Source organism: Gopherus evgoodei, chromosome 1, assembly GCF_007399415.2.
Source record: "Gopherus evgoodei ecotype Sinaloan lineage chromosome 1, rGopEvg1_v1.p, whole genome shotgun sequence".
In the NCBI taxonomy this organism is placed as follows: Eukaryota; Metazoa; Chordata; order Testudines; family Testudinidae; genus Gopherus; species Gopherus evgoodei.
In genome coordinates, this window is record NC_044322.1 from 228,828,292 (window position 1) to 228,972,470 (window position 144,179).

The 144,179-nt window shown below is 43.7% G+C and overlaps 1 protein-coding gene and 1 pseudogene across 3 annotated transcripts; both read left to right on the top strand.

The window, feature by feature from the left end:
* The first annotated feature begins 25,787 nt into the window (after positions 1-25,787).
* On the top strand, positions 25,788-53,990 carry LOC115637470 (annotated as a pseudogene).
* Positions 53,991-58,151: 4,161 nt separating this feature from the next.
* KCNA5 (potassium voltage-gated channel subfamily A member 5) lies at positions 58,152-89,797 on the top strand. Of its 3 annotated transcripts, XM_030538750.1 has the most exons (5): positions 58,152-60,240; positions 60,387-61,671; positions 85,634-85,765; positions 88,055-88,092; positions 88,278-89,797. In XM_030538750.1, the coding sequence occupies exon 1, from the start codon at positions 58,343-58,345 to the stop codon at positions 60,212-60,214; it is 1,872 nt and encodes a 623-aa protein (XP_030394610.1). In that variant the 5' UTR covers positions 58,152-58,342; the 3' UTR covers positions 60,215-60,240; positions 60,387-61,671; positions 85,634-85,765; positions 88,055-88,092; positions 88,278-89,797. The 3 variants fall into 3 exon arrangements, with proteins under 3 accessions (XP_030394610.1, XP_030394599.1, XP_030394619.1); XM_030538739.1 differs by having other exon boundaries at positions 58,152-61,671; XM_030538759.1 differs by lacking the exons at positions 85,634-85,765; positions 88,055-88,092; positions 88,278-89,797 and adding an exon at positions 79,549-79,623 and having other exon boundaries at positions 58,152-61,671.
* The last annotated feature ends 54,382 nt before the right edge of the window (positions 89,798-144,179 follow it).

A 144,179-nucleotide genomic window follows, 5' to 3' on the forward strand; every position in this document is an offset into this window, starting at 1 on the left:
GATTTGTTGGTTATGGGCCAAATTCTTCACTGCCTTGTATCTTCTGCGGTGGTTTACACCTGTGCAAAGTGGAGGAGAAATGACACACCACCCTTTAGAATTGATAGTAGTTTACAGTCATTGTGCATAGATGTAAATGATTACACAAGGTTCAAGGGAATGGAGAACTGGGCTACACATTTCTACCTTGAAGAAATCATGTCATATTAACTGATAGGATATTGCAAACTACTAGATTACAGGACAGTCAGTCTCTTGTTGGAAGTGGTGGAATCCCTAGCGCTTTGTACGCTTAAAATTCGACTTTGCAAATCTATGGAGACTTTACCATACTCAGAATCCCGCCTAGGCAGGTGGTTGGACTAGATGACCTAACAGGCCTGTTTCACCTTCAGATAAATGTATGTAAATCATGTTAATAATAATTGCTAGTACTAGTTCAGAATCTTTCAGGCCAGGATCCCAACGTGCTTTATAAATGTAGGGCGATATTATTAACTTCCTTCAATGAGAAATTAAGGGACTGCTCAATACCATACACCAAGTAAGTGGCCAAGCTGGTGATAGAACCCAGACCTCTTGGCACCCAGTAGAGCTGGGTGAATTTTTTTTTTCAATTTTTTGCTAAAAATGCAGATTTGGCAACACACAAACATTCAGCAGATTTGTGTTGATTTTTGCCAAATTGTTTGAGTAAAAAAAAACAACACCTTTGATATTCTGAAAAATTGAAACATTTTGTAAATAAAACATTTTTGATTTTTCAGTTTGAAATGATTTCTTTCAAAATTTCATTTAGTTTTAATTTAAAAAAATTAGAAATGCTGAATCAAAACAAAACATTTCATTATGGAGTGGACTAAATGTTTTATTCGGCAGAAAACAAACTTGTTTTCAACTTGTTAATTCTGAAATGATTTTTCTCATTTTTTTCAATTGCCAGCAAACTGAATAATCCATTATTCTTTTAACTCTAGCATCCAATCCCTTGCTTTAACCATTAGACAGCACTGGCCTTTTCATCTGTGGCTCTTGTTTTGTAGTACGAAGTAGTAAGAGGAGCATTTCATGACTGAGCAGTTGCATGTAGATGGTTTTGTTTTAATCATCAGGATGATTCTGCTGATGCTGATTGGTATATATTTATATTATCATAGCACCTAGGAGCCCTACTCATGGATCAGGAGTGCAATATGCTAAGTGTTGTACAAACAAAGAACAAGAAGACAACCTCTGCCTCAAATTACACTTTTTATAAATCACAAGGAAAGAGCTGGCCTGCTTATTTAAACCATGTTAATTTTGATTCATTGGATTACACAATGTGTGCACCAGAAGAAACAATGGGTCAGAAGTGGGTGGCTGAGGGTTCATGGCCTTCAGCGCTCAAGAGGTCAGACTAGATCAGGTGTTCTCAACCTGGGGTTCAGGACCCCTCATGAGGTTATTACATGGGGGGTTGCGAGCTGTCAACCTCCACCCTGAACACTGCTTTGCCTCCAACATTTATAATGGCGTTCAATATATTTAAAAGTTTTTTTTGTAATTGATAAGGGAGGTTTCACTCAGAGGCTTGCTATGTGAAAGGGGTCACCAGTAAAAAAGTTTGAGAACCACTGGACTAGATGATCATGATGGTCCCTTCTGGCCTTAAAGTCTGAGTTTGTGAGATTCTTGGCTGGCGTCAACTGACTTCAAGGGAGCTACAACTGTTTACCTCAGCTGAGGATCTGGCCTCCTGTGTGCAGACCTAAGCTGTTTACATAAAGGTGTCCTCTACCAGGCCAAATAATTTGTTATTTTTGGCCTACAGGATGGACGTTTCTGTATTTGTCACATATTTATTGCTATGTTAACAGTAGGCTACTGACGAAGTCTTAAAAAATCCTCCCCAGTGGTTCCAGTGGTGTCTGCAGTCTTTAACCAGACCAGAGTGAGTACAGAGAATGCTGATATTGCATTGCGAGAGTCTCATTCTCCTCCTGGAATTAGAAGCTGATTAGCTTGCCAGGGTCATTTTGTCCTCTGACCAGGGGCAACTCTATGTTTTTTGCCACCCCAAGCACAGCAGTCAGGGAGCCTTCAGCGGCGGTTCTGCAGGTGATCTGCCGATCCCAATCCCGCTCCTTCGGCATATCCGCTGCTGAAGCCGCGAGACTGTCGGACTTCCCACAAAAACGCCACTGAAGGCTCCCTGACTGCCGCCCTCATGACAACCGGCACAGCGCCCTGCCCCTCCCCGGCTTGCCACCCCAGGCATGTGCTTGCTGTGCTGGGTGCCTGGAGTTGCCCCTGCCTCTGACTCTTCTATACAGGCAGAATATATAGGTACAAATTGGTGCCAAGGACGTTTAGACTTAGATGCTCTCTAGTGAAGATGTACTTTTGTATCCCTCAGTTATCACACCAGGTCCTCAGCAGTGTAAGACCTCATATTTCCACTTACTTCAATGGAGCTATGTGTTTTACACCAGCTGAGGATCTGGTCCCATGGGTTTGTTTATCAGGTATAAATGATTCAAAATAAAAATGTAACATACTAAAATACAACTAGAATGGTGCTTCATTTCAAAAGAGGCATCTACTGTGGGTGGGGAGCTAGGGCTTTATTAAACACTGAAGCACCGCACACGACTGTTATAAAGCACATGCATGCTGGTGGCAATCAGAAATAACTCAGCTGAAGGTCAATGAAGCTGCACCAGTTCACAACCAGTGCGAATGAGATCAAAATCTTTAGAATTGCCTTGGTGATTAAATTAGACATCTCAAATGAACACTTTGGGCCAGACTCAGCTGGAGCTATGCCAATTTATACCTGCTGAGGACCAGACGCTTAACACATTCAGTCAGGTTAACTGCTGTATGTTATTGTGAGACAAATGTTTAAGGGTTTTTTTTTGTTCTGTGTTTGTACAGCACCTAGCACACAGGAGTCCTAGTCCCTAACTGGAGCTCCTAAGTGCTACCACAATACAGATAATTAATTATAAGTGAGCTTTCATATCCTAGTGACAAAATTCTTCTTTCAGGTCTCTACTGTGGTTTTTTGCTCCCTCCCTGTATACAAAGATGTATGAAACTTCTACACATGTAGGAAGAGCAGAATAGGGAAGCTGATCTCTGTTGCATAGATCAAAGAGCAGCAGTTTTTTCCACTACATGCCATATCACATGTGACCATTACCAGTGGTTAGAGCACTGGACTGGGTTTGTGAACTCATGTGGTCTCACTTTCCACTGCCTTGCATAGTCATTTGCACCTGAAACTAACTGGATAGAAACTAATGTTTCAATCGTACAAACACATCTGAGTAACTTTAAGTGATCAGATCCATTGATTTAAATGGAACTATTCAGGTGACTAAAGTTACTCATCTGCAAAAGGTTTCAGTGGATAAAAATTCTACCTTATGCGGGGGCTTAACAAGTTCATTTGATTATTTTAGACTTGGTATTTCTGTCTTTCTAAGTTTAAATTAAATGCTCATAGAATCATATGACTGGAAGCAACCACGAGAGGTCATCTAGTCCAGTCCCCTGCACTCATGGCAGAACTAAATATTATCTAGACCATCCCTGACAGGTGTTTGTCTAACCTGCTCTTAAAAATCTTCAGTGACGGAGATTCCACAACCTTCCTGAGCAATTTATTCCAGTGCTTAACCACACTGACAGGAAGTTTTTCCTCATGTCCAACCTAAACTGCCTTTGCTGCATTTTAAGTCCATTGCTTCTTGTTCTATTCTCAGAGGTTAAGGAGAATAATTCTTCTTTCTCCTTGTAACAACCTTTTATGTACTTGAAAACTTATCACGTCCCCTCTCAGGCTTCTCTTCTCCAAACTAAACAGACCCAGTTTTTTTTCAATCTTCCCTCATTGGTCATGTTTTCTAGACCTTTAATCATTTTAGTTACTCTTCTCTGGACTTTCTCCAATTTGTCCACATTTTCTGATGTGTCCAGTTCTGGACACAATACTCCAGTTGAGGCCTAATGAGCATGGAGTAGAGTGCAAGAATTACTACTTGTATCTTGCTTACAACACTCCTGCTAATGCATGCCAGAATGATGTGTTGTTTTGTTTTTTTCTCAGCAGTGGTAATCTGACTCATATTTAGCTTGTAATCCAGACTTCTTTGGAAATACCACTTGCAATAGCACCTCAGTACAAATGTGTGCTGACAGGATGTGTTGGGTTTTGCTGAATACACAGAACAGCACAGCCCTCTAGTGGTAGAAAATAAAAATGTATAAACAGGTGATAGCGTAACTATTCCTGGTGGTTATTATACATCACTCTGTTGGTGGTTGGGACTGATAATTTAATTACTTGGGTAAATAGAAAATGAAACTCAATAGAAAACTAGATGTTTGGCAATGTTTTCAGATAAACTGGAAAGTTTATTCTTCATTTAAAAATGTGATTTTAAATAATATTGTGGATTAATTTGATTCTCCTGAATTTCAGTGATTATTATCACTATCCATAGAAACAAGGGAAAATCAGTGAGAACTGTATAAGAAATACAGTCTACATATCACCAGATAAGATTCTGCAGGCCTAACACCCTGCTTTACATGCAGTATCCTCTTGATTCCAGTTTTGGACCATTCTCTAAAATATCTACCAATATCTAAATTCTGGTCCACAGATCCATAGTCATTCTGTGGCCCCACAAGGCCTTGCCACTACATCTTAGTGCTAAAATTGCAACAATATTTGCTTTGCAGGGGAAGAAATGACTGAACAAGGTACAAGATAGGGAAGAATCAGCCCCTTGATTTTGTGAGGTGAACAAATATCCCCTAAATGTTAAGAATGAACTAAACAGCTCTTCACTTCTAACCTAAATCAGATGTGAATTTAGGGCTCCCTGGATAGACTTCTGTATTATCTCTGCTGCCTAATCACTCTTCTAATCTGTGTATAATAGAAGAGTAGAAATGGAGGGAGTGAAAATAGCACCAAGACAGTTCAATAAGATTCAGATTGTATTAAATGTGAATATGCTAATCAAATCCCCCTCTAAAAAGAAAACAGGGAAGGACCATGTATATTTTGGAAGACAGGACAAAAATATTTGCAATCTTGACCAATTAAATAGCAGCAGCAACATGACCACTTAATGCACATCTAGTGCCTTTAATTCAAGGATCTCAGAGTGCTGTACAAACATTAGTTAATTAAAGCCTCACAACACCCCTGGATGGTAAATATTCCACCCTCCATTTTACAGATGAATTAAAAAAAAAAGTCCCATAAAGGCAAATGCAAAGTGGCTCACATACTCAGGAATTATCATATGCAAGGTGTAATAAGAGGGTATAACTGGGAATATAAGGGGTTTTTATAAAGATGGAAGGGATCAATTATTCTCATTAGTCAGTGATACCAGAACAAAGAGATGGTGTAACAGGGTACTGGCCAGGAGGTCCTGAGCCAGCCCTCTGTTAGCCCAGCTCCAATTAAGAAGCATTAATTGGGGTTGGCTGAGTATGCCAGGCCTAATTGCTAGAAGGGAAGCTCCTGTGGGCCTCATTAGCCAGGGCACCATGTAAGGCTGGCAGGACAGACAGAAGTAAGGGGGAAAGCAGAGAAAGGGAAGGGGGCCTGGGGCTTACCAGCTTGGAGTCCCCCAACTCCCCTTTTCCCAGCACTGCTCTGCTTTGGGTACCTTGCTCTCAAGCAGCTAGCCCTTCCCACTCAAGGGCTAGAGTAAGACTCCTTCAGCTCCTGGCCCCTCAGGGCCAGCTAGGCTCTGATTGAGCTGGCAGCACCTGTGGTCAGCTACTCCCTCAGCTGTTCTCCCTCCTTTTATCCCAGCCAGGGCCCTCTCCCTGGCTGCTTTTAACCCCTGTTCTGCTGGAGTGGAGTAGCTGCCCAACTACAGATGGGTATAAACTGCAGCATGAGAAATTTGGCTGAATATGGTAAGAAGCTGCGTCTGCTACATTCACCATCAGCATAAGTAGGTGCTACTGCCTTGACTTTGGCTGTATGACCTCCTTTGGCTTCACTTCTGCCACTTATATTGACCACATATCAATGATGAATTTGACTTTAGAACTTAAGGAACCATCCAGGCAATGGAACAAGCTACTAAGGGAGATGGTAAAGCCCCATGGGAAGAGAGATTTGAGACCGATTGTCAAATTCAGAAGGGATATTTAGGTTGGTCTAAGTTAGCCTCTCTGATATATAAATTCCCTTTAACATACTTACATCCAGTGAGTAAGGGAGTCTCTCTAAGCTGGGGTCATTTACATGTCAAGTAGATATAAAGGGGTAACCTACTTAGACATTATGACACCCTCCTATTGTTTTTTTTTTCTCATTATTCTCCTCTCTTCTGGCCATTTTTAGACTTTCTCTACACTTTGCCTCACCTCTGAGTTCAGAAATCACCCGTAGTGGGATGGATGAGGGTTAATTAAATGAATCTTACTGCAGTACAAATGGATGGACTACCTGGCTTACTGGAGGTCCCTTTCAGCAAGTAAGAGTGTGGGAAATCTGCTTTACCATTAAAAACATCCTGATGTGTTAAGATGTTTCCTCAGCATAGTGCCATCCCTTGTGCTGCAGCCACCATGCTATCTTTGTTATGCCAACTCGCAACAACTTTTTAAACGCATGGCTGTATATCTGTAGAATCTTCATTCATTCAAATATCTGAGTGTGGGGGAGAAGGCAAAGCTGTAGGAAACATGCTTAAATATTCATGTCTGCCATGTAAACAAATACTCTATGAATAAAGTTGCCATTGTGCCCTCTATTTTGTCCTGCTTTTGTGACTGACTTCTGACTGGCACACAGGGAATGCATTTAGCATAAGAGCCGTGTGGCAAACCTTAGCTCCAATATTCTGCTTGCCCAGCATGTAGGGAACTCCTTGGAAGTAGTTCTTTGGTACTGAAGTGGGAGGATGGGAGACAGTAATTCTATTAAGAAAAGATCAAAGGGAAATTCACAGTATCCTCCTTGTGAAAAGACTTCCAGAATTCTTTACTGGTGCTGATTGAATTTCATTGCTGAATTGCCAGCTTCGGAGACTGCAGACACTAGAATGTGATAATATGCTCTTAGTTCGCCGCCTTTTTTTAATACAATGGCATCAGTTTGGCTGAGCTGCAGGCTCCTAAGAGCTGCTAGGGAAAGAAACAAAGAGCATGAAATACTAACGTTGCCATGAATTTGAGTTGGGGGGACAGATTAAATGGCTATTAGGAGCCCGGCAGGGAAAAGCTACCCAAAGAACTCATTGTGTCAATGTACCCAAACAATAAGCCAGACTGATAAAAGCCTTCTTTTATTTATATGGCTTCTGCCTTTGCAGGGAGCAGAGGGAAGAAAACATTTACGCCTGTGCTTTCCCCTCACCCACTATGGTAATTTAGGGCTTGTTGTTAGAGATAGTGAGGGTTTTTTTTGACTAAATCTTTTTTTCATTGGAAAATGCCAATTGATCAAAATCAGGACTGTGTCAGTTTTGAGAAAATTTTCATCAGGAAGATTTCTTAGGTCAAGAATGGAATTTCTGGTCAAACTGGAAGGGATAGAGAGTGTATGTGTGTATTTATGCAGGAAGGGGGAATCTCTCTGAATTTCTCTTGTTGGAGCCCCTGTTGGAGCTGTTCTACTTTGAGTAAATAAAGAGAGAAGCTGGGTGAGGTAACAGGTGTTATTGGACAAACTTTTGTTGGTGAAAGAGACATGCTCCATTGAAGGATTTAAAAAGACTCTTCATCTCTGTGAAGCTCAAAAGCATCCTGGGACCAACACAGCCACAACAGCACTACAAATATTCATTGGGCCAGACAGCAAGAGACTGGTTCTATTGATCAGTGGCAGGACATTTAGGCCTGGGCTACACTAGCGGGGGGCATATTGAGCTAAGATAGGCAACTTCAGCTATGCTGTTAGCGTAGCTGAAGTTGAAGTATCTTAGTTAGACTTACCTGGCCATCCCCATGGCGGTGAGTTGACCACTGTGGCTCCCCTGTCTACCTTGCTTACTCCTCCTGCCAAGGTGGAGTACAGGCGTCGATTCAGAGATTGATTTATCACATCTAGACGAGATGCGATAAATCGATCCCTGACACATCAAACACTACCCGCCAATTTACCTGGGATGTGGTAAATCAGGCAGAGGAGAGATTTTAACTTGGGTTTCTGACATCTCAGTTGTGAGTCCTAGCCACCGGCTTACTGGGTGGGGTGTGTCTTTGCCCCACCTATTCCCCAGCAGAGTGAAAACAAATTCTAAAACTTCAAAGTTTTTTCTGAAACTGAAGCCCAGTTTTCTGGCCAGCCCAGCTTGTTTTGGCCACCAGGTCCTAAGAAGGAGCTTCAGCATATTATATTAATCGGAGTGCAAATATAACAGGAACTTATTGAAGGTACATGGTCTCTTGGATAGGGCACTGGACTGGAAATCAAGAAACCTACCTTTCTAATTCTGGCTCTGGCTGACCTTGGGCAAGTCACTTTGCCTTTCTGTGCCTCTTTCCCTTATGTCTTGTCAATTTAAATAAGATCTCCAAGGATTATTTGTTGCTATATGTTTGTGCAGTGCTTAGCACAAAAGGGCCCTAAAGTTAGAGCATCTAGGCTCTTCTGTAATAAAAATAAATAATATTTCAAAATAGAGAACTTGAACATTACTGAGATGACTGTGCCGGGGCCTATTTACAAATCTTAGTGTCTCCTGCAGGAAAAAATGAGGCCCACCGCCCAGCATGGACACTTAAAAAACACACTGAAAACCATTTCTTTGCTCAGTTCCAGCAGGAGTTGTCATTGCCAGGAACAGTGTGGTAATGAATCTCATGAGCTAAGGGGGAGCCAAATTAACAGGGAGAAAAAAATTAAGGCAGCCAGCAATACTGATTAATGAACAGTTTAGCACTGGCTATGATGCCAGGGACCCCAGAGGAGTTGTGAATATGATGGGGATTGAACCATGGGAATAAAGAGACAGCTGAGAACTGGCTACTGAGAGAACTGGAGGCCCAGAGGTGAAGTGTATCCCAGTAGCTAGTTTTCAGCTGTCTCGTTACTGCCAACATTCAGTCACCATCATGTTCACAACTCCCAGAGTCTGGTCCCCATAATGATCTCAGTTCCAGGTCTGTCTTGTGTCCTTACTGCTTTTTGGCTCCCTAGATTTAGTCCCCCCTATAATGCTCTTAGCTCTGTGGACTTGTAGAAATCTGACATTTCCTGGCAGCTCAGTTTTTAATTTCTCCTTCTTGCCGATGTAATGGGCTTGAGACTTGTTTGCCAGCTCTCCAATTTGTAACACATGTCAGACAATGCAAGTAACCTATAGCTCTACTAAGGTATCCTTGCTAGTTTAGTATTTCTCAGCTGCACTGTAAAGAATAAAACAGTGTAAAACATGGGTACTTTCTACAGAAAAAAAAAATTATCTTCCATTGTAGATCCCTCTGCTTTTTTTCTTTCCACTAGTCGCTGCAGTCATTTTCATACACTTGACTTGTACAATCTTCTCCTGACCGAAGTCATTTGAAAGGCCTCCTTGCTCCCTGTTAGACACGAAGGGGGCAGTAGTAGGCAACCATTTCTCCAACAGACAAATGAGACAGAGGTATGCCATCAGCATATTAAGCAATTAGCCATTCTTCCCAGTGCCAGTTACTGCTTTGTGTTGCACTGTGTCCTGTTACATGGGACAGATGAGTGCTTTCCTCTCTAAAATGTGCCAGGTTGCTTTCAGGTTAGATATATAGTAGCAGTGTTAGCAATGCCTTTGATTTACTTGTACATAATGACTTTTATCCCAATGAGTCATCGAATCGTGGGTCCAGTCTGACAATGTTAAGAGCATATGCAGAGCCAATGGGCCTCCTACTTCAAGGTACTGGGCACCTACTTCAGTAGATGTCAGGGGTAGAAGGCACTTAGCACCTTGCATGGTCGTGGTGTGTTGAGTAAGAATTACTGGTGCATAATGTCACTCAGGATTTGGCCCACAGAGATGAAGAAGGTTATAGTGCATCTAGTCCGTATCTGTGTCACAGCAGAATTGTTTTCTACAGTATGCTATTTTATTGCAGAGGAGAGGACACTTCAGCAGTCAGCCTATTCCTGTGTGAAACTCTATGTAATTTGTAGCCACCTTTGCATGGATCACTTTAGCCTACAGCAGCAGTAAAAACTATTCTTTCCACTTGTGTATTGCCTTTTATCTGAGGATCTCAAAGTATCTGTAAATGTTAATTACGTAAGGCACCAACCCACCCTCAGATACGCTTCTGGAATGTGCCATGGCAGCTGTTTAACAGCACACAGCCTCGGTAGACCGTACTGGCTGAATTTGCCATTAGTATAAGGGGGTGCAAATACACCAAAGTCAATGGAGTTGCAGCCAATGACACCAGTTGCGAACTAAGCCCTGTCTAGGTGAAAGAATAAGAGAGCACAGTGGTATTGCTCTTTGGTGTTGGTTTCAATGCTGCTGAAGTGTCAAAAAGAAAATCCAATTGAAATTCTCCCCATGAACATGATCAAAGTTGAAGAGAGGCACAATATCCCGCTAGTGAACTCCAGAGAACCCTGCCTTCTGGTCCTCCCCAGATGTCTCATCTCTGCTTTTTTCAGCCAGTTACACAGCACAGGGCACAGTCTGACCCAGGCAAAAATCCTGGTACACCTGTTTGCTTCTTAAAAGCAAAGCTGGCTCTTTGATGAGAGCTTTATTAACACGGTGCAAAGCTTTCACACTTCCCTATCACACAGTGCACAAATACATACCAAAGTGGGACATCACAAAGCTGAATCACTTTTCCAATTGAAACAACCAAGGAAATTTGAGAGGGCTTGTCATTCCCCAAAGTGGAATTTCACCAGCTGGCTAGAGAATGGAGCACAGGAGCCTGACTTCTAAGCACAAGACCACACTGCTCATCCCTAGTTTGGGAGGATAGGGAAGATGAGTTGAATAATTCATTTTCTTCCTCCTATAAATATCAGCCATATTCAGCTACCAGCTAACTGGAGTGTACGCACCAGAATTCCACTAGAATTTCCTAGTCTTATCAGTTGTTATGATAAGTGCTTAGGAATCCAAGTCTCTAAGGTCAGTTTGTAGTAGACACTATACAAACTAGTAACAAGCAAGAGAGTCCTTGCCCCAGGTGGTTCACAATCAGTATGTCAAACAGAATGCAACAGCTGGATGGAACAGACAAACAGGCTTGTGGTGGGGTGGGAGGATGTGATACTAAGTGACCAGAGTTTAAGAATAAGTCAAGGCTTACCACTTGCCCAACCAATGCCAGATGGCAGTGATTGGTAAGCATCATGGATAAGGTAGATTTTAAGGAGGCATTTAAAAGGGGATAAGGTTCTTGCTTTTATGAATTTTAATAGGGAGATTTTCACATGGGGAAGATCAGGGCCGGCCTTAGGATTTATGGTGCCCTAGGCGAGATTATTAAACTGGTGGCCCTGTGCCTGATCTGCTCTTAGCAACACAAATGTAAGCTTACAGTATTGGAAAACTTGCCACATTCACGTTATTAAAACCAGTTTAACTTAATTAAGCACAATGTAATGCTGATGGACTAGCACTAAAGAAGCAGCACTATAGAAAAAATTCTGATATGACAGAATGATGCAAATAATATATTTTTTTTAATTTATCAAAATTTTATTGGAAATTTATATGAAGAGGTATTGAAACAAAGATTTGTTTTTAATTAAAAGCAATCTTTCTGGCTTTTTTGGCTGCAAAATCAGTAATAATGTCATCGTATGACAAAGACAAAGTCGTGTCTTGTTCGATTGCAAGAATAGCAAGACCAGTTAAGCATTCCTGACTCATTGTAGAGCAGAGATAGTTTTTAATGAGCTTTAGTTTTGAGAAACTCCGTTCTCCTGATGCTACTGTTACAGGAATTGTCAGTAGAATACGAGTGGCAACGTACACATTAGGATATATGTCAACAAGTTTGCGGGTATGAATAAACTGTACAATGTCCATCACCGATTTTGCATGTGGCAACATTGATGACAGTGTACTCAATTCTTCGTACAGTTCAAGTCCATTTAAATCAAAACTATCACCGTGCTTCAGGAGGCTCTCTAGGTTCTTGCACTTTGTCATTAGTTGCTCTTGTTTTCCTATTTTGTTGAATTTAGTTATGTCATACAAAAATCCAAACTGTTCATGGTGTACTTGCAAGGTATTAAACCTTTCATCAACAGCAGATACTGCTTTATCCATCACAACATTAAAAAATTCAACCTCAAATTTCTTTTCTGGATTGTCTATGGGCTCATCTGCTCCTTCATATTCCATTTGTAGTTTTTTCCTTGAAACTCGTGTCACATCCGCACATGGAAATTTTGGTTTTACACCGAGTGCCTGTGCAAGCTCTCTTGCTGTAACCTGTGCTTCTTTGAATCCATGTTCTCTGTATTTCACTAAAAAGTCTTGTGTGTTGTTTAGTAAGGTAAGTGTTGAATCAAGCTGCATCATTGGACTCTGCATTATTTTGCTTACACTTGAGATTTTAACAAGAATGTCATACCAGATTACGACAGATGTTAGAAACTTGAAGCTGGATATTTCAGAGGCCAATGACTGTGCTTCACTTTTAGCTTTTGGATCTCTGGCTTCTTCCGAAATAGCAACCAATGCTTCATAAACTTCCTCAGATTGATATCTCAACGTTTTTACACTTTCTACTCTGCTTTCCCAGCGTGTCTCAGATAGAGGCTTAACGGTAATACCATTGACATGTGCTTTGAATATTTGCCATCGTTGAGTGGAAGCTGAAAAGAGTATGTAAATGCGTTGCAGCAAACCAAAAAAAGATATAGCTTCTACAGAAGACTTGGCCATATCACACAATATCAAATTAAGGCTGTGGCATGCACATGGAACAAAAAAGGCTCATGGATTTTCTCTCAGCAATCTAGCTTGCATGCCAGAAATGCATCCTTTCATATTGGCGCCATTATCATAGCCTTGTCCTCGAATGTTCATTATGGACAATCCCATTTGTTTTAGTTCGTCAAGGAGAGTTTGAAGAAGTCCAAAACCTGTAGTGTCTTGTACTTCTAAAAATGTGATAAACAATTCCTTAACTGTAATCTGTGCTGAATCACTAATGTGGACAAATCTCACTATTAATGACATCTGTTCTTGATGACTTATGTCCGGAGTGCAATCTAGAATTACGGCAAAATATTTTGCCAAAATAACCAATGAAACAATTTTGTCTCTCACTTTATTACTCATTAGCATGATCAGTTCATTTTGAATTCTTGGTCCCAAATAGTGGTCATGTATTTCATTTTCAGTTACTCTTCAGAGATGTTCACTCATCACTGTCTCAAATTTTCCCAGCAGTTGTACAAGGCCCAAAAAATTTCCATTTTGGGGCTGGAATAATTTCTCAATGCTTCCTCTAAAAGCAAGATTGTTTGTTGATAGATATTCAACAATAGATAATAGATGTTCAAGAACACGACGCCAATGCTGCTTTTCTGACTCCAGCAGTCTTTGATTTTGGGCATCAAGAGTTGTCTGGTTTTTTAACCTTACACTCAGCTCACACCATTTGTGCATACTTTCAATGTGGTATTGTGCCTTTTCATGTTGTGGTAATATGTGACTAAGATTTTTCCAATCATTAATACCCATGGTTGCTATCTTAAAATTGCAACTATTGAAAATCTTGCATGGGAAACAAAATACAGCATCCTTGCATTTAGAGTACACAAGCCACCGTCTGTTGACAATTTCACCATTAGAAAGTCTTTTGTAGTAATTGTTTTTTGTGAATTTCCTACCTTTAATGTCTTTAGGATATTCAAGACCTTTTATTCTCACAGGGCCTTTCTCAAGTATAATGGCACGGTATTTGTTGTTTGATTATTGCGGCCATGTGCCAATGTCATCTATATCCCATGCTAGTACAGTTTCAACTGTTTTAATTTCTTGTTTTGTGTCTGCATCTGTTTCAAATGATTGTTCTGTGTGTTCTTGCATTTCTTGAGCTTCATCTGCATAAAAATTTTCTTGGGAAGTTACATGATGATCTTGATCAACTTCGTTGTTTTCATGATGTACAAACTTAAGTATAGAACCCTTCTGTGCTTCTACAGCTAATCCTATTTCATTTTTCTGTTTTCTTTTTTGTAACCCAGAAGGTTGTTTTCGATAGGACATAACTTATAAGAGTGTTTTTTAAAGAAATAACTGTTTAAATTATTGTTATTATCAGAAATATTATTTAAAATAGCTAATATAGGATAGCCATGAGCCTGTGAACTTGAGCTAGTGCGAAGACTGAGACACAGTAGAGTTGGAAACCCATGTCATTTTTACAAAGCCACTTTTTAGTTTTAAATGTATAATGGGCATTAGTCTTAATGTTAGTTACAACTCTATTTCAACTTTATACTGTAAATAGATCAATGGCATTATCCAGTTTAATAAGCTGGGTTTCCAAACAGTGGGAAAATATAACCCTAGTTTTACTCGTAGGTAAAGCACAAAGTGACCAAAATGAAGTCAGCACAGAATCATCTCATCTAGATTAACGTAGCACAGAAATGTTACAGAAGTCCTGTTGTGCCTTATTTTTGTTTGGAAAGACATTAGCAATAGCAGCACATTCACATGATAAAATACATGATAAATCACTGCCTCTAAAGTTCCATTAAAAACTGACATTTTCACAGCTCTAGCATGATCTGCTGTACAGATTCTTCACAAAGAAGTGTCCCTGGCCTTTTTAACTCATATTAACTATGTATTTACTTTATGAAAGTTGGAGAAAACATTGTGAAAACATAAAACATTGGCTGCCCAACTTCTGGGCTGGCAAAAGTTATACTGACTCACAGGGGAAAAAAAAAGCAGGAGAATCTTAGTACAACATATGGTCACTCTATACCAGGGGTCGGCAACCTTTCAGAAGTGGTGTGCCAAGTTCACTGTAATTTAAGGTTTCTCGTGCCAGTAATACATTTTAATATTTGTAGAAGGTTTCTCTCTATGTCTATATTATATAAATAAACTATTGTTATTATCTGAGGTCTTGGCCACCGGTCCTGCTCAGGCCACTGCCAGCTGAGTAAATGAAATCCCAAACCGGCAGCGGGCTAAGCGGGGCTAGTGGCTGGAACCCTAGACAAGGATCCCAGGCCCTGCTCAGCCTGCTGCTGGTCTGGGGTTTTGACCACCAACTCCTGCCAGCCAGGATCTCGGCCACCAACCCCCCCTCAGCCTGCTACCAGCCTGGGATTCTGCTCACCCAGGCTGGCAGGAGGCAAAGTGGGGCGGCGGCTGAGCTCCTGACTGGCAAGGGGCCGGCAGCCGGAACCCCGGAGTAGCAGTAGGCTGAGTGCTGCTGGCACCCCAGACTGGCAGCAGACTGAGCCAATCAATCCCCCACCGGCCCTGCTCAGCCTGCCACCAGCCCACTCAGCCCGCTGACGGCTGACTGAATGCAACTCCAGGCTGACAGCATGTTGATTGGTTCAGCTGGCCTACTCAGCCCACTGCCAGCCTGGGATTCCTTGGGGGTCCCCAGGCCAGCAGCAGGTGCTGAGTGGGGCCGATGGCTGATATCCCAGCTGGCAATAGGGCAGCAGCCGGAACCCCAGAGCAGTGATGGGCTGAGCTGCTCAGCCTGCTGCTGCATACCATCAAAAATCAGCTCACCTGCCACCTTTGACACGTGTGCCGTAGGGTGCCGACCCCTGCTTTATACACTAGTAAGGAGATGAGCATATTACAGTTGTTGGAGGGCTCTTATCAGGAGTAACAGGCTATAGGAAAGTCAGTCAACATTTTTTGTTTCTCTGATGAAGACTGGCCCACTCCCTGCCTCAAACCAAACCTGTCACTAATAAGTGTCAACAACTTAATTTTCTGTTTTTGGCTAAGATGTTGATTTTTTAAAAAAAAATATTGAAATTGGATTCAGGATTGTTAGCAAGAATTTTTGGCAAACAAAGTTGTTAAATGACAATCTAAATGGCAACACAGTACTGCTTTCATGCTTGGCTCACCCCCCAGCCTGCTGGTCCAACAGCTGCAGTAGAGGAGGAGATAGGTGGAAAACTGCAGGACCCCAAAATCCAACTCTTGGGGTGCAGAGTGGCAACAGCAGCAGCAAACCCTCAGGTCCAATCACACACCAATGGGCACCACCACCAGCCTTACGACCATGGTGAAGTTAGCACAGCATCTGATCTCAGGGACGGGGCACCCACGGAGCCACAGCAGCTCATCCTGCCCTGTGCAGCTCCCCCCGGATGAGATGGATCGCTGGCAGCTGCCAGCCCGGGGGAGAGGCGCTCCCCAGCTAGGATGGCCAGATCCAGATGTCCTGATTTTATAGGGCCAGTCCCGATATTTGGGGCTTTGTCTTATATAAGCACCAATTACCCCCACCTAGAGTGACCAGACAGAAAGTGTGAAAAATAAGGACAGGGATGGGGGGTGGTGGTAAAAGGAGCCTATATAAGAAAAAGACCCCAAAATTGGGACTGTCCCTATAAAATAGGGATATCTGATCACTGTACCCCAATCCCCTATCCTGATTTTTCACACATCTGGCTAACCCCAGCCAAGCCCTGTGTGACATTCCAATCCTGGCTGCCTGCCCAGGAAGTGAGTTACTTTCACTTTCATTCCTCAGCAGGCAGCCAGCCAGCCCTCCTCCCACCTATCCCCCAGCACCTCACCCAACCCAGCCCTGATGGAGGGGAGGGAGGAGAGAGAGAGGGGTGCTCCTGGGGAGGAGGGAGAAAGGAGGGGGTGCTCCGTGGGGAGGGGGGGAGAAGAATGGATGTTATGGGGGCAACAAAGGATACTGGTTCCAGAGCCACAGAGCCTGCCTCACCTCACCTCAGCCGGGGGGAAAGAGTCACACTGACAGGTGAGCTCCTTCCCCAACCCCTACTCCCTCCCCTTCCCAGAGACCCCAGCAGCCAATCCCATTCCTCAGACTGTGCTGCATTCGGCTCTCTCTAGGACCCAGCAGCCCTGCTTCTACACTGTCTGGGCTGCCTGCTGAGTGGTGCCCCCAGGCAGAGTGAGGCCCTATGCAGCTGCCTGTTCTGCCTATGCTTAAGGACGGCCCTGGGGAAGATGGAGGAAGCATTGCAGAAAGCCCAATGGTGTTATAGGGAGATGCATGCAGGTCAGCAGTTGAGTCTTGCATCACCGGAAGAGTGAAGATAGGAGTCAACATCTGCCTTTTGATCAGCTGGAGGAGTTTGTCTTTAAGTTGTCAGGAGTATTCTACTGCAATAGCTGCGATGATGTTGGATTTATAAGCAATAATACTTTATACTTCCACCTGCTTTCAAAGGGACTCAGAGCACTCTTCATATATGAATTGATTGACTAACCCTTACAACATCCGTATGAAGCAGGTCTATCTCCATCTATAAGATAGAGATACTAAACTATAAAAAGATTTAGTGAATTTTCCAAGATAACACAGTATATTAGCAGGAGAACCAGGAATAGAGTCCAGGTGACCCGCCTCTACTCTTGTGCCTTAAGCACAACATTTTCCTCCCCACTGGTGGGAACTCATCCCTATGCACAGAGCTTGGACAAGGTCTTTGTGCCACGTAAGTCTCATTTAAACCTTCAAAGTAGGGTCTAAGTGGGACTCAAGTGTTGTATAGGTTTGGTGCATGCCATCTGGCCGGGGATGAATTTCATTCTTACTGACAGACAAGGCAATAGCAATTGTGAATGCATGGGATAAAAAACAATCTCTCTTTTCCTGGCTTTGAAGGACCATTTACTGTGTGCAATAGGAATAGTCAGTCAAAACTGATTTCTCAAATTATTTTAATGCTAATAGTGGTTAAGCTCAATCAGTTGTCCAGGTGGGAAATAAAAGGTGAAGATTCTCAAAATCATCAACAAGGTCAGATCTTCAGAGCTGTCCTTAGAGGCCCTGTGACAAATAAGTCTATGGTTCATTGTACTCCTTCTCTGATGCTGGGCAGCAGAACTACAGAGAGAAAAGTCATAGTTTCTATACTGTTACCTATCAGCTCTGTGTTCTTGAGGAACCAGTGCACAGTATCCAGCTTGACTCATGAAAGACCTTCCCCTCCTCCAAGCCTCTGCTTGAACCAAAACCGATCAGAAGAAAGACTTACAGAAAGCAATGAAAAGGCAGTGGAAGACCCACCTAAAGCCCCCTGGACAAGGGTGACAGGATAAAGGATACTCCCCTAGCGTCATTTGCATCAAGGATGGAACAGGGAGACATCCCCATTAGCATACAGAATGGAGAACAGAGATTCCAAGGCAAGAACCGCGTTGAACTCTGGGACCAGAAAAGCAGGGAACCACTGCATGATGGGGCATCTCTGCTCCAGATGTTAATGAACTCACCTCTGCACACACCCAGCTCAGTAGTTATCAGACCAATTCTAGTAATAAATCCTTCGTTAGTATCCAAAATACTGAAGCTGCCTAATTGCATTGTGAGCTCCGTGGAAGGAACACTGCCCATAGCCAGGAATGAGCAGTTCCTATTGTCTAGCCTGAACAAAACAACTTTGGTATATTCCCTTCAGCCATCCATTTATCCATAAACAAATCTAGTGTTCTCCCTTGAAACATTGTTCTTTCCCTACAAAATCTCCTACCCACGCTCAAGTAAGTGCTCTGATGTCTGGATCCAAAATCTGCATCCGTTTCACTGGGACTTCATCTTCCCCTGACTGATCATGCTGGGGGCTCTGCCTGTCTCCAGCACTCCAGACCCTCAGCTACCACCATCACCTTGGACCCCTGACTGGTTCAAGCTTCATAGAATGGTGAAATCCCAGGGTGCTCTCCCTCTCTCTCTCTAGCCTTCTGACCCTGACTTGTGTGATCAGTTACAGTAAGTCCTCACTTAATATTGTAGTTCTGTCCCTGAAAAATACTATAAGAGAAAAAATTTTCACCAGATAAAAGACTATATTTATATATATTTATACACACATACACAGTATACATTTTAAACAAACCATTTAATACTGTTCACAGCTATGATGATTGTGAAGCTTGGTTGAGTTGGTGAAGTTAGAGGGTGGAAGAGGGAGGGATATTTCCCAGGGAATGCCTTACTGCTAAATGATGATCTAGCACTTGACTGAGCCCTCAAGGGTTAACACATTGTTAATGTTGCCTCACACACTACAAGGCAGCAGGAATGGAGGGAGGGTAGCCAGCATGGCAGACAGAGACACACACTGTGTGTGAGAGAGAGATGTGCATTGCCCCTTTAAATACGCCGACCCGACTCTAAGTACACTGCCTTTTTAAGTAGATCAGCAAGTTGAGACAGCAGTTGCTGCTAGCTAGCAGGCTCCCTCTGCCCTGATCCCTGTCATATCCCTCGCCCTGCTTCTTGGAAATCAATTAAAGTAGTGGGAGGAGCAGGGGGAAGGGGACAACCTGACATTAGCAACTCTCTTTCCCACCTCTCCCCCCAACCCTGTATAGCAAGCAGGAGGCTCCCGGGAGCAGTTCCAAGGCAGAGAGCAGGAGCAGCACATGGCAGCTGGGGGAAGGACAGCTGGCCTGCTGGGCAACTGCCATACAGGGAACTTAAGAGAGCGGGGAGCTGATGGGGAAGCTGCTGGTCCATCCTGGTTCCAAGCCCCCACCAGCTAGCTCGAACGGGCTACTCTTCTTGCAAGCAGTGACAAAAGCAGATGGCTGCCAAATGGCATTATAAAGGTGCATTGTGCAACTTTAAATGAGCATGTTCCCTAATTAATCAGCAACCTAACAGTGAAACAACATTAACAGAGACAACTTTAAGTGAGGAGTTACTGAATAGTTTTTAAACCTGACTTTTATAATAAAATTTAAGTTAGTTTAACATTATGACTGTTTTTGCTTGGCTCCCCTTGTATGGTTATTACCTGGCAATAAATAACTTTCATTGTTAAGCTGGTTGCTTCTCTCTCTCTATGCTCCAGTGGGTGTTTTTTGACTTCCCCATTTGCACTGCAGCAATGCTCCTCATACATAAGCTAAAGATCCCTTCAGAGCCCAAAAATCCTCTACGGTTTGCTCATCAAGTGGGTTACTACCAGAACAATTGTAACGTGAAAGTGGGGATAAGGATGTGCTGAACCTGGGACATACAAGGGTGGCAGATTGAAAGTGATGTTCGACCCCGATTGTTCAGGTGTACTCTATTCCAGTGGAGTGCCCATGGCATATAAGGGTGACAGCTTGGATGTGCTGTTCGACCCAGCCTGCTGAGTCCAGAGCCATGTAAGGAGTGAGCTTGGGAGTGCTGATTAACCCCGTCCTCTCAGACATTTTGTGTGTGTGTGTGAGAGAGACTCTGGGGCTGGAAGAATGCAGCCCTGGGAAATCTAGGTCCTGCAGGATAGCTCCATTGGGAGGAAACTTGCAGAAGTAGAGCTCTGTATGAGAACACAAGTGACACAAGCAGTACATTGATAGAATTGCAGAACTCCCACCCCTCCCAGAAGAATAACCCTAATAAATGAGCGTACCCCAAAGTAACGAGCAAATCTGGAGACAATACTATGTCCTTATCTGGGTACTACAAAAACTGCAATGACTAGACATACATCCTGCTGTTGGCAGCTAATCGTGAGGTGTACCTGAGATGTTCCAGTATCCAAAATGCTCCTTATACCAGAGGCTTCCATCAACTATACTTTACTATGGTTAATATTCTCTGCTCAACAGAGCACTATGACAGGGACAAGCGTCTGGATACTTCCTCTCCTTCTTCTTCCCACATCTCTGTCAAAGCCACTGTAAAGCATAAAACAGCCTGTGCTCCAGCTGTCTTTACGGAGCCAAGCTTTGAATAAATGAGGAATTTAAAATGTCACAGGACGATTGCCCCATTGATCAAGTTAAATTTGCAATTCTTGGGGCACGGGTGTTGAATGGTCCAGGGGGTTAGAACTATGTAGCAGAGCCTTTCTCTTCTAAAGTTACCACTTAAAATCCAGCCCTGGAGCATAGTGATCAAAAAATCATGCCAAGCTGTCAGCTGTTCAGTAGCCTTTGTCAAATGAGTTGGTGATTTTGAGCTAGGTCCTACTGCAGTGGCATTCATCATCTTCATTATTATTATTTCTATGACAGGCTGTAAAGGTCCTGACTAAAACTGAGGTTCTCCCATTGTGTAAACAAATAATGAGAGACAGTTCCTGTGCCAAAGTGCTGATAAGTTGAGCAGGCAAGACAGACGGGAGGAGAGGGAACTGAGACACAGAGTGTGATTAGCCCAACTTCACACAAATCAGTGGCAGAGCTAGGAATAGAACTCATGTCTCCCATTCAAAATTGACTGAATATGACTGACCATACAGCTCCTTTAAAAACATTACTCAGTAACCATCACAATACCCTGGTAAGGTAGGTAGTATTCTCTCCATTTTACTGATGGGAACTGATGAGCACAGATCCTCAAAGGTATTTAGGTACCTATCTCCCATTGATTTCAAGCACCTGAATACTTTTGAGGATCTGGAACAGAGAGTTTAGTTCTGTGTTTCTCAAATGCGGCCACCGTGGCCACATGCCATGGCCACATGCGGCCACAGCCTCCTGGGCAGTGATGGGGAAAAGAGAAAAGCAGTGGCCCCTCCCTCAAGGCCACCAGGGAGGGTTGGGCTCTGTCCCCCTCTGGAGACACACATGCTGAAGGAGCAGGCTGCTAGTGAATTCCTCACCTTCCTGGGGTGGTGAGCAATAGGCTTTGGCCCTGGGCTCTACTGCCTCCTCTGGCCCCTCATCTAGGGCTTAATTTGTCCCTGGGTTTGCCAGAGCTGAATAAGTCTGCTGCTGTGAAAAGTGATATTTGTATGTTTGTTAATATCACTTTTCACAGCAGCACTTACTAGCTAGCAACTCTTAAGTAAAGCACCAAAAAAGCAAAATAAACAACAACAAAAAAGACAAGAACGTGCAAAGCACCTTTTTTGTATTTCTATTCTCTTTAGGTCCAGTAAAGAATAGAGAAAAGTGTACATTATTTTTTATTATTCAGTCTGCAAAAAATCCCAACATAAAAAAATTGCAATGATTGGGACGTGTATATGGGCATATTTTTTGCCTTCTCTAAACTTAGTTAGAATCTTCCCAAGTTTACATGGACCAGTGTCCACTGAGAACCTGAATGAGATCATTACATTCTTTGCACCCTAAACAGAATCTAAACCAAGTTCTCCAGTGGGGTTAAAGCACTGAATTAGTACATTGTGCTACTGCTAACCCAGGCCAACAAATAGTTGTGGTAGAACAGAGTCTGATCTAATTTCCACTTAACTCAATAGGAGTCTTTCCAATGACTTCAGTGAGAGTTGGATTAGACCCTTAGTGCTATTGGTAGAGAGAGAATGGATATGCTTGTGCAAATAAGTGAATATTATTTGGAAAGTTTTTAACTGTTGTAATGAGTGTTTTCATAAACCGTTGCTAAGCACAATTGTCAGGAAGGTAATATTCTGGAAAGTATGCAGTAGAGTTATGTGATCTCACTTTAGCACTCCCTTTCATAATCACATCAAGATTCAACTGTTAATGACAGAAATAAATAACAGCTGCTTTGATGAGTCTTCATTCAATAACTGGTAACTAAATAATAGATGTTTTTACAGCAATGCCATTTCCTACAGAACCAGTACTGAAACATTTATTTTGTTATGTTAATATGCAGTTATCAGTTCCTGAAGGTTTTCAACGGTGTACAAATGGAGTAAGATTTTTCAGGTGGATTTTTGGAGACAAACAACTATCAATAATATTTGAGTAACTACGAAAAGCACTGCAATTTCAGCCTGCCCTGTTTTAGGAATCCCTGCTCCATGGGAACAAAAAGAAAGAGTCAAAGGTGAAAACAATTTTGCCCTGTTCTTGTCAGTTCCAGTGAAGCCTACCAGCTGAAGGGGGAATTGGGAATCTGGACACCTGTATTCTATTTCTTGTTTTTATTACTGACTCATCATGTGCCTGTAAAAAGCGATAGAGTCCTGTGGCACCTTATAGACTTACAGATGTATTGGAGCAAGAGCTTTCACGGGTGAATACCTACTTCATCAGACACAATCTGATCAGAAGCAATTACTGCTGCAGGTAAAGACTACCATGCTCTGACAAAGCGTTTGGCCAGACACTCTGCTGGTGTAAATTGGGATCGTTAGGTTGACTTCGGTGGAAGTATGCCATTTTATGCCAGCTGGGGATCTGTCCCAGTTTACAGAGATTCACTCTCTCCAACTGCTGCTATAATTACTTCATTTTCACAACTACTCTGTGCCCCTTGGTAATTTCAAATTTAAAAAGAAAGCAAATTGGCTTGATCACTAAACTTCTCTTCAGCTGCTGCTCTTGAAAATGAGCTAGAAATAAGCAGATGTTGTTGCTTAAATTGACATTAAATTAGCCAAGGAATGTGAGGAGAGCTTTTGCAGATACCCCAACAAGAGCTCGAGCACCCAAGCTTCAGAAATGGAATTGGTGAATTAATTGGCTAATTAAGAACTGTGAGCAGGTGTTTGTCCCCAGATGCACTGCAAACACAGTAGGCAGAGTCCAATGTCAATCCCTTCCTGGAGTAGGGAATGACAAACAAAACAACATTAAGATAACAAAGGTCCACTCAAACCTTTCCCCAGGCTTGGCTGCTCTCACCCCATACCTTCTAGATCTTCCTCCCCAGAGAATCACTCCAATTTCCCTTATGCCCTCAATGAGTCAGCAGGACCAACTTAATCCTTTTCCAACAGTGTCAGTATTTGCTAGCAGGGCAGGGCATTTCAGTCAAACACTACAAGATTCTTACAGGAGCTCATACTATATCTTAATTTTTATTTCTTTTAAAATTGAAGTAGGAGATTAGACTACATGTTTTTGCTCTTCAGAGTGGTTCGTGGTATATCTAGTAATGAGCATGTGGAAGTGATATGAGAGGTGCTGGAATGCTAACCTCTGAATTTGGTTGATAAAGGTAATAGTGTTGATGTAATATACATAGACTTCTATAAGACATTTGACTTGCTATCACATGCCATTTTGATTTAAAAAACCTAGAAAGATATCAAATTAACATAGTACACATTCAATGGATTAAAAACTGGCTAACTGATAGGTCTCAAAATGGAATTGTAAATGAGGAATCATCATTGAATAGGTATGCTTTTCTGGGATCCCACAGGGATCAGTTCGTGGCTCTATGCTATTTAACATTTTTATTAATGACCTGGAAGAAAATATAAAATCATCTCTGATAAAGTTGACAGATGACAAAACAATTGGGAGAGTGTTAAATAATGAAGAGGACAGGTCAGTGATTCATCAAGCAAACAATATGCATTTAAATATGACTAAATGTAAATATGTACTTCTAGGAACAAAGAATGTAAGCCATGCTTATATGATGGGAGACTCTGTCCTGGAAAGCAGTGACTGAAAAAGATTTGGAGCTCAACATGAACTTCCAGTTCAACGCTGTGGCCAAAAGGGCTAATGCGATCCTGTGATGCATAAACAAGGAAATCTTGAGTAGGAGGACAGAGGTTATTTTATATCTGTATTTGGCAGTCTTGTGACCACTGCTGGGATACTGGGTCTTGGCGAAGGTTCAGAGAAGAGCCACGAGAATGATTAAAGGATTAGAAAACATGCTTTATAGTGATAGACTCAAAGAGCTCAATCTATTTAGCTTAACGAAGAGATGTTAAAGGGTGACTTGATTAGAATCTAAAGTACCAATATGGGGAACAAATATTTTAAAATAGGCTCTCCAGTCTAGCAGAGAAAGGTATAACATGATCCAGTGGCTGGAAACTGGAGCTAAATAAATTCAGACTGGAAATAAGGTGTAAATTTTTTAATTGTGAGTCATTGGAATAACTGATCAAAGATTGTGGTGGATTCTCCATGACTGCCAGTTTTTCAATCAAGATGGGATGTTTTTCTAAAAGATCTGATCAAGGAATTATTCACAATGGCCCCTTCTGCCCTTGGAAGCTATAAATCTAATGATAGTGCACATTCACTGGGAAAATCATAGTTTCCAAAGAGTTGATCCTGCTCTCAAGAATAGAAGCTGGAGATCACAGAGGAGGAATTTCCAGCCAGTGTTCATTGGTGGTGGCATTGAGCGCACCTTAAAACACCGGAAGAATGAAACTTGGTGATCATGCAGGGAATTCTCCCTATCTCATTTAAAAATGGTCCAGGATGCTTCCCCCAGGGATGGAGGCTGGAAATAATGAAGGAGATTGCTCTCAGTGTCCCCATCTCACATCTCAGCAAAGGTTTATTTGCTGGGTGACCTCAGCACTTTCTCCGCTGTCATCATCTGATTTGGACTTATCACTTTTGGAGATAGAAAATCTCATTTAACAAATCCTCAAGGGGTAGGGTGTGGGAAGCTCTGTAACAGTGCTGCCAATAGTACTTTTTCCAGTTTTGCCCAACTGAGTCGCCCCACCCTTCCCCGTCTTCAGGGTTTGAAAAGCTGCCAAAGCATGTCCCTGAGTCAGAATACAGGCTTTCATGGTTCTAAACATGAAGACTTGGCATCATTCCTAGGCACGAGGCCAAAGGTCAGAGGTTAATTCCTATGGAAGCTTAGCCCAATTCAAGCTTTGTTTTCTCAGTCCTTCGAGTCCCTTAATCTGACAAAGCAGGTGAGGAGCAGTAAAACAGAGTGGGGGAGGGGAATGTGATGTAACTCCAGATCAGGCAAAGCCAGAGACAGACTTCAGCAATGGTGATGCTTGCAGCTCACAGTCACTGGTGGTGAACACCACACCCTGAATCTTGTCAAGGAGCCAGAATTCAGAGCTTTTGTGTAGGAACCCAGCAGATGAGACACCTTCTTCAAGTGAGAAGAGGGAAATGTGGCACGGTGCCTGCTCAACGGCACAGACTCCGGTAGCTCTTTGTTCTGCTGTCTCTGGGGTGTATCAGGAGGGACTAGAAAGGTTTCTGCATCCTGACAGTATTCCTGGAAAAAGAGTAAAGTTACAGCATCTCCCCTGGAATGGTAAGTCTGCTTTGTGTAATGGGGTTCTCTTTTGCTTGGGGGTTTAGCTCACTGTTTGGGAGAAAAGAAGCTGGAGCGGAGCAAGTTGAGCTGAGTGTGTGGTTTGTGTGTGTGTGTGTGTGTGTGTATAAATAACCACAAGGAAATCATCCTTAGTTTGACTCAGAGTCCGCTGTTAATCCCTTGACAGATCTCTGCTGGAGAATTGTGTCCAGGTGATGTGAGTGTGTACCTTTTGTGTCACAGTGTGTATATAAGTGATCATATCAGAGAGTATCAATGGTGGGGGCAGGGGAGGGAGGGAACGTGTGAGAACGAAAAAATGAAAGCGGAGGTGTGTGTGATTGCTACATTTGTGGGACAGAGAAAAAGCCTCGTGTGTGTCTTTGAGTATGATTGCTATGTATGTTTTAGAGTGTGATTGGGTACCTGTCAGATTGCATTTAGGTTCTCAGGTGTTAGGAGTGCTATAAATGCCTAAGTAGGGAGAGTCAAATTTTGGCTCTGTTTCACCAGTGTAAATCTGTAATGAGATCTTAAATTGTAATGGTTTTCCTCCAGATTTGCAATGATGGAAACGAGAACAGTATTTGGCCCCTAGTGTCAGGCCTGGTCTAGTCTTAGTTTTTGTACTAATACAGCTATGTCAGTCAGAGATGTCTTTCTTCACCCCACCCCCACCCCAAAACAGTTGCATCTGCACAACCCCTAGTGTAGATACAATTATACCAGTATAAAGCACCTGTATGCGGACAGAACTGCAGCTGTTGTCGCTGTTGAACCCTGGGAAGGCTGGCTCTGACCCTGAAGCCCAGGTCAGCTGGGGATAAGCAGAAAGGAGAAGCTATCTCTCCACCCGCACCACACCACTGGTTGGCTACAGAGCTGTGCCTACTTGCTTCTACTAGTCCTCCTATGACTGGAGGGTGGAATTGCCATTTAAGAAGGGGTTGCTCAGGCTACTGGAGAAGGCACCAGCTGCTACTGCTGCTGGAGTGATGCTATAGCAAGCTGAGATTCTGGGGACCAGCCCAGGGAGCAGTCTGAGAGTGTTCCCACATTGATCTGCTTGCAGCATACATGAAATGCAGCCAGAACCCAAAGGGAAGAAGAACCCTAATCAGTGACTGAGTGGCTGATGCTGGGGATGGGTGCTGGGACTGTGTGTTAGCTGATGAAGGGGACCGATAAAGCTGATTTGTTACTGATGACTGAGCTGGGAGTGATTTCTGGGTCAATTCCTGCCTTCTCAAAGGCTGTAGGAGATGTCTCCCTCACAAAGCAAGTGGTGGCAATCTGGAATTACTGGCAAGGGGAATCCTTAACACATACCACTTTATGTACACTACTGTAGTTAAAACAGTACATCTGTGCAGAGTAGGTGTCAAAAAGTCAAATTCACCCCTGCTCTGACTGGAGTTGAAGCAGGTGATAAATCTGTCTGAGTGAGTCTGTGATGGGTGTGTAAGACGATGACTGTGTGTTTGTACCAGTGACTATTTTGCCACGTGAGCTAATGAAAAGGGATACATTGCTTCAGTGATCCCTACCCACATCCCCCTCCACACGGTACGGTATAGCACACTCTGTTCATCTCTTGGACCTTTCACACACTTTGCCCTCCATCACCTTGGGACCAAAGCTCTAGTATCCTGAGTGCAGCTAGACAAAATATTTAAAATGTTGAAATTGCAACAAAATGTAGTGACTCCCCCCCACCCCAAAAAAAATTAGACTAAATTTTTATGACATTTTTCCTCCATTTTTTTAACCTGATTACAGACATGGTCAAAATTGCCAACCCAATCTCCTTCTTTGACAGCGTTCCTGGCCTAGTGGGTGGGGGAAGCTGTAGATGTGATATAGCTTGATTTTTAGTAAGGCAGTTGGCACAGTCCAATATGATATTCTCATAAGCAAACTAGGGAAATGTGGTCCAGATTAAACATACTCAAAGCGGATTGTCAGTGATTCTCTAGTAAACCTGGGGGATGTATCTAGTGGGGTGCCACAGGGGTCAGTCTTGGGTCAAGTATTAGTCAATATTTTAATTAATGACTTGGAGTGGAGGGTGTGCTTATAAAATTTGCAGAGATAACACCAAGAGAGGAGGGACTGCAAACACTTTGGAGGACAGGATTAGAATTCAAAATAACCTTGACAAATTGGAGAATTTGTCTGAATTCAACAAAATGAAATTAAATAAAGACAAATGGGAAGGAAAAAAATCAAATGCCCAAATACAACATGGGGTATAACAAGCTAGGTGGTAGTATAGCTGAAAAGGCTCTGAGGATTATTGTTGACTCGTATTCAATTTGAAATCCACTGTATGATGCAGTTACTAAAAAGGCTAATATTATTCTGGGGTATATTAACAGGAGTATGGTATGTAAAACACAGGAAGTAATTGTATCACTCTACTCAGCACTGGTAAGAACTCACCTACAGTACTTTATCCAATTCTGGGTAACACATTTAAAGAAAGATGTGGATAAATTGGAGAGATTCCAGAGGAGAGCAACAAAAATGATAAAAGGTTTAGAAAACCTGATCTATGAGGAAATGTTAAAACACTGGGCATGTTTATTCTTGAGAAAAGAAGACTGACCCAGTAACAGCCCATATTTGAAGACTATTATAAAGGGAATCTTGATCAGTTGTTTTCCAGGTCCACTGAAGATAGGACAAGAATAATTATCTTAAACTGCAGCAAGAGAGATTGTTAGATATTGGGGAAAACTTTCTAACTATAAGAATAGCTAAGCATTGGAACAGGCTTCCAAGGGAAGTTGTGGTGCAGGCACCCAGTTACATCAATGCAATAACAACACCCCCAATAATGGAAAGCCAAAGTCTACCTTCTTCCATGCAATGCAGTGCTTGCATAGACACTGAATTACCTGTGTCAACTCTAACAGTCCTCCAGCAGCTGTTCCAAAATGCCCTGTCCCCACAACAGTAGCCACTCCACTCTCTATTCTGAACTCCACTGCCCAGGAGTCACACATACCATAATCTGCTCCTTCCCCTTTTTAAAAAACAGCATATTTTTGAAATATTTTTTCCCCAATTGAACACCTTGGCAAGCACACCCACTAGCCTACATTTCAAGCATCCAGCTATGCCTGCTCAGTACAGACAAAGAACTACACCTAGACACACTCCTACCTGTAGCAGAGCAGAAGTCCTGGATCTCCTTGTCCTATCAGCCATCACAGGAAGTTTTTAAGACTATTTAGACTATTAGGAATGGTCTAGGTATATCTGGTCCTGCCTCAGAGCAGGAGGCTGCACTAGATGACTTCTCTAGGTCCTTTCCAGCCTAACACTTCCATAATTCTATGCAAATTTGTTGAAATTTCAATGCTATTTTACATTTTATTTTTAATTGGTAATTCTCTCCCCCAACACACACATTTTTTTTGACCAGCTTGAGTCCTAAAACCGTGTCTATGAGTGACCAGAAGTCTCTGCACACTGCAGGACTTGGAGCCTGGAGTGTCATAAATGGCGTTAGGTGATCACAGACACAGTTAAATCTCATTTTGCTTTCCATTCAGGGATCCAGGATGGCTTCAACTTGGCAGAAATTTCAAGAGTTCTATACCTGGGCCCTTGAAAATGGAGGTAGGTGGAGAAGCTGCCTTGCATGGGAATTTCCCAAGGATACCATTAGATGGCACTGTGGAAACTACAAACCATTAATAAGACTCATCCCCTTCCTGAGTTCAGTTTCTTTCCTTGGATACATGGATACACTTTTCCCTACCAAGATCTTGAGCTTCTTTAGAGCCCTGAGCTATAGCCCACGGAAACACCAGTTTGTGGGGTGAGGGAAGGGATTTAAGCATCTTTGTTCTTGCAAAGGAAAACTCTTTAAACCTCATCCACATTTGTAGGCTAATGTTGTGCCCTACAAGCATATGTGTTGTGAAAACTCATGAAGTAGTAGCCCTCCAATTATACTGTTTTAGACATTGTCACCTAGGCACATGTACAGAATTCAGTGAACATTTTAATTTAACATAAAAAATACTTTTCCTGCATCAAAAAGTGTGTGAGATACAAGTGTACTCCAAACATGTTGCACTGTTATACTGTATCTTTAGTAGTTCTATGTATACATGTTTGCTTCCAGTGACAATATCTATCTTGTATTGTAATACTGGTAACTGTCTCCCACATAAAACAAGCTAAGGTTTTTTTGCATAAATGTAACTTGCATGTTAGAATTGATAATACGTGTGTGGGGTAATGTTATACCCCATGAGGATGTATGTTGTGACACCTCATGAACTAGTGGCTGTCCAGCTATGTTGTTTTAGGCGTTGTATATGCTATCCGATAATGCATCACAGCAACAGTGGTTGCTGCATACAGTCACCCTAAGTAGAAGGTATTCTAGGGATGTGTGAATGTTGCATATTGGTTCACACTGAATGAAACTCCTTTCTTTCAATTTGCTGTTTAGATAAAGTCTTTTAACCTAAAACATTAAAGAATTGTTTTTGGTTTCTGAATGCATTTGGGGTACAAACTACAGTTAATATAACTTTTTTCTTGACACTGGATTAAGGTTAAAGAAGGTAGCCTTTTATAAGTTCAGTGTGGGGCTCTGAAAGTCTGTCCAGCAAGAAGTGCACCTTGCTGCTTGTAAACTTGGAAATATTGTGTAAAGTGATGTTTTAACATGTGCACTGGTATGTCATAGCTATGCTTGATAGACCAGGTGATTAGAGCTCAGGTTTTGACTTCTGAAGACCCAGGTACAATCCTACCTCGGGTAACAAGTGAAATGTTGAGACAAACCACTGCACAATGTTTGCAGAGTTGTCAGGATGTACTTAGGAGAGACCCAGGACTGGAATAACAGGAGGTGCTGCAGAGTAGCGTGACATGTCAGGAATGGAATATGCTGCAGATCAGAATTAAGGTATATTGGCAGCTCTGTGAGCTGGCCCAGGATTGGGATAACAAGAGAAGGTTCAAATCTGTCTTCAGGAGCTTTGAGAGGCAGAGCTGAAGAGGGGGGGCTCAGGACTAAAAGAGAGGGAATTCTACAGGCAAGTTGAGAGGCATGCTGCCAGAGCTGTGTGGGTCCCAGGACTGGAATAGCTGACGGGATTCTGAGTGGAGATTTAGGAGCACTGGCAGACTATAGAACCCAGAAGTAGAATATTAGAAGAATTCCGGCATCAGAGTCCGCGACAGGAGTAACAGGGGACCCTGCAAGTGGATATCTGTGTAGACAGGAGATCTGAATATCAGGGTGTTGAGAAGGTCAGTACTGTAGAGTATTGCCAGCGCTGTGTATGGAATGAGTGAATGGAAAAGAAAGGAGGTGATGAAACAAACTGCCTGTGTTATGTGGATCTTCAGCACTGGCATAATGGATGAGGGCTGACTTTCACTGGCAGAGCTATATGTGTGCGGAGCCCAGGACTGGAATAACAGGAGGGCTTCAGGGAAATATTGAGAGGCATAGGCAGAGCTGTGTGGGGATCCCAGTACTGGAACAGCAGTGGGGCTGCAGGGCAGGATTGAGGGCCATTGGTAGAGCTGCGTTTGGAGCTCAAGGATGGAAAAGAAAGGAGATGATGAAAAAACTGGCTGTGTTGTGTGGATCTTCAGCCCTGGCAAAATGGGCGAGGGCTGACGTTTATTGGCAGGGATGGAGGGGATAAATTAAAATCCAGGACAGGAGCCGTTTATTTAGATATAAAGTCTATTTCCCTCTCGAGGCCAAGAAACCACACTGTTCTTTGCTTTTGTGCAATGTGTTTTGCTTTGCAGACCCAAGAACAGACCCCTGGCTCCTGGTTTACTCTCCACTTCCAGTCACACTGCTCTTCACCCTCTACCTCTTATTTGTGGCACTGGGACCACGCCTCATGCGGAAGTGGGAGCCACTGAGGCTAAAGGGTCTGCTGACTGCCTATAATTTGACCCTGGTGGCTCTGTCAATCTATATGTTCTGTGAGGTAAGGATAATGGATCAGCTCCATTTGGATAAACATTTTAGCAGGAGGGATTTGAAGCAGGAGCCCTTTAAACTCCTTCTCTGATGAACAGGTGACTGGGACATGTTTTCATTCTGCCACTAGAGGCACATTCTACTCAGTTAAATATGTATTGTGGTGAAGCCTCTATGGCAGAGGGTCACAAAATGAGGGGGCACAGAATGTATTCAGGGCGGGGGCGTGAGAAGCTTTAGGGAGGAAAAACTTACTGCACACATTCAGAGCTGGGTGGCTGGAGAGCAGTGGCTGCTGGCTGGATGCCCAGCTCTGATAGCAGAACTGCTGCCAGCAGCAGCACAGAAGTCAGGGTAGTAGGGTATTGCCACCCTTACTTCTGTGCTGCTGCTGGTGGTGGCACTGCCTTCAGAGCTGGGTGCCTGGCCAGCAGCTGCTGCTCTCCACTCTGCCTTCAGAACTGGGTGGCCGAAGAGTGGCAGCTGCTGGCTGGGTGCCCAGAAGAGGGTGGCGGGGCATAAACTACTACAGATACAAAGAAGGGGCGTGATCAAATATGTTTGAGAACCACTGCTTTATGGGTATTTCTAAACTGCAATTAAACACCCACGTCAGGGAAGGTTGCAACATGGAATATGTCTATACCTCAGCTGAAAACCCATTGCTGGCCTATGCCCACTGACTCGGGTTAAGGGGCTCAGACTAAGGGGCTGCTTAATTGCAGTGTAGATATTCCAGCTCGGGCTGCAGCCTGAGTTCTGGGACCCTCCCACCTCTCAGGGTCCCAGAGCCCAGGCTGCAGCCTGATCCTGAATATCTACACCACAGTTAAACAGCCCCTTAGCCTGAACCCCACATGCCTGGGCCAGCCATGGATTTTTCGTTGTCGTATAGACATACCCTATAAGGCAAACACAATTTATCCCATGTTTCAACCTTCCTTAATACACTGTCCCTTAGAGTTTTAGAGAATTAATGCTGGTGAAAGGTCTCTGAAGGCAAACCTGGAATATGAAATCCTCTATGTAGCAGCTACAGAACACATGATGTACATTTATCCCCTACATTGTGCCTCAGCCTGACCAGATCCATCTCTGATGGTGTGAAACGAATTTTATTTTCCAAACTCTTGCAATCATGTTTTCTCAGACCTCCAACAAGGGCGAAAATTAATGCCACTGGCAGTGGAAGGAATGTTTATTTTTATTGTTGTTGGGGTGTGTGGGTATGGATGGGCAACTTTCCATTAGAAATTGAACTGATATCTACCAACTCTTTACATATGGACCACTGAATACTCATCAAATGACTAGAGCTGACTACATTTGAAATGAATGATCTAACTAATGAACATGGCTTTTTATTTACTGTTTTCAGAAGGTTCACGAAATTCTCACACTTATTGGGAAATAATTGCAAATTTATTTAGCAAACAGTTCTAGTCATAAAGATTGCTCACAACCAGGTAAAAGTGAATATTCACTTCTCATCCTTGGTTGGGTCATGTGGTATGGTTTCAAACTCCCTAATTAGATGACTAATGCAACTTAACAACACAAAATGAATGATGAAGTTTACAATCAAATATACAATTCAAAATTTGCTTTCAGAGAATTCTCAAGCTTATAATTCACTCTTCATTCTAGAAAAGCTCAAGCACACACATATCTGCAGCAAAGGGTAACAAACATGATCATATAGATGTTCATTTTCAGATTCTGACAGATAGAAACAAAAATCTGCAAATATTTGTAGCTGTAGTGATGAATTTGAATCACTACCAGCCTGTCCTGGATTGGGATTGGTTACCCAGCATTAGAGTGTAAATCTCCTTGGGACCAAGGAAATATTAAAGATGTGCAGGGCTGGCTCCAGTGTTTTTGCCGCTCCAGGCACTTCTACCGCCACTGCTTCATTCTTCAGCGGCAATTTGAAAGCAGGTCCTTCTCTCCGAGAGGGACCGAGTGACCCGCCACTGAATTGTTGCCAAAGAGTCAGATGTGCCGCCCCTTTGCGTTGGCCGCCCCAGGCACCTATTTGCTGTGCTGGTGCCTGGAGCCAGCCCTGAAGATGGGATAGATGCAGGACAGAGAATGAGTTTCTCTTATTAATTGTTTTTTCTTTCAGTTCCTGGTAACTTCAGTCTTGGCCAACTATAGTTACCTGTGTCAGCCAGTGGATTACACCAGAAGCAAGTTGGGAATGAGGGTACAGTTTCATACAGAACTAGTCTTGGGTCGCTCTCATTCTTCAGAGATAGATGGCTTGCTTTGCTGGAAGACTGGTCCAAACTGCACTCTGGCTACCTTTGCATGTCCTAAGAAGGCCTTTGCTCTTATTCTCTTACTTTCAAATCCATTTCGCTAAATGATTTAATTCAGCACTCAAGAAATCTCTCTAACTCACGGAACATGGATAAGTTTGTATTTTCTACCTGTTTCATAAGGGCTTATGGATTCAGTAATTTTCATTAAAAATCCATTTTTTTTATAATTATGTGGTTTTATCATATTCCTATTTGTCTGCAAATACAGCCAAGCTTCAAATGAGTACAGGTGTGGATCTGGATTTGTGGCTTGAGCCTGCCTCCCATGCTAATGAGTCCACTGCTTTGCCAGAAGGCTGAAAATACTTGGCAATCAGTGAAATGATACCCCAGCAAAAGTAAACACACAAATCAACTAACCAACCAACCAAAATAAATAATGTAGGCTGAATTTTTACCCTGTGAAAAGGGAGATCCACAAAGTCCACTAGGAACTTCATTATGCCTATAGATTTTATGTTGAAGGCAGTCAGATACTATGAAGAAGGACAGCAGTATAAGACCGTCAGGGGACGATGTATTTAAAACATACATCGCCATAGCTATCCACCCCCCTGAGAGACATAGCTATGCAGGCCTAACCCCAGGTGTAGACAGTCCTTGGAAGAATTATTCCAAACACCTCATTCCATCTCTCGGGGAGGCGGATTAACTACAGCAATGGGAGAACCCCTGCTGTCACTGTAATGAGTGTTTACATTGAAGCACTACAACGGTGCAGCTGTGCTGCTGTAGCATTTTAAGTGTAGACATTCCCTACAATAGATAGCTATGTGTTGAAGAAAGACTTTTGTCTCAGTATCAGATGAAATTTCCTTGTCTTTTTCCAGCAGATGGCGAGAGTGTGTTGGTGGTTCTTCTTCTCCAAAGTCATTGAGCTGCTTGATACGGTAAGGTGGGCCTGGCCAAAATAACGGGGCTGAGGCTCTGTAATGAATCATGCTGGCTCTGAGCCCTCTTGTGGGACACAGACATAGTGCCAAGGCCAATGTTCTGTATTTATTCTGTATGTGGCTGATGCTTTTCAGTACATGCTCACTTTCACACTCTCTCTCTCTCTCTCTCTCTCTCACACACACACACACACACGGGCACAGCTTCAGAGTAATGTCATATGGAAACCACTTGCCTTCAAGCCTCTAGCCTTGCCACTGGCATCAACCCAGTAAGCTTCCTTACAAACATTGGCTGCGCTTTCTCTGTCCCAATGACTGCATACCTGACATCATATTCTCTCAGTGGATATTCCCTTTAAATCTAGGCTCACCCCCTTTACACAAACAGACTTTCTGATGTTTAGATAACTCAGAGTGTCAGGGGTTCATGCAGGGCCAGGAGGAGAAAACTGAACCTGAGGGACTAGTGAGGTTACACACCCACACACTGGGAGAGTCCAGTCCCCAAATGTGGGTGCAGGGTTAATTTCACCAGTTGGTCAAGTCTATTGTAGCGTCTGCCCATTTTGCAGTAGACTCAGCCTAGTCATTGTCGCGCTGACTAAAGTATGATGTTAAGCTGAAGAGTAAACAGCCTAAGACTATGTAGGTGTATGCCCCACTCCCCATGTCTCCACTGCTGCGTGTGCAGGAGATTGTTCCAGGCCACTGATCCTGGGATAAGGGTTTGTGTCTCAGGTGTGTTTTGACTTGCCTTGAATTTCCATCATGGAGGCCAACTGCTCCATAGTAATATACCACACCTTCCCTTGCCTTTCAAACGGCAGACTGGACTCTACAGGGGGAACAGATCAACAAGGGCAGGGTGTTTGCTGGATTGCCTAGAACCCCTAGAACTGATCCTGGCTGGGGAATACTTTGACACCCTCTGTCATAACCTAGTCCCAGATTTGGACCTTAGCGTCCAAAATATGGGGGTTAGCATGAAAAACCTCCAAGCTTAGTTACCAGCTTGGACCTGGTACTGCTGCCACCACCCAAAAAATTAGAGTGTTTTGGGGCACTCTGGTCCCCCCGAAACCCTTCCCTGGGGACCCCAAGACCCAAACCCTTGAGTCTCACAACAAAGGGAAATAAATCTTTTCCCTTCCCCCCTCCAGGTGCTCCTGGAGAGATACACAGAAGCAACCTCCGTGAATCTAAGCAGAGGGAGTCCACCCTCTGTAATTCCAGTCCTGGAAACAAAAGCACTTTCCTCTTCACCCAGAGGGAATGCAGAATCAGGCTAGTAAATCTAACACACACAGACCCCCCCCGACTTCTTCCTCCCACCAATTCCCTGGTGAGCTGCAGACCCAATTCCCTGAAGTTCCCCACTAAAGAAAAACTCCAACAGGTCTTAAAAGAAAGCTTTATAGAAAAAGAAAGAAAAATACATACAAATGATCTCTCTGTATTAAGGTGACAAATACAGGGTCAATGTCTTAAAAGAAATATGAATAAACAGCCTTATTCAAAAAGAATACAATTCAAAGCACTTCAGCAATTATAGACATGTAAATATAAAAGAACATATAAATCCCTATCTGATCTTTGGTACTCACAACTGGGAAACAGAAGATTAGAAAGCAGGAAATAGAAAAACTTCTCATCCGAGAGAGCATACAGGCAGAAGACAAAGAACTCAGACACAAAATTCCCTCCACCCAGAGTTGAAAAAAATCCTGTTTCCTGATTGGTCCTCTGGTCAGGTGGTTCAGATTACTTCTTTCCAGGTGAAAGAGACGTTAACCCTTAGCTATCTGTTTATGACACCCTCTAAGCCCAGATTGTATTAGTGTAGGGACTGCTTACGAACTGGATCAATTTGGAGGAGTGAAAGTTGCATGGCTAATGGTCTGGACTACCCCTCTGCATTCTGAGTAGCAGATATGGGCTGTTCCCCCAGTCACCACTGCCCAGAAAACAGTTCTTCCTGGTAGTGAAAAAGCAGCATATGACTGGTTGATATCACCCTCTTTCCTAATGGGAACACCATCAGAGCTTGGCTGCTCAATGTGATGCCTCCCCTGCAGGACAGGTGCAATCATTTAGGTGGACTAAGTGGTTGCCTAGGGCGCTGAGATTTGGGGGCACCAAAAAGCGCCCCCCAATTTTTTTTGTAAATGGTTGAGCAGCCGCTGCTGCTGGGACAGAGAGGGAGTCTGAGCTGCCGGCGGCAGCTGGCAGCCCAGGGTGTCCCCTGGGTCAGCACACCGCCATGGCAGCCGGCAGTCCAGGGGGTCCCCTAGGTCAGGGCACTGGCACGGCAGCCGGCAGCCCAGGGGCGGGGGTCCCCTGGCCCAGGGAAACCCCGGGGTGCTGGCTGCCGCGGAGGTGCCCTGACCCTGGGTCAGGGCGCCGTTGCGACAGCTGGCAGTCCAGGCTGTCCCCTGGGTCAGGGCACCACCGTGGCAGCCAGCAGCCCAGGGGGTCCCCTGGGTCAGGGTGCCGCTGTGACTGCCCAGAGGTTCGGGCTGCCAGCGGCGCGCTGACCCAGGGGAATCTCTGGGCTGCAGGCAGAGGCTCAGAATCCCTCTCCCTCCCAGAGCAGGGGCTCCAGCCTATGCAATTTTTCTCATTGCCGGCGGGGACGCAGGCGGCTGGGCAGAGCTGCGCAGCTCTGCTTAGGGTACATGGTAAGAACCCTGTGACTGCGTGACACAAGGGCTTCTGGAGGAAAGCGGTGGCTGCCCCCTGGCTCAGCCTCCACATCAGCCACAGCGAGGGATATAGAGAAGAAAAGAGCCTCAGCAGCGGTCTGGTGGAGAGGAGGAAGAAAGAGGACCCTGACGCTCATGTGCTGGGCAAGGTAAGCAAGTTCTTCCCCACAGCTCGGCCTCAGGCGCCTGTGCTCCTGCCCCCTTGGTCCTTGGCTGGTCCCTGCTCCTGCTCTCCTTGTGTGTGGGCGGCTGGAGAGAACAGCAGCCTGCAGAGCTGAGCTGCCCCAGTGCCCGCAGGCACCTCCCTCGACCCCATCCCCCCCACAGCCCTGACCCCCAGCTCCGAGCCCAGCCCCTTTGAGCTGGACACTACCCTGACCCCATCTCCCCACATCCCTGAGCCCAGCCCCTGTGAGCTGGGCACCCCTGAACCCAGAGCCCAGCTCCCCATCCAGCCCTGGGCAACAGCAGCACCACCCCTAGGCAGCGAGAGCGCATTGGTACCAACCATCACAATCACCCATCATCTGACTATTACAGCTTTTAATGTTTTAAAATAATGTATTTAGTGTATTTTCAAATTATTACAAGTTAATTTTTGAATGCATTTCACTAGTTATTTTTTATATTTCCTAATACATGTTACTATAGTATTGCAAATGTTTTATGGAAGGGCCCCCCAATTTTGCTTTGCCCAAGGCCCCCTGAATCCTCTGGGCAGCCCTGTCTGAGTTTTAAGCCCTGCTGCTGTGTTTTGCCTGCAACAGGCAGCCCTAAGCCTATGAGTGATCCCCATAGCAGCTGCCTGAAGAAGTGGTTGGGGGAATCATGTAGAAGGAGCATGATATTTATTTGAGTTCTCTCCTCATGGAGGCTGTGCTCCACTTGGTGCAGGACAGCAGTCTCAGCAGGACTCTAGGCCCAGCACCTTGCCTCAGTTTGTAGACTTGTACTGCACCCATCACCGGGCTCAGTCTGGCACCATTACCCCTCACCGATGCCCAAGAAGCAGTCAAAAAAGTTGGATGGACTGATTAGGTTAGTTGTGCTGTTGCTTGGCCAGTGTAGAGACCACTGAATGCATAATATTCCTGTATGATGTTCTGTCCTGAGCACAATTGGCACGTTATGAGGTAGTGCCTGTGAGGGACAGGTGTCTGTTTATGTCATCCAGCCATCATGTCTTAGGTCTTCTGGGCGGGGGGGGGAGGGGGGAGCTTTTCCATCCTGCTTTCATTGGATCAAAGTCAAAGATTATTTTCACAGGGAAGTTAGTAGGCATTTAGAGCAGATGAACATACCACCACAGAGAGCACTTGGCAACCATTTGAGTGTGTGTGACCTATTTAGTTAGAAAATGGAATTTTTCATTCAAATTGAGTTTGTACCATTTGATGTTTTTAATCATTTGGAGGTGCATGGCTAGTTAGGCAGAATGGGTTCCGCAGCACTCCCAGTCAGATTTTGATATGAAGGAAGGACGTATACATGACTAAAAAAGGTGTATTTCTGATTACAATCAACATTGCTTAATTTTAAGGGAAAGTCATCTTGATCTCTTAATCAATATTTATGTCAAACAGTTGATGAAATTCAAATAGTTAATTATAGTAAGTGGCATGCATTCTCTATACTTTACTTTTAATAGTGAACAAGAAAAAGGACTGATAGGAATACAATTTCATTTTTTTTTCGTTTACAGTTGATGCAGCCTCATGGCAGATAAAAACAAAGGTCTAGGGCACAATTTTGTAAGCGGAAGGCTGATAAGAAAAAAGAAAAAAGAAAGCAAGAAGGTTCATTTCTGAAATATCTCCATCCACTGGCCAAAGATGAAGATAGTTCAATGTCAAAGGATCAAACAGAGGTGGAGGTGGAGGTGGGAGTTTCACAAGCTGAAGAAGAATTTGAAGAACATAATCTGAATATTGAAGACGAATCAAATGAGACACATGAGGATCAAACCTTGGAAGACTGTGAAAGTGAAAATGTCACTCGTTTGAATTTGAGCTTTAATGATCCTGCTACTTGGGCCAAATGTGATGATCAAGTCCAACAAATTCTGGTGGAACACAGTCCAGAACAAGTTCAGCAGTTCGATTTCCCCAAAGATAGTAAGCGAAGAAAATTCTCAACAATTCATTACAAACGTAGACTTGTTAATGGAGAAGAAATGTACCATCAATGGCTGCAGTATTCCACATCAAGTGATTCTGTCTTTTGCTTCTGCTGCAAGTTGTTTGGCAGTAGTACTATTGGCATATCATCTCTTTCTGAAAAAGGCTCAAGGGATTGGAAAAACATGTCTGCAATTCTTTCATGGCACGAGAAAAGCAGTGAACATTTGACGAATGTTCAGACATGGAAGGAACTTCAACTGCGATTGAAATACAAGAGAACAATTGATGAAGAACATTTGCGCTTGATTAAGCAAGAAGAAAAGTATTGGCTGAAAATACTAAAACTTCTGACTGCTTTAGTCAGAGTTCTTGGTGTGCAAAACCTGGCCTTTCGGGGAACACATGAAAAACTGCACACTTCTGGTAATGGGAATTTCCTCAAATTTGTCGAATATCTATCTTTGTTAGACCCACTTATGGATGAGCATCTTCGCAGGATTAAGGACCAGCAGATACATGTACCTTACCTAGGGAAAGACATGCAGAATGAGCTTATTCAGCTTCTATCCAATGCCTTCAAACAAAAAATCCTAGCATCTGCTCATGCTGCAAAATACTTTTCAATCATTCTAGATTGTACACCAGATGCAGGCCACGTTGAACAAATGACCATGATCATTCGGTTTGTGGATAGGCCTACTTCAGAGACTGAGAATGAGACTGAATCAGTATGCATAAAGGAACACTTCTTGGGATTTGTGTCGCTTACGGAGACAAATGGAGCTGGTATGACAGAAACTATTCTTCACCAGTTAGAAGAGATGTCACTGCCTATAGAAAACTTGCGTGGTCAAGGCTACGACAATGGGAGCAATATGAAAGGGAAAGAAAATGGTGTCCAGCGAAGAATTTTGGATATTAATTCATGAGCCTTTTTCGTTCCTTGCAGTGCACATTCGTTGAATTTGGTTGTTAATGATGCTGCAAAGTGTTGCTTGGAGGCAACTGCCTTCTTTGAATTAGTTCAAAGTGTGTATGTGTATTTCTCAGCTTCTACAAATCACTGGGAAGTTCTAACATGCCACGTATCTAATCTCACAGTTAAACCATTAAGTGAAACAAGATGGGAAAGTCGAATCGATGCCTTGAAACCTCTTCGCTATCAGCTTGGTGACATCTATGATGCTCTGGTAGACATCTATGAAGACACTACTCTGACAGGATGATCTGGCAATACATCACGAGTTGATGCAAAGGCTCTTACAAATGCCATTTCTAGTTTCAAGTTTCTTGTTTCTCTTGTTTTGTGGTATGACATATTGTTTGAGATCAACATAACTAGCAAACAACTTCAGGCAAAAGAATTTGATATATGTGATGCCATTAATCAACTTGGAGAAACCAAGAAGTTTCTTGTGGTCTGCAGAAGTGACGCAGCCTTTGAGAAAATATTGGTAGATGCAGGTGAACTTGCGGAGGAGTTGGATGTACCAGCACTTTTTGAACCAGATCCAATCCGTATTAGAAAGAAGAGGAAGCAATTCACATATGAAGCAGATGACGAACCTATTTATGATCCAAAAGAAAAATTCAAAATGAACTTTTACTTTGCAGTCGTTAACACAGCAATACATTCGATTGAAGAAAGATTCACATTGATGCAGCAAATTAGTTCAGTATTTGGCTTCATATATGATGTTTACAGTTTGCAAAATAAAACACCAAAGCAAATTATGGAACATTGCTTGAATCTGGAGAAAGCTTTGCAACATGGTGAATCCAAAGATATTGATGCCTTTGACCTGTGCAATGAATTGCAAGCTATTGCAAGACAAGTCCAAAGGAGTTCATCACTGCAAGATGTATTGAATTTCATATGGGAAAATAAGCTGACAGATAGTGTCCCTAACATAGTTATTGCTCTTCGCATCCTCTTGACCGTCCCAGTTTCTGTGACCAGTGGTGAGCGAAGCTTCTCAAAGCTCAAGTTGATAAAAACATACATGTGAACATCAATGTTGCAACAAAGACTTGTTGGGCTATCTACCTTGTCAATAGAACATGACATTGCTCTCAGCATTGACTTGGAGGAACTTGTTTCTAAATTTGCTAAACTTAAAGTGCGGAAACATAAATTCTAAATTATAACATGTTACTCTGTGACCATGTATTGTGTATAATGTATGTGATTTTGGGGGTGGGGGTGGGGGGGCAAGATGGAGTTTCGCCTAGGGCACAAAATATCCTTGCACCGGCCCTGCTCCCCTGGAGATGTGTCCCCAGTGCTAGTAGGCATGTAACCTCTGCTTCTGCATTGTGTGCCAGTGCTCAGCTTGGCTTCTGTAGGGAAGGATGATATGTCACCAAGATGCAAGCAGAATGGAGTTGTGGTGCTTCAGGTCAAGTGTTAGCTACCTGTAGCCCCTTGCACACCTAGGACCTGTCTAAACATTTGGAAGAATTCAAAATTTGCTCTCTTCTGACTTCTTTCAGGTCTTCTTCATTCTGCGCAAGAAGCCTGAGCAGGTGACTTTCCTACATGTGTATCATCATGGCACCATGCTTTTCAACTGGTGGGCTGGTGTCAAATACGTGCCTGGAGGACAGGGTAAGCTTCATTTCACTGGGCATACTCTGTCTCCGTCTCTCTTGTTCTGGAGATAATGTGAACCCTGCATCTTGACTGGCTAGTGGACAGAAACCTCACTGCCCATTATCCGCTTTGGTAGTGAGAGACGAGGGTATCACGAGTGACACCTGTTGGGTGCTTTTTTGGACTGTCCTGTCCACCTCTAGATTGTTCTAATCACTGTCTCATCCAGGACAAGACTGCCCCATTCACTGCCCGGACAGAAATGAGAACACCAGGTTCAAGGCCTAAGTTTGTACCTACCTGTTTTCCTTCCCAGAGCAGGACTGCCCTCATTCTCTGTTCAGATAGGATCTGTCCTATTCACTGTTGTGCCTGGATTCAGACTGTTACATTCACTTTCCAGCTCATATCTAGACTATTCCCCACTCCCTGTCTAGCCTGGCTGCCCCTCTCACTAACCCATCCTAATGCACAATGCTAGAACTATAAAGCCAAGTTTGGCATAGGAATTCATGGTGCTTTTGCATTGGAAGCAGTTTTGTAAAAGGCCTTGATATCTGAGTGATTTGCAATATCTAATCCAGCATTCCCTCTTCTGTCTTTGGACCTCCCGTCTGTCCCTTCTAGAAACCAGTCATGGCTGCAGCCCACACACAGGGAGCAGGGTGGCACAGAGTGCTCCTTGGATTGTGTGAGATGGTATAGGATGAAGGGTCATGTTTCTAGGGCATTCAGGAACTGAAGGGTGTCACACATGTATGGGTCACAAGGGGACAATATTTTGGACATGTCATCTAGGGGACTGTATCTGTCAGTACAGGAGGATGAGTCTCATAGACTCTGTGTGCCTTGTTCTTCCTGCCTTCCTGTATTCTCTATCCTACAGCCTTCTTCATTGGGATGTTGAACTCCTTTGTGCACATCTTCATGTACCTGTATTACGGGCTGGCCAGCCTGGGACCACAAATGCAGCACTAAATGTGGTGGAAACGCCATCTCACCATCCTGCAGCTGGTAATTTATTTCATTTACCCCTTCCCGCTCCAGACCTGGATAGGGTTGCACCAGTTTTCTGTCTATCCCCTCCCTGGCTCTCTCATCCCTGGTCTAACCTACTGGAATGGCCATCTCCCTAGATGTCCTACTGCAACTGATCAGGGAGAAGTCTGGGTTGAGTGGTACTCAGGAGTAAGCAAGGAGACATTTCAATACCTACAGTGACTTTTTCCGGACAAGCCTTATCCCCGTGAGGGGAAGAAAACAGACAGAAGACTTTTACACTTCCGTTACCCTCCCCACCCCAACTTATAAAAGAGTTTTCTGCATCGCAGCATAGTACATTTCAGCCAGAGACTCTGGGGAAAGATCATGCCAATCACTGATTCCTCATCAGGAATACTTGACTTCTTGTGTATGATAGCTGGCTCCATACCCCACCTTCTCCCCACTCCCTAAAGTCCTTAACAAGTAGCTTGATTTTGTGTGTGTGGAAGTGTTGAGTGATCACTGAAGTTTGTGGGTGCTGTGGTTGTCCAGTAACTGTGGAAATCAGACCTCCTTTTATTTTGATTCCTTAGTATGGATTTAGATTGTATGCACCCAGATTTAAAAAACAAAACAAAAAACAAATATCAGGCCTTAGCTCCTTCTAGATTGTTTTTTCTTGGTTTTCTCCTTTTCTCATCTCTGAGGATGTGGCAAATCCTGACATTTCAACCGTGTGTTTCTCTGGTTGCTTAAGGCTACAACATAAAAAGAAATAGTCCAGAGAAGGGCAATGATTAGAGCCATGTGCCTGGGGGAGCAGGGAGTTAATTCCATACAAAGAGAGATTATGAAGACTAGGATTATTTAGTTACTGAAGAAGAGTAAGAGGAGATGCTGTAAAGTTAAAAAAGCCTGGTTCAGAGCTCTTATTTACCCTGTGCTGTAATACAGGGACAAGAAGGCACTGCATGAATGAAAGATTAAAAAATACAGAACAGAGCAAAGGAAATTCATGTTCACACAACATACATTCAATGTATAGGACTCCACGCTGCGAGATATTAAGGCGAATGGCTTAGTAAGATAAAAAACAGATGGATGCTTATATGAATAAGACTAACAGCTGCAGTTACACTTGCCGAGCTAAAATATAAAGGACTCTCAATCCAGATGCTTAAAGGTATAATCTGAACACCATCTGGTGAAAGGAAGGATTCTCCATACTCTCAAACACCTAACCCAAAGCATCAGTTACTGGACAGTAGCAGAGAAGGGACACAACAGAAGACTGACTAGTTGTCTGCTCTTGTATGGCATAGGGCGCGATACTATACTTTATGAACTAATTTCCTGCTTCCCTGTGGCAGTGGGCAGGATCCAGTACTTCATAGACCCATGATATCCTTCAGTATGGTAGAAGCTGAATATTGCACTTGGTGAATAAATGGTTTCCTCCATTATGGTGGGAGATAGGATATCTGACCTACTCCAGCCTAAAAGAAGGCTTGTTCTGGACTGAGTGGACCAGTCTGTTGTGATGTGGCTAGTGGAGGGATGCTGGACTGGATGGACCGATAGTCAGTTGTAGCTTGACTATTTTGCTATGTAGCATCTCTAATCCTACTTCTGTTTTTCTTTCTCCCCTGGCAGTGCCAATTTGTGGCCATCGCCGTTCACTCCTCCTATAACCTCTTCACAGAGTGCCCATTCCCTGATGGCTTCAATGTTGCAGTCTTCCTCTACATCCTCAGCCTCATTGTTCTTTTCCTAAACTTCTACTACTGGACCTACATCAGGAGGAAGTGGGAGAAACTAACATGAAGGAAAGGGGCATGGTCTGAGGACATTGCTGGAATTCACATATACTCCACTGCCTCTACCTCAATTCCACTTAGAAGGTGCATTTGGAGAGGTTGAGGGAGGATCATGCAAGCAGATTCTTGGTTGCTTTATTGTTATCAGTTGCGAAGGGAAAAGGAACTAGAGGGCTCAGAAGACAAGTAATGGGGTACTGAGGTGTTTGCTTATTGAACATAGATAATGATAGTCATCAACATTTGGAGTCCTGTGTGAAACTGGCTGTTTTGTCTCAGGTCCAGTGCTACTGGGTTAGTGTCCAAAGTACAGTTGGCATATTTGTTATGAGTAACAGCAGAGGTCAGGAACTCACTGGGATTTGAGAATGTATTAGCTTGTCATCCCTCCATATCAGGGAGCACATATTCTATCTCCATATTCCCTCCATATCCGGAGCACACGAACAGAGAGTAGACTTCATCCTGCTCTCTCTTTCACAGGTGTGTAACCCCACTGACTTCAGTATAAGTGAGAGGAGAGTCAGGTACTCACCACAGGAAACTTGCTCTGCTGCTGCACCTGCTCTCTGGCTCAACAAAGGGCATCGGTCTCCAGAGCTGTCAGCCCAGCACTAACATTCACCCTAAGTAAGAAATTAATGTGATGAAGGAAAATGTATTAACATACCATTTTCTGCCTTGAATGTATTTATCTTTTGATTATTGTTGCAACACTAAAGAAATAACTTTTTAGTAGGGCTGTCAAGCGATTAAAAAAATGAATCATGATTAATCACACGATTAATCACACTGTTAAACCATAATATAATTATTATTGAATACCATTTATTTAAATATTTGTTGATGTTTTCTACATTTTCAAATATATAGATCTCAATTACAACACAGAATACAAAGTGTACAGTGCTCACTTTACATTTATTTTTATTACAAATATTTGCACTGTAAAATAACAAAAGAAATAGTATTTTTCAATTCACCTAATACAAGTACTGTAGTATAATTTCTTTATCATGAAAGTTGAACATAAAAATATAGACTTGTGTACAAAATAACTGCATACAAAAATAAAACAATGTAAAATTTTAGAGCCTGCAAGTTCACTTAGTCCTATTTCTTGTTCAGCCAGTCACTCAGACAAACAAGTTTGGTTACATTTGCAAGAGATAATGCTATCTGCTTCTTGTTTACAATATCACTTGAAAGTGAGAAGAGGCATTCTCATGGCACCGTTGTAGCCGACACTGTAAGATATTTACAACATCCTAGGATATATTATCAGGAGTGTTGTAAGCAAGACAAAAGAAATAATTCTTCCACTCTACTCAGCACTGATAAGACCTCAACTGGAGTATTGGGTCCAGTTCTGGGCACCACATTTCAGGAAGGATATGGACAAATCGAAGAAAATCCAGAGAAGAGCAACAAAAATGATAAAAGTTCTAGAAAACATGCCCTATGAGGGAAGATTGAAAAAATTGGGTTTGTTTAATCTGGAAAAGAGAAGACTGAGAGGGGACATGATAACAGTTTTCAAGTACATAAAAGGTTGTTACAAGGAGGAGGGAGAAAAATTATTGTTCTGAACCTCTGAGGATAGGACAAGAAGCAATGGTCTTAAATTGCAGCAAGGGAGGTTTAGGTTGGACATTAGGAAAAACTTCTTAACTATGAAGTGGTTAAGCAATGGAGTAAATTGCCTAGGGACCTTGTGAAATCTCCATCACTGGAGATTTTTAAGAGCAGGTTAGACAAACATCTGTCGGGAATGCTCTAGATAATACTTAGTCCTGCCATGAGGCAGGGGACTGCACTAGATGACCTCTCAACATCCCTTCCAGTCCTATGATTCTATGCTTCACACCTCGTCCCTCTCAGATATTTGGAAGGCACTTCAGATTCTTAAACCTTGAGTCAAGTGCTGTAGCTATCTTTCAAAATTTCACATTGGTACCTTCTTTGTGTTTTGTGAAATCTGCAGTGAAAATGTTCTTAAAACGAACAACATGTGCTGGGTCATTATCCGAGACTGCTATAACATGAAATATATTGCAGAATGCGGGTAAAACAGAGCGGGGGACATACAATTCTCCCCCAAGGAGTTCAATCACAAATATAATTAATTTATTAATTTTTTAACAAGTGTCCTCAGCATGGAAACATGTCCTCTGGAATAATTGCCGAACTATTAAGGGGCATACGAATGTTTAGCATATCTGGCACATAAATACTTTGCAATGTCAGCTACAAAAGTGCCATGCAAATGCCTGTTCTCACTTTCTGGTGACATTGTAAACAAGAAGAAGGCAGCATTATCTCCTGTAAATGTAAACAAACCTGTTTGTCTTAGCAATTGGCTGAACAAGAAGGAGGACTGAGTGGAGTTGTAGGCTCTGAAGTTTTACATTATTTTGTTTTTGAGTGGTCATGTAACAAAAAAAAAATCTTTATCAGTAAGTTGCACTTTCATGACAAAGAGATTGCACCACAGACTTGTATGAGGGGAATTGAAAAATATTATTTCTTTTGTTTATCATTTTACAGTGCATAAAATAATCAAATGTAATAAATAATACACACTTTGATTTCAATTACAACACAGAATACTATATATATATATATATATATATATATATATATATATAAACCATCCAAAATATTTAATACATTTCCATTGGTATTCTATTGTTTAATAGTGTGATTAACACTGTGATTAATTGTGATTATTTTTTTAATCGTGATTAATTTTTTGAGTTAATCGCATGAGTTAACTGCTGTTAATCAACCACTCTGCTTTTTAGCAATGAAGCCCAATGGGAATTGCTCAGTTCTTAGAGCAGGCAGAAAATCTTTACTTTTCCCATTTATAATTTTTGTTACTGATTATTATTACCATTACTTATTTTTTCCACTCAGAAGTGGAAGAGATTTAGACTAACATTGATAACCGCCTACACTATTAAATCGTACTGTTACATAAAATCCCATATAAGGCTCGATCCTCAGTTTGTATAAATTGTCACAGATCCTTTGAAAGTCAATGCTGCTGTACATCAGCTGTGACATGTGGGTGGGATTTTCTAAAATAGCCTGCATGGCTCTTTAGTGCTTCTAAGTCACTTAGGGTCCGTTTCATTTCCAAAGATATTTAAGCATTTTAAGATGTAGCTAGTATCTAGTGGGATTTTCAAAGCATCTAGGTGCTTAACTGAAAGTAATTTAAATGGAAGTTAGACACCTTTGGAAATCCCATCCATAGCCCACAAATGACAAACCTTAATTTACTGCAATCTAATGTTCTTGTTAAAAACTTGCAGAGTGTTTGCCAAAGGGTGATTTTTCATTGCTGAATCACAGATTTCTGAAATTAGAGTTTTCTAATCTGATTTCTAACATACCCATAACAATGCTATACCAAATATATCCCTGATATATCTAGGTGCTATGGTCAGATAATAATAGTACAGTAATAGTAATAATAATTAATATTAAGCGAGTACAACTTGGCTGCTGCTGACTTGACTGCCACTACACATTGAGTGGATATTTTCAGAGAACTGTCTACAATGACTCCAAGATCTCTTTCTTGGGTGGTAACAGCTAATTTAGACCTCATCATTTTATATGTGTAGTTGGGATTATGTTTGCCAATGTCCATTACTTTGGATTTATCAAAATTGAATTTCATCTGCCATTTTGTAATCCAGTTACCCAGTTGTGTGAGATCCTTTTGTAGCTCTTCACAGTTTGTTTTGGCCTTAACTATCTTGAGTAATTTTGTATCATCTGCAAATTTTGCCACCTCGCTGTGATCTGGAAAAAGAGATAAATTTATGAATATGTTGAATAGGACTGATCCCAGTACAGACCCCTAGGGGACACCATTATTTACCTCTCTCCATTCTGAAAACTGACCATTTATTCCTACCCTTTGTTTCCTATCAATTAACCAGTTACCAGTCTCTGAGAGGACCTCCCCTCTTATCCCATGACAGCTTACTTTGCTTAAGAGCTTTTGGTGAGGAACCTTGTCAAAGGTCTTCTGAAAATCTAAGTACACTATATTCACTGGATCCCCCTTGTCCACATGCTTGTTGACCCCCTCAAAAAATTCTATTAGATTGGTGATTTCCCTTTTCAAAAAACATGTTGACTCTTACCCAACAAATTATGTTAATCTATGTGTCTGACAATTCTGTTCGTTACTATAGTTTTTACCAGTTTGCCCAGTACAAAAGTCAGGCTTACTGGCCTATAATTGCCACGATCACCTCTGGGGCCCTTTTTAAAAATTGGCATCACATTAGCTATCCTCAAGTCATTTGGTACAGAAGCCGATTTAAATTATAGCTTACAAACTACAGTTAGTAGTTCTACAATTTCACATTTGAGTTCCTTCAGAACTCTTGAGTGAATACCAACTGGTCCTGGTAACTTATTACTGTTTAATTTTATCAATTTATTCCAAAACCTCCTCTAATGACACCTCAATCTGGGACAGTTCCTCAGATTTTTTACCTAAAAAGAATGTCTCAGGCTTGGGAATCTCCCTCACATCCTCAGCCATGAAGATTGATGCAAAAAATTAATTTAGTTTCTCTGCAATGGCTTTATCATCCTTGAGTGCTCCTTTAGCATCTCAGTCATCCAGTGGGCTCACTTGTTGTTTAGCAGGCTTCCTGCTTCTGATGTACTTAATTTTTTTTTCTATTACTTTTTGAGTGTTTGGCTAGCTGTTCTTCAAATTCTTTTTTGGCTTCCCAATTATATTTTACACTTCACTTGCCAGAGTTTATGTTCCTGTCTATTTTCCTTACTAGGATTTAACTTCCATTTTTTAAAGGGTGCCTTTTTGCCTCTCACTGCTTCTTACACTTTGGTGTTTAGCCATGGTGGCACTTTTTGGTTCTCTTACTGTATTTTTTAATTTGGGATATACTTCTAAGTTGAGCCTCTTTAAAACGTTTCCATGCACCTTCTGACGCTGTACCTTTTAATTTCTGTTTAACTAATGTCCTCATTTTTATGTAGTTCTCCATTCTGAAACTAAATGTTGCTGTGTTGGGATGTTTTTCCCACCATAAGGATGTTACATTTAATTATATTATGGTCACTATTACCAAGCGGTCCAGCTATATTCACTTCTTGGACCAGATCCTATAGCTCCACTTAGGACTAAATTAGCGATCATGAAGTCTTTATTTGCAGTATTCAACTTTTGAAATTTAAACTGGGTGATTAAAGTTATTATCAGAGTTGGGCATCCTGTCAGGTGGTAACAGCTGAAACTTAACAGTAGAGGTTTATTCTTCCGGCATTTTTTCTTTTAAAAAAAAAAGGCAAAAAATGTGAATTTCCCTTTAATGTCATGTCCCTAGAGTTAAAGATTACATCACAGTAATATACTGTAAGTAGCAAAAGGATGGAGATTAAAAAAATCAGGCACGTGTTTGCAAGTCGGAATGATTCATGCTCTTTGGTGGAGGCCAAAGCTTTGAGAGTGGATTGGAAAATACCCTGTAACAGCTGGATTTGTAATAGTCCCTAGGCCCGATCCTGCTTTTTCTAAAATCAGTGACAAAACTCCCATAGACTTCAGTGGGAGCAGGATGATATTGAAATATGGCCTGTACACAAGATAGTACCTAGAAGCACCACTCTAGTCTAATAGATGGTCTTGTTTTTAATTTTTTTCTATTTCTTTCTTTTTGTTTTAAGAGGCAGGGTGGGCCAGTGCGTAAGACACTGGATTGAGAAATCTGCATTCTATTGCCAGTGCTGCAGCTAAATTCTTGTGTGATATTGGACAAATCAATTCATATCTATGTACCTCCATTTTCCCCTTTGTAAAATGGGTCTCATTAGGTCTTCTTTTGTATGCACCTTGAGCTCTCTGGAGAAAAATCACTATATAAGTGTATGCAAGTGGCCTGATTTCCAGAAGTCCTGGGCACTCACTGCTGCTCTTCAAGTCAAGGGGAGCTGGGGTCTTGGCACTTCTGGAAAATAAAGCTGCTTTTTTTCTGTGTGCCTAAAAAATGTCCACGTTTAGACATTTTGGCCATAATGCACCAAATTAACCAGAAAATTAGCCTAATGTTCAGTTTAAGAAAGAAAATATCCCTGAGGAATTATAATCTTAATCAAAGCAAAATACAGAAAATAAAATAAATCTTGCTTTTAAATCTTTTCCATATACTACAATATATGACGGTAAAGTGCTAAAGGACGTGTGCATTAATTCTAGGGAAATATAAAGGATAGGAACACCAGCTGGCTTTGTTATAATTCTCAGAGCTTTTCAGCTATTATCAATGTATGTGATGCAGTGTACAGTCCAAAAGCAAAGGAATGAATCTACACAGCAGTTTTCTGCATCTCATTGGATGAAGAGGGTAATTTAGTAGATTGGCACATGAAATAAATAAAAAATCAGTGGCACAGAAATACACATCTGCACAGCTTACATTAAAATGGATCAGGCACACACTATAGATAGAACAGTGAGAATGTCTTGAATTCATTAATGAATTTCTTTGTGGATTAGACCTTGATGGAGAAAGTGCTCAAATACAGATGTTTACTGTGATTTGTCAATGGCCTTCTACTTAATCCTCTTGAATAGGAAATAAGAGTCACACAGGGGTCTCCCTCAGGGACTATGGCAGTTTGCAGAAACTCACTCTCTCTCTGTGGCCTGAATCATCACAACACAGGATCAAGCTGCTGGAGGATTAGCAAAGGGAGGGCATGGATTTGCCTTTAACCGCTTCAGCAGCTTCTCTGCTTCAAATGGCTTCCTTACCCAGGAGGGACATGTTATTTATACGTTAGCTGTGGCATGAATGGAGAGGAAACAAGGGGGAAGGTATGGTAGATAACCACTTCCACAGCTGACCCTGCCCCCCACTCCACCTACCAGTGGAGGCCCATTCTCCTACTCCAACCCCTACACCAGCTGAAGTCAATGGTAAAAGCTGATCAACATCAAGAGAGATCTCAGCAGGGCTAGTTACAGCTCAGTGTTATGTATTTCTAGGGTGATGCACCTTTGCAGCACTAGTGAGGATGGGATGCATCAAGGGGAAGAGCACATGGGCACACAGGTAAATGAAACTGGAAGCAGCTAGTCTCCCCAAGATGATTCATAGCCAAGAAAACAAAATTATTTGTGTATGTGTCCAGAGTGTGGGGCTGGGCAGGGAGCATCTGAGGGTACGTCTACACTACAGGATAAATTCGAATTAGCTTAAACCGATTTTACAAAACAGATATTATAAAGTCAATTGTGCGCGTCCACACTAGGCACATTAATTCGATGGTGTGCGTCCGTGGTCCGAGGCTAGCATCGATTTATGGAGCAGTGCACTGTGGGTAGCTACTGTAAAATAATGAGGCCAATAACGTCGATTTGCGTCCACACTAATCCTAAATCGATATAGTAATATCGATTTTAGCGTTACTCCTCTCATTTTGTAGGAGTACAGAAATCAATTTAAAGAGCCCTTTAAATCTATATAAAGAGCAGTGTAGTGTGGACGGGTGCAGCGTTAAATCGATTTAACGCTGTTAAAATCGGTTTAACAGCGTAGTGTGGACCAGGCCTGAGCTGTGCAAAAGGCTGGGGTTTGGGGTTGTTGTGTTTTTTTGGTTCATTGGAAATTCTAAAAAATTTTAAAAACACACACACACAAAACCAAATGTTTTGGGTTGGTCCAAAAGCATATTTTTTTCAAAACTATCAATAAATAAATGTTTAAAAATGTTTGGGATAACAAACATTTCATTTAGATGTCAAGAATTTTTTAAAGGTTTTTAATTAAAAAAAATAAAATGGAAGGGAATTTCTAAACAAAAAGTTGTTTTACATCAAAATATTGACCTTTTGATTAGAAAATATCAAAACAAAATGTACTGACTTTAAAAAAAAATCAGTTTTAGACGCAAACACATTGGTGAAGCTGAAAAGTCGCTCGATGTTTTGGTATGGTCAAATATGCTTTTTTCACTGAAAAAGGCTTTGGCAGAAATATTTTGCTCAACTCTAGCTGGCATGGCCTGTGAAGCTAGTACATGCTTCCCATCCCCATTTCTACCACAATGGAGAATGTGGCCAGGGTGGGGACTCTGCTCTGGACTGACTGAAAAACAAGTAAAGATGGACGCTTGGGGTGGGGGGTCCTTCCATGGCACATTGTGCAATTCTCTGTATTTTAGAAAAAATATAGACCTTTCAAAATAGAGATTCAATGGTAAATATATGTATGATTATATTATTTATCTATGCCTGGGAGGGAGCTGGCAGAGGGATGTATGCTTGAGTATAAGGAGATAATGGGTTGGGTACAGGTCTGCCTTTAGAGAGGAGATTGAGGTATGACAGCTGGGATACCCTTTTTCTTTCTCAGGCACTTGCTATGGGAAGGCCTTTCCAAGGCACTGGTGGGAAAAGATGGGAGCCTCAGCCAGGCACTGGCTCCTCTTCCTGTCCACACTTCAGAGTCTCCTTCCTGGTAAGGCCTCATTTCACAAGCCAGTGAGAGGGGGTGTTCCAGGGGAGTAGCACTCTTTTAAACCAGGAAAAGGGAAACATTTCCCTCTGCTCTTAGCAAAGGAGAAGAAGCTGCCCTTTCCTGTGCATCCCGCTTGCCAGGAGAAACCAGCAGCAGTCAGAAGGGGCCTACCCACCTAAAGAACCAGAGGAATCCCATTTACCAGACAACCAATCACCAGAGGAGGTTTGTTACCCAGGCCACAAGCCAATCCACCTGGTCCTTCTATGAGGAACAGATAGGAGAGCCATGTAGGAAGTATGACAAAGTGAGAGTGGAAGTGCTGATTTCTTTGACACATGGATGGAGCTGGAAAGAATGGAATGTTTTGGTGTGGATGCAAGTGTGGTTGGGGTTATGTTATCCAAGGAATGTCATATGTATCACTGAGTGAAGTGGAACATTTCTGAGAAAGCTCCTTGTTAAAATATTGGCAGCACTACTACTCTATCTACAAGTCAACCTATTTTCCATGCCTTCCTCCCTATCCAGTGCCCTCTGCCTGGAGTTTCCATAGACACTACTACCCTTCAAGAAAGCATTCAGCCACACTGAGAAATGTGGGGGCCCTGAACAGAGCTACTCCCTGCTTCCTGTCACCTCCTTGCTTGTCCATCATGCCCCCCTCACACAAAACATCCTGAAAACCTGCTCTGTATAGAGGAAGGGGACCCAGACTCAATGGGACAAGGACATGAGGGTTCCCAGGATGATTAAACTGGGAAGCTGGTGGGGGGAGGGGGAGAGACAGAGAACAGAAATAGTTGTATTCTACCCAAACATTGCCCACAATCCCAAAGTAGTCAGATGTTTCTGCTAAAATGATCAGCAGGGCAAGAACTAAGGATGTTGCTATTTTAATTTCCTTTATTAGGTTTCAGAGTTAACGCCCTACCTGAGCTAAATGAAGACAGCTTATCTCTCTTTTAAAGCTATAATTCCCATTTGCCTCCAAAATCAGGAAAACAGCACTGCATCAGTTCACCTTCAGAAGGTTACCTTCACAACTGTAAGGGCTAGAACTTTGTTTCAAATGAAAGCTTAAATTCTTCAGAAACTCCTGCAGTCATCAGATAAATGCTGGTACAGTGTGTCACAGAGTGCGTGCTCTCTCATGCCTGACTGGGGCTAGGACAGAACACTCTGGGAGGCAGAAATCTGCCTGTCCTTCTCCCATTCTCTCCTCTCCCGACTCCGCAAAAGAGGCAGTAGCATCAACTCCTAGATGCTGTGCCAGGAAAGGCTGTGATCTCCACCATATTACTGCACTGTGTATGTTAAGTGGGGCATGAAGGTGGGGAGGAGAATTGCAGAGAGTGTTTCTGGGGGTGAATATAGATGAATGCTTCAAGAATATGCATTGAGCTGTGCATCCACCTATACTCACCCCCAGAAACACCCTCTGCAATTCTCCCTCCCATGAGTGTGGATCTGTATGTGACATGTGTATGAAGGGATGAAGGTTGGTATGTATGGGATGTTTTGGGGGGTGTTTGTCAACATGGATGGATTAGTGTGGGTGCAATGTGGGAGAACTGGTTAAAGAGAATAGGCTGTGTGTGTGAGAGAGGAGGTTCATTCATACACCTCTGTGAGTGGGTAAGTGCAGAGGTGTAGTGGGTTTATGTGTTCATGAAAATACAGTACAGGTACATGCATGGGAGCATACATGGGTGGATGTGCCTGGGTATGGGTGGGTGTATACAGGTAATCCAGTGTATGTTTGGGAAACTTATATGTTCTTGTGGATGGGTGTCAAATGGGTGAATGTGAGCAGGGATGTGTGTCTGTGGGTATGTATGAGTGAGTTTTTAAGGGAAGAGGTTCATGAATGGGTGTAGAAAGTGTTTACAGTGATGACTAGATACCAGAGCTCTTTTCTGGAATATGCTTGCTAGCTCCATGGCACCCAAGTGGAAACAGTGGAGATTTCTTTCCACTCCTGTGATTTGATAGTAGTACTGGGACTGACTCAGAGAGGTCCAGGCTAACTTCTGGTGATGTATCCTTTTGAAATGGGATTATTATTCTCTTGGAGGGAGGCTAGAGTCAGGAATCTTTGCTACCAATTGGGTGCTATTTGCAGGTCTGTCTGATGGCAAACACAGCAATAAATAATATCCCAGAGGGTATTAAAATGTGTTTTGCACATTTGAATTATTATCTAAATAAGTGGTGTTGTGAAATAAGGGCCCCATGTTGCAGATACACACACTAGTTTGCTCCTGGGCCAGTAGTCCTATTGGATTCAATGGGGACTGCTCACGTGAGTAAAGTCACTTGTGTTCGCAGAATTGGACCCTAGGTAATAGCTGCATAGCCTTACATGTCACTGTTATTGTGTTAGATCTGGGAGCAAATTATAGAACAGAACCGTGTCAATAGGAAATAATCACTAACGACAACCATTTAATATAATTATGTTTTTTTCTATTTCAGGAATGGTTAATATGTGTGGGCATATGTTCTGTACAGAGATAACATTTTACATTAAGTGGAAATGAATTAATTCCCGTGAAAGGAGGCAAATCATTATACAGCCACATGAATATAACAAAAGGATGCAGTAATGAATAATGTTCCTGCAGTGGTGCATAGCAGAGGGAGGAAAATGGTTTTCCACTTTAATATTAAATATTTTACTTCTGATTATTTCAGAAACCCAGAAATCCACAGCAGTTAAAAAATAGGTACAGCACATTGTAAAATAGTGAATATTACAATATTCTTATACATATTTATTATAATCCCCTATAGAAATTGAGGAGATGTACTGAAGATGGCAAACAAATAATATTTTAGCATTGATTCCACTCAGTGTGATAAGGGGCTCCTCAATCCGTTTTCTCCAATAAATTTGAATCTATTGACATTTACAAAGTTTTGATGTGGATTAAGAACCTATGTCAATGGAAAACATGATCAATGGTGTTGACATGCTGAAATCCTGAACAGAAATTTATTCGGATGAAAATATTTTGTTTTCTCCTTGGGAGGGGCTTTGAAACAGATATCAGCTCATGTTTTCTGCAGGCTAAGCAAACTCAGGGTAGGCTCCAACACCCCATTTTTTTGTTCTTTCTGAACTTGGAAAAAATCGAAAGGCCAAAAGAATCCCCAAAGTGTGTTCTGATTATGATTTTCATTATGTGTATATGAGGTTTTGTAGCCGGACAGACTTTACAGACCTCTCTCTATAAAATCCTTTTTAACGAATAATCCATGAACGGGGACAGGCAGTATAATCCTTTGTTTCAGCTTGAACTGGTTGTGTGTGCAGGCATGTGTGTGTGAGAGAGGTAGCGTGTGTGTGTTTTGAAGTGGGGCGATGTCTATACATTCACTATAGGACAGGCTTAATTGTATAACTTCAATCGCTCATGTACCCTACAAACGGAAAATACCCCCTTGTGGTGCGAGATACAATTTCCCATGTCTTTTCTTACATCACATTATTACAGCGGTTCTGGGTCCTGTATAGCCGATCCTTTTCTCCTCAACCCATTTCTCCCTTACACCGCTTCAAAGCACTGGCATCAATGGATCTGTAACTGAAAGGAGACTTTCTCTGGGTCTGAGCTGGATGGTTATATTCCCATTAAAGCCCACTGCGATCGCTGTCCGATGGATCCTAGTGGTCACTTTGCCGAGTAAGGAGCTCGGGAATGGTTCCCTCTTTTACCATATTTCACTTTTTTTTCCCTGCCATTTCTCCATGGAGAACCGTTCCCCACTCCCCATGGACCAGATTCAGATCCCAGTGAAACCAGTGTGCACCCGGAGTAGATCCACTAATTTCCCTGGGTCTGCTTGAGAGTGACTGAGATCCAAGGGGGAGAATTTCCACGGTGAAGTCAACTACCTGTAGTGCCCTTCTCCCCGCTCAGCTGCCCTGACTCCCGGGCAGTTCCCACTGCAGGGAGGAATGTGCACGGCACCGGAGCATCCCCTTGTCCCCCGGGGGCCGCCGCCGCCACCGCGAGGGGCAGGGCTGGGCGAGGGGCAGGGCGGCTGGCCGAGGCGGGCCGTGTTTGCCAGGCGGGGAAGCTGTAGCCTGGTAACCGCTGGCTGTTTGCATTGGGGGGCGCGGGGAAGAAGGGATCCTCTTTGACGTCAAGCCTAATACTCGCTCGTTCATATCCGGGTCCCCGAGCCGTTCCCTGGGGCTCGGCTGGGCTGCCTTTCGCGGCGCACTAGCGCTCCGGACCGGAGGCGGCGGCCGGGGGCAGCCCGGAGGTGGCCGGCTTGGAAGGAGGGGAGCGCAGTATGCCCGCCGCCTGCCCTGCGCCTCCCTCCCGCCGCTGCCCATGGAGATCGCGCTGGTGACTTTGGAGAACGGAGGCGCCACGGCCATCGGGGGAGGGGGCGAGGATGCTGGAGCTGGCCGGGCGAGGCGGCGGGGGGACCTGCTCCACATCCCCAACTCCGCCGTCGCCCCAGCTTGGCTGAATGACTGCAGAGGCGCCCCGGAGCAGGAGCAGCCGCGGGCGGGCAGCTGCGGCTGCAGAAGCAGGAGCAACAGCACCGGCAGCACCAGCCGGAGGGTGCCCGGTCCCCGGGGCGCCTCGCCGCCGCCCGCTCCTATCCAGCCGCCGCGCCCCTACCCTGGAGGGGGCGAGGAGGAGGCGATGGTGCTGCCGGAGGAAGGCGGGCACCGCTTGGGTATGGCCATGGCCTCGGCGGCCGAGGAGGAGGAGGAGAGCCAGCGCGCCCTGCACCACCAGCGGGTGCTGATCAACATCTCCGGGCTGCGCTTCGAGACCCAGCTGGGCACCCTCAACCAGTTCCCGGACACGCTGCTGGGCGACCCGGACAAACGCATGCGGTACTTCGACCCGCTGCGCAACGAGTACTTCTTCGATCGGAACCGGCCCAGCTTCGACGGGATCCTCTACTTCTACCAGTCCGGGGGCAAGCTGCGCCGGCCAGTCAACGTCTCCATCGACGTCTTCGCCGATGAGATCCGCTTCTACCAGCTGGGCGAGGAGGCCATGGAGCGGTTCCGGGAGGACGAGGGCTTCATCAAGGAGGAGGAGAAGCCCCTGCCCCGCAACGAGTTCCAGCGCCAGGTGTGGCTCATCTTCGAGTACCCGGAGAGCTCCAGCTCCGCCCGGGGCATCGCCATCGTCTCCGTGCTGGTGATCCTCATCTCCATCATCACCTTCTGCCTGGAGACCCTGCCCGAGTTCAGGGACGAGAGGGAGCTGCAGGCCCCCCTGCCCCCACACGGGGCAGCCCTGAACGGCACCGGCCTGGAGGCCCCCCCGATGCAGCCCCCCAGCAGCCTGTCCGACCCCTTCTTTATCATCGAGACCACCTGTGTGATTTGGTTCACCTTCGAGCTGCTGGTGCGCTTCTTCGCCTGCCCCAGCAAGCCTGAGTTCTCCAGGAACATCATGAACATCATCGACATCGTGGCCATCATCCCCTACTTCATCACCCTGGGCACAGAGCTGGCTCAGGAGCAACAGGAGCCAGGGGCCCCCAGCACCACCAGCAACAACAATGGGGGCCAGCAGCAAGCCATGTCCCTGGCCATCCTCAGGGTCATCCGCCTGGTCAGGGTCTTCAGGATCTTCAAGCTCTCCAGACACTCCAAGGGGCTGCAGATCCTGGGGCAGACTTTGAAAGCCAGTATGCGGGAGCTGGGGCTCCTCATCTTCTTCCTTTTCATCGGGGTGATCCTCTTCTCCAGTGCTGTGTACTTTGCTGAGGCTGACGACCCAGACTCCCATTTCTCCAGCATCCCCGACGCTTTCTGGTGGGCGGTGGTGACTATGACCACTGTGGGCTATGGGGACATGAGGCCTGTCACTGTAGGGGGCAAGATTGTGGGCTCCTTGTGTGCTATCGCTGGCGTGCTGACCATAGCCCTTCCCGTACCTGTCATCGTGTCCAACTTCAACTACTTCTACCACCGAGGAACTGACAACGAAGAGCAGGCTATTCTCAAGGAGGAACCCAGCAGCGCTCAGGGCAGCTCACCTGGGGGGGAGCTGAAGAGAAGTCACAGTAAAAACTCTCTGAACAAATCTGTTGTGCACTTGGAAAACAGTGAGGGGATCAACAATGGCACTGGATCCTTAGAGAAAACCAATATCAAAGCTAAAAGCAACCTAGATCTTAGAAAATCCCTCTATGCACTGTGTCTGGACACCAACAGGGAAACAGACCTGTAAGGAGGGGAATGAATTTGGGTTCTGAGGTACAGCAGGATTTGTTGATGTTGGAAACTATATGTATATATATATATACAATTTTTTGTATCACTTAGACAGTATTTTAAGTCAGCCTATATTTTATAATTGAACAGATCTCCAGGAGTACATGTTTTTATGTTCTTTTTTCCAGGACACAAAGGGTCACCTGTTTTTAAAATAGACTAAGAATAAGCTACACTCCATGATGCAGGCGCTGGTAAATTATTACAGTGCAAACTGGTGTTATTTGTAGACACTTACTTTAGCAAACTGTGATTTTAAATGGGTCATTTGTAACTAATTCACTTGCTCAAAGTTTAGTATTAAAAGATTGGGAGGGGGGTTGTGTATGGAGGATGAATGGATATTTTTTGTACTGTAGTTTCAAACTGAAATTATTCCAATATATTTTATATATGTGTAATTGTATTTAAGAATGAATGGGGTATTTATTTTCCTGTGAAACATGACTTCATTAAAGCACTAGAAACATTAGCTAAGAAACACTTTCAGATTTCTCCCTTGTGATCAGTACAGATCTGGTTAACTAGTATGTGAAGTGAATTTGGTGCTTTTAACCCTATAGCAGAAAACTTTGGTTTTGTTGTTGAGAAAATGTTAGTTTTTTGTGAGCCTTAAATTATTAAATATTGTAGATATATTTATTTATAAGTACTTTTATTAACAATCTTACTGTTTCAGAATTTCTAATAATTCAGCCCTGTGCTTTAAATCCCAGAAAAAAATTGTGCATCTTGTTGTTTCTTTGTTTTAATACCACTGGTATAATTTTGAGATTTTTTTATAGGCTATTGTCTGGTGTTACTGGTTTTTATCCAAGTGCACAACAGATCAAAAACAGTGGAAACTGGGGGAAAAAACTTGAAAGCTAATCCCGTGTGCAGTATCTGCAAAGCTTTTTTGATTTACACTCCAGGTTTCTTTAGCACATGAATCAGTCACATTGCGTACCCAGTTCATTTGTATAAATGGCTTGCTGTTTTTAATGATCATATTTCAAAAACGGATGGCACTTAGAGTCTGACATGGCACAGAGTGCTGCTTAAATAACCATCATGTGGCTTATGTCTTGGACTGAGGAGGAAAGAACCATCTTTCATTGAAATGTTTTCTTTTTCTGTTATTTCAAAGCAAAACCATCACAATGTTATGGATTTTACAATTTCAATCTTCCTGAATGACAATGACAGATCATCTTCATTTTGATGACACGGCACTGTGCAGCTACTTTAGTGAACATTGAAATGACGTTGATTCGTTACTTCAAATCAAAGCGCTACATTATCATTTCTGTTGCAAAGAACTTACTGGTTTTTTTTGCATACTTCTGTTGCACTGCTGAAGGATGTTTCATGCCTTTACCATGGCAAGATTAGCAGGTCATGGAAGAGAAGTCTTGATTGTCAGCACTCAAGGTTTGTTTTTATCAAATTTTCAATGCATTTAATAGTTACTTAAGACAAAAATATATTTTATGCAAGATAGTAAACTGTATGCACTGAAGTTAGTGTAAATCAACCTTGAAAAAATTTCCTTAATGCTCCATAATCCATGCACAATATCTACCCTACTCATCCTTTACCATGATTGATGCTAATGAAAAAAAGTGATGTTTCCCTCCTGTTCCAAAAAATATGATTCATGCCAGCTGAGCAGGCAAGTAGAATCTTTTCAAGATGGCGTAAAGAAATATCACATAAGGCCCAACTCAAAACCAGGGACAATTTGCCTGAGAAAGGAGTGCAGGATTCTTCCCGTTGGCATTAGACCTTTATCTTTTAGATTGGCTGTGATGCTGTAAAAGCAGCAAAGAATCCTGTGGCACTTTATAGACTAACAGACGTTTTGGAGCATGAGCTTTCGTGGGTGAATACCCACTTCCTGTGATGCTGTAGTCTGTTTAAAAATCATTCACAACAAAAGTTACAAATAAATGGCCCTATCCTGGTGCATTTCTGATATAGGCAAACTTGTTTTTTCAGTGGGAGTTCTGCCTCCATGAGAAGTACAGCCTATAGTGAAGTTGAGCAAAAATGTTAAAAAAAAGTAGATGCCACAGTCTGCCTACTGCAGCTCTTAAGGTCTTGATCCTCTAAGGCCTTATTGGAGTTGCTGTTATGGGCAAATAGTCCCATTGACTTCAGTTAGTCCCTTTTTGAGATACCTGAGTGGGGCTTGCAGGATTAGGCCTTGACTATGTCTCCCTATCACTGTTCCCCTAGTTCTCCCTCCCTCATATTCTCCATTGTTTGTTCTCCCACTTGGGTCTTGTATTCAGGTTAGGCTGTAATCTCTTTAGGGGAGGGACCCGAATGTTTCTACAGTGCCTGGCACGCCAATGGGGTCCTGATCCTGTTTCGGTTCTCTGGGCACTAGTGTAATAATACACACTAAGTGCAGTCTATGGAGTAGCACTGTTGTAAAATTGATTCGGGTGAGAGCAGAATCAGATCCAGTGAGTTTGGGGAGGTAGCATAGAACTTAATCCTGCAAGGTGCAAAGTGTCCTTAAAGTCCAGTTACGTCAATTGGCCAAATTCTGCCTTTGATTATGTCGGATGGTCACAGGTTTAATTGAGGGGAACATTTGTCCGGTATGAGTTGTGAGTGCTCAGCATCCATCAAGATCAGGCCCTAGGAAAGCAAAGGAGTCTTCTTCTGCACAATGCTGTTTACAAGCCCATCAGATCATTCTTTATCCTTCAGGCTGAACACTCACATGGACTGTCTGATGCTTTCTTTTGATGTTGGACTGTTTCACATGCTGCATTTTTCCCCAGTAAAAGGAAGGAGCTGTCAAATAAAAGGGGAACCAATTATTCTTCAGATATGATTGAAAATACTTGTTTGGCTTGGCTTCTTAAACTGTCAATCACACATTTAGATTTGATGGCTTTTTAAGAATAAGAGATTGCTGGAGGCTTATTAGGTAGAAAGAGATAGCGCCTGTAAGGTGCTGAGGATTTGGATTCAAGAAGTGCTTGGGGCCTGGTTCATCAGTGCACTTAAGCATGTGCTTAAGTCCCATTGCCTTCAGTAACTACTCAAGTGCTTAAAGCTAAGCATGTGCCTAAATGGGGACTTAGAGCCCTTAGTTCCCATTGACTTCAAGGGGAGGAATTGGGAGCCTTAGTCATTTTCAGAAGGTGCATCACAGATTGCAAGACTGGGTCTTAAGTGCTGTGTGGTACACCAGGATCAGAACTCAGCTTTTCACTTGTCCTACCATATTCCACTATTCTTATTATAAATGGGTACCTGCAGCTCTTACTCCTGAGAGTAGTCCTCCCTCACTCAAACAGTCTCATTAAAGTCAACAGCACTAACCACTCTAGTAGGGACTATTTGCATGAATAAGAGTTGCAAGTTTGTGCCCTGACTGAGAATATCTATAAATAAATTTCCAGTAAAGAGGGCCTGCTTCTGCTTCCATTGACTTCACTGGCAAAGCTCTCATTGATTTCAGTGGGAGCAGGCTCTGGCATTGACCACTCCTATGTGCAGTGCTGAAGAGGTATAACAATGAGGAGGAACAAATTGTTACCCAATTTACTGCTGCAAAAGAAAATGGGAGGAGGGGAAGGAGGAGAAAACCAAAATTAGAAAGTTCACACATAATGAGTGAAATTTGGAGAGAGTTAATGCTGCTTTCACCCATTCTCCGTTCATTTCAAGAAGAAAATCTGCACCAGACCGTTATTGATTTTATGTTAGCTGACCTGGAAATTAAAAACAAACTTAAAACTTCTTTAGTCCAATACAAGGCACAGAATGTAAGAGTTTAGTAAAAAAAAGAAATCAATTGTTTGAAAATAATAGTGGTTATTGGTTAGGACTTATGGGCAATGTACTGCATCATGTGAGGTCTCAAGATCGACCTTCTTCAGTCACTAAAACATACGTAATGGTTATTAATGACTTGTCATTTTGGGCAGAATGATACAATGTACTGAAAAGCACTAACCTTCCCATTTCTGCCATGCTGGCTTGAATCATACCTTGGGTCACCAGTGACATGAATTTGGTTTGCTCAGCCTGGTCACTAGTGGACATTTGTGCACATCATAGCCTGTCATTCTACAAATGATAATACAATAACTAAGAGTTCTAGAACCCCCTTTATCTCCAAAGTGCTTTATGAACAATGGATACTGTGTTCCTCTCCCATACAGAAAGGTATAAACAGAAAACACCGACTGAAAATGTGTGCGGCGAAAGGGAGCTGTGTTTTCAATACAGCTTCTCTGCTAGTGCTGCACATATGCTGCTGGGCAGAGTCGGACCTGATATATAAAATAGGGGTCCCTAGACCAACCCCCACAGAGATTAAGTGGCTCACTCTCCATGTTCCTTTCTGCTCTCCTGCACTCACACCCAGCAGTGGCAGCCTGGCTGGCTGGGGGGCAGTGCAGCCATTGGCTCTGAGCCAGCATCTGTGCTCAGTGACCTAGCTAGCCATCATTGGACAGGTCACTGAGCACGCCGAATACACAGGGACAGTTAACGCTGCTTCCGGTAGCATTAACAAATCCTCCTTCCGTATGATTTTTGGGCTGCGTACAAGGAATATGTTACTTAGAGTGGGTATTCCCTGGCTTCTCTCTCCGGCTGCTCCCTATATACCTGTGTGATTCAAGGGCTATGGAGTATGGATCTTTAAGGAGCTATTCAGGATGTTGGTTTTACAACTCACCCAAAAGATGGATTTTGTATATAGTTTTGTACACTTAGTAATTTGTGCTCTAGAAACTAACTGTAATAATAGGATTGATTCATGTCAGAATTGAGATATATTGGGGGAAAATGCGATATAAAGCTTTAATAGCATCTGCTTGCCCCAGGTGTTACTTTAGCCACATTTTTTGTCCAGTATTTTCATGAGCACCAACCTCTCCACCTTACTTAATAGAGCTACGTTTTTTTTAATTGAAAGAAGGAATATACTGTATTATAGTCTCCAAATCTCCAAAATCATTGGGCAAAATCATTCTGTCAAGGAATGTTTAACACTGTCACATATACTAATAATTTTATTAGTATAATTAGTAGTACCTGTCTTTATTGCCCTCTTGATACACACATTCACCTCTCCTTGGTCTTTCACTCCTTCTCCTCCATCCCCTACTGTTCTTGCCTTAGCCCTATCATTCACTTACTATGGAACATAATGCTTGCTACATGACTTCGGTGGGTTTGCCCTTGGTAGTAAACCCTATGCTCGCTCTAGCAAGTATTTGCAGGATCAGTCCATGTCAGGGAATCTATCTATATCTTGTACTGTAAAACCTCTTACAAAACTCTGCTGCTATATAAATAACATTATCAATAATAAGCAGAGGTAATTACAACTTTTATAGGAATAGAATACTACAAAAAGTAATATGAATAATACTGTGGCCAAATAATTAATTCATTGCAATTCTAAGTTATAAATATTAAAAATGGTTAAAATTAAAAGATAATAGCATTCATATAGTTTTAGTGTTACCCATCAGAATGCAACTCCTTCTCACTACTGTAATCTAGTGGATTTACTTGGTGTTCTTTAGTTTCTATGTACGTGTATTGTACCTGTACATGTTTATCATGGATGCAGTAAAAATAACCCCCCCAAAATAAAGGCCAGATTCACAGCTGGTATAAATTAGCATAGTTTCACTGAAGACAATGGGGCTGCACTGATTTACACCAGCTGAGACTCTGACCCCATAATAACAATTCCTGATTTTCAGCAGATCTTTGCACACAGAAACAGGAATGCATAACTTTATCAAATTCCCCACTGTCATAAAGGCATGGGACTTGATTCTTCATTCATACCAGCTTTGCATTCCACTTACTTCAGTGGAGTTACTCCCGAATTACACCAGCATAAGTGAGAAGACAATCAAGTCTATATTATCAGTGTTGGGAATCTGGCTGTGCAAAAAGTTTGCCCGTCTGCACTCCAGAACACATTACCAGTTGATAGCTAGTCCCATCTTTGAGGTTTATTTAAGCACTTGTTAAACACAAATGGCCACACTTTGCTCTCATTTATGCTGCCAAAATCCAAAGTATCTCCACTGAAATCCACTAGTTTTACTAAGACAGATTTTGCATAGATATGATACCATTAGTTTCATGAAGTTACTCCTGATTTATATCAACGTAAATGAGATCAAAATCAGGCCCTTTGACTTCACTGGGATGCTGTTGCGCTGAATTTTCAGCAGTGCAAGAGCAGAATAGCTCTCCAGAAATTGCCCTATCTGGCAGTAGATTAATTATCTTCCTAGCTGATAAAAGCATTTTCTGAAAATTGTTTCTGTTTCAGTGTAAGAACTGGGGGTCTCAATACAGATAATTCAAATGATTACGGACCAATGGACTACCCTATAGGTGGTTTACCAAAAATGTCAAATTATCACAATAATGTCTAAGATCTTGTAACTCCTCTGCTGTATCATCTGTCAATTCAGGTTTAGTATCACCAAGAGATTAGGTTCCCAAAGAAAGCAAGAAGGGTTGCAGCATTTGATGACATTCATGAGGGCGAAGTAAAAGACAAATCACGGCTCTGTGTTTTGGCTACAGTGTGACATGAAGACTGTCACTCGCTACCTTGCAGAAAGCAGCTGAATAGCAGGGGTCAAATTCTGTGCTGTTTTACACCCTATGCCCAGGTGGGTTGATGTACATATGGCTCCACTGACATTTTCATCACATGCTTCTGTCCCTTCCCATATTTTGAACGCCTCAAACTTTAGAGCCCCAATTACGAACAGCTGCTCATCTCAAAAGCTGAGACCTTAAGCACCCTGACTGTGCCTCTCCTCACCACCTTCTCCCTTACCATCCTGAGAGCACCCCACTTACATACCTAATGTGTGCCAACCTAAGAGCCCTCATCTTTACCATGCACCTTTACCTCACCTATCTCTCAAACCATGCCCACCTGCAACCCAGACAGTGGGAGGCAGGGAAGCCCACTATAATATTATATATTCCAAATAGATGACACGTACAGTATAATCTTGCTGCTCCAGCTTTCAATAACCAGTACAATGGCAAATCCTCATAATCAGGTTTGCAGTTTGCTTGCACTCAACTACAGCAGGCTTGATGAGGGCATTATAAATATGATGGCTAGGTAGACAGTAGTGCAGACAATTGAGGGTTCAGCAGTGGTGATATTCCAGGCTTTGTGTACAGTAGAATTTCATTATCTGCACTGGTTTCATTCCAGTACTTGGTAATCTTCAGACCTCACAAATCCGCACCAAGGTTCTCTTTGCCCTCCCTAAAGTTAGTAGGGATTAGTGAGATTCTACTCTATTTAACTCTCTTGGGCAAGCTCAAGGCACTTTTAAATCTCTCCCTCCTCCCTCTCCCCGCTACTGAATCTGCATATCCCTTCACATAGCTGGAAATGCATGTGATTTTTGTGGACAGCTGAAAAGAGATTTGCATTACTGAAAGAGTGTAGTCTTGTAATTTCTCTCTCTTGTTAAATGTTTTGGAAATCTGAGGGGGAGTGATTGAGGGAAGTTTTTAATGTGAACGAACTTTATGATTTTTCTTTTTGCTTTAGAAAACACTATAATTTTCACGGCATAAAAGGGTTATTTAAAGATGAGAAAAGTTAATGTGAAAATAGATTGTTGTTATACAGTGAAATTGTGGAACGTTTTAATTAGATAAAGTAACCATTAGTGCACCGGTAAGTTTCAGACTGCTTGCCAAATGACTAATTAGGAAGACACGATCAGTCTGAAAAGAGGCCTTTAATAATAATAATAACAAACACACAAACATCCAGCTTTTGTATAGCACTTTTCATCTGTAGATCTGAAAGCATTTTGCAAAGGAGGCCAATATCATGATCCCTATTTTACAGATGAGGAAACTGAGGCACACAGCGGCAACACAACTTTGTCTAAGGTAGCATGGTTTGGAGGAATGAGCTCATGGATAGGAGCCAGAAGGTTCTGAATTCTGACTTAGCCAATGACTCACAATGTGACCATGGGCACGGCACTGAATTTCTTTCTCAGTTTCCCCATCTTTAGTGATATTGAGCCATGTACCTCTCTGGAGTGTTGTGAAGTGGAACTAGTTCACAGATCTCCATTGCTTGGAATAGGTAAAGTACCATGTAAGTGCTAATTACTATTATTATTAAATACACAAATATGAAATATTATTAGTAGCTGTGGGTTTTTTAGCTTATTCTGCTGATTTTATATATATTTACTGCAGAATGAACTTGACTGAATATTTGTATGGTCTGAAGTGTCGCAGATTTTGGTTTTACCTAAATTTTGGCCATCTTGTTTTGCCATTGAATTCAAACCTTGTTAATCAGGTACTGTATTGAGGGGAATGGACAGAAATAGGATCAAGGAGATATGCAGGGGAAATGTGATAAAAGCAAGAGTGTAGGATCAAAAGTGGTTGGGTCAGAAGTGTGGGGAGAAATTGTAATGAAAGGCCTGGAAGCTCCATGGATTTCAATGTGGTGTTTACATTGACTAATGCCAGTGGGGATCTGTGTGGGTTCTATTCCTATTGAGGGATCTGGAAGTTTCATCTAGGAGGAGACTTGCGTTCTCTTACACATCCTGTGCCTCTCAGCAAAGCAAACAGATTTTCAGCTTCAGAGGACAGAGGAGTGTAGACACACCTGCTGTGGACCGGTAGTGGAGCAGAGTTCAGTGTCGCTGGGGAGAAGCCAGATCCACTAGGAATGGTGGACTATGGGTCCCACATTATATTAACTCTATCAACATGACTTTATTATATATGTCATCAGTTTCCATTGATTGGAAGGGGTTATTGCTGTAGAGCCCAGCTTGGTTTTGGCTGTCTCCCTTCCACCCAGCCTTGCCATTCAACAGAGCCCCAAACTGGTTAAATTTCAGGGAAGGGATTCTGTGACTTTAACAAAGAGGGGAGGAGGATGCTGCTTTAGCTTATGTTCTACACTAACCTTTCTGTATCTTACCCACGCAACAACACTGTAGCCTGGCTATTGGCGTTTTAACCACCAGGTGGTTAAGTTGCCAACGGCCATTTTATACTAGCTGTCTTGCTGGAGTTTCACTGGACTTATAAATGATGGGAAATTTTGCAAGTGTCAGAAGAATTCTCTTGGAACCCCAGGGATACTCTCTTTGTCAGTAATTGCTATACTGTGGTCTATAGGAAATAAACCATTACTGGAACTGTCTTGTAACTCTGGGGGAAAGTGTAAACCCCACTAGAACACCCTTCCTCAGACAGGGAAGCTGACTCAGATCCAAACACAGCAGGTGGGGTTTGCCTTCACCCCTTCAAAATTCAGGTTGTTCATTCAGGTCCATTGTTACTGGATATAACCTCAAAGAGTCTATTATCATGTCTTAGTATTATGAAGCTCTTGGGGGACTGATATGAATGTTTGAAACACATGCTTGTCTCAGAAAAGAGGCTCAGATTTATGAGTGGACAGAACAGCAATTCATGGACCAATCTCATCACTGGTGGAAGTGGACAAAACTCCCACTGGAGTTAGTAGCAGATGTGCCTATTGTGGGGTGAATTTATGCCTTTTTACTGATTCCTCTGCAGTGAGAAGCTGCTAAATATAGAATTAAAAAAAGGAAATGGACAAGGAAGTGTAAATTTCAATCAGCTTAGGGGACAAATTCTGCTCTCAGGTCCACCAGTGTAAATCTGGAGTAACTCCACTGAAGTTAACCTTTGACCCTCCCCTGGGTCCTGCTCAGGTAGACCTGAGAATGGTCTGTTTTTATTTCATTCTTAATATACCTATTCAGCTGGGATCTCACTTATATGGCAAGTAGGAAGAGTGGAAGTGTTGGTGCAGGGAGAGGGAGGATGTGTGGGGACCCAATCATGCTTATTCCTCATGCTTGACATGCAAAATGGCAAAATTGCACATGTTTTGTATTTCCATATTTAGTTCACACCCTGAGCAGGAGTTACAAGGAGACTAGTTCCAAAGCAATTAGATCTGGTGGGGTCCAAAATCAGGCGATGAAATCATCTAGGATTGGTGATTGGTGCGAAATTCACATGCCACAGTATTACATTCCTCTCCCTTCTGGGGAAGACTCCTTCAGCCAGATGCATAGTTGCTTAACTGGCTGTTTTTAATTTCAGGACTGGGGAGTAGGCTTGGTTCTTAGTGCCTTGTATAGGATTTTTTCCTGTATTCGGTAATACACCCTAATGTGCAGGAATCAGGCCTTAATAAAGGTCTCACTTAAAATCCATTGTTCATAAATTAAAACTGCAGAGATCTTGTTGCTAGTTTTCAAACTATATTACCATGACCGTGTCATCGCAGGGTCCAAAAAATGGTTTCTCAGTATCTTTGGAACAGAGTTGTAGACTTGGGCCAACATGACATACTTGAAATTTGTTTTCCTTTTTAAAAGCACTTTGTGATTTTTTCCCCCCAATCTAATGTACATCTGATGTTGGGCTTCCCGTATGAGAATGGTTACAGTGAGGTTGACATTTTTAGAAATATGTGCGAATGGAAAATATCCTGGGAGAACTGCCAATATCAGATTCTGTGAAGTTGTAGTCTCCCATGAATAGGAAATATGATACAGGTACATTTCCTGAAAAGGAGCCTAATTAATGAAGTTGTTTCACTCAGGTGTGTGTAGTTCTTGTCACCTTTTTTTAGGGAAAGAGTAGAAATGAATTCTGATATAGTGAGGATACATTCAATTCCCTTTTCTTACCAAAGGATAAGCAGCCACATTTGCATTTCCTTCCCAAAGGGAGAAAAATATCTGTGCTGCAAAGGACCATGGTGAAAAGAAAATTTTCCAAGGTTTAACTCTGATGGCAATGAAAAGAAATGGCTAATACTGTTCTTGTGTCTAATTCACCACTGCATTACTCCAGTTTTATGCTGGTGTAATTGGAGTAAAGCAGCATAAAAAAGGTCTAACACAGAGGTGAATCAGGCCCGTGGCCTTTTATTATACATGGAAAAACTAGAATGATAAGAAATGAATGCGGCTGATTAATAGTACTGGGCATGTCAACAAGTTTTATAGGCTTCCCAGTGTGCTCCTTTTAATTACCTTATTAAATCAACTACAGAGTTAGCATACAGAAGCATTTTACACTGAGCAGGCCAAATTCTGCTGTCACTTACAGAGGTGCAACCCAATTCAAATTAATGGGGTTGCATATGGGGTAAGTCAGCACAGACCTCAGTTCAAGTGATTTGTACTGGTGCATCCTGAGAACAGATTTTGGCCCACTCTATGCTAATTACCTTGTGTTTGCACTGCTATAGGTAGTGTTGCTGAGTAACAGTGAAAAACATCACACTGGCTTTCCGGAAAACAATCATAAGGAACTAAATTGAGCTCATGCTGATTTTTCTTTCCCGTCTTTCTTTTGCAATGTAACAAATAGTGATTAGAGGGAAGTTTCAAAATACCAGTGGGAAGTAGGGGTCTGTTATAACACTGGAAAATAATAACTTTCCATTAAGATAGTTCATTCCATCCAGTGATTCCAGAACCTGCTCCACAGCCCATTGAAATCAACAGAGAGACTCCCATTGACTTCAGTGGGCTGTGGATCAGGCCTATTAAACCTCACAACACCCCTTGGAGGGAGGTAGATTATATTATTACCCCCTTTTTACACATTAGGAAAATGAAACACAGGAAGATCAAGGGTCAAGCTGCCCAGCTGGGTGGAATTGCTAAATTTATTTTAATTGCAGGGGCACAAGACCCCCTAAGTGGGGTTGGTTGATGCCTCCCCACCCCGTGCACCAAGCAACCATGTATGCTGCACCTCCAGAATTGGCATGGGAGTTGGTGTTCTCCTCTTTGGAGGAAAAACTTTCCCTAGAACTTCCCTTGGGGTAGTGGAGCTCCATATTGCTCCCAATACAGGGCTTTGCCTACTGGGCACTACTGAGCCCTAAGCACCATGCCGAAGGCCACACAACATAAGGGCCAGGAATAAGATGCACATTTCCTGAGCCTCAGTCTTGTGCCTTAACTCCAAGGATTTAGGGCCAGATTTTGGAAGGTATTTAAGTGCCTAGAGGTGCAGACAGAGGTGCCTCGTAGGACACTTTTGGAAATTCCACTAGATGCTTATCTGTATCTTTAGGCATCTAAATACCTTTAAAAATTTTAAAAGTCTGGCCTGCAGTCACTCTGGTCATTTGGTATGTTACAGTGCTTCATCACGCTGTTCTTTTGTTGGTGCAGTAGCTGTATGCAGAGGGTTAAGTGCTCCCTCGTTAAGGGTCTCTTCCAACACCCCTTAGAGTCACTAGAAACACTCCCATTAAATCAGGCACAAGGGCCCAGATCCGCAATGGAACTTAGGCACTGGGTTGCTCAGTATCCCAAGAGCCAGTGCACTAGGTGGGGAGCTGCCTAAACTAGCCAATGGGTGATGTCAAGGAGAAGGGTGTGTGCTAAGCCCCACCCCTCTCAGAGAGACAGATGCCTACATCCAGGCTGTAGGGAGGTGATGATCTCAGCTAGCTATTTACAACCGCTCTCCTGGAGTTAGGCGGTTTAGGCACCTCAGAAGTTTCTCATAAGGGTGGCTTAGGCAGGCAGTAACTACAGGCAGAGGAGGAGGCAGCGGCACCACCCATCTTTTCACCTCCCTTTTGCTGGAGGCAGGGGGAGAAAGGACTTAAACAGAGATCATCCACCCCTCTAACTATGGAGCTATGGGGTAATCTGAGGTAGGGGCTCCCTCAATCTCTTCTGTTCTTCTTTTGTATGGCAAGAGAGGTGATGATCAATGTTCAAATAACCAAGCCCAGATTACTGAGCCAGTAGGTAGCTGTTGAAGCTGTTCCTCTGTGGACAGATCATTACAGAGTGATTGTAGCAAGGACTAGGCACCCAGGATCTCCCGCATGGGTGCCCTAACACTGGATCACAGAATCATGCTCTCTTGCACTCTCTCTTTCACACTCCCAGTGACTGTTCCACTGTGGATAAATGCTTAAAGAGTCATTGAGCCAGAGACAGAGAGAGAGAATGACTTTGTAGCCCAGTGATTAGGACACCAACCTTAGAGGGCACAGGCATGACCACCACCTCTTCCTCTGGTTGGATTTTGAAAGGGACCCTATCTTGTAGATGGCTTCTGAGCATGCCTACCGGATTGGGCCCTGCACAGGACTTAGGTAGCCAAACGCCTGTCTTCCCTGATCTGCGAATTGCTTTGGAGTTTAGGTGGAAGATAGTTCCCCAGGTGACTACAGTGAGGCAGCACTGAGTGTACCCAGAGGCAGAAACTTAAGCCCTGTCAAGGCTGAATCCCCACTCTGGCACTTCGAGTGCAGACGGTGGGGGCCTGCAAGGATTTTAAAAATTAATACTGGCCACTCCAGTTGTAGTAAATTCCCAAGGTTACAGCTTTTTCTGACCTTGGATGGGTAGATGCTGCCACCACCCAAGTGCAGAACCCCTTTGAAAACCCATGAAGGTGCCCTTGGGAATTCCTTCCTGTGGGATACCCTCAAGCCCTTTCACCCCCCATCTGGGGAAGAGCTGAGAAAATAAAAAGAAATCAGCTGTTGCCACCAGCTAATTAAACAACGTGCACAAACCTCTTAAGACACAAAAATCCAATTCTGTTCTTTAAAAAGATAAACTTTATTAATTAAAAAAAGAAAGAAAATACATCTGGGAATGTAGGCATTTGCTAGATTTAAAAAAAACCTAAACTACAAGGATTAAGCATCTAGAATAGCTTTTTGCCGTCCAGCTTAAAGATTAGAAGCAAAACCAAAACGCCTGGAGTTAGCACAGAGGAGTCCACAAGCCATAAAGAAATAAAAAGAGATGAACCTAATCGCTTCCTCCTAGACATTTCCTGATCTACTTATATATCTGAGGTTTCAAATGAGTAGTTTCTAGTTATGATACTGGGAAGTTTTCATATCTGGCCCCAAGCTTCTTACAGCATAGTTGTTGTCCTGTTCACTTCTCCCCGGGAGAACAACACAGGCAGACAAAAGAGGAGTCTTCTTTCAATTTTAAAAAATTCTAGCCTCCCCATTGTCTCTTTCGCCCAGGTGCCTGTGCATAGCAGTGAGACTTTTTAACCCTTTGCAGATAGAGCAATTAGAGAACAGCCACTAAGTGGGATTTTATAGCTACTGGCTGGCTGGGTGTCCATAAAAAGGAGCTACCCTCCTCCTTTCATTTATCACAGGCCCCTAGGGAACTTTCATTGCCAAAACTTAGCCGCTAAATGAGTTTATGTGCCTTCATGGTTTGGCATGAGTTTTGTGGATCTCTGTGGAGCCTAAAAGTGGGTTGTAGGTGCCTGCATTTGGGGTTTAGGTGCCTACATATCTTTGTTATCTGGACTTAACTGAAGAAGAGGCTGTTTCATATCTGGATGTTGACCATATAAACAGGCAGAAAAATCTGCCCAAGGTCTTTCTTTGTACCTTGATGCTCTACTTAAACCTCTTGTTATATGGCAAGTAACTTTTGATAAACACTCTATTTGTTTCTGGAAAAACATCATTGCTTCCTTGATTAACTACTGTGAAAACAATACATTCCGGCATGCCTCATTTATAAAATCAGTTTATGCACTATATAATGGAATACATTTGGATGCAGCTGTGGTACCTAATGTGTGTACTGGGAGCCACTTACAGCCGTCAGGGATGTGAATTGTGACCCTCAAAGGTGACTGTCTTAAAAAGAAAATATGTATTTAATGATAATTGAAAATATTCTTTTGCATAGAGACTGTAATATATGCCATCATGTGCCAGCAATGCCCCTCTGCCAGGTACATTGGTCAAGCCAGACATTCTCTAAGCAAAAGAATAAATGGACACAAATCTGACATCAGGAATTATAACATTCAAAAACCAGTAGAACACTTCAATCTCCCTGGTCACTCAATTACAGACCTAAAAGTGGCAATTCTTCAACAACAAAACTTCAAAACCAGATTCCAATGTGAAATTGCAGAACTGGAATTAATTTGCAAACTGGACACCATTAAATTAGGCCTGAATAAAGACTGGAAGTGATTGGGTCATTACAAAACCTAATTTCTCCCATACTAATTTCCCCCTACTGTTACTCACACCTTCTTGTCAATTTTGAAATGAGCCACTCTCATTACCACTTCAAAAGTTATCTTTCCTCCCTTAGTATCTTACTGTTAATTGAATTGTCTCATTAGACTGACCTCACACTTGGTAAGGCAACTCCCATCTGTTCCTATGCTGTGTATTTATACCTGCTACTGTATTTTCCACTCCATGCATCTGATGAAGTGGGTTCTAGTTCACAGAAGCTTATTCCCAAATAAATTTGTTAGTCTCTAAGGTGCCGTAAGGACTCCTCGTTGTTTTTGCTGATACACACTAACACGGCTACCGCTCTGAAACCTAAGATAATGTAGTAAGTACACAGGCTAAAAGCAAGTAATCTATATGCAAAGTACATTGTAGAATAAAAGCCCAACGTGCTGCCAAACGGGCTTATTCCTGGAGTTGATATGCCATAAAATAATTGGAGCTGGAAGTGTATTTTGGTCATTGCCATATGATGTATGAATCCACCTATGAATTTAATGTCATAGCTTGGGCACTATGGTGGTGAGTGCTATCAGAAAAAATTTTAAAAGGGAGCTAGCTGGCTAGATAGATAGATGTGCAGTATGGACTCAATGTGTAACTTTACTATACCCATTTAGAGTGTTCTATCAGCATATCACAACAATTTTCATGGTGTAGATAAAAACTAGGCATTGGGGGTAACATTTTCAAAAGCACCTATGTGCCTTAAGAGCCTAAGGCCTTATCTACATAGGAACACTTAGGAGAGTTAATCTGAATTAACCAAAAATGTGAATTTTAACCAGATTAGTTAAACTGGATTAAACATTTATGTGGATGCTCTCATTTGGAATAAAAATGGATTTAATTCAGTTTAGTTTAATTTGCTTTGGAAGTGGATTAAACTAAACCTAATTAAGACCACTTTTTTCCAATTGACAGTGTTCATGTGAGGCTAAATCGGGTTTAACTAATCTGGTACAATTATACTGCAATTGAAATGCCTGTAAATTTCCCCATGTAGACAAGTGCTAAAGCCCAGATCTTCAAAGACCTTTAGGCACCTAATACCTTGTCTACATTTGAAAGTTGCAGTACTTTAACTATACTGGTATCGTCAAAGCGATACATCTCAACTGGTGTTATATTAGTATAAAGGTGCTTTAAACCAGTATAGCTATTTCTGTGCAAGAAGGGGAATAAACTATACCAGTATAAAAGTCACCTTTATACTAGTATAACTATGCCTCCAGTAGGGGTTGTGCCCATATAACTCTAATGGTACAAAAGCCCAGACCCCTATGAAATAGATAAACAGGTACAACTTTCAAGTGTAGACCAAGCCTTACACCCTTTGAAACCAATGGCACTTAGGCACTTAAATACCTTTTGAGGATCTAGGACTAAATCCCATTTTCAAAAGTCACATAGATGCTTAGGAAAGTCACTGAAAGCCAGTGGTACTCAGGACTTGTCTACATGTGGGGTAATGTGCTCTACAGGGGTGTGATTTGTAAAGTGCACTAACGTCTTGTGCATAAATTGATCCATGTAGACCCTACAAGTACAAACTAATGGTTCCCTAGTGCACTTCAACATAGTGCTGTTTGAAAGACCACTACATTGAAGCACACCAGCAGGGTCTACATGGCCATTTATTGTGCAACACATTAGTGTGCTTTAGAAATTGTACCCCTGTAGAACACATTAACCCACTACGTAGACAAATCCTTAGATTCCTAAATCACCAGTGAAATGTTACCCACCATCTATAGTCATCTATACACAGGGGTGAAAGTAACTTAAAGGACTTACCAGTACACTGGAGTCCTGAGCAGGGTCGTGGCCTGGAGCTCCCCGCAGTGGCACGAGCACTGGGCCATTTAAATCCCTGCCTGAGCCCGGCTGCCAGAGCTCAGGTGTCGCTTTAAAGGGCCTGGGGCTTCCTGCAGCAGCTAGAGCCCTGGGCCCTTTAAATCACCGCCGTGAAAGCTGGTCCAGTCCGGCACGGCGTATTGGCTCTTGCTGGTACACCATACCAGCTTACTTTCACCTGTCTGTACATCTACACCAAGGCCCAATACTGCAAGATGTTGAGCACCTCCTGTTGGGTACTAAGTGCCCTCAATGCCCATTGAAGTCACTGGAAATTAAAGGCCATCAGGAGGCACAGATGCTGCTGGGGTTGCATCATAGTGCTTGATGTGCAAACGTACTATAGGTCTCATCAAGGTTCATGGGCTTTATAGGCAAACACTGGCAGAGTAAAATAAATCCTTTAAAGTGTGAAAATTTCTGTTCTGTTCCTGCCCAGAAGGCACACCCAGGGACAGAATTCAGGTCACACACAGACCTGCTGAAACCTATTTGGTTTGTGCTATAACATGAACCCCACAGGCCTGGTTTTGCACCATACAGATCAATGAGACTTTTGCCATTGGCTTCAATAAGAGCAGGATTGAGCCCCAGGAGCACGATCCTTCTCCCATTGACTACAACCAGCGTTTTCCCATTGACTTCTATGAGGGCTGGATTGGGCCTCAGCGTGGCTCTGAACTAGCTGTAAGATGACAAGGTATTTTGGAAAAGGCTGGAGGCAATATAATTATTATTCATTGTCAACGCTAAAGCAAAGTTGCGATTCAGTCAGTATCTACACTGTCTAGAAAGACATCACATGAAATTATATAAGGCCTGATGTCACTGTCAGTACATAATGCTTAACCTGGAAAATAGAACTGCAGAAGGAGTTCTGAGTCAAGTGGGGCTTTGTACATTCCCTATGAAATCAATCTGAGAGTATATCACAGATGATTTGATATTGCAGTGATTCATAATACCACAGTATAAGAGGATGTTAAGAAGTATTTTGAAGGGTACCAGAAATAACTATTGGCGCAAACATGTCAGTTCAGATACATTCATTCTAAATGAACTCACTGCAGTAAAAAATAAGCCTGGAATTGTTAAAGGCACTTTGGATTAGCATAACTGTGCTCCCACGAAGCCAGTGGAAGTTCATTGATTTCAGTGAGTGCAGTTATGCTAAAGCTGATGCTTTTGAAAATCTCATCCTAAATATTTTCTTCTTTCTTGGCTTTGCAGTGATTTTCAGCTCTGGCCTTTGGAGCTCCCTCTGTCAGAGTGGTGAAGCAAAAGTGCAACCACTGAAAGAGATGAGGAGGCTTTATACTAGCTTGTTGATGTTCTCCTTCAAAAAGTAGCAGGACTCAGACATTCTCTTTCTTTGTTCTCTCTTAACTTTTCTTTTAATGTAGTTGCCACTATGTAGAGTTCCATCTGTCAGTCTTCAAACAGTAACGCACCCTACTATTTTTAGGTACTTCCAAGACTCTTAGGGTTTCCTGATGCTTTTTGAATAATAATAGTAATGAATAATAAATAAATGTCCATCTCTTCACACAGTATGGCTGCCTCACATCTTTTTGTCATGCATTTCTTTGGTGTACATTCAGCCATGATCCAATTTGCAATTGACACCAAAATTGAAAAGCAACTCATCTGTGTCTAATTCAAGGGATGCCTTCATGCTTGTCTTGAGATGACCAACTATTAAAAAGGTTAAGTTCTATTGCTATTAGTTGTCATTCAATTTAAAATATAGGGTTGCACAGGGCCTGATTTAGGAACATAGGACTTGCCATACTGGGTCAGACAGTGGTCCGTTTAACCCCAGTATCCTGCCTCTGACAGTAGCCATTAGATCTCATCCTGGTCTCTAATAGTTAGAGACTGGCATAAGCCCGAAAGCACAAAGTTTAATATCCCTCTCAAATGTTTTATTGTCATTTATGATAACTTTGGGTATTCATAATATTCATATAACTAGCCAATTCCTTTTTGAATCTGGTTACTTTCTCGGACTTAACTACTTCTTGAGGCAGTGAGTTCCACAGCTTAGTTCCCTGTTGTGTGAAAAAGTATTTCCTTTTACTGATTTCAAGTTTCCCACCTCTTATTTTGATTGAATGCCCCTTTATTCTTGTGTTATAAGATAGGGATAGTGGAAGCTTCCAATCTACCTTATCTATACTATTCATTATTGTATAGACTTTTATCATGTATTCCCTTATTCATCTCCTTTTTAAGATAAACAATCCCAGTCTTTTCAGTCTCTTTTTATATAGCAATATTTCTAGGCCTTTGATCATTCTCATTGTCTTTCTCTGAATCCCCTCTAGGCCTGCAATACCCTTTTGGACATGGAGTGACCGGCGCTGCACGCAGTACCCAGATGACGCTGCACCATTGATTTGTACAAAGACATCTTAAATTTTTTTTAGTTATTCTCCATCTCATTCCTGATACATCCAAACATCTTGGTTGCTTTTCTGAGCACAGCTGCACATAGAGCAAAGCTCTTCATTGAGCTGTTTACAATGATGATCAAATCTCTTTCTTGAGTGGATACAGTTAATTTAGAACCCTTAAAGTGTAAGAGTGGTTTAATACCCCTCCCCCCTGAAATATTCACTGGCCATTGGCTATCAAGTTGTCCATTCCGCTAGCTTGTTTAGGTTTCTCTGAAGTTCCTTATAGTCCTTTCTGGTCCAAAATAACTTTGAGTCATCTGCAAATGTTATTGCCTCACTATTCACCCCCTTTCCCAGGTCATTATAAATGTATTAAACAACATGATACCTAGTACAGAAGCTTGGAGCACCCCACAATTAGCCCTTTGCCATGATGAAAACTGATGATTTATTCTCAAGTCTGCAATAGTGAAAATTATCGGTGTTGGCTTACCCAACCTACAACACCCACCCAACCTGAATGTACCCTCCTGAAAACATATTCGGATGTCACTGTAACAAATTACTGGGAAGTTATTGAAAATGAATCCCTTGAATACAAAATGGTATTTTTCAGTCTCATAGCAATGTGTTATTTGCACCATTGTGCAGGTGTTTTGAAATTTTAGGAGGCAAAATTAAGCTTGGTAAGTTATGTTTATGGGCTGGATGGTGAGTGATGAAGGATTATAAAGCCATGGGGAACTGACTGGACACTTTAACTTTTCATTGCCAGGTATTTTAATTATTGTATTTTTTAAGAAGTGCAGAAGTTGTATAGCAAAAATGTAATGTTGTAGTTTGGCTGCTCACTGGACTACAATGAAATATTCTTTCAACCTAACAAATTTTGTTTGTGTGGTGTATGGGAAACTGATTAAAAATGACTAGCTATCATTTTAAATGTGAGGCATTTTCTAGTTCTGCTTGCAGGAATGAGGTCTCTTACCAAAGCTATGTGATTTGGGTCATCTTAGTCAGTTAGCATGCAGTCAGTCTGGAAAAAGCCAGCTTAAAGCAAGGTGGGGTCAGTTGTACCTCACTGCCTTAGGGACCAACCTGCTTTTCTTTTTCTCTCTCTCGCTCTCTCTGTTTGGGTTCTTATGTGTTCTCTTTCTGAATTCTCTGAAATGAAGTAGTGTTATATTGCAGTCTTCCATCAAGTGTATTTATGTTTTTATCTAACTTTTCTGTGGCCTGGTCTACACTTAAAAAATTTAGGCTGACAGAATTACCTCGCTCAGGGGTGTGAAAAATCCACAGCATAGATGCAGCAAGGTCAACAGAAAAATACTTTCTCTGATCTCGCTAACATCGCTAGGGGAAGTGATGTTCCCATACCGATGGAAAATCCCCTTCTGTCAGTGTAGGCTGTATTACACTACCAGGTTGTACTGGCTGTTATGCTGTTACTGTGTTATGCTGGTACCACATGTAACCCACACACCTTCTGGGTATGGTGTTCTGTCTCATCTAGTGGCACTGAGACCACTTAGGGAGAGAGAGATTGAGTCTGCTCTATAGCCTTAGCTAACAGCCAGTTGACTTTTAACTCATGCAGTAGAGGCTCATGCACTAACCCTGTACTCCAGATGAGGCCTCACCAATGTCGAATAGAGGGGAATGATCACGTCTCTCGATCTGCTTGCAATGCCCCTACTTATACAGCCCAAAATGACATTACCCTCTTGGCAACAAGGGCACACTGTCGACTCATATCCAGCTTCTCATCCACTGTAGGTCCTTTTCAGAACTGCTGCCTAGCCATTCGGTTCCTAGTCTGTAGCAGTGCATGGGATTGTTCCATCCAAAGGGTAGGACTCTGCACTTGTCCTTGTTGAACCTCATCAGATTTCTTTTGGCCCAATCCTCTAATTTGCCTAGGTCCCTCTGTATCCTAGCCCTACCCTCCAGCGTATCTACCACTCCTCCCAGTTTAGTGTCATTTGCAAACTTGCTGAGGGTGCAGTCCATGCCATCCTCCAGATCAGGGGTCGGCAACTTTTCAGAAGCAGTGTGCCGAGTCTTCATTTATTCACTCTAATTTAAGGTTTCGCGTGCCGGTAATACATTTTAACATTTTTATAAGGTCACTTTCTATAAGTCTATATTATATAACTAAACTATTGTATGTCAAGTAAACAAGGTTTTCAAAATGCTTAAGAAGCGTCATTTAAAATTAAATTAAAATGCAGATCTTACACCGCCAGCCTGCTCAGCTCACTGCCAGCCTGGGGTTCTGTTCACCTAGGCCAGCAGCAGGCTGAGCAGGTCCTGCGGCCGGGACCCCAGACCTGGATGGGGAGGTTTCAGGGGTCAGGGCAGAAGGCTGGGGGTGGGGGTTCAGGGATGAGGGCTGGGTGTGTGAGGAGTGTAGGGCAGAAGGCTGGGTGTGGGGGGGTCAAGGGTCAGGGCAGAGGGCTGAGTTTGTGTGGGGGGTCAGGGCAGAGGGATGGAGCTGTGGGGGTGCAGGGCAGAGGGCTGGGTATGTATTGGGGTGGGTGGAGTTCAGAGCAGAGGGCTGGGAGACTTGAGGGGTGCAGGGCAGAAGGCTGTGGGGGGGGTCAGGGCAGAAGGCTGCGGGTGTGGGGGGGTTCAAGGGTCAGGGCAGAGGGCTGGGGAGTGTGGGGGGTGTAGGACAGAAGACAGTGTGGGGGGGATCAGGGCAGAGGGCTGGGGTGCTCGGCTCGTAGAGATATGCCTGTTCCACCCCTTTCCCCAAGACTCCGTCCCTACCTCTCTCTGTCCCCTCTAGGGAACTGCCTGCACACTGTTGCTCTCCCCCCCCCCTCGCTAGGGCCATCAGCTGATTGGCACAGGGAAGGAGAGGGGGAGGGGCAGGAAAGCACTACGCTGGGGGAAGAAGCAGGGGGAGAGGGAAGCTTGGCTACCGCAGAACCAAGCTTCTGCCTCCTGCACCCACAGGGGAGAGCGGTGGGTGAGGGGACTGAGTGGGGTTAGGGGCCAGGACTGCGGCAACTGAGTGGGGTTAGGGGCCAGGATTGCGGCAGGCGGCTGCGTGCCACTCAAAATCGGCTCGTGTGCCATGTTTGGCACGTGTGCCACAGGTTGCCGACCCCTGCTCCAGATCATTAATGAAGATATTGACCAAACTGGCCTCAGAACCAACCCGGAGGCACTCTGCTTGATGCTGGCTGCCAACTAGACATGGAACCATTGTTCGCTTTTCTTCAGTGCATCTCAAGCCAAGCCAACATTTATATTCTAGTGTGGTCTTTCATATACCATGAAGTTGCCATTGTGTGGTGCATGGAAGTCAAGTGACTTGGTCAAATCTAGTCAATGAGAGATAGCAACTGAGAGGGTTAGGAGTCCAGACCCCCTAGGTGCCAGTTCCTTTGCCTTAACATGTAAGAGAACATCATCCTAGTTACATCTTTCCTAGGTTGCCTATTTAAAACTTCTTTTCAAACAAGAAAGACAAACCAGTTAGTAGATTAAGAAACATCTTTGGTATCAAAACTAGGAGTGAGGGAGCTACCTATAGGTCTTGCACTAAAATAGGACTTGTCCTTAAGGAACAAAGTATTTTCAGGCCCTTATGATCCAGAATAATTTATTGTCAAGCCCTGATGGTTCAACTTCACTGCACTTCCATTTAACTCAACAAAACAGCAGGGGAAATAGGAAGCTGACTATGGCTCCCTGATTCTCAGAGCTGATCAATGACACCCTTGCACAGGTGAGAGCAACCTGAGGGCTGCTCTAACTGTTGCCAGCTGGCTATGTTCCTTGCTGGTCCATATATCAGTTGAGTCACAGATAGAGCATAGTGTATTTCACCCAAGCTGCCTCCCTCTCCCTATGCTGAGGTTGAGTGGATGGGATGGGTCTAGCACAAGGCCTCATTACACAGCTCTGTGTCAGTGGAGAGCTTCCCCTTGCCAGGAGGATTCACAGCAGTGGCCAGACTGGCTGCTTTCCAGCCCCTTTGCACCTCTCAGATGGTGGGAAAAGGCTAGGATGCTTGGGAGAATCTAACAAGATAGTATCAGAGTCCCACTCAAATCAGACAGTTAGATGTTGGAATGACCTAGGTAGGGTGGTACTAGTTCAAGATAAATGAGCTACAAGCTCAGGAAAAATATAGGCTCAGGACAAGAGACTAAAGCACAGGACAGATGTTGCTGAATAGTGCCTCTGATCAGGGTTTGACAAGCACAACCTGTTACTGATCTGAGTCAGTAATACCAAGATACTGAGATGCTGCCACTGGGATCGAACATTCACAGGCTCTGACAGCAGGATGCTGCACTGCTTTGAGAGCACTGCTTCTTCTTTGGGCCTCTTTGATTCCCTTAGCTTTCCCACTAAAAAAATTGTCTTTAAAATGGCAATGGGTTTCATTTCAGGTCAGTAACCACGCCTCTTCAGGCTCCTGCTTCAGGGTTTCTACAGCTGAGAAAGATGGTGGGAGGCAATGACATGACTAGTGTGCTAAGGACATGCTTTCACATTCAGGATGTCCTGCTATTTGGACTGAGGGAAGGCCCTGATATTTGCATTTGGGGAGTATGAGTAAGCTTTCAATCTTCCTTCCCTCTGATGCACATCCACTCCCTTCCAGCCAGTCAGTCGTACTCTAGCTTTGGGCTGGGTGAGAGAGTAGGACAGAGGACACAACGGGTGACCTGAGGTAGCATCAGCATGTAGAGCAGTAAAGTGTCTCTGGCAGTGGCAGGCCACTTGACACTGCTGTCTGACTGTCTAGCTCACCATCAGCAGTGCACCTAGAAGAACCTGCTGAAAATTAAACTGACAGAAGATTAAGCTTGCTACAAGGCTAATGGATCTGCAGAGAACATCATGTAACTTTCACGGGAGTGCAGCATTCTTCAGTGTCTCCTCAAGAAGGTTTTTGTGGGTGTCTGTAAGTCCAGTCATGAAAGACTAAGAGAGAACAGAGGGCCGAGGGATCCGATTGGAAGCACTGGAGAGATGAAGAGCTAGATTGTGCCGTTAGGCACAGCCCTGTGTAAGGGCAGTGCATATCTGTGCAGCCTCAGCAGCCACGCAGGGAAGAAGTTGTAACTCAGAAAGTCCAATTGCCTCTTTGTTCCTCTTTGCTGCATGGGCAAGTCTTCTGCTACGGCCCCATAACAGAGGAAAATTACTTCCTGTCCATACCAGCTCAGTTTCACAGGCTCACACAGTACGTGGAGTGGAGCCAAGAATTCTCCCTCTTTCTACCCCTCTTTGCTTCCACCCACACCCATTTGATTGCAGTGGCAGTAGTGGCTATATGGAGCTTGCTTTCCCATTTACATCCTAAGCAGTGATGTGGGTTGGGGGAAGGTTGGAGGGTCTTATGCCCCAGTGTAGCCACGAAGGGTTGGACCACAATCTGGCCCGAAAAGAGAAAAGAGAGGAAGAGGTCATGGATTGAGAAGGGATGACTAGTACTTCACATGCTATTCCCGACCAGGTGGCATCACTGAATAAAGGCATTATAATATTTTCAGTTTGATTCCCCATCTCATTTCTTATGCATCCTAACATTGCGGTAGGTTTCTTTTCTTCTTCTTTTTTTAATGCAGCTGCCCATGGAACACAGGTCTTCACTGAACTTTCTACACTGACACCCTGGTCACTGTCTTAAGTTGGTACACCTAATTTAGAACCTTGTAAGGTTTAGGAGTCATTTAAGTTTTTCCCTCCATCATGCATTATTTTGCATTTATCCACACTGAACTTCATTTGCCTATCTCACTAGAGCCTTCATAAAGGTTTCTGAAATGTAGGTTATCCATCCGATGGTCTCTCTGTATTTGTATTATCTACCTGTCTTTGGTGTTTCTATCACCTAGGTTCCTAAGTGTCAACACCTATGTAATAAGCTAAATCAATGCCCTAACCCCACTGAATGCTAAAAGCACTTTGCTAAACAGACCACTGTAGCCACAGTAATTGTGATGCCATATTATAGGTGACGTTGCATTCTTTTGTTCTCTAGAGTGACCTGGAGCAGAGACAGTGGTGCTGTTCTTGAGAAGGCTTCTTGGGGCATAGCAGTCCACAGCACACCCAATGAGACACAGTATTGAGATGGAAATTCCAGTCTGAGGAGGGTGTGAGTCATGAGTTGGTGAGTGAAAGAAACAGCAGGGTAAAAATAACAGAACACAATATGATGCTGAATGTTAATCTGTTACATTGCATTACCCTTGCTTGCATTACTCATAACAGAATAACATGTAGTGTGCACTGCAGTGCATAACACATATCGTTGTATACTATTCTGAAAGTATATGGTTTAGGATGGTAGATTGGTTATGCCTTATATTTCCTGTTTTTAGGGTGGATTGAAAATTATTAATTACATTTTTTTCAATGAAAAATGCCTTTTCAAACAGTATGGACATTTCTGTATACAATTTTCGCATCATTCAAAATTTCCAGATTTTGGACAAAACAATTTAAAATGAAAAAAAATTCATTTCAATTTGAACTGAGCAAAATGAAATTTTTTTGGTTTCCCTTTTTTTGTTTCCTTCCTCCCTCTTTTCTACCTTCTTTCCAGGAGTAAATAGATAATGAGGAGAAAAAAGTCTCAAACTTGAAACATTTTCATTTCACTTCTATTTGATGTGCATTGATATGAAAACATGTTCTTCTGAATTAGTGTGAAAAAAAAATTGTGTTTGTTTTTCATTATTTCATCAGAATGTTTTGGGGAAAATTTCAAATGCAGAGTGGAATTTTCAGTATCGCTCACTAGGGTGGCCAACTTTGATTGGATGAATTCATGCAGATTTCATCACATGACATAATCGTTAATTAAAGATTAATCTTTAATTCCTGGAGACTTCAGGGCAATCCTGGAGGGTTGGCAACCTCACACTCATGATTGGCTTAACTCTCCCTGGGTCAATGTAAGGCCACTGCCAGGGGCAGCTCTAGATATTTCACCACCCCAAGCATGGCGGCATGCCACGGGAGGATGCTCTTCCGGTTGCCGGGAGGGTGGCAGGCAGCTCCGGTGAATCTCCCGCAGGCATACCTGCGGGAGGTCCACCAGAGCCACGGGACCAGTGGACCCTCTGCAGGCATGCCTGCGGGAGGTCCACCAGAGCCGCCTGCTGCCCTCCCAGCAACTGGCAGAGCGCCCCCTGCGGCATGCCGCCCCAAGCATGTGCTTGGCATGCTGGGGCCTGGAGCCGCCCCTGGCCAGTGCTAAACATTTCTGAAATCCCAAACAAAATCTCTATAATTGAAAAATGATGAAATCAGATTTTACCAAACATCTCTGAGACCTTTTCTGCACTGAAAATTATCCAGATATTTTAACTTTGAAAAGGCTCCCAAGATGATTCTCAAATTTTCCACCCAAATTTACCTTTATGTTCTGTCCAAAATAAACACCTGTAGTAAAGTTAAAGGCCACTGCATATAGGCAGTAAGAGCCAGATTTTAAAAGGTGTTTAGGTGCCTGACTCCCAATGAAATCAATGGGAATTAGAGACCAGATCGGATTTTGGGAGATGAGTTAGGCCAGCACTGAGTGATATTGAAAATCTACCCTTTTCTTGGAAATTTTCCCAAAATGTTCTATATTTTTGATGAAATCAGTAGGAGTTAGGTGCCAAGAAATCTGTCCCTAGGTGCCTTACACCCATTGATTTCAATGGAGTTAGATGTCTGGGTGTTTATCTACATCTTTAGATGCCTAAATACCTTTGTAAATCTGGTCCTTAGGACTGAGCTAAATCTCATTGAAGTTAATGGAAAAAAATCTCACAACCCTGAATGAAAATTTCGATCAAGTCCTTATGCTGTATATGCTGTATTGCCATTTTGGGTTGGGAAGGGTAGTCTCAGCAAGGGGAATGTCATGGGGATTTCCTCCTCAGAGCCTCATGGGAAGGATTGATGGAGGTCCGTTATGGTTTAGTCAGGTATCTAGACCCTTATCTAGTGGTCCTGCGCAATTAAAGTCAATGGGAGCTTTGTCTTTGACTTCAGTGAGCACAGGTTCACACCCATAGTTATCATTGCAGATTACCACATAGACAGTTCCTAGCTTTGCAGGGGGGGGGGGAGCGTCTTCATTTTTTTAAGTGGGAAAAAGGATCTATTTTATTCTAGTCATTTCAGGTCATTTCAAAATCCACTAAAGTGTATTTTACTTCAACTTTCTTAACATCATTTACCTTTGGGCTCTGATGGGAGTGTGGAAAATTTCAGCCAAAACAGAGAAGAATTGCAAAAGTGAGAGGCTAGTGAAAACAGGAGTTTATAACGCAAGACTATGTATATTCTTATCCATCGTATTCTCTAACTCTGAATGCCAGAATTACCAGTCACAATGCTACATTATTCAAAATGTAAATTACATGTCTTTGTAAATGTTCTCCTTCTCCTCCCCTCCTCTTAGCTGACTCATGAGACAGAGAGATGCTGAAGTTTAGCCAGGTAAGAATGCCCCTTGTCTTGCAAACACTGTGAAGCATATGTGTATTTGTGTTTGCAGGATCGGGGTTTAAGTTTGTGAGCAGAATATTTTTCTTCCTTCCAGATCTTGTTACAAATGGCTTATGTAATTCCACTAAAATGAAACCATCTTGAATAATCCTTTATATTTCTACTTTCTCTTTCAGAGGCTGCCTGAGAAGCTATTAAGGGCATCTTATTTTTTATAATGTTTTTAACTGATCTTATGTTGCTTTTTAATTTATATTTACATCTACTTAGCTTGTCATTTTTTTGTATATTACATATTTCTTTTTCCAAATTTGTAAAAAAAATATTTTTTAATTTATATTTATGCAAGAAAAAGGAAGTCATTGTAATTTTGGTTTGACGTCTTTGGCAACAAATTTTATTCGCTACTCGGTGGCCACTGTTTTGGTTAAGACACCATTTAATTAATCATATCTGTAAACCCAGTAGGGTGCTGAAGGTAACTCCCTGGGAGAGGACCTTTATGGTACAAATTTTCAGAAAGGGAGGATGGAGGTAGGAAATTACACAACTGCCCTTGAAGTCAATGGAAATCTGTCCATTGTAAATGGTTATTTGGCCAAGCTAACTGGTGATTAGCATATGCAAATACCTGATTTGCAGAGGTAGATGTATTCATTGCATGCACTAATGTAGGCATGTAATTGAGCATACTGTCCTGCAAGTGGATCAACCTACTTTTCTGAAAATGTTACCCTAGAAATCTAACTTACGAGTGTAGGGGAAAAAAGTAATTTCTTTCTTCTGTGAAATCTGTCTATGCAACTGTACTGAATTAGAAGAATTGTCCAACAGGAAAGTCAGGAATGGCTTCTGGAGGCACTGATACATTAGTTTGCTCTAAAAGTAAAGCAGAATAGTGGAACATTGTAATCTATGTGTCTGCCACTCCTGATCTAAGCCATATTTCTGTATCTGGTATGCATCCTAAAGACTGCACCTATAGTTGCTTGGTAGAGGACTGGCTGCCTTTCTCCTGGTATCACACTACCGTAAAAGGACATTGGGAAGAAATTCAGAGATTGGAACTAACACAAGTAGCAAGATTCCTTTGCTCCCTGTTCCCATAACTTCTTGGGATATGAAACTCTATTGAAAACCTTTCCCCTGCATACATTGCTTTGGAGTTGCCCAGCTTCTTCTCTGCCCCCTCACATGGATGTGTTCTCATCGGTTGGATTCCTCAATTTGGATGTTTGGAAATATGTTCTTTTGCAGGGTTTCTCTTACAGAGAAACTGTTCTGCATTCAGACCCCGGTTTTGAACTCATTCTCAGACACAGCGAAACACATCAGTTACTGTGCTATTTTGGATTTTGTATGGAAATACATGAATGATCGTCTCTAAATCTTTGCTTTCCTTCCACTAGTGCTGTTCTTTGTCAAACTTTCTCATAGTTTAGGGAGATTATTTAAGCATCATTTATTTCTGTCTTTTTTTACATTAATTTTCTTTTATTTCTTTGGTATTTTTAAGATGTGAAGTCTCCAGGGTTAATATTTCAAATCTTAGCATCAAAGTGCTGTGCATACAGGTCTAGTACACATCTGAAGGTTAGTCTTAGTTTTTGTGTGGCTTTGACTTGAACACTTTTCCATTTCTCTTTCTGTTAATATTGGTATTTGGGAAATGTGCACTGCCTGTATTCTTTCTGCCTTTTGCCCCTTGTCTCTTAATTCAATAAAAAAAATGTTTTCCTCAAAACTATGGTATTTACGGTATATCGTACAGAAACAAAGTCTTTGTAGGTATACATTGGATATATCTGGCATACATAGGAGAACTTCTGATGTGAGGTTTGAGAGGGTTGAGCTATACCAGTAAAGGGGTAAATTAATCCCTGCAATGACTACACCATACTGCTTACGCAGAGAAGATTTTTTTTCAAAAGCATTTATTTCCTAAAATATTGCACACCATGGGTTAGATTCTGAGCTGGTATAAGCAGATGAAAATCAATGGAGTTTCACCCACTTACATACACCAGGTCTAATTTGACCTCATGTGTATATCATATGTTATTCCAGCTCAGTGACTACAATAAATCCTTTGTCCTGCTCATGAGGGTGTACATGCCTTTTAGGGATCTTAGGAGGAAACTTCTGAGGGTAGTATTAGACCACAGCCTTCCTCAGAAGAGAGGAAAGATGGTCCAGTGGTCCTGCAAATTGGAGGACCTGGCTTCAATTTTGGCCCTGCTTCAGGCTTCTTGTGTGACCATGGGCAAGTCACGCTATGACTAAGTTCCCCATCTGTAAAATGGGGACAATAATAGTTCTCTAGCTCACAGGGATGTTTTGTGAGGAAAAAGACATTAAAGATTGTGAGGTGATCAGATGCTACAGTAATGGCAGCCATATAAATACCTAAGATACACAGATGGGTAACAGAGGATACCAACAGGGTATTAACCAGACTCAGCTGCTTTAAATTAGAAACAGAGAACTCTCTTGTTACTGTGGGATGAAGAAAGCCAGCTGTGTGTATCCCAGCCTCTGCTCAAAAAGAGCAGGTGAGTTCTGTTCCTCTATTTAAAGGAGTGCTACGCAGCCGGAGAGGAGCTATAGAGGAAGGTACAAGAGAGGTTTCCTAGGATGGATGGCTCTTAAAAGCTTGGGTGAGTATAATGTTTTTCTTCTGTTAACCCTGTGTTGCTTTTTTAATTGAATATACTCTTATGTGGTACTGGAAAAAGGCTGGCTTACCTGTTGCAGGCCCTTTGAGTCATTCTCTTGAGCTGGTGTAAACTAACATTGCTCCTTTGACATTATGGGGGCTCATTTAATTGACACTGAGGATCTAGTCATTTATTGTTTAGCTGAAATGTGTTGCCATAAAACCCAGCCTCCCACAGGGGGTTTTCTCTGAAATAAAATGAATGATGTGACCTGAGGCATTATTGATCAGAGACAAGCCTTTAGACCTTCACAGTCTGAAAAACAAAGAGCTCCTCAAATAACGTTAACTTTCCTTTCCATGATAAACGGCTACTGTGACTTTCAGCACTGTTTTCTTGTGTGTAGGGTCAGAAGTCCTGATCCTGCAGTGTGCTTAATTTTATGCATGTGAATAATCCCAGCTGATGTGAATTAGACTATTTATTTACATACTCAGCTGTCTGTAGGTAGAGGCCTTAATTAGCATTTTAAAAATGTTATCAAATAGTCTTTGATCTCGGTGGAAATTTACAAAACTTCACAGGGCTATAAATTCTAATAAACTTTATAAAAAAACTCTCAGAGGAAGGATATGAAACACTCCTATGTCTCTTCTGTTTTATGGATATTCAGTTTCTCTTGTCAACTGTATTAGGAGCTGCTCACTAGCAGGAGAAACTCAAGGCCACTATTAGTGCTGCAATATTCCTTTGGGACCTGATGCAAAGTTTATGGAAGTCAATTGGAGGTTTTCCATTGATATCAGTGGGTTTTGGTTCAGGCTCTTGCTGCCACATGAGTCCATTAAACCAGGATATTTATGAACCATTCTCAAAATTAGAGATGCTTTTAATCCTTGCCCACTTCAGACTTTGTATCAAGTCAATGACTGTTTATAATACTTTAATTCTGTCAATTTAAAAGTGTCCAAACCCCCGCCTCTTGTTGGGGTTCCCCTAAGAACTTTTCCACTCAGTTTCTCAAGAACTCAGTCTTATCATTCAGCTTTCTTTATTTGGCACACAGCAAGGCTAGGCTGAGTTGATCAGCCTCAATCATAGTGGGTGGGTCTGGGGGGTACCACACATTCAAAGTTGCACAGCAAAACTCTTCTGTTATACACTTACACCTTCCGCTGCATTTACTATACATTGCATCACCTGTTTAGGGATTGGCTTGGTCATTTTGTAATAGGAACCCATCCCTGTAAAGCATGCAGTGCCCATGCACGATTTACTCATCACCTCATCTTACAATGAAGGCTCATTTTATCCATTTTTATCTTATCCATTGTAAATTATTCCTAGGGTGCTCCTCCCCCTCTTATTTTAGCTAGTGTGGACATTCTGTTTTCAGAATGCTGATCTATTTGCCTCTCTAATCCTGTCTCCCCCCAAAATAAGGTCTCACTCATGTCAAGCCAGGCTTACAATTCTGAATCTACTGAGTTCTTCTATTCAGTAGGATATTTATCACTATGGAAAGCCAGCGGGATGCTTGTTAGCTCTGCATCTGCTCTAGGACTGAGGGAGCTGAAATTCCAAGTTCCCTAGCCAGCAGCTGTAGCATAGTCACTAGCCTCTCTAGGCAAAGGAGCCACTAGAGGGAGACATAGTCCCACTCTGTAGTAATAGGGACTATGCCTATAGTCCAGGGGTAGGCAACCTATGGCAAGCGTGCCGAAGGCAGCACACGAGCTGGTTTTCAGTGGCACTCTCGCTGCCCGGCTCCTGGCCACTGATCTGGGGGGCTCTGCATTTTAATTTAATTTTAAATGAAGCTTCTTAAACATTTTAAAAAAACTTATTTACATTGCATACAACAATAGTTTAGTTATATATTATAGACTTATAGGAAAAAGTCCTTCTAAAAACTTTAAAATGTATTACTGGCACGCGAAACCTTAAATTAGACTGAACAAATGGAGACTCAGCACATCACTTCTGAAAGGTTGCCGACTCCTGCTATACTCTGTGACTGAATTATCCAGAAATACTGTACCTGCCTTAATCTAGTAGTATATATTTTAATATAAATGAATTAATTGCTTAGGTATTCATTGAATTAACTGGTGGTTTATTGAAATGGAAGAGACTGAGTCCAATTATCATAGGTGAACATTTCCTCCTTTGAGTTTCAGAGTGGTGTTTTGGCACGCAATTAACTGCTTTTGTACCTAATTATTGACCAAAAGGTAGAGTTGGGAGCTCTAACTGAACTCTCAAGTTTTCTTATTTTGCTTTTGAAAAATGGTTTGCAGGTCATTTCTTAAGGAAGATACTGGGACAGATTTTTATTTTGCCAACATACTGATAAATCTAGGGTAATTCTGTTGATTCCAATGGAGTCACTCAGGATTTATACAGGTTGGATGAAAGCTGGCTTTAGTCTATTGCATATATAAGGTAGGCTGCTTTCTTCTTTCTGTGGTCCAATATGACTTTCCAGGCTGTAGCTCTAAGACATGAAGGAAATGGGAATTCTGTCCTGTGAGAAGCAAGGAGTAGATCTTTCCAATTCCTCTTGATATCTTCAGTCACAAGGCCCCAGGGACTACGTAAACTCACAAACATCCCAAACAGCCAATCCAAATACAGCTTTTGACAAATCAATGTCCGAGGCCATACTCTGAGTGACATTGTGTATACATTAAGGTTATGACATTCAAATGGATAACTAATTTTGACCCAGTCTCAGTCTTTGTTCTCTCCATTCCTGTCTCTGTGGAGTCCCATATGCTCCAACAACTCTTTTGATTAGACTTCTGTTTCTACCTGTAAACTGTATGCACTGGTGGATTACCGTATGGGCTGAAGGGAGAGGGGGCATGCCCAGGGCCCTGCAGGAGCAGCTGGAACTCTAGCCCAACCCTCTGCTCCTCCTCTTCCCTCTGAGGCCCTGCCTCCAGCCCAGCCAGAAGCATGTGGAAAAGTGGTGAGCAATTCATAGATTCTAGAGCTGGAAGGGACTTTGAGAGGTCATCAAGTCCAGTCCCCTGCTCTCATGGCAGGGACCAGATACTGTCTAGACCATCCCTGATAGACATTTATCTAATCTACTCCTAAATATCTCCAGAGATGGAGATTCCACAACCTCCCTAGGTAGTTTATTCCAGTGTTTAAGCACCCTTACAGTTAGAACTTTTTCTAATGTCCAACCTAAACCTCCCTTGCTGCAGTTTAAGCCCATTGCTTCTTGTTCTATCCTTAGAGGCTAAGATGAACAAGTTTTCTCCTTCCTCCTGATGACACCCTTTTAGATACCTGAAAACTGCTATCATGTCCCCTCTCAGTCTTCTCTTTTCCAAACTAAATAAACCCAATTCTTTCAGCCTTCCTTCATAGGTAATGTTCTCAAGACCTTTAATCATTCTTGTTGCTCTTCTCCAGACCCTCTCCAATTTCTCCACATCTTTCTTGAAATGCAGTGCCCAGAACTGGACACAATATTCCAGTTGAGGTCTAACCAGCACAGAGTAGAGCGGAAGAATGACTTCTCATGTCTTGCTCACAACAAGATCTCGTGGTTAAACCAAGCTGGTCTTTTGCCACATTTTCTATCTTTCCTACCCAGCAGAATAGTTTGCTTTTGGGCCCTTTGAAATACTGCCAACTCTCCTCAGTTGTTTTTCCCCTCAGTCTTGAATCCCGTGGGACCTTACCTATCAGCTCTCTGAGCTTACCAAAATCTGCCTTCCTGAAATCCATTGTCTCTGTTTTCCTGTACTCCCTTCTACCCTTCCTTAGATTTGTGAACTCTATGATTTCATGATCACTTTCACCCAAGCTGCCTTCCAGTTTGAAATTCTCAGCGAGTTCCTCCCTATTTGTTAAAATCAAATCTAGAACAGCTTCCCCCCCGGTAGCTTGTTCAGGCTTCTGAAATAAAAAGTTTTCTGCAATGCAGTCCAAGAACTTATTGGATAGTCTGTGCCTCGCTGTGTAGTTTTCCCAACATATATCTGGATAGTTGAAGTCCCCCATCACCACCAAAGCTTGGGCTTTGGATGATTTTGTTAAATGTTTAAAAAAAGCCTCATCCACCTCTTCCACCTGGTTAGGTGGCCTATAGTAGACTCCTAGCACGATATTACACTTGCTTTTTACCCCTTTTAGCCTAACCCAGAAACTCTCAACACTTCCATCTCCTATGTCCATCTCCACCTCAGTGCAAACGTGTACATTATTAATATATAAAGCAACACCTCCTCCCCTTTTTCCCTGTCTATCCTTTCTGAGCAAGCTGTACCTATCCACACCAACATTCCAATCATGTGTATTATCCCCTCAAGTTTCAGTGATACCAACAATGTCATAGTTGTATTTATTAGCACTGCCAGTTCTTCCTGCTTATTACCCATACTTCTCGCATTTGTATATAGGCATCTAAGATACTGGTTTGAACTTGCCTCCCAGTTTTGCCCTGACCCTCCTTTCTCTCTGCCATTATAGCCCACACTCCCTCCTATTTCTGACCCATCTCCCAGGTCTCCATGTTCTCCACTTACCTGTGGGCTTTGCTCACCTGTCCCCGTCAAACCTAGGCAGATCTGGCTAAGTGCTTCTCATCCAAGCCCCACACTGAGTTGACCCAAGCATGTTCCCTTTCCCCCTGCCTGATGTGGCACTGGACTAAGCCTCCACCCCCTGTGCAGGGCTGGATTAAGGGCTGCTGGGCCAAGGCACCCCCAACCCTGCATGGCACTGGAACGAGCCCCCTGCCCTCCAGGGCTGGAGCAAGCCTCTCTCACTCTCCCCATTCCCCCTGCAGTGTGGAGCTGCTCTCAGCCCTTCTCCCTTTTTCCCCCTCTCCACCCTCCTGCATGGCATGGAGCTCCTCTGAGCCCCTTCCTCCCTTCCCCCTCCCCCCATGCAGACCTGGCCCTCTCCCCTCCCCCATGTGGAGCTGGCCTGAGCCCCACCACTCACCGCCCCCTCCGAGCTCCATTGCTCACCCTCCCCAGCTCATTTTTTGGCAAAACTGAGCATTTGTCCCATTTGCTCTTGCAAATGGGACAAATGCCCAATTTTGTCAAAGTCAGGATGTCTGGGCCAAAATGGGAAGTATGGTCACCCTAGGCCAGGCATCCCCAAACTTTGTTAGTGGTACCTCCCCACCCCCATTACCCAGTCTGCGCCCCCCTCAGGACAGGGTTGCCAGCTTTCTGATTGCAGAAAATTGAACACACCTACCCTGAGGCCTAGTCCCTTCTATGAGGCCACAGCCCTGCTCCCTCCATCCTCTCTTCCTCCATCGCTTGCTCTCCCCCCACCCTCATTTGCCCATTTTCACCAGGCTGGGGCAGGCGGTTGGAGTGGGGGGCTCTGGCTGGAGAGTGCAGGCTCTAGGGTGGGGATGGGAATGGGGGAGTTTGGGGGTGTAGGAGAGGGCTCCATGCTGCAGGGTCGAACTGAAGAGCTTGAGGTATGGGAAGGGACCCAGGCTGGGTCAGAGGGTTGGGGTATGGGAGAGGGTGATGGTTCTGGCTGGAGGTGGGGCTCTGGAGGGGGCTGGGAGGGAGGGGGCTGGGATGTGGGGCCAAGAGGGTTTGTGGGGGGCTCTGGGCTGGGGCAAAGCATTGGGATGTGGGGGGGGAGGGCTCTGGGCTAGGGTTGTGGGTTCTCGATTGGGGCCAAGGATGAGGGGTTTGGGGTGAAGGAGGGGGCTCAGGCTAGGGCAGGGGATTGGGGTGCAAGAGGGATAGGAGCTCTGGGATGAAGTTTGGTGTGGGAGGGGGCGCTGGGCTGGGGGGTACAGGAGGGTTGCAGGCTTCAGGAGGGAGTTTGAGTGCAGGAAGAGGCTCAGGGCTGGGCAAGCTGTTGGGGTGTGAGGGGATGAGGGCTCCGGCTGGGGGTGCAGGCTCTGGAGTGGGGCTATGGATGAGTGGTTTGGGGTGCAGGCTCCAGGCAGAGCTTACCTCAGATGGCTCCAAGGAAGTGGTTGGCATGCCCCTCTGGCTTCTAGGTGGAAGGGCAGCCAGGGACTCTGCCTGTTGCCCCCATCCACAGGTGCCACCCCCACAGCTCCCATTGGCAGTGGTGCTGACTGGAGCCACCAGGGTCCCTTTTTGCCCAGGCATTCCAGTCAAAAAACCAGACATCTGGCCACCCTATCCTGGGAGCTGGGGCCAGGAGCGGGGACGGGAACCGCATTTGGGGGCTGTGAGTGAGGGTGTAGTTGGGAGCAGAGCCACAGCTGGGGCTAGGGCTGGGCCCTGCTGCACCCTCCCCAAACATTCCTCCATGCCCCCCTAGGAAGGTGTGCCCTACAGTTTGGGGTCCACTGCCCTAGGCTGTGGTAAGAGCTGCCCAGGGAGCCCAGGCAGCTGTGGGGAGACGCGGCCGTGCACCTGCCTTGGGCAGGGGAGGGGGTGCCTGAGAGCCCCCCCAGGGTGCACCATGTAGGACAGATGAAGGGTTCAGGGCTCCCCACCGTGGTCCAGGCTCCCTGGGCAGCTCTTACCAGGACTTGGCTTCTGGCTGGGGCAGAGCCTTGGGGCAGGAGGTGGGGGTAAGGGGAGGAGCAGGGACATAGCTTCATGGCAGGAGTGAGGGATGTGAGGGGCCCAAATGTCCTTTTTGCCCAGGGCTCCAATATATCTTAATCCACCTCTGCCTGTATGGCCACTGCTTGACTCCCACTGAGTTTTGGATATGGACTATATACACCTCTAGCAATGTTCAATAAGTAGTATGACACATCCACATAAACAAGTAGTTGGGGCTGTGTAGTTTAATTAGAATTGCCATTTAATGAAAACTTCTTTTATAGATGAATTCATTTCTACATTGTCATTTTTCCTTTCTAACTGATCATAATTATTAGAGGGTGGGAAGCCATTCTGGCTTTCCCTATGAGCAGGTTCCTCTTGACAAACTGCTATTATTAGGCACTGCTACTCTCACTTCTCTTGATTCCTTTTATACTTCCTTTATTCTGATGCATGTTCTGAGCACAACTGCCAGCTCATGTACTCTTGAGCAATCCAAAAAGAGGACACTGTTTTATAATTAATTTACTACTGTAACTTCTGTAGAATCCTGGCAAATGCATGCAACTGCATATTATTATTCTATTAAAACCAAGGACTTTCTACTCCTTATAGATGTAATAAAGAAATCAAAGTACATGCTGGATATAAATCCAAAACTAGAGCTGAATCCAACATACTTTGAATCCCTTATGGCAATGAGTGATTCCAGCATACTTCAGAGGACAACAAGAAAAGCATCTACTTCTGAGCAGCTGCAAACTGAGACTCATAGAATATCAGGGCTGAAAGGGACCTCAGGAGGTCATCTAGTCCAACTCCCTGCTCAAAACAGGACCAATTCTCAACTAAATCATCCCAGCCAGAGCTTTGTCAAGCCTGACCTTAAAAAAACCTCCAAGGAAGGAGATTCCACCACCTCCCAAGGTAACCCATTCCAGTGCTTCATCACCTCCAAGTGAAATAGTTTTTCCTAATATCCGATCTAAACCTCTTCCACTGCAACTTGAGACCATTACTCCTTGTTCTGTCATCTGCTACCACGAAGAACAGTCTTGAGCCATCCTCTTTAAGTCCCTTTCAGGTAGTTGAAAGCAACTATCAAATCCCCCCTCCATTCTTCTCTTCTGCAGACTAAACAATCCCAGTTCCCTCAGCCTCTCCTCATAAGTCATGTGCTCCAGGCCCCTAATCATTTTATTGCCCTCTGCTGGTCTCTTTCCAGTTTTTCCACATCCCTCCTTGTAATGTGGGGTTCAAAACTGGACACAGTACTCCAGATGAGGCCTCACCAATGTTGAATAGAGGGGAATGATCACGTCCCTCGATCTGCTGGCAATGCTCCTACTTATAAAGTCCAAAATGCCATTAGCCTTCTTGGCAACAAGGGCACACTGTCAACTCATATCCAGCTTCTCGTCCACTGTAACCCCTAGGTCCTCTGCAGAACTGCTGCCTGGCCATTGAGTCCCTAGTCTGTAGCAGTGCATGGGATTCTTCCATCCTGAATGCAGGATTCTGCACTTGTCCTTGTTGAACCTCGTCAGATTTCTTTTAGCCCAATCCTCTAATTTGTCCAGGTCTCTCCGTATCCTATCCCTACCCTCCAGCCTATCTACCACTCCTCCCAGTTTAGTGTCATCTGCATCTGAGGCCAGGTCCAGACTAGAGCTTTAAATCGATTTTAAGAGCTTTAAATCGATTTTAAGCTGTAACCGTCCACACTACAGAGTGCATAAAATCGATTTTAAGGGTCCCTAAAATCGATTTTGGAACTCCATCAAAACGAGAGGAGTAACCCCAAAATCGATTTTTTAAAATCGATTTTATGATAGTGTGGACGGCCATCGAAGTTAATGGCCTCCGGGACGTATCCCACAGTGCTCTAGTGGCCGCTCTACACAGGTAAAGGTACTCTTCTGCTGGCCAGGTAAACAGGAAAAGCCCCGGGAACTTTGAAATTCCATTTCCTGCTTGCACAGCGTGGAGCTCTCAGCAGCAGAGAGAACAATGCAGTCTCCTGAAAATAGGAAAAGAGCTCCAGCATGGAGCACACAGGAGTTACAGGATCTGATAGCTGTATGGGGAGAAGAGTTGGTGCTTTCAGAACTGCGCTCGAGCAGAAGAAATGAGAAAACCTTTGAAAAAATTTCTAATGCCATGCGGGAGAGGGGACATACCAGGGACTCGTTACAGTGCCGAGTGAAAGTGAAAGAGCTCAGACAGGCGTATCAGAAGACCAAAGCAGCAAAGGGCAGGTCAGGCTCTGCCCCCAAAACATGCCGGTTCTACGACGAGCTTAACGCAATATTGGGGAACAGTGCAACGACGAACCCCCCCTTGTCTGTTGATTCAGAGGTGGGCGTCGTGATTCCTGCAACTACAGAAGATTTATTTGATGGCGATGATCAGGATGATGAGGACCAAGAGGAGGAGGCTCCAGCAGAGAGCACAGAGCATTTTATCCCCCCAAACAGCCAGGATCTTTTCCTCACCCTTACTGAGGTTCCCTGCCAGCCATCTCAAGGCAGTACTCCAGAAAATGAAGCTGAGGGACCGTCCTCTGGTGAGTGTAATTTTTCTTACGTTTCCTAAAACACTGACCCATGAGGTGGTTTTTAGAAAAGTCTCCATCCTGCTTGTTCGGGGAATGCGAGAGCAAAGCAGGGAAGGAGAGCAGCCTTGCCGCGGTTTGCTCTCCCGTTCCACGAACCACCCAGCAAACCGCAGGCAAGGAGACCTGCTTGTTCGGGGAAGGCGAGAGCAAAGCAGGGAAGGAGAGCAGCCTTGCCGCGGTTTGCTCTCCCGTTCCACGAACCACCCAGCAAACCGCAGGCAAGGAGACCTGCTTGTTCGGGGAAGGCGAGAGCAAAGCAGGGAAGGAGAGCAGCCTTGCCGCGGTTTGCTCTCCCGTTCCACGAACCACCCAGCAAACCGCAGGCAAGGAGACCTGCTTGTTCGGGGAAGGCGAGAGCAAAGCAGGGAAGGAGAGCAGCTTGATTACCAGTACAATCTACTACAGGGATTACTAGCCATTATTAACTTCCCATTTTCTCCGGACAAGGTCTGTGTGCTTCCCTGACCTGCGTCTGAGCAGAACTCTCTGTCCTCAGCCACAAGCAATAAGTATTAAAGGAATCCTAAGGTGACCTTGTGGTAAAGTAAAATGTTCAAGGTTCGGTAACAGGCACAGGTCAGTGAGGAGAAAGACTGTATGAATGGTTGTGTGAAATGTGTCTCATGATTCTTTTATCACTCTTTCCAAACCCCACCCCCCCACACACAGCTGCACATTTCTCCAGCCTCCCTCTCGCTTCTCATCCACGTGGGGGGGGTATCATAAGAAGATTGAGGAAAAGGAGGACGCGTGAGGACATGTTCACCGAAATTATGGCAGTGACCCGTACAGAGAGAGCTCAGCAGGGAGACTGGAAGCAATTGGTCGCAAAGTACAGGGAGGCTGCCAGTCAACGCGAAGACAGGAGGGACCAACGCGAAGACAGGAGGGACGCCAAAAATGATGTCAGGTGGCAGGAAGATCAGCGCTGGCGAGCAGCAACTCTGGATCTTCTTCGTGATCAGACTGACATCCTCCGTGATATGCTGCAAGAGCTCCGTGGTTTCAGAATGCCCCTACAGCCCGTGTATAACCTCCCTCAGTACTCACCCTGTCCCACACCTTCCAGAACCAGGCGTGTAAGAACGCGTGGGGGAAGGCTCTCTACACCAGCCCCCTCCACTGCTGCGGACACTCCAACCAGAAGGCTTTCATTAGATTGAAAAGCCCTTTGTGTCCTGTTTTTTCCCTCCTCTAATGATCCAAACTTCTCCCATGGCACCTTTGCCTATTTTTACTCTCAGGTCATGCTATTAAGGAAGTGTGACTGTAGTTTGGTAATGAACTGAAGCAAGCAGCTTTGGAAAGCTGCACGGAAGCTAGTTATCAGCATCAGGATTTGACAATTGGGGATATGGGTAATAAAGGGAAAACAAAGAAAGCAGCCATACCGTACCCTGGTCCATGAGAATTCTTGTTCTGTCTACTCTGATGCACTTTCTTCTTTCAAACCTCCCTCCCCCTTCCTCCAAACCTCCCTCGCTCCGTCCCCCATAGAGCGCTGAGTTATGAAATTTCAAGCACAGTATTGTAACAACAAGCATGATGCTTGATTGATGAAACGATCTGTTTTTAAATAAAGAACACAATTCTTGTAACACATAGTAATAACTTTATTTTCAATAAAAAAGCAGTTAAGGAAGGTTGCAGGTCCTGTGCCTAGCAGCAGACGGAAGCAGCTAATGGTGGAGGTAGGTAATAATTGGGAAATACAGAATTATATGTTTTCCAATGGACAGCTCTCGCAAGTAAACTAAGCAAGCAATTGAGGAATGCTGCAGGCAAAGTATCTTGCAGCAGCAACACCGCATAGACGGGGAGGGCAGCAATCAATTGAAAGGAAAATCAGCAGTCAAACTGTACCCTGGCCCATGAGGAAGCTACTTTTCAGTGCTTCTCTGATGCGCACAGCATCCTGGTGAGATCTTCTAATTGCCCTGGTGTCCGGCTGCGCATAATCAGCGGCCAGGTGGTTTACCTCAGTCTCCCACCCCGCTATAAAGGCCTCCCCCTTGCTCTCACAGAGATTGTGGAGCACACAGCAAGCAGCAATGACAAAGGGGATATTGGTTTGGCTAAGATCTGAGCGAGTGAGAAGCGTTCGCCATCTCGCCTTAAGCCTGCCAAATGCACATTCTACCACCATTCTGCACTTGCTCAGCCTGTAATTAAACAACTCCTGAGCACTGTCAAGGCTGCCTGTGTATGGCTTCATTAGCCAGGGCATCAAGGGGTAGGCTGGGTCCCCAAGGATAACTATAGGCATTTGGACATCTCCAACTGTTATTCTCTGATCAGGGAAGTAGGTCCCTTGCTGCAGCCGTTTAAACAGTGTAGTGCTCCTGAAGACACGTGCGTCGTGAACCCTTCCTGGCCATCCCACGTGGATGTTGGTGAAACGTCCCTTGTGATCCACCAGGGCTTGCAGAACCATCGAAAAGTACCCCTTGCGGTTAATGTACTGGGCACCCTGGTGTTCCGGTGCCAAAATAGGGATGTGGGTTCCATCTATGGCCCCCCCACAGTTAGGGAATCCCATTGCAGCAAAGCCATCCACAATGGCCTGCACGTTTCCCAGAGTCACAACCTTTCGAAGCAGCAGCTTAATGATTGCTTTGGATACTTCCAGCACAGCAGCCCCAACAGTAGATTTGCCCACTCCAAATTGATTCCCGACTGACCGGTAGCTGTCTGGCGTTGCAAGCTTCCATATGGCTATTGCCACTCGCTTTTCCACTGTGAGGGCTGGTCTCATCCTGGTGTTATGCCGCTTCAGGACAGGAGAAAGCGAGTCACAAAGTTCAAAGAAAGTGCTCTTACGCATGCGAAAGTTCCGCAGCCACTGCGAATCGTCCCACACCTGCAGGACTATGCGGTCCCACCAGTCAGTGCTTGTTTCCCGTGCCCAAAAGTGGCGCGGAACGGGTAGAACCTCACCCATAACCGTCAGGAGCTCCAACGTGCAGGGGCCCGGGGTGTCAGAAAACTCGTTCTCCAGTTCGTCATCGCTGTCGTCCCCACATTCAAGCATTCTCTCTTGCACTTCTGCATCATGGGTCAGCAGTGATAGAACGAGAATGCGTGAATTATTTACAGCATTCGCGATCAAGGACAAGAGCAGACCTGGATCCATGCTTGCTGCAAAATGGCGTTTCCCTCACTGCAGCCAGTAAAAACAGCGCGAACTGACTGTGTGCCGTTTACCGGCCGGGGGGGGGGGCTGTACCCAGAACCACCCAGGACGGGGACTTTGATCCCATCATGCACTGGGCTAGTAACCCATAATTCCAAAGGGCAGGGACCCGTGCAGGAACTGTGGGATAGGTACCCAGAGTGCAACGCTCAGGGAAAACATGGACGCCAGGGAACATGGACGCTCAACATCGATGTAAGTAGCCCTAGTGTGGACGCGCAAAATCGATTTTATAAAGCCTGCTTTATAAAATCGATTTTAATAACATCGATTTTACCCTGTAGTGTGGACGTGGGCTGAGTGGTGTAGGGTCTGCAGACTGCAGTAATAGAAGCAGTGAACATAGGATTGACATTTCTGTGTTGGGATTGAAATTATGGGGGTACTGCAAGTCCGGATCAAACAGCATCATTCATAGGGCTGGGTAGGAAATGGGTTTTCCTATTCCTGGAGAATTTGTGAGATTTCAAAAATCTTCCCCCTCCCAAATTGGGATGAAAAATTGAAATCTCAGACTTTCATGAATGAAAATTTCCCCCTTCCCTGAAAACAACCAGATTGGTTCTATTTTTGATTTTGATATCTTCTACTTAATTTTTAAAGCAAAAAATCAGATTTGAGTCAAACTGAAGTTTTTGTTTTGAAAATCTCAGAATGAGACTGACAACTTTTTTTTTCTTTTTTGGGGAGGTGGGGGAGGGCAATAACAGGACATTCATTGAAACCAACCCTTTCCTGTGATCAGCTTTGGTTTTGACATTCTCATTTCCAGATGAGAAAATACTTTGTCAGTAAATTCCCAGCTAGCTCTAATCAGTCGTGCTGTGTGTGGGCTCAAAGGCTGGAAAATCAGGGGATGATGCAGGATGGGAATGGGATGTATTGCCAGACCTGTGTGGCATCCTAGAGTATGAATAGCAGGGGATGCTGTAGGTCAGAAATAATGCACACTGGCAGAGCTATGTGTGGTGCCAGGCCTTGCATATCAGGGGATGTTGCAATTTGGGATTATAATCCACAGGTTTGTGTATGTTTGTCAAGGGAATTTATACAGCTCATGCCCCCAATGTGCCTGGCTAAAATCACTGCCAACTCTATCTATTGAACACTAATGACTTTTTCTAAGAAGGCAAGATGAGGAAAATGAACATTAATTTCCAACAGATGGGACTAGAGTAGGGCAGCTGCAGGTATACAGTACATTACACACAGCATGCAAGTGTGTGTGGAAGCCTTTGCAAACAGTGCAGAGGCCTCTCTGTTTCCCTGACAATTGAGTCAGATAACTGTATTTTTCCACTATCATGCCACAAATCCTGTTACTCTCTTCTGCCCATTTGAAAAAAAAAATGGGTGGACTCGGGGGACTGCTAATAGATTCTGGGTGTTGGGCAGCAATCAGACAGCATGGTGTTGTCCGTGTGAGACATTCTTGTAAAATCATCATTTGTTTTACATTCTGGGTTGAAATCCTGTGTAAACAAGATTACAGAACAGGCACAGAGAAAACAAAACATAGCAAAGACAGGAGTAAATAAGATTACTAGGCCAAATGGTGCCGCTAAGCACATTATCCACACTGCAGGGGATGTACAGCTGGGGCAGGCCTGGAAGAACTCTGCCTATGCAGGCAGAATACACTGGAGTGTAGAGAGCTCAGGAGAAGAATGCTCATTGGGGTTCATTAGTATTGCCAGTTCTCTCAGATCTATTGTAAGTCTCACGATAGCTGGTGTGTGGGTTTTGTTTTGTTTTTCTTAAAGCCCCAGCAGCTCCTGAAATCCTGTGATTATGAGAGACTCTCAGCTTTCAGATAACAAGAAAAAAAGAGCTCTCAAAGCTGTAGGAAAGCTTGAAAACCTAAATCCTAATGGCTCAAAACCAGAGGTTAAATAAAAAGAACCTCAATGAGAGAAAGTAAATCCAGTGTGCAGGGACCTTCCTGTAGGGTAAAAGTTGGTATAGTGGCTTTTCTAGTATATATGCCCCATGCCACTGCTAAGAGAAAGGAGGCACTGTCAGGACTTCCCTAAGCTCAGCTGAGCTTTTAGGGACTGTTTGGAGCTGTTTGTAGCCAGTGTAACTCAAAGCTGCCTTTTAATGTGTAAATAGATTTAGGTGTTTAAAACTGGCAGGGGGGAGGCGGGGAGGGAGTGAATTTCTCAGTGCAATTGCTTTCTCCTGTGCCTAAATCTGTCCTAACCATTTCCGTGCAGAGAGAGAATGCTGTGCAGTGTAGTACCTACCTTGAGTATGCATGATCTTTCTTTATCTCTCTCCATTAAAAACAGTGTATGCTCCCGCAGTTAGTAAAACGTGAATCACTACTTCCCATGTTGCTTTTAAAAGGACATCTGGGTCACTGTTTGGTGCTTTGTCATTTCTAGACTAGCTCTCCACGCTGAGAAGTGGTTTCAGAAATCTTCCTGTTCCATGAAACATCAGGCTTAATTCTGCTTTTAGTCTCACTGGTTTAACTGAGGAGTAATTCCAGCGAGGTCAAAAGAAAACTAGCATAAGGGAGAGCAGAATCAGGCTGTCAGACTTTTTGAGCTGGAGGGGTAGCAGTTACAAGAGGGCTATCTATAGTGAAAAAACATCAAAGGCATCATTCTTCCTCTATAAAGAGGTTATGGACCTGTGGGAAGGATATCTAGCAAATGGGATTATTTTAAACAAGAGAATACATTGGGAAAACAAGATGGTAAATGACTCTCCAGAGGAACTGGCATCTGAGACCTAAAAAGATGGGAAATGGTTTTGTGAAACATGGCCAGATAAAGATGCTTGCTTTTGATATTGTGGTATAGTCTCAAATGACCATCGCAGCTGAATGAACACAGCTACTCATAAGAGGAAAGGGAACTCAGTTAATTTCTGCAAACATATTCATTTGATATCTGTCCTGCCTAGGCTGCTCACCTCTTCTTGTGCTGAACAATCCTTGTTCCCTGAGGGCTGCCAAACCTGGGCAAACAGCCCCCAAAAGCATCTGAGGGAAGACCCCCACCAATTCACTTTAGCCCCTTTCATTTTCTCATTGTGAACATTCATGTGTCTCAAACTGTGTAGAAAGCATAAATGTTGTGACAACTTGTGACTGTGGTCTCCCATTAGACTCTGCACTGGAAGGGTTTGTGTGACCATCTTGAAAGGTCTTTGAGACTTTAGGAGTCCTCCAATCAGAATTGAGAGGATACCATGTGACGTAGGTGACTGGTCATGTAACATGGATAGTGAATTACAACTAGTAACAAATAGTGCATCACTCAGTCACTTTAGACTGAAATATGTTTGTATAAATAACTCATCAAATGTTACAAGTCACAACAAATTTGGTAAAAATCCAAATAATAATTTACAGAAAATCAAGTTAATTTTTTTGATTCAGTTGTTGGCTGGAACAAATTCTCCTCTGTCTGCTCATAGTTCCTTTCGAACTTTCTCTCCCTTATCTACTATTCTGGCAGAGATTCAAACAACTTATACTATCAAAGCTTTTAATTCCAGATTAAAAACATTGCTGCATATCAGCTACAATAGCACCCCACAGTGTCATGTTCTCCATCTCGTACAGTGCACACCTGAGCCTTCTTGGTAATACCTGACTCTGCAGGTAGAGAATTCCCAGGCTCAGCACCAGTCCTGTGGGAATTACTGTGTTGCTTAGTGTTTGCATGGTTTCCTCTGTACTTTTGCTACTATTTCATCAGCACAGTAAAAACTGCTTTGCTCCGTATTGAAATTTGTTAAGTAAATACAGAGTAACCAGCAAATACATCTAGATAGTGAGGACCAAATTTCTGATGCTAGCCTCCATTTCGTTAGCATCCAGAATGCAGGTGCACTCCGGAACCCACTGTTTAGTGCAGGAGTTCTCAAGACAAAGTTGTTTGCCTCAGAGTGCAGCCACCAACTTTAGTCGACACAGATACACGTCCAAATCATTGTAATTTATTTAATTGCTAGCTAGTAAGCCTGTTGGGGGGAAAAGCAACATTAGCAAACCTACAAGTATCACTTTTCATAGCAGGCTTACTCAGCCCTACCAAGCCTGGGAATAAATTAAGCCCTGGATGGGGGGTCTGGAACCTGAAGCCCTATGGCCAGAGCCTGCCCTAGGGCTGAAACCCAAAGCCTGAGCCCTACTGCCCCTGGGAAGGTGGGGAACTACTGACTGCCATCTCCTACAGTATTGTGCTCCTGGTGTCTCCGGAGGGGAGGGTACATCCCAACTCCTGCTAGCAGCCCCAGCAATCAACACCAATGCTTTGCATCCAGGACTAACAGGGAACGGGAGGGGCTGTTACTTTGCCCCACCCCCAATCACATCCCAAGAAAAGCCCCTGGTGGTCACATTTGAGAAATGCTGGGTTAGGATCCCTTAGAAATCTACAATAAAAATGGAGGCCAGTGTCTGAAAATCAGGCCCTCAAAAACAGTGGGATACGTCCTGTAGTTCATAGTTGGACAAAACTTTTACTGATTTCAATTAGGGTTTCACTGAATAAGTACTGCAGGATTTGACTCCTTGCTGGAGAAATCAGCAGCTGTTAAGTGATTGCAGCAGTCCTGCTTTTCTGTTCAAACAAAGACTTAAAAAAGAAAACCACACCAAAGAGCATTTCCAAATACTTTAATAGATGTAATTCATCCCCCTTATCTCTGTTCCTCATATAATCTAATATCCGATAGCCTGTTGCATCAAATCCAAACAGAGACAATAGAAAAAGAGAAGGGGCACATAATGGTTAGACATTTTAAAACTAGACGTAAAGCAGCCTAACCATAAATATGTATGCAAAAATGCAATTTATCTATGTTACAGCTTTCCAAATCTGTCTCAATGAATTTCTGGTGTTTAACTGGTGAGATTGAATAACTTCTCACACTAAGCCCAATCTTTACCTCCATTTTACTGGGGCTAATCCTGAGTAACTCCAGTGAAGTCCAATTAGCCTCTAAGGATTTACACTAGTACAAATGAGAACACATCTGGTCTCCATGGAGATTCCCTTAGGTTCAGATTCCAAGCATAGGAACCAGCCTTGGTGCTGTTCCACCTGTAAAAGACAGAGCTCAGTCTCCCAAGTCTCTTCTCTTCGGTTTCTTGGGTGGTCTGGTGATGACTCTGGTGGTTACAGTTTCAGACATGTATGGGGTAGGCACAAGTGCAGACCTCTTCAGGAGCCTCTTTATTCTTATAAGCTATAGCTTGTTTCCCACATGCTATTAGGTGTTAAAATCAGCGGGTCCTCTCTGCAGTTATGAAGACTATGGGCGAAGAAGTTGGGATGGATGTGCCGAGGGAAAGGAGGAAAGAATGCCCTTCTAGGCCATGGAGAAACTGCAGCACTACACTGCAGAGACTATTTTAGTCAAGTTGAAGTAGCATTTTATAGCTGTAATGTACACATTCCTCTGCCCAGGGGAGTGAGTACCAGAGGATCTGCATAGTCACATCAGCAAATTGCTGGATTAGATTTAATTGATATCTTGACTGACTGCTAAATGAAGAGATTAAAAGTGTCTACAAGAATGTGAAGCATATAAACACTTGGGAGAAAAGGATTTTTTGGAATGTACAGCAGGGTCATATACAAGTAATAGGATAACTTTTTTTTTTAAAAGGAAAACAGGCCTAATAGAACCAGTTTGGAATGGTGTGATGTATTTTGCTCTGGAAGTCTCCCAAAGGGAATAGGGAAAGCATCATCACTCTGTCATAGTATAATTCCCAACTCTGGACCTTAGCATCCCGGATATGGGTACTAGCCTAAAGTCCTCTAAGCTTAATTACCAGCTTAGATTCTGTAGCGCTGCCACCAATCAGGAATTCCAGGGCCTGATACCCTCTGGTCCCCCCAAACCCTTCCCTGGGGACCCCCAAGACCCAGATTCCTTGAGTCTCACCGCAAAGGGGAATAAACCATTTCCCTTCCCCCTCCTTTCTTTCTCCCAGCTCTTTCCCACCCTGGGTGCACTAGGAGACCCACCCCAAGAGGAATGTTACCTTCCCCCTCCCTTCTTCCCCAGAGAGAGATACAGAGATAAACGCAGAGAGCAGGTTTTTCTTCCCTCCTCCATTTCCTTTCTCCCACCAATTCCCTGGTGAGCGCAGACTCCCTTCCCTGGAGTCTTACAAAAGAGAACCAAAAAAATCAATTAGATTCTATAAAAAAAAAAAAGAGGAAAAACTTTAATAAAGAAGGAAAAAACAAAAACTGTCTCTGTAATCAAGATGGTAAATATACAGGGTTTTTATAGCTTATAGACAATAGAAAGAAGCTTTCTCCAGCAGAAACACAATTTAAGCTACTTCCAGCAAGTACACATCTGCAAATAAAGAAAAACAAGTTTAAAGACTATAACTGCCTTTGTACTTACTCACTATTCTGAATAGATAAGAGACTGTAGCAGGGAGCTTGGCAGAAACCTGGCTGCACTTCTAGTCCCATCCAGGACCCAGAGAGAACAAAGCCAAACCCAAAAACACACAAAAAAGGCTTCCCTCCACCGAGATTTGAAAGTATCTTGTCTCCTGATTGGTCCTCTGGTCAGGTGTTGCAGGTCACTGTTTGTTAACCCTTTACAGGTGAAAGACATTAACCCTTAGCTATCTGTTTATGACACTCACATTTTAAAAGTAGTCTGGTCAAAGTACCTTTGGAGGGAGAAAACCCTGGACTAGCATTTCAGGGGGTGAATTACAGTAGGTGACCAGAGACACCTCTTCTGTCTGTAACTTGTGTGATTCTAACAGCCAAGGAATGATCTGCCCACATGTGCCTCTGAAAGGCTGTGACAGCACATTGCTGCAAACACCACTAGACTGAAGCCCTGGTTCTTCAGTGAATCAAAAGCCACCTACTTAACCAATTGCAGCACCTGAGATCCATGCCTACTTATGTAATTATATGGCCCTCATCACTGTAGTATCTCAGCATGCATGGGGGCAGGTTAAGGGGAGGAGAAGCAATCTCCCACTGAAATACTGACTAGTTCCAATCATGTTCCTCTTATGAACACTCTCTTGCACAAGACTGCAGCTAAATGGGTTTTTCCCATTCTGTGAAAATTTGCAAGATTTTCAAAACTGTTTGAAAAGACAAAACTGTGACCTTTCAAACTTTTTCACTAAAAGCGAGCAAGAGAATAATCTATAGCCCAGTGGTTAGTGTACTCACCTGAGATGTCAAACCGCCTGCTTCAAGTCCCTGAATCAGGTAGAGCAAGGACTTGAGCCTGGGCACCCTACTTTCTGGGTGAGTGTCCTGCCCACTTGCTATTCTGGAGTGAGTTTCTGTCTCTAGTTTTAACCAGAAATTCCATCCTGGACTTTTCCCTATGAGAGTCTAGCTGAAACTGGTACAATCCCACAAAAAACAACCACCCTGTTTTGACAAAACACATCCAACAAAAAAACAGGTTAGTCATTAAATTCCTAATCAGCTCTAATTGTGATAGCAAAGAGGCAAAAAAAATCCTGTCCCCCCCCCTACACACACTCTAGATTTGTGTGCAAGAAGAACTTGGTATGAACTGGAGAACACACCGAACTTCCACACTATTTTCATTGTTCCACTGTAGTTCATCAATATCATTTACCATCATAGGATGGAATGAGCTCCCTCTGGTGGCTTGGCATTTTTACTTGAAAAAACAGTGTTATCTTTTGCACAGTCTAACGGTTCATACTCCTGTCTTGTAGCTTGAAGGTTCAAAGTTCAAACCCCTTGGGGTGTTATGACACATTCTGTAACATATCTATTTTAATCTAGATTACTCATCACATTGCCTCATTAATTACCTTTGCCTTTAAACACATTGGGTCAGATCCTCCTTTAAGGGAACATCCACACTGCAACTGGGAGGTTTAACTTTGAGCTTGGGTAGCTATCACAAATCGAGCTAGTGAATTAAAAATAGCAATGTAACTGCAAATGCAACTCCTGCGGGCATTCTGCCATCAAAATTAAAAATTCTGTGCACAATATTTTAAAATTCTGCAAATTTTATTTGTCAAATAAATGTGGAGTCTCCAGCAGGGCATTGGGGAACACAAACCACTGGCTGCACAAAGGTGGGAGATTATTGTGCATCTCCCTCCTCCCATGGGCTGGGACACAGATTCAGCGGTGAGGCTGCATCCAACCCTAACACAACACAAGGATGGGGCCTGCCCCAGTAACACCCCAGGGCCCTGCCCCTCTGGGCCAGGTGCACCAGGTGTGGAATGCAGGCTCAGCAAGGCAGCAGCCAACTGTGGATGGGCTTAGTGTGGCAGGAATCCAGGAGTGGGCTGAGTATTTGTGTGTTGTTTTTTTGGGGGGGCAATTTGGGTGTGGGCAGCTCAGTGGGGGAGATGTGGATGCAAAGGGGCTCGCTGGGGCAGAGGGTTCTGGGTGCAACAGTAATGAGACTCTGCAGGGGGTCCCGATGAAGGTGGATGGGGCTCAGCAGAGGTGGGGGTCTGGATATTTGTGAGGGATATAACTTGGCATGGGGAACTGGGAGGCTCTTGGGGCATCCAGGTGCTGGGGGAGTGGGACTCAGTGGGGTGGGGATCCAGGTGCAACTGGCTCACTGGGGTTGTGCAGAGGGAGTGGGACTCAGGGCTGGGTAGGAGAGTCTGGGTATGAGGAGATCTGGATGCATGGGGCTTGCGCAGATGCAGGGAGTAGCTCCCTTTACAGGGATCCCTCCCCCTGCAGCTGAGGAGCCATGGGTGCAGAAATTGTGTGTGTGTGGGGGGGGGGGGTTGCAGAGCTTCCTGCAGCTGGGGGAGAAATCTAGGGGTGGGCCTGACCCAGCCCTGGATACTGTGCAGGAGAAGTCCTGTCCTGCCCAGTCTGAACTAGCAACTGAGCCCGATGCAAGATAGGAGCCACTAGCCCAGTCTTCCCCATCCTGGCCCCTGCTCCACAGTGATTTACCTCTCTGCCAGCTGCCCTGGGCACCCAAAACATACTGCTGGGGAGGGTTGCATGACTATTCTTGTGGCTTTCTTTTGCTTCCCCATCAGAAAGTAATTTTTCTGTAGGTAAGCAAAGAAATCTGCAGAGACATAAATTCTGCACATGCACAGTGGTGCAGAATTCCCTAAGGTGTAATATGCATTGAGATGGGCTAGCTGCCCAAGTGAAATCATGCCCAAGATCAGTGTGCTGCAGCCACACTGCTATTTCTAACATGTATGTCAACTTGAGCTAGAAATTGCACCAACCAGCTACAGTGTAGGTGTAATCTTGGTGGAAATTAGAGCATCTCCACAGAGTTCAATGGAGCCACATTGATTTACACCACCCGAGAATGTGGCCCATTATTACTCATAGAACAAATACATTTGTTCCCAAGTCCAATTTTAAGATCCTCTCAACACCTAGCTTGGAAATAAGACTTGCAATCTATCTAGGATGTCATGACTAAGTGCTCCCAGACTTAAAGGGATGTACTTTCAAAAGGGCTTCTACTGGGCTTTCACATGTGTAATGAGCACATACAGGTTTGCTCACACACGTGCCTCATTTATGAAATATAAGTGCCTGCTCACACTCTGAAAACTCTAATCCTAGTGCATGTACTTTTTGTAGTAACACCTGGGCCTGAGCAATTGTTTGACTATTAAAGGGGTTCATCCTGGTGGTGGAGCATACTCATGTGTTTGCACCTGACAAGTATGAGTGCATGTACATGTACATGCAGGTGGAAAAGTGGCAGCCTGGCCTCTGTAGACTTACCCAAAGGAGAGGACTTCAGTGAGGAGGGCAGGCAGGCAAGCCAGCCATTAGAAGAGACTACAATCCATTCTAGGATTTATTTTGTAACAGTCTGTCAGGAGAAAAAAGTGGCAGCCAATGAATTAATCTCTAAATTCAGGGGCTAAGACTGATTCAGCTTTATCTTTTTGACACAAGATGGGTGGATTTTATCAGCTTATTCTTTCCCCCAGTTAGTCCCAGACTGCAACAATCTGCCTTTTAACTAGACGATGGTGATACTCTCTCAAAGGGGGAAAAGTGGTTTTCAAACAGGGGTAGTTTCATTTTCTTTGCCTGGGGTAGATCTACCAGGTTATCCAGGGCTTTTTAATGAGTTCATCTGTAAGATGTCACCAAAGCCCAGTCTGATCCAAGCATACTTGGGGTTGCCCTGTTACTAACATAGCAATCTTATAAGCAAGAGATTAGAAATGAAGCCAGAAGTCCACTAATATTCAGGTACTGAGCTTTCTTCATTAGATGGGCTGCATCACAGCTGATCTGCCTTAGGACATCTACACTGTACTATGTTTTTGTCCTGAATCAACTTTCATCTCAAAATTTCTCACTGCAGAAACTCTGAAATATTTTACTTTGGAAACATTAAAATGAACTTACTGAAATGACAAATTTTATTAAACATAAAAATATTAACCATACAAAATATTGTATTATCATAACACAAAAGAGTTGCAATGCAACACTCCAATCAGATTTCAATTGTTCTAATTTTTCCCCATCTTCTATTTTGACAAAATTGATATGAAACATTTCAGTTTCAACAAAACTGCATTTTCTGATGGAAAGCAGTTACACTGAAAACTTTTAAACCTGCTCTCATCCTGTCAACCCCTCTCCTCTTTGTAATTGGCCTCCAATTTCACTGGCATTCAGATATATGGGGCCTGATTCTGATCTCATGCTAGTATAAATTGGGAGTGACTCCACTGAAGTAAATGGAGTTACTGCAGTGTGGAAATTGGTGTAAGTGAGATCAGAATCAGGCTTGTTAATCTGTGCTGAGTCATTCTGGGCTACTCCACTGGAATCCATAGGCCTGATTATCCTCACTTACTTGTTTTGACTCTGACGTCAATAGAGCTATTCCAATTTACACTACAGCAAATGAGAGGAGAATCTAGTCCACTGAGGTTGCACAGTCTGTACCTGAGAGCACATTTTATCTAACAGAGCTGAAATCTGCCCTTGAGTACAGCACCTTCAGTGACCCTACAGGCCTCTTACCAATGCTTTGTCCCATCTTCAAATGAGCACTGGTTTGACTGTCAGCCAAGCACAGCACCAAAAGATGAAGTATATAGTCCTGACTGACTCTGAGCTGACCTGGCAGAGTGAGTAATTATACTTAAATTCAATTATGAAGGGCCTTGGGGGGGAAGTGCCAGTGTAAACAGGTTGGGACTCACCACCTGCAGCACCTCCTGCTGGTGACTCTGGGAATTAGCTCAATTCCAGTGGAGCGCCCCCTCCTGGTGGTGTCCCATCCATTGTTCTGCCCTCTGCTCTCCACAGCTGTCACTGGACCCACATTGCTCCCTGCTCAGCAGCATCCTCTTCAAGGCCACTGCCCTCTGGCAGTGTCCCTTAGTCCATCTGGACCCCCTTCCAGGGATCAGTGATCAGCAGTCCTCCACTCCAGCCACCATGTGCAACCACACCCCCCCAATGTCTAATCCCTCTTGTCAGGGATCAGGCATAGTCTATAATGGCCACTCCCTACAGCTAATGGCTGGGTGTACCGCATGGAGGAAGGGGGGGACCCAGGCCCATCCTCTACTCTGGGTCCCAGCCCAGGGACCCTCTGCCATCATCTTAGCTGTCCTCTTTCTTTCCCCTCCTCTGTCTGTTTCCCTGGGCCACTTCCTCTACAGCCCCTTGCAGCCACTAGGCCCTTCCCTTCAGGGTCTGCTGCTTGGCAGCTATGGGCTAGAACCTTCTAGCCTCCCTGAGCCTACCCAGCACTGCACTGTCCACAGTGCTAGTCTCCTCCTTGAAGACTGACCTTCCCCTGTCAAAGGCCTGGGACAGACTAACTGGTCCTGCTCTGGGCAGCCTTTATATATGGGTGAGCCTGGCCCTGATTGGTTCCTTCCAACCTGGGCCCTGATTGGCTCCCCATAAGCCCTTTTCTGATTGGCTCCCAGGCTGTGCAGGCTCCCTGGCTTGCCACAGCCCATCCTCCGAGGGACCTATTGGGTGTCTGGGAAGTGGGCAGGTAAAGCCCGCCCACCCCCACTGGATGCCAATAGGACAGCTAAAGGATCCTCCCCCAGCCTAAGGAGCGGAACCACAGGGCCACAGAACCCACTGAGTGCGGGGGACAACTAATAAAAGAACAGGGACAGGAGTGAGGTCAAAGGGTCAGAAGGAGGGAACCTAACCGGGAAAACGAGCAGAGAACCCCGACAGCGCCCACTGCTCCTCGAAGGCGTCAAGGGAGCCAGTGGACGCCACCCAGAGGAACTCCGCCTGGATGCATGATCGGATCATAGAGCGGAAGCAAGCCCCACAGTCACCGCAGTCTCCATTGGCCAACCTCCCGTCCCTGGTCGCGTGGATGGCCTTTTTTGCCAGGGCGAGGAGGAGGTTGACCAGGAGGTCCCGGGACTTCGTGGGGCCACGGATAGGGAGTGCGTACAGAAGGAGGTGAGGGGAAAAGTGTAACCAGAAACGTAAGAGGATGGCTGTGAGGAGCCGGTGTAGGGGCTGCAACCTGGCGCACTATAAGTAAACGTGCGCCAGGGCCTCCCTCACGCCGCAGAAGGGGCAGGTGTCCAGGACAGGGGTAAACCGCGCCAAGTACATGCCCGTGCTCACGGCCCCATGGAGGAGCCGCCAACTGATATCCCCAGTGGGCCTTGGGACCAGGGTGGAGTAGAGGCTGGCCCACCGGGGCTCCTCACCCTCCAGAGGTGGCAGGAGGTCCCACCACTTCGTATCGGGGCGGGACACGAGGGTGAGGAAGTGAAGGGTGTGGAGCAAGAGCGTGTAGAGCTGTTTCCTTGGCGTGGTTTGGAAACGGACCGGCTGCAGGTCGTGCAGCCGGCTTGCGGAGAAGGAACGGGGGGGCCGGTCGGGCCTATGGGGCAGAGGCCCGATGAAAAGGTCCAGAGGCTTGGGGTGGGGGGCGGGCGGGGCATGCCCTCCCGCAGGACCCGGTCGAGGTAGGCCCGAGCAGCGGACGGCAAAGCGGCCTCCACCTCCTGGAGTACGCGCCGGGGAGTGCAAGGTCTGGAGAGCCCCATGCGATGGGCGAGCGTCAGGGGATCCAGCCAGCCTCCCCAGTCGTAGTCCAGGAGGTCTCCGACCCTGGTGGCTCCCGCCAGGACCAACCTCTGGCGCACCGCGGGGGACTCCGCCACCTGCACACGAAGCTGGGGATTGTGTAGCAGGTGCTCCGCGAGGAGGTCGGCCTCCTCGGTGGCCGCCATGGACCTGGTCGCAGAGAACAGCTTCCAGGTCCGGAGGAGGTCCTGGTAGAAGACCGGCAGCCCAGAGAGGTCTCGCGGAAGACCCCTCGGTTCGAGATAAAGGAGCTGCCGGCATCTTCCCAGGGAGTGGGGCAGTCTGCCCCACTACAGCCATAAATAGGCATGTTTAGATCCCTGAATACCTTTTCATTTGCAATTTCCTTCCCTTCCCTTCCTGCTCTCTGTACCATGCCCACACAATGAGGTCAACCAGAAGCCAGGCACTTGACATGGCTCTAGGTGTTCCTTGCTGGCAATGGGAAAGTTGCTTGCAGCTGATACTCTCCTTCCACCATTCTTTGTATTGCTTGAGGATGAAAGCTTTTCTAAAAGTTGCTGCCTTACTAAGAACAGGATATCAAGAGCTGCAATTCCGGGATTAAAGTGGATTTCCCTATTCAAACACATGAGCAGAGATGACCCACGCCTATCGATAGTGTGGGGGGCAGAGTGAGGGCAGCTGGCTTCAGCAGTCCTACTAAGCATGCTCAGTACAATCCAAGCAGGGATGTGACCCCACATCTTCCTCCCCTCCCGCCATGCCTTGCCTCTACAGGTCATTTTGGTTACTCCTCTGTAGAATCCACTGCAAGAAGCTTTCAGAACTAAAATGTAGCTAATATATAAGGAAAAGTTACTTTTCAATAATGATTCTATATCGTATCTTGATTGTCAAGCTGTAGCTCATAATAAACCCACTTTAATGAAAGTTTTCTTCTTTACTTCTGAGTTGTATGTTTCACCTGGGAAAACTTCATTTTTTCAGCTGTACTTACAGCTCTGTATTTTCTCTTTGCCTTTGAAGTAAACAAGCTCCTGAAAGGTCTCTGTCTAGCAATTCTGTGCCCTCCAGAAGGGCCTCACCACAGGAAGGGCCTTCACAGGGGGAAAGACCACAAAGACATAAGCCAACTAGTCTTTGACCTCACAAAAGGAGGCAGAGCTCCCACCCCAGGAACAGCCACGGATGGTGTGACAGATATTGAAATAGCATGCAGTATCTTTGGAAACCATGGTATTGCACTTTGAAATGGTTTATGAATGATTGTGTTCCCCTCCATGGGGGAGAGTTACCGCAAGTTCTCCAGAAACAAAAAACAGTGGGGATTGATTACCCCTGAGACAATAAATTACTCCAGAGACATTCCACCCCTTGGAGTGGTTTGCATAGATTGATTCAGGTTGGGTTTTTCAAAGACTAGGAGATAAAGAAATGCCTTTCAGTATAAAAGGATGAGCTTGAACTGACTCAAGCAGAGATGGATTTACTATGAAATAGTGCGGTGGCACAGGGCCCCCAGTGATGGGGCCGCCCAAAATGCAGGACAAATCTTATCTGACAACCTGTCCCCAAGTTCTGGCTGGCAGCACAGCAGGGCTCAGGCAGGCTAGCTGCCTGCATGCTGTGGCCCCACACTGCTCCCAGAAGTGGCTGGCTGCTGGCACATCTCCGCGTGCCCCTGGTGTGTGTATGTGGGGAAGTTCCATGCACTGCCCCCACCCCAGGCAGTGCACTGAGATCCACCACCTCCCTCCCCCCAAGGGCAAGCAGAGACATGCCAGCAGCAGCGCAGCAGGGCTAAGGTGGCTCCCTTCTCACGCTGCCTCCATCCCTCCGCACCACGCCACTCCCAGAAGCAGCTGGCATGTCCCTGCAGCCCCGTGTGTGTGTGTCTGCACATTGCCCCCATCATGAGCACCAACTCCACAGCTGACATTGGATGGGAATTGCGGCCAATGGGAGCTGCAGGGATGGCACCTATGGTAAACAGCGTGCAGAGACACCCCCCCCCACCACACACACACCCGCCTAGGAGATGCTGCGAGACGGGTGTGCTGGTCGCTTTGGGAGCTGCACCAACCAAGGTAAGTGCTGCCCCCCGGCCCCTCCTGCATCCCAATCCCCTGTCCAAGCTCAGAGCCTGCTCCCAAACTCCCTCCCAAAGCCTGCACCCCCTTCTGCACCCCCCTGCCTCAATCAAGGTACCTCACTTTATTTACTTCCAATTACTTATAATATAGGAGGAGGATGAAGGGCCTTCTTTCTAATCCTTCAAACCATCAGGACATTCTGTCCAAGGGATGCTCCCCAAACATCGTGGAATGGTTGAAAAGACTTAAGCCTACTAGGCCCCATAAAACTGATGGGTGATCGTGGGTATGTTCCATGTGTGTGGTTTTTGAGTCTTTTTAAATCTGCGTTTTAAATTTTCTCTGGTTTTTGCCTTTTGAATAGATATGCATGCTTAGAAAAGGCTGTGCGGTAACTTGTAAATTGCTGGAAATACACTGTTCATAGCCCTTGGAGAGAGAAAGCAATGCACAGAGGCTGGCCTTTAGCCAGGCTGGCTTGTTGGGGACATCCCAGTGTAAAGGGGGCTGTGTCTCCAGTCAGAAAGTAGTGTGAACCCTGCCCAGAGACAGGTGATAACTGGAGGTCTGACTGGGAACTCCTGTATTTCCCCACTCCATAGTCCACTCCAGATGTGGTTACCCTGAAACTGTAACAGCCTCCACCTCAGAAGAGTAGATGCCACAGACTTGGAAGCCAGTTAGCCTGTTTAAATCCTGATGGTGGGCAACGTGCCCCCCCCCAAAAGAAACAAATGGCCTGTTCTCTCAAATGAGAGAGGAGCCATAGAACCCAGAACTTAACTGAGCATCGGGGCCAAAAAATGAATGAACAATGATAGGTGTGCAGATCATGGGAGTCAAAATAAGGAAGCCAGAAGGGGAAGCCAAGCAGACAACTCTAGAAAACACCCACTGCTCTGAGACAGAATCTAAGTCCACTTTAGAGGAACTCTGTCTAGATGTGTGAATGGATAAGGGGACTGGAAAAGGCCCCAGTAGTCACAGAGAATTCCACCCCCTCCTTGCCCCAAGTCTGCAAACGTTCCTCTCTGAATTCTGAGGAAGATGAGCAGAGCCCACCAGCTAAAGGCCTGTCCCCTAAGTGAAGGAGGAGCCACAGGGTTTAGAAAACAGTTAACAAGGTAACAAATGAAAAACCAATTAAGTGTCAGTTTTAAAATCAAGGAATACCAAGCAAAGAACCCTAGACAGAGCCTATTTCTTCACAAAGGAATCTAAGGAATCAGTGGACGCTAACCAGAAGAACTATGCCAGGATGCATGAAGCAATGAGGGAATAGAAGTGGGCCCCGCAGCTGCAGAGAACCTCCCAATGGAAGCCAACTAAATAGACTGCCTTGGAGACTGAAGTCCTCTTTCTTCACACAACAGGTACAAGGTACACTGGAAATTTCCTATTCACTGACCTATCCTACCCTCCTTCCATTGTCATTTAACTAGAGCAGGCTGAATATTTTGTTAATCTTGAATAATTCATTTGAACATGATATGAAACTTGTTAGATAGCTTAGATCTGGGCTGATAGATAAATCAGTCTATTACCCTTGGTCTACATTGTAAATGAGAGGCAAATCAGTCACACAGACACTCAGGCTGGGTGTGGGAAAAGAATCTAATGAAAACCTGAATTTGTATATATCAGTTTTTAATTTCTTGGGTGTCTTTTTTGTTCTTATTAGTTTTAAATAATGGTCTGACTTTGGCATTTTATATAATAGGTGCCAAGTATTAATAGCTAGAATGGAAAGTGTTAGTTTTAATTTTTAAGTGTGTGTGATGGGGCATGTGCCCCACACTGGCCCATAAGGGGTTAATAGAGCCTTAGGGAGGCACAGAGGAGGTAGACAATTAGAGAGGTGCTGCAAGAAGCAGCCAATCAGGGCTGGTCTGGCCCCTATAAGAAGGGCTGCAGAGCAGCTTCAGTCCCTCCCCTGGATCTTAAGGAGGGAAGGGGAACTGGCTGCCTTGCAGGCTGAAGGCAGCAAGCACCCTGAAGAGACCAGTGCTGCAGGCAGAGACCTGGGGAGCTAAAGACAGCTTCTGGTAGGCTGCAGGAATCTTCAGAGTCCCTGAGGCAAGGACAAAGAGGGTGCTGGGGCCATGGGGAAGTGGCCCAGAGAGGTCTACAGAGAATTCGGAGGGGATAGTCCCTGGGCTGGGACCTGGAGTATTGGTTTGGCCTCAGTCACCACTGAAAGAAGTGGCTGGACAGCAGGCTGATTGTGTCACCCAGAAGGGGGAGCACAGAGTGTGGCACAGCTGGAGGACTGCATCAGTGAAGAGGATGCCACGGTGCTAGTGGTGACATGGGTTCCCGGAGAAGAAGTTATGGTGGTGAGATGCCACCAGAAGAGGCCGCACCACTTAGCAGAGCTGATCCCCAGGGCATTCAGCAGGGGGCACTGCAGTGGTGAGTCATGCCCTGTCACAAAGGTCATAATCACTTTGACCTGGTCTACACTGGATGGGGGAATCGATCTAAGTTACACAACTTCAGCTATGTGAATAACGTAGCTGAAGTCGACTTCCTTAGTTCTACTTAACGTGGTGTCTTCACTACAGTGAGTTGACTGCTCCCCCATTGATTCCGCCTATGCCTCTTGCCGAGCTAGAATACAGGAGTCAATGGGAGAGTGCTCAGGTATCGATTTATCACATCTAGACTACAGGCGATAAATTGATCCCTATTGGATCGATCACTGTCTGCGGATCTGCCAGTAGTGAAGACATATCCTTTAATTTTTTTTCAATGTTATGACCAAGGAGCTGATCGTGGAATGGGAGCCCCTTAAGTAGACCCTCTGGTCCAGTAGGTACAAGGCCTGCCTGAATGGATCCAACTGGTGGAGTAGGGTCTCAATTCTCAATTGCATGCAGTGGCTAAAGTCATTGTAAAAAACTAGTAAACTTGAATGTCACTCACAGATTTCTATTTTTTTAAAACATATTTTATTGACAGAATATCACTAATTCTATTGGTGGGACCAAGGGTGTGTGTGAAAGAGAAACAAAAAGGAAGGGGAGAGGAGGTTCATTTCAGATGAAAATCTTATGAATATCTTGTAGGTTCTAGGATAAGGCTACGTTTCTTCTCAGAAGTATTCTTGTGTTGTGAAATCTTGTCTTGTTCATTTTACAGCTGAATGCAACTTGGAATTGTTGATCATGCTCTTGAATCCATTGTTGTGAGAACTGTAACGTAAATGAGGGTATCAAAGTACAAGCATAGTCTCACAGCTACATGACATTCGTGTCAAGGCTTAGCTTCAGCATTAAGAATTATCAGCTTCAGTGCACATGTATGTTTATCTGGCACAGTAGAACCTATTACGTAAAGAGAAGTCATATTTTAAGCCAATATGAAGAGGGCAGAATAAATGTGACCATTTGAGGACCAAATCATAGAATATTGGGGTTGGAAGAGACATCAGGAGGTCATCTAGTCTAACCCCCTGCTCAAGGCAGGACCAACAGCAACTAAATCATCCCAGCCAGGGCTTTGTCAAGCTGGGCCTTAAACCTCTCAGGATAGAGATTCCACCACTTTCCTAGGTAACCCATTCCAGTACTTCCCCACCCTCTTAGTGAAACAGTGTTTCCTAATATCCAACCTAGTCCTCCCGCACTGCAACTTGAGACCATTGGTCCTTGTTCTGTCATCTGCCACCACTGAGAACAGCTGAGCTTCATCCTCTTTGGAACCACCCTTCAGGTAGTTAAAGGCTGCTATCAAATCCCCCCCTCACTCTTCTCTTCTGCAGACTAAATACTCTCAGTTCTCTGAGCCTCTCCTCATAAGCAATGTGCCGCAGCCCCCTTATAATTTTTGTTGCCCTCCACTGGACTTTCTTAAATTTGTTCTCATACTTTATGTAGTGGGGGGCCCCAAAATGTGACGCAATACTTGAGATGTGGCCTCACCAGTGCCAAATAGAGAGGAATAATCACTTCCCTCAATCTGCTGGCAATGCTCCTACTAATGCAGCCCAATATGTCGATAGCCTTGGCAAAAGGGCACACTGCTGACTCATATCCAGCTTCTCATTGACTGTAATCCCCAGGTCCTTTTCTGCAGAACTGCTGCTTAGCCAGTCGGTCCCCAGCCTGTAGCAGTGCATGGGATTCTTCTGTCCCAAGTGCAGGATTCAGCACTTGTCCTTGTTAAATCTCATCAGATTCCTTTTGGCCCAATCCTCCAATTTGTCTAGGTCACTCTGGACCCTATCCCTGTCTTCCAGAATATTAACCTCTTCCCGCCAGCTTAGTGTCATCTGTGAACTTGCTGAGGTTGCAATCTATCCCATCATCCAGATCATTAATAAAGATATTGAACAAAACTGGCCCCAGGACTGACCCCTGGGGAACTCTGCTTGATACCAGCTGCCAACTAGACATCGAGCTGTTGATCGCTACCCGTTGAGCCTGAGAAACTAGCCAGCTTTCTATCCACTTTATAATCCATTCATCCAATCCATACTACTTTAACTTGCTGGCAAGAATACTGTGGGAGACCGTATCAAAAGCTTTGCTACAGTCAAGATATATCCCATCCCCTGCTTTCCCCATATCCACAGAGACAGTTTTCTCATCATAGAAGGCAATCAGGAAATCTGGCTCTTAAGATTAGATCCTGGTCCCACTCCCTTCAGGGCCAAGAGAAAGTAATTCCCCCTCAAATGGGCTTGTAGGCCTGAGTCAAGGAGGAAGACCAAAGTTGTAGCTTTGTTTGAAGTTGCTTCTTGGTTGGGAGAAGCACTTCAGGCTCTTAACATTTAGCAAAGGAAGCTATGAGTAAGTCATTAGTTGATTTAATCAAGATGGGAAGATTGGAAAGGTATGGCAGACAGGATGGGGGTCACTAAAGCAGTGGTTTTCAGACTCTCTAACACTCCTATTCCCTTACTATTTTTTTCCTACAGTCATGAAACCTCCTTCAAATATATTTTGAATAAATGATGGTTTCTTCTCATCCCTCTTCTGTACTGCTGGGTCTGATATGGGGGTTGGGGAGGCTCAAGCTGGGCAATATTCAGTGCTGAAGTAGCAGATGTGCTAGGTGCTGGATGCATGTAGTAACATTTATGTGCACTTTATTGCAATGTTTTGGCATAAACCCTTCTAGCTCTGGAGCTTACAGGAAGTTGAAAGGGAAAAGACTTTCTCCTTCCCCTATAGGAGGAAAAAGCCAGCTCAGATGAGATTTGCTTATAACAATTTATAACTTTTGCTTACCCATAGTTCCAGATGGTGGTGGTTTCAAAATTGCTCTGGTTTTATGAATGATAAAAGCTTGTTAACATAATTGTACAAATCTATGCCCTTTCATCAACGCAAGGTAGACCCAGTAGCCAGTGGGTCACCCTGACTTGACAGCTGGTGGGCTCTGGTGGATAGGGAGTACAAGACCAGAAGTGCAGTGAGGGACTGTGTGAGAGAGAATAGCTTTGTTGGGAAGAGCAGGGACTCTGGACAAGGACTTACCTTTAGGTGCCTAACATTCTGGCACCACTGAGATCCTCAAAACCCCTACTCAGCTGCCATCTAATCCTGGAGGTGCCTAGGAAATGTCAGTGTCAAGTTTCTGCCAGTGAACATGTGTACAGCCACCTCAGTCTGGGCATCTTGTCTCATGCCTAGGCCCTAGTGATATCCTCAAACGAGGTGGTCCCCCACCTATCTTGCCTGCTAGGCCCAAGCTGGGTGGTGTTCTACGAGCCTCTTTAACCCCCACACAATGGCAGGCAGCAAAAGGAGGTGGTGGTCTCCCTTAGCCCTAGTAGCTGGGGTACTCAGCTGGGGTGTGAGATACCCAGGTTCAATTCTCTTCTCTTCCCTCCCAGCCCTTGCTGCTTGATGAGAGAAACCCAGATTCAAATCCTTTCACCTCTCATGTGAGTGCCCTAACTGCTGAACTAGAGTAATTTTTTCTAGCCCAATGAATATTTAATTGGAGTGGAACTGCTTCTTCAACAAGAGAAATGGAGAAATCCCCTTCAGAATATCCCATGTCCTCAAGAAAAGGACACTCGCCTGAGAGGTGGGGGACAGAACCTCTAGACAGCCCTTATTACTGCTACAAGCGCTAATAGGAATATCCTCACTTGTAACCCTTCTGCTAACAGTTGTTTTGTCTCCATTTCTTTTTTCTTCTCTTCCTCCACCCCACTTCATTCTAATTCCACAGTTCTGCTCCTCTTCCCACAAGTCTTCCTTTCAGAGGGTACCTTCTTCCCCAAGCCCCTCAGTCAGGGCCGGCGCTTCCATTTAGGGTGCCAGGATTTGGGAGGGTGGCATTTTGCTGCCTGTGTTGGCAATTCAGCAGCGGGGGGTCCTTCTGTGCTCCAGGTCTTTGGCAATTCAGCGGCGGGTCCATCACTCGCTCCGGGACCTGCTGCCTAAGTGCCCCGAAGACTGGGAGTGCAGAAGGACCTCCCCGCCGCAGAATTGCCGCCAACGACCGGGAGCGCAGAAGGACCCCCGCCTAGGGCGCCAAAAACCCTGGCGCCGCTCCTGCCCTCAGTTGTGCTACCCCGATCCAAAGCATAGGTAGCACTTCTGGGCTCACCTCAGAGCAATCCCTGGAGCCTGTAAACATGGCTGCCATCTCTCAGTGTCAGATACCGACATCATCTAGCAAAAAGGTAGTAGTCAGTTATATAAACATTTATATATTTTTCACAAATTTTGGCCCTATTCTTTTAGAATCCAGGCTTTTGCCATGAAGTCATACTGTATAAGGACATACTTGCAGGAAGTGCTGCTAGTAATCTGCAGAAGAACACATCCAATGCCAAATTTCCAATATTATTCTGATGGACTTTTTTTCATAATGACTAGTCTGAAGAGGGAGACAAGTCTCTGTTAGACAGCCCTCATGTAACTATCAATTCATCTGAAAAATGTCACAAGGGCATGCTGGAATATCAAGCCACTCTTAATAAGGCTGGGTTAGAGCTGTCATTCACAGCTTCTCTAAAAACATTATGACTGTTCACTGGGCAGTTGGAAGTGGTGGTGGCTTTTAAATTGCATTCCCATTATTATTGTTTATTTTATTTTTATTTTTGCAGAAGGACTTGTTCTCCAGCCTCTCTGGTGCGAAGGGAAGGAAACTGAACAAATACCACTTTTAGTCCTGAATAAGGTTTGCTCGCTACTTGTATTGCATTATTTGTTAGGGGCTCCAGTCATGTCTAAGCTCCAGAGACAGAAGATTTTGAGGGATGGAGATCCCTGTTCTCTCTGCAGGAGAGAAGAGGAAACGCCAGCTCAGGCCAGCTTCACTTGCATGAATTCTAATGTTGCTTACCTATAATTCCACCTACTGGGTTCTGTTGCTTTGGGTACCATGCATATGTTTTGTGTATCAACAATAATTGATTACTTCTCTGCCTCAGGAAAGGGCTTAGGCATTTTAAAGGATATGCCCTGCAGAGAGCAGATCACCCTGACTCTGTAGCTAGTGTACCTGAGTCTGGTAACATAGCTCAATTGAGAGGAAAGAGCTCTGTCCAAAAAGCTAGAAAGTCTACCAAGAGGAGTAGGGAACCTTTCAATGAATTGTAGATTGCTAGCCTAAATACTATGCAGCCTGTGTGTAAAATCTGGACTGGCAGGTTTCTAGCCCATATTATTGTAGAGGAAAGCTTGAAAATATGACCAGAGTACATCCTAAAGTATCAAACATAAGGCAACCTCCCACTCGCAAATGTATTATTTTTAAGCTAATCTAATGATTTTTGAATGTTTGAGGTTGACAATACTATGAACCCTAGGAACATTCAGATCTGAGAATTATATTTATGGCACTTAAACAGAAGTTAGATGGAAAAACATTTTATGCTTGTGTGATGTAACACTAGAATGTAGACCCTAGCACACAAGAACCAAAGACCAAAGCAAGATAAAGCAGGCCAGAGCTGGTCTTGAATTTTATATTGAAGGAAGTCAGGGCCTAGGGCACTAGTCTAGGCCTTGGGAGACACAGGTTCAATTTCAGTTTCTACCACAAACATCCATGGTGACCTTGAGCAAGTCACTTAGCCTCTCTGTGCCTCAGTTCCTCATCTGTAAAACAGGAATGCTACTTCCCTACCTCCCAGTGATGAGGATAAACACATTACAGACTGTAAAGTGCTTTGACATTTACTTGTAAGAGCTAGGTATTATGAATTACCTTGTTAACAAAGCCAAACCCCAAGAAGGGAGTGATCTGACAATATACAGTGTGTGTAGACTTTTTTTACTGGAGCAAGTGGGAGTGCTGCCTATTTAAAAATAGGATGATCCTAGAGATGCTGCATTGCTATGGGCATGTACTAGAAAAGTTTTATGGTAGTGGTGTGTACCAAGATTCAATATCTTCCAGGAGATCAAACCATCAATACCAAATCTGGAGGTGGTTGACCACATACAGGAGAGAGATTTCTGCTCTCTGGTCAGAGCAAACCCCAGATTGAAATTGGTCAAGGCAATAGATACTACAGAGATGTGTTCTGGGGGAAGAAAGCTCAAAGGCTGATTGTCCATGTGACTTCATTCCATTGCTTTTAAAAGGAAACAATCTCTTGCTAGACTCCTACCTTCATTCAAATAATAAGCATTTACAAGCTCAAGATCATAAAGGTTGCAATCTTTTCTACAGTGAAAATCATCTTTAGTTTAGTGATGAAGGGAAACAGATGTTCTCTCCCTTATGCACTAATCTTCCTGTATGCTCCAGAAAATTAAGGTCTGTGTGGTGGTGGTTTGTTTTTCTCTCAACAGAGCAATGGCAAAGGCAAATCACTTAAAACAACATAAAGCGAAATTGATTTGGCTTTTTATGGGTTAGAAGCCACAGGCATGTTGCCCAATTTTCCAGAACATTAACAGCTTGTTTTAATAGCTTTCCACAACGCAGCCCCTTCACTTCCCTCCCCTCTCATGCTGTTCCTGATTTCATATGGGACACAATGTGTCAAAGCAACTTCTCTTGGCTGCCAAATAATGTGCAAGATCTACTGTGTTTCAGTGCCAAGTGTTCTTGATTTTGGGGTGAGGGAGACAGATTCTTATCTAATGACTGGGACTTATCCTTGTCCCTTTTCTTTTCCCACCACCCGATTTAGTATCATATGCACTTTAGACATAAGCCCTCTGGAATTATTTCTCCAGATAAACAATTTCTGAAAATCAGTCAGTTTTTCTGCTAATGTGATTTAATATTTGTTCTCCACATATAATACTAGATCTGGTTTATGTAGAAGCAGACTACCACAGCCTAATCCCATTGATTTCAGTAGGAAGCCTGGCTGTGGAAGGAGTAAAGGATAGAGACTTTTGTCTGTCTCCTAAGTTTATTGCTAATTAAAAGTTTCTTTTTTTTCAAATTTTGAGAATTAGTTTTTAGCCTTCTAAGGCTTAATTCTCATCTGATGTAAAATGATGTAGTGCTGACTTCAGTGGAGCTCTGCCAGTTACACGATCTGAGAATCTTACCCAGAATCAGCATAAAGCTATAAAGGAAATCTAGGATCACATAAAACCCACTAAGCTATAGACAGAGAACTAGGGATTTCATGTTCCCCTATATCACTGAGTGGAGGGGAGGATGCACATGCTTATCCCAGCTGAGAGAGCATAGAAAAGAGGGTCTCCACTCCCTCCTTACCATGCCAACCCAGGGGAGGGAGGAGGAACAGATAGAGTTTCAGGGTGTGTGGAAGCAGGTCCTCTTCAGATTCTTTTCCCATCCTGTCATAAACAGATAAGTAAGAGTTAATAGAACAGAAGTACTTCATATCTCTTTTGCCTGTAAAGGGTTAATAAGTTCAGTGAGTCTGACTGTCACCTGACCAGAGGACCAATCAGGAGACAGAATACTTTCAAATCTTGAGGGAAGGAAGTTTTTGTGTGTGCTGTTAGTGTTTGTTGGTTGTTCTTTCTGGGTTCTGAGAGTGACCAGAAGTGCAACCAGGTTTCTCTCCAGTCTCTCTGATACAGGCTCTTATGTACTCAGAATAGTAAGTACTAGGTAGATAAGGCGAGTTAAGCTTATGTTTGTTTTCTTTATTTGCAAATGTGTATTTGGCTGGAAGGAGTTCAAATTTGTATTTTGCTGAAAGGATTTTAATTGTATTTGTACTTGTATACTTGTATACTTAGGCTGGGAGGGTATTCCCAGTGTCTATAGCTGAAAGACCCTGTAACATATTCCATCTTAAATTTACAAAGATAATTTTTACTGTTTTTTCTTTCTTTAATTAATAGCTTTTCTTGTTTAAGAACTTGATTGTTTTTTTATTCTGGTGAGACCCCAGGGGACTGGGTCTGTATTCACCAGGGAATTGGTGGGGAGAAAGGAGGGAAGGGGGAGAGAGAGGTTAATTTTCTCTCTGTGTTAGGATTATTTCTCTTTCAGGGGGAGTCTGGGAGGGGGAGAGAGAAGGAGGGGGGAAGGTGGATTTTCCTCTCTGTTTTTAAGATTCAAGGAGTTTGAATCACAGTAATCTTCCAGGGTAACACAGGGAGGGGAAGCCTGGGAGAGGCAATGGTGAGGGAAAGGGTTTACTTTCCTTGTGTTAAGATCCAGAGGGTCTGGGTCTTGGGGGTCCCTGGGCAAGCTTTTGGGGGGACCAGAGTGTACCGGCACTGGAATTCCTGGTTGGTGGCAGCGCTACAAGTACTAAGCTGGTAATTGAGCTTAGAGGAATTCATGCTGGTACCCCATCTTTTGGACGCTAAGGTTCAGAGTGGGGAATTATACCATGACACATCCTCACTCATCTTTAGGATAAAATGGCAACCCTAGTCTGCACTAACTTATGCCAACTCTGGCTGGGCACATTCTATGAGTCTCCTCACCTTTCCCCAGCTCACACTCCCGCTGTGACCAAAAGCACCCCTGTATTCACATCCTCTACACTCTTGTGGCAACCTTTGTGCAAACTATGCCTTGTGAGGTATCATTTAAAAACTAATGGCACACTGATCATCAATAATCTTGTGTAATGGATGTATGAAATATGTATTAAGAGTTATGAAAATAAGCTGAAATGATGACTACAATGTTTTATCACATATTTTGCCACAAGTCTAGATGGGTGTAAGCTGGTTTCTCCAAGACAAAGGACAAGCTGATGCCTCTCGACAAGTGTCATCGAAGTTGACTGGCAATTCTCTATCAAGTGGGCCATTCTTTGGCAACAGAGGAGGGAAGGAACAGATGCATTTTAGCAGATAACATGGAACCTCTTTCACCATGAGACTCCGTCTCCATCCTCACAGCTGGAATGAACTTTATTTAGGGGTAACTTTCAGGAAAATGCATTTCAAAGGGTGACTGGACTATAAAAGTAAGGGGCAAAACCAACCAAGGTATTTCTCTTTCACCTAACAAGACAGCAGACTCAGCCCTTTGAGTTTGGGCAGAGATCTTGAGATCAGAATTTGGTCCACCACACTGCTGGTGTTATGTGGTAAGAATTTGATCTTGAACCAAGTCTAGTTTGTTACATTTTAGATACTAGAAAGTTTTATCTTGTAACCATTTCTGACTTTAATATCTGACTTCTGGAATTCACTTACAATCCTATCTTTTGTTAATAAATATTTTATTTTTTAATCTTAACAATCAAGTGCTGTGTTTAAGCTGAACTGTTTAGTAACTACAGTTAAAGTAGCAAACAGTCAAATATTGACTCTTCACCAGGGCAACAGATCTGAACTGTCCAGGAGAGGGCTGGACAGTGCAAAACACACATTTTTGGGAAAATTTGAGACTTGGGAGTGTGTTGGTCACTCAGAAAGCAGTAACCAAGCCTAGTAGAAGCCAGAGTGTGACTGGTATATTGCTGACAGGGTGCTGGGGTCAGATTTATGGAACCAGAGCTGCATCTCTACACAGACATTCAGGGTGTGACCTGCATGAGGTTAGGCTGTTTGTGAGTGGCCCTGGTTGGGACTTACCGCATAAAAATGTTGTGAGGCACCCAATGTTGTGGGACAGGTTGTGACACAACCCCTCACTGGTCTAGATTGCACACCAGAACATGACACCACCCAGAGGCAGAAATGAATGGCTGTCCCAATGACAGACCAAACCAACAATTGAACTAAGTCAGATGCCCACACCCTATGGCCCAAAAGACCCCAAGACAGTTTGTTGATCCAGGTAGAAGCAGCTAATGGCCAACGAGGGCCCAAGACACAAGAAGCTGATGCCAGAATAGTGCTGCTCTTTAACTCACTAAGCTGCTGGGATATTCATTCTAAGAATTCTCTGATTTTTTTTTTCTCCCAGTTTGCTCACAGTAGTATCCAGGAAATTAATCTTTAATTCCTAGAGACTTCACTGCGGCTAGAGTCTTGCAGCACTTCTATAGTGTTATCAGTGGAGCTGGTGTCAAGAGGGCTTATATTCCTTGGAGGGGCTATTGCTGATCAGACATCAGGAAAATTGGAAATGTGAGAAGCAGGGCTGGAAGCAATGCAGCCACATGGACAGAGCAGTGCAAAGGGTTTAGTAAAGGTCCACTTGTTCAGCTTGACTTTCATTCACCTTCTCTCTTTGCTAATAAAACATGGTGGCAGCATCAGAGCTGTGAGGTCTCCAAAGTACACCAGCTGGTAGTGTGAGTTATGAAACTCAGTCTGAAGCAGCCTGGAGTCCTGCATTTTGCAGACATGCACATTGAGTCCATTGATGGGACTGGTGGAATGAGGAGTTCAAGCTATACACAGAGCTGGCCATGCAGGTGCACAATACCAGGAAACTAAAACTGTCACTTTACCTTATTGGTGAACAAAGCAGAGAGATCTGTACCACTTTTTGAACTTCACCACTGGCTCAAGCCTCTCAGCAGTCCTAGGAGCCATGAAGACTTATTGCCTTCCGCTGCCAATACCGCCAAAAGCAGAATGAAACTGTGGAGTGACACAGGTTTTTCATTGGATACTAATCCAAACAAGAGGGGATTGAAATCTGCTACTTCCTTATGTACCCTGGTTGCTGCATGCAATTCTGGGGACTGGTCAGACTTTGTAATTCACAACAGGATGCTCTGGCAGCTGGGAAAACTTCCTGAAGAAGTGGCTGCTCCAGGAAGGTGATCCCTCACAATGGACAGATGCTTAGACATGGAGCATACAATGGAAGCTGTGAGAGAAAGGGTAAAATTCTAGAAGACACAACACCCCCAGAGGTACATGCAGTGAGGCAACAGTAAAGAAAGGAGGAAGCCAGGGTTCCATACCTATAGTGAGATACATTTATTGTGGAAGAATGCATGGGTAAAGTGCCCCATATTAGGACAACATTGCAAGGAATGTGGCAAGTTGAACCATTTTAGCAGTGTGTGAAAGGTTCAGTCAGTCTCGTACAAGATAGTGGTGGTACATCAGACAATGACATCTTGACACTCTCCTTTGAGTCAAGAGTATAACAGGTTTAGGCTGTCAGGACAGGAAAGCAACATTGGACAATACCAACCTCAGTGTATGCAACAATGTTAGTAGGTAATGCTCTGTGTAACATTCACTGGATAGCAGGGCATCTGGAAATGTGATTTCTCAGGTGAATTGGACTCACATATACCCATTACAAAGGGCAGGCACAATCAAATGTACAATGAGAGCATATAGGAATACCCCATCATGGGTGTCAAAATACTCAAGCACAGGCACTGATGGGATAAAGGACCAAAACCTTGCTACTAATCAGGAGATCTCTCAGCCATATCTCCATCCTTCTGGCTTCAACAGAAGATGGCTGATAGTCAGACAAAAAAAACTGAAGTATGACAGGTCAGCCCATGACTTACCTACCATGGAAACAGGCGTTTCTGTGTGGATCATCCATTACAGAGACACCAGAAAGAGTGGATTAGAGGAGTTGTGAGGAGTGCAATGGCACCCCGGTCATATGAGGTGACTATTCACAGGGGACAAGTGATCTGAAGGGGAAGGAGGCACTTAACCAGCACAGACAACACCCAGAGAGATAGATAGAGAGAGAGATCAAACCCACAGGTAGAGAGGAGACTCCACAGAAAGGTAGTTGCTGGACTTGGTGAAAGGGAGACATAGATAGTTTGGTCTCCTCAACAGGCAACTGCACTGGGAGTGACCTGTCTCAGACTATGTAACCAGCGGAGTTTGTGGTGAAGATAAGACTCCAACTCCACCATGTGCTAGCAACGTCGGGACACGGTGGGAATTTTGGCATCAATTTTTTGTGTTTAATGTTTATATTGCAAACATTTTAAAATAGGGAAGATGAATTAAGATCAGTGGAACCTGAGTCAGTAGGCCCATGTTCCCTGGAAGGACTGTCATTGATAGGACACAATGGAACAGAGAATGTGGAGAATTAGGCTGGAAGCAACTCAGCCACATGGACAGAGAATCCCATGGAGAAATGTAATAAAGTCTCACTTGTTCAGCTTAACCTGTATTCAGCTTCACTCTTTTGAGTGAAACAACTTCCACATTTGTGCTGTGGAGATCATGTCAGCAGGAGCCATATTGCCCAGGGAGGTTAGCAGCAGTGTGGAAGCTAATGATTTTGGCAGAGATGCTTCCTGCCTCTTATAAGTCATGGAAGATCTGCCCAGGCCTCAGTGGAACTGCATATTTGGAGTAGTGGGACTCGCAGGCTGTCTTCACTACCAAAAAGGTTTCTTCTGTTGTTTTTACATACACTAGTTATATTGCTGCAAAATCCTAGTAGAAACAAGGTTTACACAATTGTTATCATCATGTTGGTAGGCAAAGTCAACACTATACCCTCTGCCTGTGGCTGACCCGTCTTCTTACATCACAGTACAAACTACCTGTGCTTTGTCACTACTGGGATTTTATAGTGACATACTAATATGATTAGTTATTTCACTGTAAAAATACACTTTTTTTTTTTTTTTACAGTGGAGACATGGCTTCAGCCTCTACCTGGAAGAGACAACACCCACCAGAGCCCAAAAGAAGAATGAGGAGGCAAGTCCATAAGTCACATGTGTGCATTTTCTACTCCTCTGCATGGGTTGTTCCTGCCTAGGAAAGAATGATGGCCTAGGAACCTAATAAAGTCCAGGCTAAAAGGAAAATCTAAAAAGAAGGAAAACTTTCCAAAGAAATTCCACACCGGAAAGTGAAAATTACAGTCAAATATCTGACATCCATAGTTACTCACCCTTTATCACACCATACTGAAATATACCAAAGTTTTCCTTTAGAAAAACACGCCCTCCTCACTCTCTCTCCCTCTTCCTCTCCCCCCCCTCCCATAATGAACTAGTTCCAATATATTTTGGTACATTCCATATATATATAATTATTGCGATAGTGATGTGTAGGTTTGATTTCAATTGTAATGTGAGAGGTCTGAGAAAGTATTTGCTTTTATGGTAATATGTGATTGTTTTAAAAATGTATTTATACCTTGTCAATTGCAGTGATGTCTGAGCACCTTGAAATTTAGTTTCAGTATGTAGTGATCTTAATGGATGAATGAGAAGCTAGCTCTCAGACCATGTCCTCCTGTTCTTAGTGAGAGACAGAAAAGGCACTGGTTAATTCAGACCCTCAGATATGATATTGCTATGATGCAGCATTGCAATTTGATCATGTTTCATTAATATGTTATGGGATGAGGCAGCAGCACCATAATTTTGAAGCCAGGGCATAATACAAAGATGCCAATGTGGTGACTAGTGACTTCTTTTTGTGATAGTTCAACATGATTTTAAGGGGTTTCAAAATTAACTTCACTGAGGTCTTTCCGGATCCTAAAATCAACCCTTTGTACTGCTCTGTAGTCAATTATTACTGCTGATTCTGACTAAAAAGCGTTTGGAGTGATACATGATGCAGCCTGCTAATCCTGGAGAGGTACAAGCCAAATGCTGGTGTGGGATTTCAGCTAAGTGATTTAATTAAATTGACTCTAATGTAACCTGTAGCTCCTATGTCACATAACAGGTTGGCAAATGAAATGGAATATGTATTATCTGAAAGATGAAAGCTAGTGTTAGCATCTGAATGGGTGTGTAAACCTGACTGGAAGGCTCACTGAACTTAAGTATTGTTATACTTCCTTGTAAATTATTTATGTAACACAGATCATTGTCATGGTGGTGAAACAATCGCAAAACTGGAGATGAGTCAAAACCAGAGACATTTATCTAACTCCCCTCCGTATCCCAGACTTTGGGAGTTCCAGTAAAATGTGATACAGACAGACTTGTTTCTGGGGTTTTATCAATCCAGAGCCTATATGATACAATATCATTAGGGGCTGAACTGGGAGTTAAATCAGGTCCTGGCTCCGTGACAGACTTTTTTTGTGAGGATAAATTCATTAAGTGTTCAAATACCCTGGAGAGGAGGCCATAAAATTACCTGTGTAGACTGTAGTCTACTGTGTGATGGAGAGGATGAGAGGTTGTCACAGATTTTGTTTTATATGTATAGTATTCTCTCATTCTAGATAATACACATATGGAAATATTTGGTATGCATCGTCCTAAACATGCATTTGAATCTGTGACATACATTTTCAAGTGAATTTATTACTAATACATATAGCTCAAATAGTTGTTCCACCAGTTTCCCTCACAACATCTTGCCAAGATTTGAGGGGATCATGCTTCCAGGATGAAAAAGACAACATTTAGAAACACTGGCATCTCTGCAGAGTCTGACAACTATGTCAAGAGGGGTGGGAAAACTTGCTGCCTGCTTTGAAAGAATTCATGACCTGAGCCCAGTTCCTAGCCTGCAAGATCTTTTATTGGTTGCTGATCTCAGCTGGACTACAACCAACAATCTAGATGTGAAAAGTGCTGAAGTACCTAATCAATCCAGTGAACTATCCAGACCCTCAACTTGATGAATCTTATTGCAACAAGAGTATTGTTTTCTGGCAATTGCTTAGCAAGGATTATTGAATGATATATTCTTAAACAGATGAAGTACGGAAAATGCAATTAAAATGTATGAATAATTTATTTTCCTCTCCTAAAAATATCCTCTGAAGCTGATACAGAGCATGCCTGAACAAGGTCCCTCATTCAGAGTGAGAAATGTCAAATCAAATATAGCTCTATTGATATAGTTTTAGAAGATGATTCTGCCTAGTTTTTGCCAGTAGCAGTAGTTATAAAAGAGATGCAGTAGGCTAAAAGGCATGAATAACAACCTTTCTAAAATACTTGCTCTCTGTGGGAGCAGGACTGTTTTACTCAGTTTAAATTTAGATTCCAATGGTTGGAATCTAAGAAGCAATACCAATTTAAACTAGCTGGTGATATGGCCCAGTAAAAGCCCACAAGTGAAAAGTTACAGTAGTGGTGAGTAATTTGCTGACATATACATACGTTGAACAGTTCCTCTGAAAAGATTCAGGCAAACTTTTAAAGGAGCTATATTTTGGCTTCTAACTATTGGTAGCAAATCCACCTCTTGCCTATTAGTGCCCATGGGTTTGGCCACTTATAATGAATGTTGAAACTCCTGTGATACTTTCTGAATACATGAGGGCCATAGGCATGAAAAGAGAGTTGTCACTGTGTATACCAAACAACTGGTAACAGGAGTTAAGGGCTGGATGGAGGGATTCCTGGGTGAGAGTCTATTGCTTATGTTATGCAAGAGAGCAGAGTTAATGATCACAGTGAACCCTTCAGGGATGATGACATTTTGCAATACTGTATATAGCTGGCATTTTTGTTGAGTACAGCTAATTAGGCCAAGTCCAAACCATCTTTTTATCGATTATTCCAACATAAATTTTTAGACTATGAACTCTTTAGAGCAGGGGTAATCTCTTTTTGCACTGTGTCTATGCAGTGCCTTGCACAATAGGGTCCTGGTCCATGATGAGCTCCTAGGCACTACTGCAATATAAATAATAGAAACTCAAATGGGACAGATTCTGACCTCTGTTCTCACTCTCCTTAGTGGCAATTCATCACAGAGAGGAGCAGGACTTGGCAAAGAGGAGTGCAAAAAAGTCTATCCAAGAAAACATTAGATATTAAATCTACCCAAACAGAGAATGTCTGTTTGAAGTTCATTGAGGGGTTTAAGCTTCCAAATTACAAAGCTTAAACAGCTGAGGTAGAAATTATTGCCAAACGAGGCTATAAATTATTTTCTGCCAGATTCAAAGAATCATTGAAGTTAGAGATGAAAAAGACCTTTAGATCCAGTTCTGTGGTTTTTTCAGTCTATGGGATATGACCCTGAAATGGTTTGTGGGGTTGCACCAGACATCTGAGAGGGAAAAATACCTGGCACAATCCAGGTTGCTGGGACCCAGCAGAAGCAAGGGCAGGTCAAGGAAGCAGCAGCTTGCTGCTTCTCACCACTCCTCAAAAAGTGCCTGAGGAACATAAGCCAAATGTGAGATATAAGAAATGGCAAAAGCTTAAATTAATTTAATGGGAAAAGAAAAGGCAGTTTTAGCCCTCTCCTCAATATCAAAGGCCTCCTGCAGACAACACAGGTGTGACAGTTTCTCAAAGATATCACCAGAACCAGTTGTAAGAAAAGTTTCCTTTCCCCTGTTCCAGTCATACTGAAGTTAACAATGTACCTACCGAGTCTTCCACCCTGAGGTAGAGAGAATTTTTGCTTCTAAAAATCTGAGGATGAAGCTTATTCCTTGGACTCAAACCCACACAATCTGTTGCAGAGGACTGTGTGACATGCTGGGCTGCAGAATAGTGGTCCCCAAAAACAAACACCCCCCTACTAATCTAGTCCTTCTCCCTGTGGCCAATGCAGTGTTCTTTCCTACAGTACAGTTTCCAGTGCTTCTTTCAATCAATTGTTAAACCCTTGGAAATAGTGCTTCTACAATGTCCCTAGGGAGGTTAGCTTCAAAATTATAATAAGGGGAAGTGGTAATGATCCATATATTTACATTGCTTAACACTTTCCTGGTTAAAAAGTTCTGGGTTCAAACCCAGCTGATGCTGTTTGATTGTGCGGTGGTAAATTTGCACATAATAGAAGTTGATTTAACCTTTTTTTTCTTTTAAACCCCACTCCCTCTCCAAGAAACGACATATAAAAACTACATTAAAATACCATTATTTAAATTACAAAATCAACCACTCCAAAGTTAGCAAATGCCAGATTTACGGTTTCCATGAGACTTTAATTTGCCCCCCCCCTTGTAAATATGCGTTATGATACAGCCTATAATTACATGATCACATGCTTTCCCCTCCCCACCACAGCACTGCTGATGGAATGGATGCACAGGGGGCCAAATGAAGGTTTCACAGCAACCAATCAAGCATTTCCTAATTTTTGAGGACTTGATTCTACAACCTTCATAAACTTTCAATGTATTTCTTTTATGTGATTAATATTTATATTACAGTAGCACCCAGCAGTCCCAATGGTGATTGTACCTCTACTGGGCTAGGGAATCAAGTCAGGAGCCTGTAGGGGAGAGTGCCTTCCTATAGAACCACTGTCTCCTTTAATTCCACATTCTTCAGTGTTGAAAATTACTGTACAAATGAAAAATTCTTTAAATAAAAAGGTATGTAAATATCAGTGTTTTTCCTGGGGCAGGTCAGTTTGGAAAAAAAACCTGCATATCTGAAGCAGTTGCCTACTTCTTCCTATCATTATAAACATAATTTCCCTTGAATATCTTTAAATATCCATTGCCCTGTGCCAGGTCACATCAAGTCACTTTGCTTTGTGAGACATAACATAAGCCTACTCAATGTGATGTGCTTGCTGCATCATGTCACAAATCTTCAAAGATAGCACAGCATTTTAAAAAATGAATGTAGACATTACCATGGCTACAAAATGCCCTGATTCTGTTCACATTTGAAATATTTTTAAATATTGAAAAGCAAATAATATATTGTTTAATTTCCATGAACAACACACTGAAACAATTAAAATGTGTTCATTGGAAAAAATTGGAGAGTGAAGGGATCACAATGGGTTTTTGTATTATTTAGTAGCATCAATTTTTGCTCATTGGGGCATGTGTCAAATAGCTTTGAAGAGAGGGATTATTGTACTATCTAATTTATTGGCATTTGTAAAGCAACAAACATGATAGGACCAGATTCTCAGCTGATGTAAATTGGTGTGGCTCTATTGGAACTATGCTGATTTACGTCAGTTGAAGATTTGGCCCCTGGTACCTAATTTTTGTACAGACTTTATAAAAAAAACCCAATGAGAACTGCCTAGAAGAGCAGTCAGTCAGTTCTTCATCCTGTTCCAGGTGGAATCATTGGCCATTAGTCTCGGAGTGCCACAGTTTCTCTCATTCCTGCCCCAGATTTAATCATGGGCTGTTAATTTTGAACATAATATCAGAATTTCTTCTGCTTTGGCTCTCTGAAGAGTGTTATGGCAAGAAGACATTTCTTACAGTTTGATATTAGGAAGGATAGAGCTCTTCCTCATAACCCTGTGGGAGGGTGTTCAACAAACTTTGCCTTCAGATACTTTTAATGATGCTTCAAAAAAGCCAGCTCTTCAGATGGTGAGCTCAATGGAGCTCTGTCAGTTCACACCATCTGACTAAATCTGCTTTTGAGGCAGTCATATATGAACATGGGAATTGCCCTGCTAGATCAGAGGCTCATCGAATCCAGTGTCCTGTCTTTGACAATGACAAATGTCTTTGATGCTTTTGAGGAAAGTTTTTAAGAGCCCTTCAGTAGGTACAGGTAAGGTGATCTAGGCCTCATCCTGCCTGCTAATAGTCAGTGACTGGCATAAACCCTGAAGCATGTGACTTACTAAAAATAAAGTGAAGCTTTCAGTTTAGTTTGTCGCTGTCCTATTCCTCCTCCGTTCCACTTTCTCTTCTTTCCTGACCTCACCTCTTCTCCCCCCGCCCTTCCCAATTCTTTACTTTCACAGTTACTATGTTTAGTAGCTGCTGTGGGAGGTAGAATCAGAACTTGAGTGTTTCACTCCCTTCTGACAGCTGGGAGTTTTTTATGGACATCTTGATTTCCTCTACTAATGAGTCCCAAAGCTTTGGCTTTCTTGCCAAGAAACCCTGCTTAGCCACTCTCATGAGCCTATAGTTTGAGCTTGGTTGATGGCTTCACAGTTCTTGAGGGAGGTAGCTGCTGAGGGAGACTATTGCAGAGCAAGAGCGATTTTCTAAGATGCATTGGTCTGGTTCCACATAGAGGGCCTTGAAAAATTAGGACTGCGATTCTGAAAAGGATTTGATTTCTTCCTCTTCCACCCCACAATGAGGAACCAATCCAATATGTGAAACAATGGAATGATATCTTGATAACTGACAGTAGTGATGAGGAGGGGAGGGGGGGCTGCTTAATTCTGACCTAAAGGAAGCCTTTTATGTCTGTCTTCCTATCAATGTTTGGTGAATTACAGAAATCCAGTCTGGTGGTCATAGTGTCCTAGAGTATTTTTCACCAGTCATGATGGGCATGCGGTCTGAAACACAGGAGGTGATTTGGAATTCTTCCAGTGCTGTTAGACTGTTTTGTTCCATGTATATGTTGAATTCAGTAATGGCGATTGTTGACGGTTTGGTGGGGGAAGAGGGTGGGAGTTTCTATCTAGTCTCATAGTATTGCTCCTGTTCTTCAAGGAAGTTGCAGACATGGGAAATTTTTCCTAGGAACATAGTGACATTTCCTCATACTGAGCAGAACTGGAGTCCAGGCTGGTACAGAGGCAGCCTCTGTTGAGAGAGGTTGTTCAGGGTGGGATTTAGCTGTTGTAATAGCAGAGGAAAGGATGAGGGAAGAAGTCTCAGTGACAGCATAGGATCTCAGGAAAAAATTGTCTTGCATTTTAACTGGCTCTGATCAGTTTTCTTCCAGGGTCACTAGTTTCTTCCTTCCTGTTTCTCTGTGACCTGCATGTCTGAGAACTATGGGGAACAGTAAGGGTGATGGGTGTGAAGGACAAGTTTAGGCTGTGTTTCTATAGCAATGACCAGTGTGTGACTGCATAAGTACCTCACTACCTCTTCCACTCCCTGGTTCTTTGGCTAAGTATGATTTTGCTGATGATCCTCGAATTTCGCTGGGTCCATTTAGTTTATGGTGTTAAGGATATAGTGATTGAAACTTCTTCCTGCCTGGATACCAGAATTCTCATTTCAGCTTGAAGCAAGCAGTGGTCTGATGTGATCCCAGTATTTCCTATGTCTGCTTTTAGATTGATGTGCCAATCTGTATAGGTTGGTCCTGAGGTCACCTCTGAACTATTGAAGATGGGAAAGTTTTGACCCACTGTATCCAAGTTGTCAAAGTGGATGTTCATCTCCTAGGATGATGAGCCTTGGACTCTACCACCACGTCAGTTGGTCAAACTATCGGCATACTTTCATGCAAATTTCTTCTGTTGTAGCTGGCCAGATTCTGAGCAATTCTTCCTCCATCAACACACCAACTTCCTACAATCACATTGAAACTGAGTGAGTTATCACAAGAACACTAGGGCTGTGTGCAGGTGGTGTATCAGTTTGGGATATTTGGGGACCAGTGTGTCAATTGTTGACAGCAAGACATTCTAGTGCTTCACTAGATCTTCAATACCTGACCCATGGAAGGATAGAGTGGGATGGGATAATCTTCCTTGCAATAGAATTCCATGTATTCTTGGGGGTAGGGAGGTGGGGGATGATGTAGCTTATCTTTCTACTGGATGGAAAAAGAAAGCACTGGCCTTCATTGGTTGTCCTTTTAACTTATTGAAAAGTCTTTCAATTTTTTTGGACCTAAGGCATCTTTTTCTTTTGGTCTAAAGAAATTTACTTTCTCTTTATTAGCTCTCATAATTGTGCTTTCAACCAACATAGAAACAAAGCAAAGGAGCATTGACAGGGGACTGATTAGATTACTTGAATTTGGGCCGTCATTCCCATCTAAACTCCACAATATACAATGATGATCTGTATGGAGAATCTAGTGAATGGTCCTGGCCATTTCCAGAATTTGGATTTAATTATTTTTACACAAATCTGATCAGTGACATCACATATAAAATATATATATTTTAAAATTACATGCTTCATGGAGACACTGCTAGCAAAAGATTGTGAGGCTCAGCAAGGGCAATGGGGATTAAAGACCTGTTTTGGCACCAATGGGTCTATAGCTCAGACACTCTTGTTCTTTGCCACCTTCTTTATTTGTTGAAGAAGCAAAACATACCAGGACAAATTCATCCTTCAGAAACAGTTGTCAGTGAATTCAGGGGGAGTTGCACATGCATATTAAGTATAAAATTTGGCCGTTAGCAACTAAGTCTGACTTGCATGATTCTACACACAGAGAACTAAGGATCTTGCTGTGTTTCAATTCTGTAGCCCTTACAGAATCAAATCTAACATTACAAGGGGGTGAAATAATCTTCTATTGTATTCAGTGAACAGTAGGGGACTGTTCCCATGGCCAATATCTGTGTCTAACCCTTTTCTAATGTGGCTCTTTTTGTAGCCATCACATCATTATCTGGCTGAACTGTACTTGGTCTAAATCAATGGAAGCTGGTGCCATCTGAAAGTAGGTAGGTGAAAGCGATGCACATAGCTGAGCCAATTTAAAATGCCAAGTAAGGCTAATTAATTATCTTATTTTTCTCCCTCAGCATTTCCTCACAGCAGGCAAGGAGGGGCCATTTTAAGTTGATTCCTATCTTGTGTCAACTGCACCATTGTGATTTGTCACTAGGGACAGTTGTGCTCTCAATGCTAGAGGGGAACCAAGAGGGGACAACCCCAGGGGTGATGCACAAGGCAGTGTAAGTTAGGCTATATCTGCACTACAAGCTAGGGATGTGATTGCCTTGCTCATGTACACACATGCACACTAGCTTTATGAGAGCTGAGCACATACCCGCCAGTTTCACACTCCTAGCATGCAGTGTGGATGTAACTTAACATCCTATGTAATCAAGCCCTTAGATTCCAAGGAAATATAAGGAGGGGCAATTTTAAATCGGTCCCTTAGTTTTAGTTGCAGTTGTTATATTCCATCTAAATGAACACACGGTTTCCAAAGAGTCAAAGATGTTAACATGACCCTGTCGCTATCCAACGTTAAAGACTGTTAAACAAGGTTCAGAGTTTGTAATACAGAAATCTCAGCCTGCTTCGTACAATGACAAACACTCCATCAAAACTCCTTTTATTAAAGATCCAGAAAAGAAGGAAACACAGTTTAAGCATTTGAAATGTGAAGTATTAACTAGGCTTTCATTTTAACATCCCTTGTTCGCTTTCCCTGTAGCTGGAGACCCTTTAGAAGGTGTCTTTTTTTTTTAAAGTGTTTGACAATGCTTTAGATGGTGATAACTGTCCTTTTGGTGGGAGAAAAGGAAGAAGATAGTTGAGATGGGCTGGAGCTGTTGTTGAAGTCCAATCCCACTTCCTAAGAAGACAAACACACAAGATGAGAGAGAAGAATAGCAAAGAGAAAAATGCCTCTGTCTCTGGTGTTGACTTTCACTTGTAACCTGACTACTGGAAAAAAAACATAGGCCCAGTGCATGGTTTTACCAGCCACTCTGAGACCTGGCAAAGTTATATAGCCCCATGCTGGTACAGGACATTGGATTAACTGCCTCTGTCTGGTGACAGATTTCCACTACTGTTGCAAAATACAGTCTTGGCTGGCTAAGCCAGTCTCTTATTAAACAGAAGGAAAAAAGGAGAGGGGTAGATAGAAAAAGGAAGATATAATGTGAGGAAGGAAAAGGACACATGGAAGGTGGGAGAGAGAGAAAGTTTCACATCCCAGGCAGTGTTCAGGATTCAGATAGAGCTGGTGCCGATGGTAGTGTCATCTGGCTCCCTCTCTTTGGCCCAGTCGGGTCAGGACATCTCTCAGGAGTAGGACAAAATCACAACTGCCACACACCCTGGCCCTGCACCACTGATAGTGAAGCTCTCTCCTTCTAGTCACCAATGTCCCCATTACCAGATTTTCTCCTCTACTAATTTTCCTTTCTGGGTGTCTCTCTCTCTCTCTCCTCCCCCCCCCTTATTTTTTTAAGAACCCCTAAGAGGAGTGATGGGTGGAATAGTCCATCTCATCATTATTTTGTCCACCAATTAATCCTAATTTCAGACACACACCAATTTTGGTTCACTTATTTCTGATCCCGCACTTCTCTTGTTTACCAGGCATGATCTTAACACAGTCCTTAAGTTATATCAGTAGGCCTATTTGGACTAATTCCAGCTTTCTGTCTCACTTTTACAGCTTCTCCTCATCAAAACTAGTAAGATAAGTTTTTTTGTGGTATTTTATGAACTTTCATTTCATAATTTTCACAACTGAGCTCCCAGTTAGGGTAAATTTTTAGGCCTGATTGTGACAACGCACTTTTCTCTGGCTTCTTGGTGAATTAATTAAACCAAATTAGTCATCTTACACATCATTAGAGAGAGGGTAAGTAGGTCTAACACAGTCTGATTACACAGGGATCTAAATTGGTGCAAGAAGGTCTAACTGACAGCACCTTGAACATCTGTCCTGAATTTGGTCTTCTCTCTCTGGTATCTCTTTATACAAATCTTGTGGTTAAGTCTGGGCATGGTCTTAAGTCCCAGTTAGATCCTAGAAAATGGAGGTTTTCAAACTGTGGTCCAAGAAAAACCACTCAACAATGTCTCAGTTGCTGGTGGCCTGGAGAGATCTGGCTGGTCACATGGAGGAGCTTCTTTATTTCCAGCCGCTAAATTCAAGACAAAAAGCACATTCAATTCTTCCCTGATATCCTTTTTCTGTGTAAAAGGTTGCTGTGTTTGCCACAGAGACGTTACATGATTGCAAATGGGAGAGGAGATGGCCCCAGCTGTTGTGAATGGGAAGGGAAATGGACTATTAGACAATCTCAGTATTAAATTGCCACCCACACTGTAGAAAAGTTTGGGAATCCTTTCTATACAGCGATTCAATTATTCATGTCAATACTGCATAGGGTCCACCCAT

Excerpts from the sequence above, each read along its gene's own strand:
- KCNA5 (XM_030538739.1), top strand. The coding sequence starts at position 58,343 with ATGGAGATCGCGCTGGTGACTTTGGAGAACGGAGGCGCCACGGCCATC.